Here is a 144,179-nt window from a genome sequence, read left to right as displayed (position 1 = left end):
CATTCAATAATCATAGTGCACGTAAGCGTGGTTTAAACTTTGGTAAAACAAAAAGTTAGCCATGGTTTAATAACCACTGTTCTTATACTATCATACAAGGTTCCATGGTTAGAAATTCCAGAATATGGTTTTTCTGCACTCTATATCTGATCAGCATGAAACCACGGTTGAAACCATTGTTAAAATAACCACTTTTTCAACCGTGGGTAAACAAAAGTTAAACCACGGTTTTATAACCACTGTTCTTATGAGCTATCATACAGCCATGGTGAAAATCATGGCTTTTTAACCGCCTCTTCACTATCATGAAACCACGGTTCGTAGAACCAATCAATGTTTCATAACCATCCTTTGCACATCACACTATGATAAAACCATGGTTCAAATCCTGGTGTAGCTATGACCATCGTTTTCCTTGCTAAAATGGAAGTTTAACGATTGTTTAAAACCGTTGTTTTCACACTTTCGTTAAACCACTGTTAAAGTCATGGTTATATAACCATCATTTTTTTTAAACTGATAAAACCATGGTTAATATCATGGTTAATAGCCATCGTTTTCGACCATTGTAAAACGAAATTTTAACCATGGAATTATAACTAGTGTTTTTATGCTATCATAAAACCACAGTTAAAATCATGGTTTTATAACTATCGTTTTTACACTATCATAAAACGATGATGAAATCATGGTTTAATAACGATGGTTTTCAACCTTGGTAGAACGAGAGTTACACCATGGTTTCCTAACCATTGTTTTTATACTGTTGTGAAACCATGGTTACAACCATTGTTATATTATTATGTTATTTTTACCAAAGTAGAACAATGTTTTTGTCGTGGTTTTCTCACCATTGTTTTTTTTTCTTAAAACTGTGGTATAACAATGATTTTTTAACCATGGTTTTAAAACACTTTCATTAAACCACTGTTAAAGCCATGGTTATATAACCATCACTTTTTAACTATGATAAACCCATGGTTAATATCATGGTTAATACCCATCATTTTTAACCTTTGTAAAAACGAAAGTTTAACCATGGTGTTATAACTAGTGTTTTTGTGCTATCATAATACCATGGTTAAAATCATGGTTTTATTACTATCTTTTTTACACTATCATAAAACCATGATGAAATCATGGTTTTATAACTAAGGTTTTCAACCTTGGTAGAACGAGAGTTGCAACATTGTTTCCTAACCATTGTTTTTATACTATTGTGAAACCATGGTTACAACCATTGTTATATTATGTTATATTTACCAAAGTAGAACGATGGTTTTGTCGCGGTTTTCTCGCCATTTTTTTTTATTTCTGAAAACTGTGGTATAACGATGTTCTTTTAATCATGATTTTATTAAAACACTTTCATTAAACCACTGTTAGAGCCATGGTTATATAACCATCATTTTTTAACTATGATAAAACCATGGTTAATATCATGGTTAATAGCCATCGTTTTCAACTTTTGTAAAAACGAAAGTTTAACCATGGTATTATAACTAGTGTTTTTGTGCTATCATAAAACCACGGTTAAAATCATGGTTTTATAACTATTGTTTTTACACTATCATAAAACCATGATAAAATCATGGTTTTATAACGATGGTTTTCAACCTTAGTAGAACGAGAGTTACACCATGGTTTCCTAACCATTGTTTTTATACTATTGTGAAACCATGGTTACAACCATTGTTATATTATGTTATTTTAACTGTGGTATAACGATAATTTTTTTAACCATGGTTTTAAAACACTTTCATTAAACCACTGTTAGAGCCATGGTTATATACTCGGTAAGTAACCATCGTTTTTTAACTATGATAAAACCATGGTTAATATCATGGTTAATACCCGTCATTTTTTACCTTAAAGGAAAGTTTAACCATGGTATTATAACTAGTGTTTTTGTGCTATCATAATACCATGGTTAAAATCATGGTTTTATTACTATCTTTTTTACACTATCATAAAACCATGATGAAATCATGGTTTAATAACGATGGTTTTCAACCTTGGTAGAACGAGAGTTACACCATAGTTTCCTAACCATTGTTTTTATACTATTGTGAAACCATGGTTACAACCATTGTTGTATTATGTTATTTTTACCAAAGTAGAACGATGGTTTTGTCGTGGTTTTCTCGCCATTTTTTTAATTTCTTAAAACTGTGGTATAACAATGTTTTTTTCACCATGGTTTTATCAAAACACTTTCATTAAACGACTGTTAGAGCCATGGTTATATAACCATCATTTTTAACTATGATAAAACCATGGTTAATATCATGGTTAATAGCCATCGTTTTCAACCTTTGTAAAACGAAAGTTTAACCATGGAATTATAACTAGTGTTTTTGTGCTATCATAAAACCACGGTTAAAATCATGGTTTTATAACTATTGTTTTTACACTAACATAAAACCATGATGAAATCATGGTTTTATAACGATGGTTTTCAACCTTAGTAGAACGAGAGTTACACCATGGTTTCCTAACCATTATTTTTATACTATTGTGAAACCATGGTTACAACCATTGTTATATTATTATGTTATTTTTACCAAAGTAGAACGATAGTTTTGCTGTGGTTTTCTCGCCTTTGCTTTTTTAATTTCTTGAAAATGTGGTGTAACGATAATTTTTTGAACCATGGTTTTAAAACACTTTCATTAAACCACTGTTAGAGCCATGGTTATATAACCATCATTCTTTAACTATGATAAAACCATGGTTAATATCATGGTTAATACCCATCATTTTTAACATTTGTAAAAACGAAAGTTTAACCATAATGGTATTATAACTAGTGTTTTTGTGCTATCATAATACCATGGTTAAAATCATCGTTTTATTACTTTCTTTTTTACACTATCATACACCATGGTTTCCTAACCATTGTTTTTATACTGTTGTAAAACCATGGTTACAACCATTGTTATATTTTAATATGTTATTTTTACCAAAGTAGAACAACGTTTTTGTCGTGGTTTTCTCACCATTGTTTTTTTTTTCTTAAAACTGTGGTATAACAATGATTTTATAACCATGGTTTTAAAACACTTTCATTAAACCACTGTTAGAGCCATGGTTATATAACCATCATTTTTAACTATGATAAAACCATGGTTAATATCATGGTTAATACCCATCATTTTTAACCTTTGTAAAAACGAAAGTTTAACCATGGTGTTATAACTAGTGTTTTTGTGCTATCATAATACCCTGGTCAAAATCATGGTTGTATTACTATCTTTTTTACACTATCATAAAACCATGATGAAATCATGGTTTTATAACGATGGTTTTCAACCTTGGTAGAACGAGAGTTGCATCATGGTTTCCTAACCATTGTTTTTATACTATTGTGAAACCATGGTTACAACCATTGTTATGTTATGTTATTTTTACCAAAGTAGAACGATGGTTTTGTCGTGGTTTTCTCGCCATTTTTTTAATTTCTTAAAACTGTGGTATAACAATGGTTTTTTCTCCATGGTTTCATCAAAACACTTTCATTAAACGACTGTTAGAACCATGGTTATATAGCCATCATTTTTTAACTATGATAAAACCATGGTTAATATCATGGTTAATAGCCATCGTTTTCAACTTTTGTAAAAACGAAAGTTTAACCATGGTATTATAACTAGTGTTTTTGTGCTATCATAAAACAACGGTTAAAATCATGGTTTTATAACTATTGTTTTTACACTATCATAAAACCATGATGAAATCATGGTTTTATAACGATGGTTTTCAACCTTAGTAGAACGAGAGTTACACCATGGTTTCATAACCATTGTTTTTATACTATTGCGAAACCATGGTTACAACCATTGTTATATTATGTTATTTTAACTGTGGTATAACGATAATTTTTTTAACCATGATGTTAAAACACTTTCATTAAACCACTGTTAGAGCCATGGTTATATACTCGGTAAGTAACCATCGTTTTTTAACTATGGTAAAACCATGGTTAATATCATGGTTAATACCCATCATTTTTTACCTTAAACGAAAGTTTAACCATGGTATTATAACTAGTGTTTTTGTGCTATCATAATACCATGGTTAAAATCATGGTTTTATTACTATCTTTTTTACACTTTCATAAAACCATGATGAAATCATGGTTTAATAACGATGGTTTTCAACCTTGCTAGAACGAGAGTTGCATCATGGTTTCCTAACCATTGTATTTATACTGTTGTGAAACCATGGTTACAACCATTGTTATATTATGTTATTTTTACCAAAGTAGAACGATGGTTTTGTCGTGGTTTTCTCGCCATTTTCTTTATTTCTTAAAACTGTGGTATAACAATGGTTTTTTCACCATGGTTTTATCAAAACACTTTCATTAACGACTGTTAGAACCATGGTTACATAGCCATCATTTTTTAACTATGATAAAACCATGGTTAATATCATGGTTAATAGCCATCGTTTTCAACTTTTGTAAAAACGAAAGTTTAACCATGGTATTATAACTAGTGTTTTTTTGCTATCATAAAACAACGGTTAAAATCATGGTTTTATAACTATTGTTTTTACACTATCATAAAACCATGATGAAATCATGGTTTTATAACGATGGTTTTCAACCTTAGGAGAACGAGAGTTACACCATGGTTTCCTAACCATTGTTTTTATACTATTGTGAAACCATGGTTACAACCATTGTTATATTATGTGATTTTAACTGTGGTATAACGATAATTTTTTTTAACCATGGTTTTAAAACACTTTCATTAAACCACTGTTAGATCCATGGTTATATACTCGGTAAGTAACCATCGTTTTTTAACTATGATAAAACCATGGTTAATATCATGGTTAATACCCATCATTTTTAACCTTAAACGAAAGTTTAACCATGGTATTATAACTAGTGTTTTTGTGCTATCATAATACCATGGTTAAAATCATGGTTTTATTACTATCTTTTTTACACTTTCATAAAACCATGATGAAATCATGGTTTAATAACGATGGTTTTCAACCTTTGTAGAACGAAAGTTACGTCATAGTTTCCTAGCCATTGTTTTTATAATATTGTGAAACCATGGTTACAACCATTGTTATATTATGTTATTTTTACCAAAGTAGAACGATGGTTTTGTCGTGGTTTTCTCGCCATTTTTTTAATTTCTTAAAACTGTGGTATAACAATGGTTTTTTCACCATGGTTTTATCAAAACACTTTCATTAAACGACTGTTAGAACCATGGTTATATAACCATCATTTTTAACTATGATAAAACCATGGTTAATATCATGGTTAATAGCCATCGCCGGTTTTCAACCTTTGTAAAACGAAAGTTTAACCATGGTATTATAACTAGTGTTTTTGTGCTATCATAAAACCACGGTTAAAATCAGGGTTTTATAACTATTGTTTTTACACTATCATAAAACTATGATGAAATCATGGTTTTATAACGATGGTTTTCAACCTTAGTAGATCGAGAGTTACACCATGGTTTCCTAACCATTGTTTTTATACTATTGTGAAACCATGGTTACAACCATTGTTATATTTTAATATGTTATTTTTACCAAAGTAGAACAACGTTTTTGTCGTGGTTTTCTCACCATTGTTTTTTTTTTCTTAAAACTGTGGTATAACAATGATTTTATAACCATGGTTTTAAAACACTTTCATTAAACCACTGTTAGAGCCATGGTTATATAACCATCATTTTTAACTATGATAAAACCATGGTTAATATCATGGTTAATACCCATCATTTTTAACCTTTGTAAAAACGAAAGTTTAACCATGGTGTTATAACTAGTGTTTTTGTGCTATCATAATACCCTGGTCAAAATCATGGTTGTATTACTATCTTTTTTACACTATCATAAAACCATGATGAAATCATGGTTTTATAACGATGGTTTTCAACCTTGGTAGAACGAGAGTTGCATCATGGTTTCCTAACCATTGTTTTTATACTATTGTGAAACCATGGTTACAACCATTGTTATGTTATGTTATTTTTACCAAAGTAGAACGATGGTTTTGTCGTGGTTTTCTCGCCATTTTTTTAATTTCTTAAAACTGTGGTATAACAATGGTTTTTTCTCCATGGTTTCATCAAAACACTTTCATTAAACGACTGTTAGAACCATGGTTATATAGCCATCATTTTTTAACTATGATAAAACCATGGTTAATATCATGGTTAATAGCCATCGTTTTCAACTTTTGTAAAAACGAAAGTTTAACCATGGTATTATAACTAGTGTTTTTGTGCTATCATAAAACAACGGTTAAAATCATGGTTTTATAACTATTGTTTTTACACTATCATAAAACCATGATGAAATCATGGTTTTATAACGATGGTTTTCAACCTTAGTAGAACGAGAGTTACACCATGGTTTCATAACCATTGTTTTTATACTATTGCGAAACCATGGTTACAACCATTGTTATATTATGTTATTTTAACTGTGGTATAACGATAATTTTTTTAACCATGATGTTAAAACACTTTCATTAAACCACTGTTAGAGCCATGGTTATATACTCGGTAAGTAACCATCGTTTTTTAACTATGGTAAAACCATGGTTAATATCATGGTTAATACCCATCATTTTTTACCTTAAACGAAAGTTTAACCATGGTATTATAACTAGTGTTTTTGTGCTATCATAATACCATGGTTAAAATCATGGTTTTATTACTATCTTTTTTACACTTTCATAAAACCATGATGAAATCATGGTTTAATAACGATGGTTTTCAACCTTGCTAGAACGAGAGTTGCATCATGGTTTCCTAACCATTGTATTTATACTGTTGTGAAACCATGGTTACAACCATTGTTATATTATGTTATTTTTACCAAAGTAGAACGATGGTTTTGTCGTGGTTTTCTCGCCATTTTCTTTATTTCTTAAAACTGTGGTATAACAATGGTTTTTTCACCATGGTTTTATCAAAACACTTTCATTAACGACTGTTAGAACCATGGTTACATAGCCATCATTTTTTAACTATGATAAAACCATGGTTAATATCATGGTTAATAGCCATCGTTTTCAACTTTTGTAAAAACGAAAGTTTAACCATGGTATTATAACTAGTGTTTTTTTGCTATCATAAAACAACGGTTAAAATCATGGTTTTATAACTATTGTTTTTACACTATCATAAAACCATGATGAAATCATGGTTTTATAACGATGGTTTTCAACCTTAGGAGAACGAGAGTTACACCATGGTTTCCTAACCATTGTTTTTATACTATTGTGAAACCATGGTTACAACCATTGTTATATTATGTGATTTTAACTGTGGTATAACGATAATTTTTTTTAACCATGGTTTTAAAACACTTTCATTAAACCACTGTTAGATCCATGGTTATATACTCGGTAAGTAACCATCGTTTTTTAACTATGATAAAACCATGGTTAATATCATGGTTAATACCCATCATTTTTAACCTTAAACGAAAGTTTAACCATGGTATTATAACTAGTGTTTTTGTGCTATCATAATACCATGGTTAAAATCATGGTTTTATTACTATCTTTTTTACACTTTCATAAAACCATGATGAAATCATGGTTTAATAACGATGGTTTTCAACCTTTGTAGAACGAAAGTTACGTCATAGTTTCCTAGCCATTGTTTTTATAATATTGTGAAACCATGGTTACAACCATTGTTATATTATGTTATTTTTACCAAAGTAGAACGATGGTTTTGTCGTGGTTTTCTCGCCATTTTTTTAATTTCTTAAAACTGTGGTATAACAATGGTTTTTTCACCATGGTTTTATCAAAACACTTTCATTAAACGACTGTTAGAACCATGGTTATATAACCATCATTTTTAACTATGATAAAACCATGGTTAATATCATGGTTAATAGCCATCGCCGGTTTTCAACCTTTGTAAAACGAAAGTTTAACCATGGTATTATAACTAGTGTTTTTGTGCTATCATAAAACCACGGTTAAAATCAGGGTTTTATAACTATTGTTTTTACACTATCATAAAACTATGATGAAATCATGGTTTTATAACGATGGTTTTCAACCTTAGTAGATCGAGAGTTACACCATGGTTTCCTAACCATTGTTTTTATACTATTGTGAAACCATGGTTACAACCATTGTTATATTATTATGTTATTTTTACCAAAGTAGAACAATGTTTTTGTTGTGGTTTTCTCACCATTGTTTTTTTTTCTTAAAACTGTGGTATAACAATGATTTTTTAACCATGGTTTTAAAACACTTTAATTAAACCACTGTTAGAGCCATGGTTATATAACCATCATTTTTTAACTATGATAAAACCATGGTTAATATCATGGTTAATACCCATCATTTTTAACCTTTGTAAAAACGAAAGTTTAACCATGGTGTTATAACTAGTGTTTTTGTGGTATCATAATACCATGGTTAAAATCATGGTTTTATTACTGTCTTTTTTACACTATCATAAAACCATGATGGTTTTATAACAATGGTTTTCAACCTTGGTAGAACGAGAGTTGCATCATGGTTTCCTAACCATTGTTTTTATACTATTGAAAAACCATGGTTACAACCATTGTTATATTATGTTATTTTTACCAAAGTAGAACGATGGTTTTGTCGTGGTTTTCTCGCCATTTTTTTTATTTCTTAAAACTGTGGTATAACGATGATCTTTTAACCATGATTTTATTAAAACACTTTCATTAAACCACTGTTAGAGCCATGGTTATATAACCATCATTTTTTAACTATGATAAAACCATGGTTAATATCATGGTTAATAGCCATCGTTTTCAACTTTTGTAAAAACGAAAGTTTAACCATGGTATTATAACTAGTGTTTTTGTGCTATCATAAAACCACGGTTAAAATCATGGTTTTATAACTATTGTTTTTACACTATCATAAAACCATGATGAAATCATGGTTTTATAACGATGGTTTTCAACCATAGTAGAACGAGAGTTACACCATGGTTTCCTAACAATTTTTTTTATATAATTGTGAAACCATGGTTACAACCATTGTTATATTATGTTATTTTAACTGTGGTATAACGATAATTTTTTTAACCATGGTTTTAAAACACTTTCATTAAACCACTGTTAGAGCCATGGTTATATACTCGGTAAGTAACCATCGTTTTTTAACTATGATAAAACCATGGTTAATATCATGGTTAATACCCATCATTTTTAACCTTAAACGAAAGTTTAACCATGGTATTATAACTAGTGTTTTTCTGCTATCATAATACCATGGTTGAAATCATGGTTTTATTACTATCTTTTTTACACTATCATAAAACTATGATGAAATCATGGTTTAATAACGATGGTTTTCAACCTTGGTAGAACGAGAGTTACACCATAGTTTCCAAACCATTGTTTTTATACTATTGTGAAACCATGGTTGCAACCATTGTTATACCATGTCATTTTTACCAAAGTAGAACGATGGTTTTGTCGTGGTTTTCTCGCCATTTTTTTAATTTCTTAAAACTGTGGTATAAAAATGTTTTTTTTCACCATGGTTTTATCAAAACACTTTCATTAAACGACTGTTAGAGCCATGCTTATATAACCATCATTTTTAACTATGATAAAACCATGGTTAATATCATGGTTAATAGCCATCGTTTTCAACCTTTGTAAAACGAAAGTTTAACCATGGTATTATAACTAGTGTTTTTGTGCTATCATAAAACCACGGTTAAAATCATGGTTTTATAACTATTGTTTTTACACTATCATAAAACCATGATGAAATCATGGTTTTATAACGATGGTTTTCAACCTTAGTAGAACGAGAGTTACACCATGGTTTCCTAACCATTGTTTTTATACTATTGTGAAACCATGGTTACAACCATTGTTATATTATGTTATTTTAACTGTGGCATAACGATAATTTTTTTAACCATGGTTTTAAAACACTTTCATTTAACCACTGTTAGAGCCATGGTTATATACTCGGTAAGTCACCATCGTTTTTTAACTATGATAAAACCATGGTTAATATCATGGTTAATACCCATCATTTTTAACCTTTGTAAAAACGAAAGTTTAACCATGGTGTTATAACTAGTGTTTTTGTGGTATCATAATACCATGGTTAAAATCATGGTTTTATTACTATCTTTTTTACACTATCATAAAACCATGATGAAATCACGGTTTTATATCGATGGTTTTCAACCTTGGTAGAACGAGAGTTGCATCATGGTTTCCTAACCATTGTTTTTATACTATTGTGAAACCATGGTTACAACCATTGTTATATTATGTTATTTTTACCAAAGTAGAGCGATGGTTTTGTCGTGGTTTTCTCGCCATTTTTTTAATTTCTGAAAACTGTGGTATAACAATGGTTTTTTCACCATGGTTTTATCAAAACACTTTCATTAAACGACTGTTAGAACCATGGTTATATAGCCATCATTTTTTAACTATGATAAAACCATGGTTAATATCATGGTTAATAGCCATCGTTTTCAACTTTTGTAAAAACGAAAGTTTAACCATGGTATTATAACTAGTGTTTTTGTGCTATCATAAAACCACGGTTAAAATCATGGTTTTATAACTATTGTTTTTACACTATCATAAAACCATGATGAAATCATGGTTTTATAACGATGGTTTTCAACTTTAGTAGAACAAGAGTTACACCATGGTTTCCTAACCATTGTTTTTATACTATTGTGAAACCATGGTTACAACCATTGTTATATTATGTTATTTTAACTGTGGTATAACGATAATTTTTTGAACCATGGTTTTAAAACACTTTCATTTAACCACTGTTAGAGCCTTGGTTATATACTCGGTAAGTAACCATCGTTTTTTAACTATGATAAAACCATGGTTAATATCATGGTTAATACCCATCATTTTTAACCTTTGTAAAAACGAAAGTTTAACCATGGTGTTATAACTAGTGTTTTTGTGCTATCATAATACCATGGTTAAAATCATGGTTTTATTACTATCTTTTTTACACTATCATAAAACCATGATGAAATCATGGTTTTATAACGATGGTTTTCAACCTTGGTAGAACGAGAGTTGCATCATGGTTTCCTAACCATTGTTTTTATACTATTGTGAAACCATGGTTACAACCATTGTTATATTATGTTATTTTTACCAAAGTAGAACGATGGTTTTGTCGCGGTTTTCTCGCCATTTTTTTTATTTCTAAAAACTGTTGCATAACGATGATCTTTTAACCATGATTTTATCAAAACACTTTCATTAAACCACTGTTAGAGCAATGGTTATATAACCATCATTTTTTAACTATGATAAAACCATGGTTAATAGCCATCGTTTTCAACTTTTGTAGAAACGAAAGTTTAACCATGGTATTATAATTAGTGTTTTTGTGCTATCATAAAACCACAGTTAAATTCATGGTTTTATAACTATTGTTTTTACACTATCATAAAACCATGATGAAATCATGGTTTTATAACGATGGTTTTCAACCTTAGTAGAACGAGAGTTACACCATGGTTTCCTAACCATTGTTTTTATACTATTGTGAAACTATGGTTACAACCATTGTTATATTATGTTATTTTAACTGTGGTATAACGATAATTTTTTTAACCATGGTTTTAAAACACTTTCATTTAACCACTGTTAGAGCCTTGGTTATATACTCGGTAAGTAACCATCGTTTTTTAACTATGATAAAACCATGGTTAATATCATGGTTAATACCCATCATTTTTAACCTTTGTAAAAACGAAAGTTTAACCATGGTGTTATAACTAGTGTTTTTGTGCTATCATAATACCATGGTTAAAATCATGGTTTTATTACTCTTTTTTACACTATCATAAAACCATGATGAAATCATGGTTTAATAACGATGGTTTTCATCCTTGGTAGAACGAGAGTTACACCATAGTTTCCTAACCATTGTTTTTATACTATTTTGTAACCATGGTTACAACCATTGTTATATTATGTTATTTTTACCAAAGTAGAACGATGGTTTTGTCGTGGTTTTCTTGCCATTTTTTTAATTTCTTAAAACTGTGGTATAACAATGTTTTTTTCACCATGGTTTTATCAAAACACTTTCATTAAACGACTGTTAGAGCCATGGTTATATAACCATCATTTTTAACTATGATAAAAGCATGGTTAATATCATGGTTAATAGCCATCGTTTTCAACCTTTGTAAAACGAAAGTTTAACCATGGTATTATAACTAGTGTTTTTGTGCTATCATAAAACCACGGTTAAAATCATGGTTTTATAACTATTGTTTTTACACTATCATAAACCCATGATGAAATCATGGTTTTATAACGATGGTTTTCAACCTTAGTAGAACGAGAGTTACACCATGGTTTCCTAACCATTGTTTTTATACTATTGTGAAACCATGGTTACAACCATTGTTATATTATGTTATTTTTACCAAAGTAGAACGATAGTTTTGCTGTGGTTTTCTCGCCTTTGTTTTTTTAATTTCTTGAAAATGTGGTGTAACGATAATTTTTTTAACCATGGTTTTAAAACACTTTCATTAAACCACTGTTAGAGCCATGGTTATATAACCATCATTCTTTAACTATGATAAAAGCATGGTTAATATCATGGTTGATACCCATCATTTTTAACCTTTGTAAAACGAAAGTTTAACCATGGTATTATAACTAGTGTTTTTGTGCTATCATAATACTATGGTTAAAATCATGGTTTTATTACTATCTTTTTTACACTATCATAAAACCATGATGAAATTATGGTTTAACCCTTTATGTGCCATGGTGGAAAACCCCTGTGTGCCACGTTATTCTGAGACACGAAGGTAGTCGTGCTTTGAGAAAGAATTATGTTTTTCTACTTCTTTTTCTACTTCTACAAATTTCTGTTAAGATGGGCATAATAGTAGGCAAAGTTAAAGAGGAATGCCAAGCTTTGTTTCGATATGAATTGTATGACGAATCTATCTTCAATGTTTCTTTTGAATGACCAGTTGCTACATTACTCTAAAGGCCTGACTTTTGCACATAAAACCGTGACAGAAACTTAGAGTGTAAATCTAGTTGGGAACACCGCTTAATACTCAATCATCACATAGAATGCAAACCGTATAAGAGAGGAACAAAAGCACGAGAAGCGCTTTCATTGTGCCGCGGGATCAGCAGTGATTAGCGATTTATCGATCGGATTTGGCGGCTTTGTTTGTTGAGCAGAATATGCGAAGTTGGCACGCCTTCGACTGAGTCTGACGTGCGAACGTGGCACATAAAGAGTTAATAACGATGGTTTTCAACCTTGGTAGAACGAGAGTTACACCATGGTTTCCTAACCATTGTTTTTATACTATTGTGAAACCATGGTTACAACCATTGTTATATTACTATGTTATTTTTACCAAAGTAGAACAATGTTTTTGTCGTGGTTTTCTCACCATTGTTTTTTTTTTTATTTCTTAAAACTGTGGTATAACAATGTTTTTTTTCACCATGGTTTTAAAACCGTCGTAAAATGAAAGTTTTATCATGTTATCATAACTATGGTATTTTAACAATGGTATTACCACACTTCCGCCACACATTTACCATGGATATGAATTAAAAATCATGGACTACCATCGATCCATTGTAAAACCGTCCATAACCATGGTTATACCATGGTTACGGTTGTAAAGCCATGGTTTGTTTTTTTTAATAAGGGCTTCTTCAAATCAAATCCCCATCCCACTAACCCCCGATTCACCAAAACTAAAACCACACCCACACCCAAAACCACCAACCCACACACACATCCAAACACACACACACTGCACCCAAGCCGATACCACCTTCCTTCCTGATGAAACGACTTTCAAATGTTACGTAAAACAATGGACCGTATGCATTAAGGCCGTGTCACACCTTTCCGGGCAAGCTACGCGGGTTTGTTGAGAGGAGGGATTTTCCAGCGCGCGGGAGAATTTTCTGCAGTCGAACAAGAATGTTTGCGAGTTTACCTGTCTAATCTGCTAGACGCGTGCTACTTACCTTCTACTTGCATGTATTCCATGTGACTTGCGTTAGAGCTTTGAAACCGATCCGTTTTCTGTTACGAGCGACGTATGGGTACTGCGAAGTGCATTTGAGTTGCCTGCGAGGTGCTGCCGGTAAGGGTCTCCTTCTGGTGTTCTGCGTGTACCTCTAGGGAAAAACCCCGCGACTCACTCGGAATGGGTATTGTGTATGTTCAAGGCCTTGTCATATCGTATCTGAGGAAGTTTTACGGGTTGACTTGCGGGGAAACAAAGTTGCTACCCGGAGCTCTCCGAAGTTTGTCCGCACCTGTCAGTACCTAGCGCATATCTCGCCCGTAGTTGCCCGGAGGTGCACACGCAAGTCCGATTTACCCGCAGCCAAGTTTTGAGCATGACCAAAACCTTTTCTGGGTGAGTCACGGGGATTGCCCGCAGAGGTCCACGCAGAACGCCAGTAGGAGGTCCTTGGCGGCAGCACCTCGAAGGCAACTCCCACGCAGGTACTTCGTAGTCGCCGTATGTGGCCAAAATAATGACATTCTGTGGGACTTCTGCCATTCTTTCAGAGGAATCCTTCACTGAGTTGTCAGCCCCCACGCACCTGGAACGCAGGTCTTTCACACAGAATATCCGCAAGTAGAACTTAAGTAGAACGCGTCCAACAAGTTAGACACCTGCAAAACTCGCCCAAATCCTTGTCCGCCCTCAGAAATTGTCCGGTATGTTGGAAAATACCCACACGCAACAAGCCCACGTAGCTTGCCCGGGAAGGTGTGACTGGGCCTAAACATGATTGCGGGTTAAAAAAGACTACGGGTGAGATACGTGATAGGTACTGTCATCTGCGGGTCATCTGCGGGCACCTCCGGGTAGTAAAAATTGTTCTTCGCAAGTCGCACGCAAGGCTTGCCCGGAAAGTTGTGACACGGCCTTTTAAGCAGTATCCGCCGGCACGCAAGCACCCGCTCCGAATTAAAATACAAATCCGTCAAACACTGCAAACTCATCAAACTCAAAGCTGCTGATAAAATTGATATAACCTTTATGCCAGCAACAGCTTACCCCTCTCCGGGCGCGGCCAGTAACACATAATATTGCCTTCACCAATGAAAAACACTTAAGAAGAAAATGCTTAGGCCCTCGTTTCAGAAACATTTTCCCATTTCAGCAAATGTAATCCCAACTTTTTTTTTCTTTTTGAAGCAATTTCTTTTTCTTCATCGCGAAATCTTATTCTCTTATAAATTTCCTCAAAAGTACGAATTTCTCCCTCCGACCTAGATCTAAAACTGATATATCTCAAAATAAAAATCACTGTATTATAAAGTTTCATTTCGGGTGCCTTCTCATAACACCAAAATGAACATCTTTCTACTCTATATTTCGAAGTTCTGTCATCTAAAACCTATCTATCGCTTTCTGCCACAAATTCTTAACATACACACAATCCCAAAATAAATGTTTATTATGTTTCTAGCGATTACTCACAAAAAAGAACTCCGGTTATTTTCAACGACTCAACCTCAAAAAGATTTTCCTTTGTATAAAAAGCTCCATGTAATAATTTATACTGAAATTCCATGAGTTTTGTTAGAAGCGTTGTCATTCTTTGTCTTAGAAATACAGTGCGTAACCAAAAAAAAAAAAAAACGCAACAAGATTTGATTTCAAATTTGTGAAGATTGTTAACTTTACACCAAAGTGAGTAGCAACATCATGAAACCACATATGTCCTCTTTCCAATGATATCTTATTTATTCATACACGGTCATGGATGGCTGAGTAATCATTCTTTTTGGACAATGGGTCAAAATGGACTTGGGACCAAGTTTAGACACTGCAAGAATCAATGCACCTTATTAGAAATTTACTTAACAAATGGAATGATGAAATTAATGATCGCAACTTACCATTGTCTTCTTTCGGATATCACTTTTTAACATTACATCCCATGCCCCTCAACATGGCCACCATTCCTTTCCACACACAGATTAGCTCTTTTCTCCATCTCACGCACAGCCCTGCGAATCATTGGGGCTTGGTGGCGTAGAGCTTCAAACTCATCAGTGATTCTTTGTCTCAGAGTTGCAATATCAGGTGGAGGGGTAATGAACACTTTGCTCTTGAGATAACCCCAAAGAAAAAAGTCACAAGAAGTCAGATCCGGAGATCGTGGTGGCCAATCCACATCATGATACAAGGCAATCACCCGATTTCCAAATACCTCAGACAATCTGTTTCTTACTGCAACTAGTCGGTGGGCTGGTGCGCCATCCTGTGCCTACCATGTAGGCGTCTGAACACACTCCTTTCTTGCACAGGAAATTTTTCCATTAATTCATGAATCACATGTTCATTTAAAATTTGAAAGTATCCATTTCCGTTCATGTTGTTTTCAAAGAAGAAGGGCCCTGGGAGCTAACCGTTTCCACAAAGTCCAGCCCAGACATTCAGCTTTTCCCTACGAAAATCGACGTCATAGTTACATGCAGAAACTGAAACTTAGTCTCTAGTCCAATTTGATCCATTGTTTTTTCCCATACAAATTTTCACCAAAAAAAATCCTTTACACAAATAATCCTTATTATTTAAAAAAAAAAAAAGGATTAACCTTACCTTCTGGATAGTTCCGGTTATTCTCCATTTCTTGCCATACCCTCACAATTTCTAAATAAAACAATGGTACTTTAAGCTTTAATTATCATAATTACACAAATATATAAATCTTTCTCCAACAGTCCCAAGGATGTAATCAAAAAAGAGTTTCCATCCCATAAGCTTCTCACGGTATAACAGTCGCTTCAACCACATAATTCTTTGAGTCTTAACAAATAATTTATTTTTTTTTTCATTCTGAGGGCGCCCTTACTATTATCCTGATAACATATAACCCTTTTTATTCGATCTTTACCATTCCATATAAATTCAAAGCAAATTTTATTGATATCTGCCACTACCCACCTTGGAACATCTAATGATGAAGAAACATAATATACACTGATATAATTTAGACAAAGCATATGTTTTAAAGGAAATATATTTTTCCCATTACAGTTAGATCTCAATTCAATTCAATTCAATTCAATTCAATAGTTTATTTATCTTTAGGTCTCCACCATCCAAAAAGTCTTTTTATTTTACCCAATGTCTCTTTAGAATTCAATTCCTCTCTGACCTTGATATCCAATGCAAAAAAAAAACTCCTAAAATCTTTATTTCAATTACAACATTTCCCATGAGTGACTTTTCATAACCTTCCTTTTTCTTCCCTATCGTCATTACCTTTATTTCATCAATATTTACCTTCAAACCACTTAATTCATAAAAATCACTTAAAATTTCCTGTATTCTAATAATTGATGACCTTTGTCTAATAAATAAAGTCATGTCAGCATATTCCTTTATGAAATTTGCCGAACCTCAAAATTATCAAACTGAATTCCTCTAATCCCATTTTCCCTTCTCACCTCCTGCTCCAAGATTTCCATTATACCAACAAAAACAAATATGGTGATAGTGGGTCGCCTTGCCTCACCCCTCGCTTTATGTCAAGATAACCTGTCGAAACACCTCCGTTCATAACACAACTACTAATTCTGTTATACATAACTTTTACCCAGGAACAAAACGAATCGCTAAACCCATATAATTCTAATGCTTTAAATAAAAATTTGTGAGAAACTGAACAAAACGCTTTTTCAAAATCAACTGCTATCAAATATGCCTGTTCTTCACAATAATTAATACAATAAAAAATCATACCATCTATGAAACGCAAAGCATAACCAATATACCTGTTTCTATATAGCCCACTTGATCCAAAATGAACAATCTCATATAGAACTCCCTTTATTCGCTTTGCCATTATCTTAGGAAGCATCTTATAATCCGTACTAAACAAAGTTATCGTTCTATAATTCTTTCTATATAATGGATCTTTGCCCTCTAAAAACCTTTCTCAAACGCTTCATTAAAAACTCAAACCAATAAACTTATCTGTGGCCAAAATGTAAGATAAAATTCAACTGCAAAACTATCATTTCCAGGTGGTTTATTTAATTTCATACTCTTTAGCAACTCCCAACATTCTTCTTCAGTAATTTTTTTCCTTCACGAAAACTCTTACTTTCATCACGTAATTGAGGAATATCCTTACAAAATACACTTTCTGAATACAAATTTCAATAAAAATCTCTAATCAATCGCATTATCACATCCTTCTCTTTAATCACCTCTCCCTTATCATCACACATTTCCCGTATAACTGTTTCCTCTTTATTTGACTTAATCGACTGCTCAAAGTACAATTGATTCTATCACCCTCTTGATACCAAACCACTCTTGACCTAACTTTTAATCCATCGGTATACACGTTATACAATTTCTTCAATTCTCTTTTTTTTTTTTAAATATCTATATCCTTTAAAATTTCACCACTATCAGGAGACGACAAAAGAGTTTTCTCCAATATATCTATTTCATATTCAAATTGCTGTATACTTAATCTTCTCTCCTTGGATTTTTTCCTCCAAAATTTCATTGCATCGCAAAATTTCTCATTTTTATCTCTAAAAAAGTCCAAGAAAGAAGATTTAGTATCGAATTCCGTCAACCACTGTAATGGAATACTTTTTATTTCTTTATTCATTCCCTGTACAAATTCTTTATCAAAACAAACTACACTCAGCAAAAAAAAAAAAAAAGAAAGAAGGTAAACACTTTTTTCCAGTTCATAGTTTTCATAGAAGATTTTCATAAAAATCATTATGTCATATACCATATTACAGATTATTTAATTGGCTATCAAGCTGGTAGGTTTATAGATATATTTTACGCATGAGTGAACACATTCGTTTTTGTCCTCCAAGGCACAAATGTACAAATTGCAGAAATTCACACATGGAAATTATATACAAATGCCCTTCAAGATAACAATGATAACAAAAGACCAATTTAATGCAATAAGAGACATGAATGAAAAGCAGAAATAAGTTTTCGTTCCCTTGGTTCTCCTCATATTCTCAAACAAAACATAGTGGGGAAACTTGAGGGGGAACATGGGAATTTTCTGTCAACTCAAAGTTTAAATGACATAGGGAGTAAGCCGCAAATGTGATAAAAAATTGATGGACAGAATTTTTTTTTTCTATTTTAACGAAGGAATTTAAGAATTAGTGAGAAAAACTTAAGAACCAAATACTATTTCAAACTTTCTTAATTTGGCATAACATTTCAAATTTCTGCCATCTTTGTTACCATTGTTTTTCTTAGTCTTTTGAATATGGAATCATTTTCCTCCATTATTATTATTTTTTTGCATTTCTCTGTATCTTTGGAGGATTACAGAGACATTCTAGAGATCATAGGTTGATTTCTTGTAAATTAATTTGTATTTCTTATTGTGTTGAATCTGTCTTTTGTTTCATTGTTTTTATGGAAGAGCACATACGCTTGATTGACATCTTGTCCATTTTTGTAATTTTTACTTTTGTGCCTTGGAAGAGGAAAACGAATGCGTTCACTCACGCGTAAAGTTTTCCTTTTTATTGACCTACTAGGTTGATTGCTAAATAAATCACCCTGAACATGGTATATAAAACAGTAATATAAGCCAAATAATCTATGAGAAAGATGAAGTTGAAAAAGTGTTTACTTTCTTTCTTCTTTTTTTTTTTTTTTTTTGCTGAGTGTATTATCAAGTTTCCAATACGACTGCCCATAACTATCATTATATCAAATAGGTTTCAATTGTTTAAAAAAAAATCCCATAATGATCTGGGCACTGTTGCATAAATAACCTGAGAAAAACTCGGGTTAGAGGCGGGTGCCTACCTGAGTTTCATGGTTAGTCAATTTCTCTGGTTAAAAAAACTAAGGTTACGGTATTTCGGCTTTCTTTTATTCAAATAAACTTGGACGAGGATAAAATGCGGAAGTGCTAGTGATTTTCTCAGTTTTACGCTCCGATTGATTGACATCTTGTCCATTTTTGTAATTTTTACTTTTGTGCCTTGGAAGAGGAAAACGAATGCGTTCACTCATGCGTAAAGTTTTCCTTTTTATTGACCTACTAGGTTGATTGCTAAATAAATCACCCTGAACATGGTATATAAAACAGTAATATAAGCCAAATAATCTATGAGAAAGATGAAGTTGAAAAAGTGTTTACTTTCTTTCTTTTTTTTTTTTTTTGCTGAGTGTATTATCAAGTTTCCAATGCGACTGCCCATAACTATCATTATATCAAATAGGTTTCAATTGTTTAAAAAAAAATCCCATAATGATCTGGGCACTGTTGCATAAATAACCTTAGAAAAACTCGGGTTAGAGGCGGGTGCCTACCTGAGTTTCATGGTTAGTCAATTTCTCTGGTTAAAAAAAACTAAGGTTACGGAATTTCGGCTTTCTTTTATTCAAATAAACTTGGACTAGGATAAAATGCGGAAGTGCTAGTGATTTTCTCAGTTTTACGCTCCGCGCGCAGCTAGCGATCACCGCTACGCGCTGTCTAAATGTACAATGTACTGTAGTAAATGACATAATCGCGCTGCGCTATGCTCACTGTCGCTGCCTTGCTTGTTGCTTGTTTGTTTGTTGAAATAATCCCAAAACTGCAGCTCCGTTGAAGCTATACCGGGATGAACAATCCTTGCTGTGTGTCAACAAGGGTGCAGAGGTGCCATAATCGTAACCCACATATTTACAATAAAAGTGGTTGAACCCGTGCAAGTAAAAATAAGGTTGGCTCCTTACAGGACACTGGAACCAGAAGAAGACTGCATTATGATGATATGTGGGAGTGCAGCCTCTCTGAATTCTGTTGGGTTGGTGAGTTGAACAGCTGCGCCTGGCAAGCTGTTCCACAGTCTTGTTGCTCTTGGAAATAGTGAAAACTTGTAGGGGTCAATGGTTGCTGTGGGTACTGTGTACTTGAGTTGGTGGTCATGTCTTCCAATATAAGTTGCAGGTGTGATGATTTGTGGGTGTGGGATGCAAACCAGTTGATAATTAACTTTATGAAATAGGACACACTGCGCTAGAAGTCGACGGTAATGAAGGGTGTGCCAGCCTAGGGCAGAAACTAGGGCTGAGGAAGATGTTGTTCTTCTATAGTTCCCATGCACGAAACGGGCCGCTGCTTTCTGGACTAGTTCAAGTGCATTTATGGCTGTAACTGTGTGTGGACTCCATGCTTCAACTGCGTATTCCAGTTGTGGGCGGACTAACGCAGCATAAGCTCTAGTCTTGACCTCCATAGAGCATGGTGACAGTGTTCGCCGGATAAGACCGAGAGTACGACTTGCTTTGTGTCTGGTATTCTGACAGTGCGTATTCCATCTCAGATCTGGTGTCACCGTAACTCCTAGGTACTAGTATTCGTACTCAGTGGGCCTTGGTATTACATCGTTGTGTAGACTGTAATTGAAGATGCTTGGGGAACGTTTGCGGGTGATCGACAGAACACCGCATTTCTTTACATTGAAGCTCATTTGCCAGACAGATGACCAGGTAGACAGCTGGGTGAGATCATGCTGCAGGATTTGGTGATCAAACTCTGTTGCAATATCTCTGTATACAACACAGTCATCTGCAAATAGACGGATTTTGGACTGGACTTGATCAGTCATATCATTTATGAAGATGAGAAAGAGGGTGGGACCAATAACAGAGCCTTGTGGCACTCCAGATGACACGTTCCTCCAGGAAGACTGAGTTCCATCGACAACCACGGCCTGCTGTCTGTCTGCGAGAAAAGACATGATCCAGTTGAGCGTGTCCCCAGAGATACCATAGAACTGGAGCTTGATCTGAAGGCGTTGATGTGGCACCCTGTCAAAGGCCTTCTGGAAGTCAAGGAATATAGCATCAACTTGGCTGCGATGTTGGAGAGCTGAGGACCAGTCATCCACTGCCAGTGACAGTTGTGTAGTTGTTGAGAGACCCTGTCTGAAGCCATGTTGAGCATCAGTGAGGATCCTGTTTGAAGCCAGGTGTTTGGAGACATGACTAGGGATGATGTGCTCCATAACCTTGCAGGAGATGCAGGTAAGTGATATGGGCCGGTAATTTGACAGCTCACTTTTGTCCCCGGACTTGTGTATTGGAGCGATAAGTGCTGTTTTCCATTGTGAAGGGATCTGTCCAGTGTTGTAACTTTGTTGGAACAGGAATGAGAGTGCAGGAACTATCTCACTAGCTATCAGTTTGAGGAGCTTGGGTGGTAATTCATCCGGACCACTAGCTTTGGTTGGGTTCAACTGCTGCAGCTGTTTTTCAACTCCTCTCCTGTCGATATGCAAATGGCTTATAGATGGAAAAGGAGACTCTCCCTTGGACGGTAAGCATTGTGCATCTTCTTGGGTGAACACAGACTGGAAGTAGGCATTTAATGCTTCTGCCTTGTCAGGAGCTGTTGCACATAAATTTGTAGCAGAACGTAGGGATGGTATGCCAATGTGGTCTGAACGACAGCTCTTGATGTATGACCAGAATGTTTGGGGGTTTTCAGTAATGTTTGGTCCGATGATATTGTTAATGTATGTATCATGGGCTTTGTGTACAACTTTAGCAACTTGATTACGAAAGCATTTGTACGTGTCCCAAGCAGATGTGGTGGCTTGGCGACGTGCTTTCTTGAAAAGGCGATCTCGTTTTCTCATCTGCCGCTTGATATCTCGAGTAATCCATGGAAGGTGTCTCCTTCCCTTGCTCAGTTTTGAAGGAATAAGTTCATTCAAACATCTGGTCAGAAAATTAGAGATCATCCTCCAATTCGCCTCTACAGATCGTTTTTCTGGATCACATTTGAGGAAATCAGCAGAAAAGTCATCGGCGGCTTTCCTAAGTTGATCGACATCAGCCTTGTTGAATAGATGTATCTTTCTCACTGGTTTGGGTTGGTGTTTGAGTTTAGTGTTGATTTCAAAAGTCAGCAGGTTATGATCTGATATTCCTGGGTGGACATCAACTTTTTCAATCAATCCTGGATTTCATGTGCAGATCAGGTCAAGGATATTCCCAGATGAAGGACGGGTTACTCTCGGACCTTCTGTACCAAGGAATTTTGTAGTAGTATGTCCAAAAGCGTTTGGTGGGTGGGTGCACTGGAGCTGGTAGTTGACTGACTATTCCAGTTGATATCCGGATGGTTGAAGTCACCAGCAAGGATAACATTTCGATGGTTTCTTCGGTTCCCCATCAATGAATTTAGTGACTCCTCAAGACTGGATACACTTGCTTGTCGGTTGTTTGGAGGACAGTTGTATGACCCAAGGTAGATTGGTTTACTGTGAATTGTTTCTATTGTACACCATAGCAGTTCGCATTAATTTTCAGTTCCAGGCACGGTATGCTCACTGACTGTCAGTGTATTCCTTACTGCAGTGAATACACCTCCTCCATGACGAGTTCGGTCCTTACGGAAGACATGGTACTGGTCAGAGAACACAGAGTACGTAGGAATATCTGAATCCAGCTTGGATTCACATCCGATGATGATGTCCGGATTGTGATGAGCAATGGCTGCATTGAAGTTTGAATTCTTCACATTTCCTTTCAATCCATGGCAATTCAAAGACATCACCTTAAATACTTTCTGTCTGTTCTTCTTTGGCGGGGGCTGTGCATGGGTTGGTGAAGACTGGCGACTGTGGGGATGGGTGGGTGTTGATGTGACAGGAAAAGAGAGCTCAGGGGAGTCCGAGTGCATGGACAAGGAATCCTGAAGAGGTGAAAAGCTGTTGACATCTGAGATATCAATAAGCCCTTGTAGAGACGTGGATGATCCGATATTGATGGATCCACATTGGTAGCAATTCCATGCAAAGCTTCTTGATTTTGCCAGGAGCTGGTCATAGCTTTGTGTTGAGATACCGACGCATGATATATGGCACCAGTAGTGGCATGTGTCGCAAATTATAGCACGATCATTGTCTCTGACATCGTTTCTACGGGTGCTGTTCGTTATTCCGAAGGTTCGTTATTCCGAAGGTTCGTTGATCCGAAACACGCAAATCCCCTATACCTAAGTGGTTCGTTAATCCGAAAATGAAAAAGGGTTCGTTAATCCGAACATTTGTGGCGTTATTCCGAAGGTTCGTTATTTCGAAGGTTCGTTGATCCGAAAATAAAATAGGGTTCGCTATTCTGAAGGCTCGTTAATCCGAAAATGACCTAGGGTTCGTTATTCCGAAGGATCGTTAATCCGAAAATGAAATATGGTTCGTTATTCCGGAGGTTCGTTAATCCGAAAGTGAAATAAGGCTCGCTATTTCGAAGGTTCGTTATTCCGAAGGTTCGCTGATCCAAAAATAAAATAGGGTCCGTTATTCCGAAGGTTCGTTAATCCGAAAACGAAATAAGGCTCGTTAATCCGAAAATGAAATGAGGTTCGTAATTCCGAAAATGAGATAAACTCACTGTAATGACAAAATACGTCGTAATAAAAAAAAAAAATGCTTGAATATTACGCAATGAAAATTCCATATTGTCTCGGGGAGGATAATACACGTGTATATTTTCAGGTAAAGCACGTCGTGTTGCGTGAAGAAGTGGCGTAGATCAAGAATCTTGATTTTAATTCAGTCTGAACAATTATTTACCTGAGCGATTGGATTTAGAGCGTAGGGGATTGTGTAATTTTTCTATAGCCTATTTTCAGACACCCTCACATTTTTAATGATAATAACAGTAACGACGTCATATTGCAAGTTTGAAATTAAGTGCTTCATTATGCCCCACCTTCCCCATACTGTAGTCGGGATCTTCAACATGCAGCCGCTCCGAGTAAATATTTATGATCTCACATCGTCCACGTTCATAATGGTTATTTTTCAGCACTCGGTATCATATTTGTTATGTATGATAACCAATATAATCGCCAACATCTATACGTATATGTTTGTTTGTTTAATTAATTAATTATACCAATATCCAATGACGGGGCGTGTTTTGTTTTTGTAAGGTACTTGCAGTTAGTCTCCTTTTTTATTTTGTGTCTGTGTGTATGTGTTTGGGGTGTCTATCGATCGTCTGGGGTATTAGTGTCTTATAAAGAGATTATTTCATACAGGCGAGGTATTCTAAAGGGATAGTATAGTTTTGGTTGAGATGGGATATTCAAATTTTAACTTTTTGCAAGATAATTAGAAATCACCTGTGAAATTTAAAAAGAATACAATTCTAAAATAAATTCAAAGTGTATTTTGCATTAAAAACGGTTTAAATGGCCGAGATATCCAAAAACATAGTAAAACATCGGGCCAAACAAAAGGTGGGTCCAACGATTTATTAGGATCCCTTTGTTTTGAATATCTCAGCCACTTCAAAACAATTTTTCATCGAATAAACTTTGAATTCCTCGTAGAATTACGTGCTCTTTCATATTTCATAAGAAGTTTCTCATATCTCACAAAAAGTTGGAATTCTGACGCCCCATCTCAGCCAATACTATACCATCCCTTTAATTTTGAATGTCTTCCCTTTATTAAGATGGTGACCGCGGTCCCCCCCCCCCCCCAAAAAAAAAAAATAAAAATGTGTATATATATATATATATATATATATATGTTTAAAGAAAGTGAAATGCATGCAAACTGACAACTCGGGTTTTTTTTTTCACTTCTAACGATGGGTACGTAACTTGACCATCCAAACATTACACCTAAATATGTATCCAAAATCGGGTTTTACACAAAAAAGTTGCAGTTTCTTTTGGTAATACGTAATACAACTAGTGTCATGGCAAAGGCTATCATAATGGAATGTAAAACCCAATTTACTTAACTTCACGAGAGCTAGAAATAATACAAAGCACTGGCTTACATTTTGTCAATTATATTGTCTGAATATATTTGATTGTTTAAAAGCTTTTATTCTTAAGTCCAAGCATGTGTGATTTTTTTTCCTGCTTGAGACAATTATTTCTAATAATGAATGTATTACCCTGTTACTGACGAAGAAATGAAGGAGTGGGAGGGGGCGAACTCATCCTCCCGAGGAGAAAATACCTCTACTTTCATCGTTAGTATACATATACTAATGAAATTATAAATTACGACGGCATTCTATATACGTCGCCGATAAAAAGTTTATATGGAATTGCGTGTGTTTGTGTGTGTCTGTTTACATGCGTGTGTTCGTATGGCTTTATGTGTCCAAAGAGAGTATGAGTATGCTGGCATCCCCTTTTCAAAGTGAACATGCCTCTTCTGAATTGTTATGATATGATGATGATGATGAATTTTAGACTACCGATAAACGTGAGGCTGTAAAGGCGACGATAATGGGGGTGAGAGCGCATAAGATGGGCAGTTAAACAGTAATTTCAAAGGTTCTATGTACTTGACCTCAATACACACACTCACACATATGCGCACACGTATCAACGAACGCAAAAGACATTAATTACAACACCATATTTTGTCATAACAAGAATTTTACTCTATTTTCGGAATATTTAAGAGCCTTATTTCATTTTCGGATTTACGAACCTTCATTTTCGGACTAACGAACCTTATTTCATTTTCCGATTAACGAACCTTCGGAATAACGAGCCTTATTTCATTTTCCGATTAACAAACCTTCGGAATAACGAACCTTATTTCATTTTCGGATCAACGAACCTTCGGAATTACGAACCCTATTACATTCTCGGATTAACGAACCTTATTTCGTTTTCGGATTAAGGAACCTTCGGAATAACGAACCTTATTTCATTTTCGGATTAAAGAACCTTCGGAATAACGAATCTTACTTCATTTTCGGATTAACGAACCTTCGGAATAACGAACCTTCGGAATAACGAACCTTCGGATTAAAAAACCTTCGGAATAACGAACCTTCGGAATAACGAACCTTCGGAATAACGAGCTGTAACCGTTTCTACAGACAGCACAGGGGTAATCTGGACCGTATTCTAGAACAGAGGGTCCAGGGTTAAGTTCTACTTGGCCACTCAGTAGAAGCAGCAATGAAAGATGAATAAGACGGCTTGACTTCAAATCTAGGAAAGTTACATGCTCGCCAGATTTCTTGCAAGAGGATGCAAAGAAGGACTATCTAAATTCCCTTGTGAAAGAACTGATGTGTGAATGAGCTCTAGAATAATCTAGCGCAAGCAGATGACACGCACACAGAGTAACTAGAAAAGCAAGAACAAATGAGTGGGACTTCTTGTAGTTGTACATAGGCATTCATGCTGATGAAATCCTGTACAAAGAACAGAGTCAGAATCTCGAGCAAAATGTAATAAACATCAAGATTAATACATTACATCATCAGTTGGCTTGTAGCATGGCAGGCTGATAACAAAACATTGATGCTTGAAGGTCCACAGGACGGATGAAAGGCTGGTTGAAGAAATATAAGCAGCACAATCAAGCAGCACAGTATTGACCATGTGGGACCACAGTGTATACTGGTACAAAAAACAGTCAGAATCTCGAGCAAAATATAATAAACATCAAAATTAATACATTACAACCGTTTCGTCCATTCTAGAAATATCTTGATGGACAATAGTTTCAAAGGAACATGATATGTACAATGCAACACCCCCACCATTCTTATCAGGCCTATTATCAACAAATAAATCGTAACCATCAATTGCAAAGGAATTTTCTGCATTAGAAGTTAACCATGTTTCACTTAATCCAATAACCGATAACGATTGACTTTCATCAGATTCTAATAAGTACTTTAAATCATCAAAATGTTTATTTAAACTCCTAATATTTAAGTGTAACAAAGAAAACGTATCCTCAGAGAAGTTATGAATCATATCTTTGTATTGATTTACTGTAATATAATTGCATAACATATTTTGAGTGAAATCATTACTAAAATCATGAGACAATTCATTTGCTCCTGTATTCAGGGTGTCGGTAACAAAATCATCATAAGGGGTGGTTCCTGTACTGGTTAGCCAACTAACTGGGTCAGAGTCTAACCTAGTGTTCTTAAACAATTCAAAAAAGTCATCATTCGATACGGAATAAAATGGAGCATTAATAAAATTAGCCATGATTAAAGGTACGAGACGAGATTATAAAAGTCTGCGATGTCAACAAAACTAGGATGTCGTAAATAAGTGGATGATACAAGAAAATAACCAGTCGCCAGAAAGAGGCAAAACACTGGAATAATCTACAAGTATAAATGGCGTCAAAATCACGATAAGCAGGAGATCGCTGAGGAGAAGAACGTGAAACGAGAAAGAGCAGAATAAGGTAAGTGAGAACGTTCAGAAGCATCGTCAGAGAAAGACATAGAACACACACAACACAATAACAAGAATAAATCAAGTGTCTCTGTGGGCTTCCGAAAGAGGAGGACAGGGATGAGAAGGGAAGCAAAAGAACGAGCTCGACCGGCTGTTGTCGAAAAAGGAGAAGTACAAAGACGTGAGTTGCGCTAGCGTAAGAATTCAAAATGCTGCACAGTGCGCAAACTTGTGAATTGCAGCATAGACACACCAACTGAAACTTTGACGGAAAAAAAGAATCAGTAAGAGTTCAGTGGAAGCAGTATTTATCGACAGCATGTATGGCTGCCGTGCCAATCATACATTTTTGGCAAAGCAAAATATCCAATGTTACATAAAAATGAAGAAGAAGAAGAAGAAGAAGAAGAAAAAAAAAGAACTCGCCACCTGCAACGTTACCTTTAAATTCTTGATCACAAGGTTCATTGGAACAACAGTCCATTGGTACTGTCATATGGTACATTATACACGATGTCACGTGGATGTTGCTTAATAGTAATAATGCAAATCAAGAGAAGACATACATATACAGAAAATATTACCTAAGATTCATGAGATTCAATATAGAACATGAGGCCTTAAACCATGTCATAGAATTGAAAATATAAAGTGAAAATAGAGGTACTTGGAATTCAATAGTAGGACCACTTCAGCAATGCAACCAGGTACATGCATGTTCTCTTCATAATAGTTAACCAAAAAAAAAAAGAAAAAAAGATAATCCCAGCGTGTACCTGCACACCCACACGCAAACCCACTCGGACATCCACTCCCCACACACCTATCCCTTCCATACCTTCCGCTTAATTCATTAATCTTAACCTATCAAAACCAACTTAACTCAATTAACAATCATTATAAATGTATATTAAGGTACCAGTCTATCCCTCATCCTATTCAAACCAGATTTATAAAAGAAAGAGAGAGAGAAAAAAAACCCACTGGAATCTACGTATATAGCCCAGTTATTGGCTATACCTACCGTGTTGTCAAGGCAACACTCAAACATCAGTCAGACATAACTATCAGAGGGTTATTTGGTATACATGACAATCCTCATGAAAGAATTAGAGAGCCAATACACCCCTCTTCCTAATACACTGAGCACAATCAAAGCTTTTAAAAAAATCCTAATTTGTCCTATGATAGGCGGCAGAAAAGAATAGACTATCTTCAGTGTAATCAAATCTGTAAGTATTTGTCAATCAAAACCCAACCGACAAAATATTCAGTTGAACAAACGGTAACTTTGGCATAATAAAATCCATTCTACGCAATTCAAGTTGCCACATTAAAATCGACTCCTTCCTGCATGGCGACTAGAAGCATAGATTATACCTAAAACAATCCTCATTTATGATTCTTTTTTGTTTTTTATTTTTTTATATAAATCTTTTCTCTCAATTACTGCTCTCCACATGCAGTAAGTGGCCGTTTTCTCCCTACCCAAAGCAGCAACAGAAACAGCCAGCTAAAGAGCAAACATATCCTCAAGAATCAATCTCATGAAAACATTTAGGGGTAACAACCTGGCTTACCCAAACAATCTTAGAAAAAGAAAAAAACAAGCACAGTCAGACAACCAGACAGGTAACCTCAAACCAATGGAGAGGTTCTCATTGAACAAGTAATCATTTACACATTTTTCTTAACATGTGGGATCCAACTTGTGTAAATCCGTTGTTGTTACCAAACCCTGTAGTGGCAAATTGCCACTTGGAATGCATAAAAATCAGCATATATATAAATAAAAAATATAGTATTTCCTTTTTAGGCATGACGACTTCTGTTCTAAACACAACAACAACAAAAAAGGTCAGTTAAAACATGTCAGCCACTGTAAAGTGGGAAACCTTCATCTTACTACTATTCTGTCACTGGCTGCCTCCGCGTTGTCCATAGTGGAGCGGCATAGCTTGAAAAATTAGAGGAATTGTGCATTTTATGATAAAAGCACCAAATTTCGCACACATGTTGAAAATTACATTTGAAATAAATTCAGATATTGGGCCATCGTATATAGCGCCCTCAACGGCCATGGCAGCCATTTTTCAAAATGGACGCCATAAATGCCGTTTTTCGTAAAAATTTACAAATTTCAGAAGGGAAAATCAATTAGATTATGCAAACGAGTGGGATATAACATTCAAAATAGATTTTGATATTGGGCCATCGCAAATTCGGCCCCCTAACGGTCATGGCAGCCATTTTTTTCAAAATGATGGTCGCCATAAATGCAATTTTTTTGCAAAAAATTAAAGACTTCTGAAGGGAAAATCAACAAGATTTTGCTATGAGTGGGAAATAAAATTCAAAATAAACTTAGATGTTGGGCCATCGCAAATTGCGCCCTCAACGCCAATGACGGCCATGTTTAAAATTGGCTGCCATAAATTCCACCTTTTTCTCTGAATTTACTAATTCCAGAAGGAAAAGTCAATAAGATCTTGCACTCAATTTAAAAATTACGTTTGAAATGTATCTTGCGCCTATGTATTACATTATTGTAAATAGCGCCCCCGATGGCCATTGCAGCCATTTTTCAAAATGGCCACCATGGATTCCGTTATTTTCTATTTCCTGATTTCACAAAAGCAAAAGTCAATAAGATTTTGCACACCATTTGAAAATTGTGTTTGGAATAGATATTTGTATTAGATCATTATAATATTGCCCTCAACGGCCACGGCCGCCGTATTCCAAAATGGCTGCCATTGTCATAATCATATTGTTTTAAAAAATGGTAATTTCAGAAAGAAAATTCAACAAATGTGTACAAAAATTGAAAATCATGTTCAAAATCAAACAATATATCTAGATTGCATTAACTCTACGAATTGTTCCCTTGCAAATTTTCAAGAAAAAAAAATGCTAATAACGGTAATTGCAGCCATTTTCCAAAATGGCTGTCATAGATGCCATTTTTCTTTTATGAAGATGTCCTAATGCCGGAAGGAGACAATAAACATTTTTTTTTTTTTGCGCAAGTTGACAATTACATACCAAAAATTTTAGACATTGAGCCATCATAAGCTGTGTTCTCACTGGCTATTTCAGATATTTGTCAAAATGGCTACAATACACTCTTCTTCTTTTTCGTCTAGAAAATTTGCTTAACTTCAGGAGAAGACAGTAGATACTCACAGAGACATTATATAATCTGAAATATGGTGTTCAAGGAATCATTTGAGGAGCAACTAAAAGAAACAAGGCAAATGCTTTAATAGCAATTATATCTCACCAATGATGAATGCATATTTTAGGTGGCAAACATGACAAATTTCCGAAAAAGCCACTACATGAATATCCAGGGATAATGGCGCCATGTACAAACTTTGACAGTAACAACATATCATAAAATATATGGGACTATAAGACGTGTATCTATTCTAAAATGTAACCTCCTAAATATTCTTAAGACAGATACGAAAAAATGGCCTTTCAGTTTTACGAAAAAAGTTAGTCTACTTGCTATGCTTCCATAAAAACACATATCCACACTGTTACACGCGAAATACTGCAATTAGCACTAAACTGAAAACATGAATTTAGAACTAACCCATCAATGAAAACTTTTTCTTAATCTAAATTTCTTTGAGCACCAGATTGCATTAAATATAATGGCTATTTAGCAATATTCTATTGCTTTCTCCTTCTGGAATAAGCAAATTTAAAAAAAAGGAGTGTGTGGAAGCCATTTTGAAAAAGAGCTGCCATAGCCGTTGGGGACGATGTTTAAATGGTGGCTCAATATCTTCATTTCAGATTTAGATTCAAATTCAAACTTGAATTTATTTGAATGTCTTTTGTCAATTTGCACATGAAATTGTATTGTCTCTTTCTGGCATGATCATATTTTCAAGAAATAAATGGCATCTATAGTGGCCATTCGGAAAATGGCTGCATTGGTCGTTGATGGTGCCATTTGTAATGACCTCATATATCATTTTCTTTTGAATATGATTTTCAACATATGTAAAAATTTCATTGATTTTTCTCTCTGAAATCAGCAAATCTTTCCAAAAAAAGAAAGAAAAAAGAAGCAGACATCCATGGCGGTCAGCATGGCCCTTGAGGGCGCCTTCTAAGAAGACCTTATACTTAAATTTATTTTTGAGCATAGTTTTCAACTTGTTTGCAAAGTCTTATTGGCTTTTCCTTATGACATCAGCAAATTTTTGCAAAAAAAAAGGGGGAGCATCAATGGCAGCTGTTTTGAAACTTTGCTGCTTTGGCTGTTGAAGGTGCACTTTTGGATGGCCTATTATCAAATTCAGTTTGAATGTAATTTTCCACCTTGGTGGAGATTCTGATTGACGTCTGCAACACTTTACGAAAAAAAGACATTCATGGTGGCCATTTTGAAAAGTGGCTGGAATGGCCATTGAGGGGGCATTTGCAATGGCCCAATAAGTTTACTTTTGAATGTAATTTCAAACCTGTTTGCAAAATCTCGTTGGCTTTCCCTTCTGATTTTAGTAAATCTTTTCGAAAATATAGCATTTATGGCGGCCATTTTGAAAAATGGCTGTCATGACTGTTGACGGCGCAATTTCCGATGGCCCAATATCGAGATTTATTTTAAATGTCATTTCCCATTTATAACCAAAATTTCATTGACTTTTCCTTTTGAAATTAGCATTTTTTAATGAAAAAGTGGCACTTATGTTACCCATTAAAAAAAAAAATGGCTGCCATAGCCATTGGCAGCGCAATTTTCAATTGCCCAATATCTGGATTTATTTTGGATGTAATTTCCCGTTTGTTTGCAAAAAAGAAAAAAAAATGGCTTTCCCCTCTGAAATTTGCTTTTTTTTTTTACAAAAAATGGCATTTATGGTGGCCATCTTGAAAAAAATGGCTACCATGGCCGTTGAGGGCACGATTTCCGATAGCCCAATATCTAGATTTATTTTTGAATGTAATTAACATTTAAGGACAAAATCTTATTAACTTTTCCCTTCTGAAATTTGCAAAATCATCGAAGAAGTGGCACATTAAACAGCCATTTTGAAAAATGGCTGTCATGGACGTTGAGGGCGCAATTAACAATGGCCAAATATTTAAATTTATTTTGAATGTAATTTCCCATTTGTTTGCTAAATCTTAATGGCTTTCCCGTCTGAAGTTAGCAAATATTTTGAAAAAATGGCATTTATGGCGGCCATTTTGAAAAATGGCTGCCATGGCCGTTGAGGGCGCTATTTCCGATGGCCCGATATCTAGATTTATTTTGAATATAATTTCCCATTCGTAACCAAAATCTTATTGACTTTTCTCTCCTAAAATTATCAAATTTTATGAGAACATGACATTTATGGCAGCCATTTTGAAAAATGGCTGTCATGGACGTTGAGGGCGCTATTTACGATGGCCCAATATCTAAATTTAATCTGAACGTGATTGTCAACATGTGTACGAAATTTGGTGCTTTTATCACAAAATGCACAATTGTCCGGCTATGCCGCTCCACTACCAAGGCAACGCAGAAACATCCATTCAGGGGGCGACATGGCATTGTCATTACCAAACTCATGAACATGTTATAAGAAGAGTCCAACGCCATCTACATAATGTCGCCGCCGGACATAAACTGCTTACAAATTCACACACACACACACACACACACACACACACACTCACACACACATACACGCAGCATGCAAGATGGCATTCAAAATGCCACAGGTTCCGCCTTCATAATCTTTCACCTGTCCAAGCATGTGTGCATGCGAATATTGCTCCCAGCCGTCGATCGCCTCATTAAAATATGCATTTGTGTCGTTGTTTAATTTCGCACAAGCACAGTTACTTCCTCTATAGAAAGTGATTTCATTACGTAACTGATCTGTTACTATGACAAAACCCTTGGGACTTTTGCCTATACACCACTAATTATAAGCGAAGAGACAGATAAGGATAGTACAGTAAACTTTAAAGTCAATTAAAGTCAAAGATTACCAGCAAGAAGTGAATACTTACGGGGTTTGGGGGGGGGGGGGGAATCTAACTCTATCCATTAGCCATTGACACGAACCACCTTTATACAAGTCTAGTCAATGCGTAAAAGAGGCATAGAATGCACGACACTTCAGCAGTAATCGCATGTCCTTCACCAGGCGTGGACTGTATCTTGGTTTTAATATGTAACACATACTGTATCATACTCAAATGATTAAGTATGTGGTCTGTAATAACAGCAATCGAGTATGCTGAGAGTGCGATATTAACAAGATGGATTAATATATGCTTTTCATCCTATTTTATACGGAGGTTAAACGTTGGGTGCTATTTGTTGTGTCCGTTTGCAGATAGCTTCGTTATCTCCACGTTTATTGATAAGGTAATTCATCTTCACAAGGCGGGGTCTTAGATAAGACTTAAATTTTATTTTCCAATTTGAATCTTATCAGCAAAGGATTGGTGGCTTCTTTCTGTTACTGGTGTGTTTATGGGTCACGGATCACCTCCTCGGGTTTTGGACAATAACATAGGCACAGAAACGAAATAAAGTGTACGATATAACATGAAAATGATTACATTCAAGTGAAGTAGGAACTTTTATTCGGGTGCATATAGTGATCTCCTCACATGCAGGACTTCCATTTTAAATGCAAGGCCTCGATTTTATGTCGTATCCGAAGAATAAGAATGTTCAAATCAGACACGCTGCCCAACGTTTTGCCTATATATTGCCAACAAAACATTAATATCGTCAAAAAAGGAAGTTCTTGATGAAAGTGTGTACTCTCCTGCATATTTGGACTACATAGAGTAAAAACGAAGTTCAAGTTAATTTATTTCATTTTTAACAAAATAATTAGGAACACAATGAAATGTTCGCATATACAGATAATGTCACGAAATCGGTACAACAATGTGATGATCATAATAGCATGTAATAAAGACACAGGTGAATTATTAACATAGATATAAATAATGATATAATTATTATGGTAAAGTCAGAAACAGAATTGCTGGAAATGGAGGGGACTGCTACAAAGCAGAGCTTTGCACAGTATATGCAGTCCCATATAAAAAAGGGAGAATCAAATTGCAAAAAAAAAAAAAAAAACAATTTGCCGAAGGAAAAAAAAAGACAGACAGTAAATACATACATACACACATAAGGACGCACATCACGAGGCAGCTCTCTTGTAAGGGAAGAAAAGATAAGTGGATAGAAAGATTAGCGAGGAAGGTAGTAAGGAAGGTAATGAGTCCGAGGTGGATAATGGGGGGGGGGGGTGGGTCATAACCAGGGCACTATAGAGGCACAGAAGCTTGGGCTCGCTGTGGTACAAAGAGTAGTAAACCTTAAAGCACTCAGGATTATTTATCTCCAAATACGAACGTTGATATGATTGCATCAGTGATCAAGTCATGCCCTGTTTGTGTCATAATCCATTGTGAATTGCGGAGTCATGATGACTCTTCACGTTTTTAATACTCTATCATTTACCATTCAGTTCTAGCCGGGCATATAAGCAGCAGCTTACAATATAAACTAAGGAAGCAAACCAAGCACATGCTAAGATGAAAGTAACGTACATATTAAGCTGGTTACCTATACGACTGTCTGGCAAACCGTCTGGTTCAGTGAAAATAGTGGGGAACGATTGTGTGCACTGAACCTTCGCAAACCCTATCCGAGTAATAAAATTACTTGTGGTGATTTGTTGACACACGATCACGTGACTGATTTCTAGCTCCGAAATGTTCCTCAGCAGCAAGGCTCTCTTCCGATTCATGAACCAAGGATCTCTAACAGCTTTCAGGTCGTAGTCCCCATCCAAAAAGTACCATGCAATCTCACTGTCTTCATCAATGTCACATTCAAAGACAGCATCCCCATGCTCACACCAGGATCGCATCTCTACGTAATCAGGAAAAGTGCAGTTTCGGAAGATTTCCTTTCCAAGGACCGACAATTTACATGAAATGATGCGATTTTCAATTAATTCATCAATGGTGAGAACCTTTCCCGCAATTCCATCTGCATCCGAGGTTTGTCCTTGTAGGTTCAGAGTTGGTGTAATTCCCTGTGACATATTCGCCACACAGCGATATTCTAACCTGGTTTTATCGTAGATATCATCAACAAAAACAGGCAAAATATCACATCGAGGATCGGAAATTAGGTTCTTATCAATTACTCGTTTAATCTCGTAGAACTGTAGCAATGTTTCACCGGTTTTGCACGAAATGAAAGAAGAAGTGTGATCTAAGGTTATCAAGAATGTTAACGATGACGAAGACCCGTTTCTTTGCCCTTGGAACTCTCCCAGAGAGGTGGCGCTGTCATAAACGCGTAATGAATATGTACATGTTGCTGTTTTTATTTGCCAAACGATGGCACCATCACTGTCCGGGATATCACACACGAATTCCTGTCTATCGCCGATGAATGCGTAGTCTATTGTCACGTTAGCAGCAGCTGCAGCCAATATAAAATAGTAAACAAGAGCTAACTTCATGACGTGTGGTTTCATCTTCATAATCATCAATCGCCGATGCATGTATACTGTAGGTAGTGAAAATGTCTCGGACAATAATTAGGCCTCCATATCCCACACTGTCCTCAAATTCCCGAAGTTTCTGACTTGTAGCGGTCTGTACGAAACAGATTTCCAAAACAGCACTGGGGAGAGTACGGAAATGTGACATGCAAGTGGGATCACACATGTTCTTAGATACTGCATGAACACCCGTCTTCTCACACGCATGTCAGTCCCACACTGCTGCGCATGAGCACAGCGTTACAGCCACGGAAGATTGATTAAATGTGATATTCCCCTCACCTTCCAAGTCAGTAAAACTGCATTGCATATTCAAGTTTCCTAAACATGAATTGAAATCAAAGGGGAAAACACAGAGGCCGGGGAACGGGAGAGATCTGCAAATTTTAAATGGATACATTGTGCGAACGTGGCACGCGAATACTGGTTGTTTTGGCTCATATGATTCATGGATTTCCACATTTGCTGCCAATTTGTCTTCAGGTTGTATTTTTTTTTTCTTTTTTTTTTTAACATTTGACGGTTACTCCGTGTCCCCGTGCCTTCGATGAGTGATTACGCGCAAAATAAAAATCTCCAGACACGGTGCTCGACACACCGTTGTTGTTGGGGTTTTGTTTTTTCCGTGTTTTTTTTTTTTTTTTTTTTTTTGGGGGGGGGGGTAATTAAACTTTGCCCCTTGTTGGCCTGAAACATTTATCATCCAAGTTCAGAAGTAGGTTTTGTTTAGTTTCAGTGCAGTTGTGTAAGAACAATCGAATGCATCAAGTACGTGTTAAGTGATAACAGCAATCGAGAGTATAGCCTACATTAACAAGATGGGGTAATGATATTCATCCTATTTTATACGGAGTTTCGACGTTGGGTGCTCTTTGTTGTGTCTTTTTGCAAATAGCTTCACTATCTCTACGTTTCAATATGTAATTCATCTTTACAAGGCGGGCTATTAGATAGAACTTAAACTTTATTTTCCAACTTGGATCTTGATGCTCAACAACTTTTTTTTCAGCAAGGGGGAATCAAGATGGCGGCCTACGAGTGAGACGTATATCTAACACCTGGGAATTGAAAATGCCTAAGTCTAAGCCCTCCTCCGGTTTCTTCGCCTCTGGAATCACACCTCAGAAGAAGAAAACCAAACTGTTTACTCAGAAAGACTCTCAAGTCATCAACTCAACGGTAAGCCAGAGTTCAACAGAAATTGAAAACCAGCCGAACGTGGCAGCGCAAGTGATCATGTCTGACCATCATGCTCGCGGGGGCTCCGCCGGGGCTGCCCCGGTCGCAGCTGCCAGTACCAGTGCGGGCTCTACCTCGGCTAGCTCGGAATCTTCAGTCACATCAGCCCATACCCGGGATGACAAGCTTCAGGCACCGGCTTGGTTTCAGGCGTTTGAGACCCGGCTTGAAAGCCGTTTTGACTTATTGCTTGCTGAGTGTCGAAAGAAGCATGAAAGCATGGAGATGGATATTGCCAGTCTCAAAGAGGAAGTGGAGAGATTGTCCATTTCATTGAAAAAAGCTGAGGAGAAAGTGGACGACATTGAAAACCGAAACAGACGCAATAACATAGTTCTGTTCAATGTGCCAGAAAAAGCTGAAGGCGCTGACTGTGCAAGCTTCGTAAACAACCTGCTTAACGAGGCTGGCTGTCCGGATGTCAGAGATGCAGTACAAAGAGCACACAGAAGTGGCTAGTTGTCCAGAGAACAAAATCCCCGCCCGCGCCCCATTCACGTTAAATTCAGCACTTACCTGGCCAAGGAAAAAGCGCGCAAGTCCCTGATCGAGTTCTTCAAGAGTAAGAGACAGAGTGATCACCAGACAAGAATGTTCGTCTCCGACGACTTCAGTCGCAGAGTACAGGCAATGAGAAAGGAGAAGCTACCTCAATTGATCAAGCTCAAGAAAGAAGGAAAGATTGCTTTTATGATCTATCCAGCCACCATCCGTATCCGCGATAAGATTACTGGAGTTACTAAGGACATTTGACTGCTGTACTTTTATGATTGTTGGTGAGTGGGAGTAGACCTCTTTTTGGTCACCTCCTCTCCAATCTACCCATACTGGATATGCATTACTGTGTGGCAGGAATGTTCTCTTGAGGGGAGGGGTATGGCTGTGTCCCATGTAGTTTTTGTTTTATAAAAAAAGTTTGTACATATTTCATACTTTACCTTTTTTTTCCTGCATGCTTCAAAGCAACGCCAAAGATGTAATTCAGTTGATCATATTACAGTTGAGATACATGTAGATCTTCCACTTTTTTGTTTGGAACGTGCCTGAGTCCCGCCATGATGTATATATGTTGTATGTGTGTGTGTGTGTATGCGTGCTTATGCTTTGTACGATGCTGTGTTTGTAATTAATACATGATTGTTGTTAGAACTTATTTCATATTTACCGCAGAATGTTGATCTTGATATTGTTTTTCTTTTTCAGTGAATTTCCTTTTTTTTTCTTTTTTTTTTCTTTTTTTTTTTTTGGAAATTTGGGCTTACATATTTGTACTTAATATTTTTGCAGAGATACCCCAGGTGTTTACTTGAACATCAGTCGCTGTCTATGACCGATTGTAGTATGTTTTTTTGTCATGTTTTCGTTATTTATTGTTCAATCTTGCATCCAGCCATTAATTTTTCTTCATTTCAAATTTTGGTACTTTGGTTCGTATGTGTCAAGAGATGAAGCCAGACTATCGCATACCTTTGAATTATTATGGATTGTCTCATGTCGTCATTGAAAATCAGTTCTTTTAATTGTAGAGGAATCCAGGATTTTTTTTAAAAGGAAAAGTTTATTTAATCATTTTCATAAGAGTGGTGATGATATTATATTTCTACAAGAGACTCATTCTCATAAAAGAGATGAAAATATTTGGTCTACACAATGGGGAGGTAATGCATGGTTTGCGAGTTACACCTCCAATAGTAGGGGAGTAGGAATATTAGTTAAACCCTCTAAAAAAGTACATATAAATTCTTCTTGTGAGGACCCAGAGGGGAGATTTCTTGTTTTAGAGGTTGTGATAGATAGTTTTATTTTAGTTTTAGTTAATATCTATGGGCCAAATAAGGACTGTCCTGAATTTTTGGGGGACTTACATGGTAAGCTAGAAGAAATAGGATCTTCCCACCTGGTAGTAGCAGGAGACCTGAATCTGGTATTAGGCCCATTTGATTATTATGGTTCTAAACCACACCACTCTAATACTCAGTCTCAAAGAGCATGTAGACTCTTCATGGAAGACTTTAATTTGGTAGATATATGGCGGAAAGATCACCCAAACGAGAGGATTTTTACCCGATACCAGTCAAACCCTGTTGCTTCCTCACGTTTGGATTATATACTAATTTCTACAGATTTGATTAACAATGCTAAGAATAGTGATGTTGTTTCTGGTGTAGGGTCAGACCATTCAGTGGTTTCCGTGCAATTACTGTGTAATGAGTCTATTCGTGGTAAGGGATATTGGAAATGTAATACTATGCTTCTTAAACATGACTCAGATTTTGGTTTGTTTATAAAGGAAAAAATAGAAGAATTTAAAGAAAATCATAAAGATTCGGATTGTAACCCAAATATTATCTGGGATGCCTTTAAATGTAAAATAAGAGGATATTGTATAGAATACAGTGCCAGAAAAAAACGAGAAAAATATAAAATTAAGAAGGAAGTAAAAGATAAAATTGAATATGTGAAAAAAAGAATTTCAGATACTATTATCACTTATGGGGATGGAGCTCAAGATCAGTTAGTAGAATTAACCAAAGAATTGGTGAATTATGAAAATGTTATCAAGGAAATGGAAGATAAAGAAACAGCAGGTCTGATAGTGAGATCAAGAGTGAAGTGGGTAGAGGAAGGAGAACGTAGCACAAAATACTTTTGTAATTTGGAGAAAAGGGTGGGTGAAAAGAAAATTATTCGTCAACTAAGGTTGCAGAATGATAAAATAATAGGGGAAAAAGATGAGGTACTGTTAGAATTACAAAATTTTTATTCTCACCTCTACACTTCTGAAAATGATCAGAACTCGTTTGAAAAGATGTCAGAATTTTTGAACAATATAGATATTCCCCAGATAGCAGAGACAGAAAAAACAAAATTAAATGCCCCAGTGACAAAATCAGAAATTTGGGCTAAAGTGAAAGCAATGAGTTCCAATAAAACTCCAGGACTGGATGGGCTTCCGGTCGAATTTTATATTGTCTTCTTTAACGATATCATTGATTTATTGTTAGATATGTATAACTTCTCATTTGTGAACTCTTTGTTACCGCAGTCTCTGAGACATGGTGTCATAACGTTGCTACCAAAGAAAGATAAGGATCCTTATTTAGTAAAAAATTACAGACCCATATCATTTCTGAATGTAGATTATAAAATAATAGCAAAGCTTTTTGCAAATAGATTAAGATTGAGTTTACATACCATAATTAAGGAAGATCAACAAGGCTTTATGCCAGGGAGAAATATGAGTGCTAATATTCGGACCATTGTGGATATGATTGAATATACGGACATATTGAAGATACCAGGAACGATTTTGCTTCTAGATTTTGAAAAAGCATTTGATAGGGTTGAACATAATTTTTTATTTGAAATTCTTAAGAAATTTAACCTTCGAAACAACTTCATTCAGTGGATCAAAACTTTTTGTAATGAGAGAAGTAGTTTTGTGATGAATAATGGTTTTTCACTGATCAAATTTCTTTGTCTAGAGGTATTTTCCAAGGTTGTCCAATATCCCCACTACTTTTCATTTTAGCCATAGAAGTTCTGGGTATTGCTATTCGTAGCAGTGAACATATTAAAGGTATACCCATTGGGAATTATGAAAAAAAGTTGAGTATGTATGCAGATGATACAACAGTATTTTTGAATGGTGATGCAGAGTCTTTTCAAAATCTGTTTGAGTTGTTACACAAATTTGCAATATTCTCTGGATGTAAAATAAATCTATCAAAAACTGAAGCTATACACATTGGATCCTTAAAAGGGTCTACCTTTCATCCTCTTCAGTTGGAAGGTTTACAATGGAAGGAAAATTCGTTTAAAGCATTGGGTGTTCTCTTTTCGCTGAATACGAAATCTTTGTATGAACTGAATTATGTACCCAAGTTAGTACAAATAGAACATACACTTAATTGTTGGAAACAAAGAAATTTGTCATTATTAGGAAAGATAGCTGTGGTCAAAGCACTGCTCTTACCTCAGCTGACTTTTATGTTTACTGTGCTTTGTTTAAATATACCTCAGTCGTTCTTTAAATGACTGAATAGTATGCTCTTTAAATTTATATGGAAAGGGGGTAGAGATAGAGTGAAAAGAGAGTTAATATGTAATGATTATGATTCAGGCGGTTTGAGTATGATTGATCCTTTGGTTTATGCACAGGCTCAGAAGATGACATGGGTTGCAAAATTCTTAGATCCTTATTATTCAAATACATGGAAGGATATTGAACAGATAATGCTATTGAATTTTCATGAACAAAGCTTAGTCTTGTGGAGAGCAAACGCCCCAGGTTGTGTTTTGAACAAGCTTAAGAATTCTCAATTAGTTGAAACCTTAAAAGTATGGTACATTTATAGAGAAGGTATTTTGAAAGACCTTGGCCTTTCAAATTTTCATTTACAGGACTATATATGGTGGAATAAGAAAGTTAGTTTGAAACATAGACCTTTTTTCTATTACCCTGACTGGTTTGAGAAAGGAATTCATTTTATTAATGATTTGCACATATGGGGTCGTGTCAAAACCTTTGAAGAGCTAGTTCTGGAATTTGATATTGCAATTAAGGATAGGAGAAAATATAATTCTTTAATGAATGGTATTTATCTTTCATGGTTTGATTTTTCCTTGGATACCGATGAAGATATGTTTGATAAAATAGTGTCAGAGCTGGTGAAAAAAAAAGAAAATTTCTAAACATGCTTATCCGGTAATAAGAAATGTACATTGTGACTCCTCATGTGAGAAAAGAATAGGTAAATGGAAAGACCTCTTCTCCATTAATGATGAAACAGTTCAGTGGGATGTTATTCATATGAATAACTATAAATGTACTGTTGAAACACAACTTCGTTCCTTTTATTTTAAGGTCTTTCATGACGTTATTGGTTTAAATGCATTCTTATTTAAGATTAAAAAAATAGAACACCCAAACTGTATGTTTTGTAGTCAAGAACAGGAAACTGCTTTTCATCTATTTGTACACTGTCCTAAAATACTACCTTTATGGAAAAAATTATTTGATTTCATAGAGGAAAAGACCAAAAAGGTATATACCTTTTTGCCTTTTAATATGATGTTTGGTGTAAATAATGACGTAGAATTTTGTACATGTATAAATTTTTTATTTCTTTGTCTTAAGTTTTATATATATAGATGTAGATTTCAAGGTTCAACTTTGAAATTTTGATGCATTTATGGCTTTAGTAAAGTATAAACAGAAAACTGAATATGCTATAGCACAAAAGAAAGGTAAATTACAATGTCATTTGAGGAAGTGGTCCATGCTTTTGTAATGGTTGATCTTCTATTTTCATATATCTCGTAGACATCCATCTTCTTGTGTTATTCCATTATGGCAGATAGTTTAGTGTGACTTGTTTACTGAACCCTTTTTAATGCTATAGGCTGGACATTTGTACATTGTTTATAATGTGTGTTTTGTTTGTTTTATGGTTGCATAAAAAAATAAAAAGAGAAAAAAAAAAACAAAAAAAAAAACTTTTCTTTCAGCAAGCAAGAAGGAAATACATCTCCCAAGGGAACTATATCAGATTTCAACAGACTATGGGAGTACAGTATGCACAAACTAATTTGGCTTTGTTCTACAGGAATCGCGTAGGAAAGTGCCAATGATTTGTGATTGATAGTCAAAAGAGGTAGATTCAACATATTGTACATAAGTCTTCCCAATCATTTGCTTCAAAAGGAAAGGATATGATTATTTTCCTACCATTTACCACATGTGTTTTTCTACTCGCAGAATCTGCAATCATTGCCGCGATGACTACCGAATACACGACAACATTACGAATTCCTCGTTTTAAACTTCCACTGAAGTTTGTGGAAAATGACGTCACCAGTTATCTTGATAGAACAGAAGCAGATAACGAAAATAACTTGAAGATTACGTGGTGGTTCCTTGATCTGGAAAACATCGAGCTGGACTTCTCGACACGCATGTTGGTGTATGATGGTGGCAGATCCTTGCTGCTTTCTAACGTATCCACTCAAGACGCAGGCCGAGTTCTTGTGTGCTACGTCTGTCAGCCTGCCTCTCCCATTTCATCGTGTTCAGTTTCCAACTCCGAACAATGTTCTAGTCAGGGATAAAAACGTTGATACGTACACTTATCTACCTTATTTCTTCTCCGCACTTTTGGTGATGACTGTAATCGCGTTCGGCTGTTGGATTCACTGGCGCAATATGGTTAGGAGGAAAATGAATACAGATGAGGATCCAACTCCCGTTTCGAGGTCGCATCGACCCAGGGACACTACTGAAGGCCACAACAGAAGCGAACAGGAGGCGACTGCAGTGGAATATCATCAAATACCAATGAGAGAAATGGAGACAGGAGCTTATGAAGTTCCATTGACAGCAGAAGACGACAAAAGACGGTACATGGATATGAGTGGAAACCCGACCCGTGAAGAGTACGAAACGATGGACACCCTGCCTTACGTCAACGTTTATTGAAGTATGTTAAAAACTAGAGCAAGTCCCCCATAATTCTACTTATGGTCACTTAATTTCTCATTGTTATTTAGATAGAATCTATTCTAGATAGGCTTACAGTGTGAACAATGCCCCAAGCCAATTTACTGGAAGACCTATAAGCGTTACTTTAATATCTTTCAATTCAAATTAATTTAATGGCAATTGTTCTGTCTGGTGATTCATAACACATGTACTATAATTATGTCACAGATGTATGTGTAATGCAAGTTGTTGAAATTGTAGTGTGTAGTATCATATATGTATATATATTCTGTTTGCTTATATTGCTTGAAAGGGATTTGTAAATGATGCCATACAGAGAATAGATAAATCAAATCAAATCAAATTATGTTATATTTCCATCCAACAAAAAGTATATGATTAGGTCTGCTGATATAAGATACCACTTTTCAGGAAAGCAAAAAAAAACAAAACAAAACAGAACAAAACAAAACAAAAACCCGAATTCATTCCCTGTCGGTTAAGTGTAAAATATTAACACATACTGTATGATGCAATCTACATCAAAGGTGAAATACAAGGTAAAATGGGTGACCCATATCAGAGACACTTTTCTCATAGCCCTGTCCACCTATGGAATCCGGTTTTACAAACACAATAATGCTACAAAATCAGTAGTATAGCTAAATAAACATGAATATCCCTAATTACTTTTTATCTGTTTGATACTCAATGCAGATTTACCTGTGCCACCCAATGCTATAATCTTCCCATCTTAATGCTAAAAGGCATTTATTTTGGGACGTCTATCAGCAAACATTGGAAATTACATTTTTGAATGGTCATAACCTTTAATGCTAGAAGAGACGAATTCATCGAAAATTCGTAATGTTTCCATTCGTGGACCACTGTTTGCTGACTGCAGTACATTTTGAGATATCATAATGTGTAATTCACATATAGTTCACACATTCAAACGCACTTAAAATTTCCTCAGTGATACGTAGCCTAATAAATGTATTTGGGAAAATACGAAATGAACTACGAATGAAATACGAATAAAAACAAAGTGAATGTGTGAGGGAAAGCCAAAAAGAAATTATGTTGCCTTTAGATTCAATTTTCGAGGATTAAAACATGTTTTTCTTCTGCGCTCATGCGGTTTTTCCTATGTTAGTCAGACTTGCTAAATACACGTTGTACATTCAATGTATAGCCATGCATAAATGAGAGTTAGACATGATGATGTTAAGTAACACTATTTCGATTAATTTCTTTGTAAACAACTCCTATTGGTGTTCCTAATTCGCGACTCAAGTATAATTATATTACTTAATAGGTATTTTAGATGTCATTGTGTGCAAGATTCACTTTCATTTTACAATGTATCATACTTTACTTTCCTCCTGTAAAATAAATTACGATAGTTGACATGCGACAGTAAAATCGAATATCATACCCATCATTGCAACAGAATGAATAGTCTTTGCATGAGGAAATAAATGATCAAAGAATTGAAATCATTATACAAGATTTTATACATTTTAATACTAGACTTATAAAGCTATATACTTTTCTGAAAAACTTTTACCTTCTACTGCTCATGTAAGTTTTCCTCCTTCAAGGCGTTCTCGAAAAGTCTTGTCATTTGTGAAAATATATTATATTACGGATGTGATATCTTCCCGTGTAACATTAACCATCAAAATAATGGGAAACTAGGCGAAATGTGAACAAATGAACTATTTGCGAAAATAAGAATTGGTGATTTATAACAAACGGTAAACCTTCCTATAAGGGTTAGATTATTCCTTCTCTGTTTCTCTACATCTTTGATTTTCCCCCTTAGTTTAGCTTCATTACTCCATATAAATCTTTACTTATGTAATGAATAGTCTTTGCATGAGGAAATAAAAGATCAAAGAATTGACATCATTATGGAAGACTTTATACACTTTAACACTAGACTTATAAAGCTATTTACTGTTCTGAAAAACTTTTACCTTCTACTGCTCATGTAAGTTTTCCTTCTTCAAGGCGTTTTCGAAAGGTCTTGTCATTTGTGAAAATGAACTGATATTATGAATGTGATATCTTCCCGTGTAACATTAACCATCAAAATATTGCTGTTAAAATTGGGTGTAGTGTAGATTTATCCCAAATGAGATCTAAGAAATGTGTTATGCGTATGAATACAATCTGATGTTAAAGAATGTAATGCTCACGTTCTGAATGTTCTTAATTATTCTGTATACACATTATAAGATATGATTTGCACCACAGAAACTTTTTTTTTATCTCCGTGTAGGAAAATGTTCCCTTGTTTGGATCGCTTGCAACGTGGTAATGCAAATTCCATTTATTGCATTAACTGTCTTTTTTTTTTATTTCAAGTTATGGCTTCTAAAACCAAGAAACTGAAGAGTTAATAATAGCGGTTGGATACCATATTTTACATTTAATTTTCGGAGCAGCATTTAAAAATTATCATTCTGTTTTTTAGGTTAATCGAAGTTGCAGAACTTTTTGCCACCACAATACCAGATTGCTAGTTGACCCGAATATCTTGGCGATATATATGTAAATGTTTGAATACACTTGTAAGAATGTTTGTCAAGCATCACAGCAAACGCTCACCATGCTAAATATTACTTAATGATTATTTTGAACGAAATAACCCATGACTACATTTTCATGTCATTCACTATAATCATAGTTGCTTTCAAACACATGTAAAACCGTGGAATATTCTCTACTCGGTTTGTTCTTTTTTAATTCGTTGTTGTTGTTGTGTTTGTGTTTTTTTTTTTTACTTCTAAGTCAGAAATATGCCTTTTTTGTTGTTGCTAAATTAAACTAATCAAAGGACCCCCAAGAAAGAACAATGGTATTCTAATGTTATCACTGAGATTGGGCCTTTCTCCATATCTTATTTTGATGTACATAATTATGATATTTTGCCTCTTTTTGTATGTGTTATATGACTTGGAAATAAATACAAATTAACAAGTAATCAAACACTTTCATTTGTTTTGTATATGGCCTGCTAGGTGGGGCGTGTATGATTGTTATGTGTGCGTGTGTGTGTGTGTGTTGTTGTTGTGTTTGTTTGTTTGTTTTTTGTTTGTTTGTTTGTTTGTTTGGTTTTTTTTTTTTTTTGCCCTGAATAAAGGCATACATTCTTATATAAACTTCTTTGGCCTTTCATTTTAAAAGTAGAACAACAAGGAGTGTAATAAGATATAATCGCAATAGTGCAAAACAATTACCATATATATACATGATAAACAGGAATATTGACAAGGATGGAACTTTCGTATATGAACAAGAAGTGTATGCAATTATAAATTATACATATAAAAAAAAAACATAAACGCAATCACGCTGCATATTGCATTGCTCTGTTATTTCTATGGTATCATAATTACTATATATCTGACCACTGGATTGACTGTCTTTTGTATCAGTGACCTTTAATCCATGATCTTGGAGGATTTTACTCAAACTTTACTTTTGAATTAAAGTAGCTTAACGAGGCACTGTGCCGAGCTTTTATTATTATTATTATTATTATTCAGGCGTTTGTTTGCTCTTTTGCTCATTAGCACACTCGAGAAAATAAACGATCAACTTTCTGACATGACTGTAATGCGATTTTCGTATTTGCTGATCAAATTATGTGAGAATCAACTGTTTTGATTTAAAAAAAAAACCCGAGGTTTAAAAATGTCTCGGGGGGAGGGCACCTGTCCGTATTCCCCCCAATACTAATATCTCTTACGACAATACACACAAATATATCAATGCATTTATTAAATGAAGAAGACAAGACTGGTGTGAGCAGTAATTTTAGTCCAAGATGATTAAATCTTGCAGTGGCGGATCCAGAGGGGGGCACAACCGGCGCACGCCCCCCTTTATTTGCCGTTAAAAACAAAAGAAATAAAAAGAAAAGAAATGAAATGAAACCCGGAAGTGGCACAAGAAATATCAGTCACGCCCCCCTTTACAGAATTCCTGGATCCGCCCCTGTCTTGTAACGTCTGCCTATTGAAGTTGCGATTGCAAATAAAATATTGTATAACTGAAGCTGCGAAACAGTCGAAAGTTATCTCATTACTCATATCACACTTTCACCCCACGAGTATTTTTTTTTAGCCTTACCTCTCGAGAAGATACAACCGATCAGTTCATTTAATTTATTTTTTTTTTTTTGGGGGGGGGGTAGCGTTTTGACGGCCACCCACTTCCCTATACCGTTTATGATTCTTGATATTCGCGTCAGTTTGAGCGATTGTTGTTCTTTTTTTTTTCTTTGCCAATTTTTATATTTTCTTCGTTGTGTTTTAATAACCTTCGTGACCCAGGAGAGAAGGTTATCTCAAGTTGCGTGCCAAACAAGTCGAAACTTCGTCCTTAATTCTTTTGTGTTGCTGTTGTCTGAAGTGTTTTCTGGTAATGTTTTGTTCTCCAGCAAAGATGGCTTCTTATCAGACATTACATGCGTGCAATTCAAGTTCGTGACATCGTTAAAATGCTCCAGATTTTAATGAAAAGCTATTGTATGTCATAAGGCTTTATTCATGCGACCGCATCACGGATAAACAAAATTATACGATCATTATATAGTGTTTTACTTTCTGACTTATGATCAGACGCAAGAAACTAAGAGAATCACAGTCCTTCAGAAACTGCTTTTACATTGTCCTGTTGACTCCTCAGTTACATTACTGACAAAGAATTTTAAGTATCCGGATATCAGTATTCAACAAGAATGAACGTATGTAAGTTAGTCACATCACATGAACATGAACATGTCATTATATCGAATAATACGCGAGGGTTGTCGTGTCTGTGATTGGTCGGAGAAGATTCTCATGAACTGTAACATTGAATACATCCATTATATTAATGATAATGATAATGATAACGATGATGACAATAATGGTGAGAAAAAGAATAATGGCTCACACACATACATCACATATTATATAATAAGAAGTCGGAAGGAGCGGTAAGCGTGGATTTCAACAGGTTTAATGGCGGCCGAGCTTTCGGTCCGTCAGTAGACCTTCATCAGGACACACAAACACACACACACACACACACACACACACACACACACACACACACACACACATATATATATATATATATATATATATATATATATATATATAAATAAATATATAAACATGTATATTTATATATCCATATATTCATATTCATAATATCGATATAGATATATATACATAAGTATTGTCCTGCTATCATTTTCTTGATATCTATCTATACGCACGCAAAGACACACACGCACACACACACAATACGTCATAATACACACTTGACTTATGAATGAGGATTTACTACTCAAATGCATTACTCAAAACATACTTTTACTACACTTTTAGAGTCAAAATCTCAGTTATCATTGTCAGTCAAAGCTAAACATGAATACATAGGTCCCTGAAATGTGTAGTGATCCTACCAAGAATCTACATTGTAATAAAGAATCACACGTAGACTTTCAATGAACTTCAAAGTAAGCAGTGCTGTATCTAACTTAATTAGACCAATGAAAAATGATTTATCATACCCACGGGTATCGGTAGGCATAAGAAAAGTTTATACAGTAATTTTTGAAGATTGAAGACAAACGATTGTTCTCGTAGTATAGCTGTTATCCCCTACATACTAATATCAACTTTATCAATAGACCTACATTTCTCTTCTCGCTTTTAATGGCTCTTTCCCATTTAAGATGACGGAACCTTGTCACTCGTAGCCCTTATAGAACGATTGTAAATTAGTACAATCATGTACGTTGATAACATTGTATTACACTGCATGTCGAAACCATGGACTTTAAACTAGTTTCAAGACACGCAAATCTCAAATTACGGCTACAGTGAAAAACATCCCTGGTGTGAAAACTTGTACTTGATGGGAAAGCAATAGATTAGCTACAACAGCTTATAACAGTAGATGCCTTCTAACTACGGAATCACATCGATTTACCCTTCAGGATAGTCATTTACGGTATAAAATTAAGCGAGGTACGAACTGTTTCTGCTTCAAATGAATATGTTCTTTTTCCCAGTATTATTCACCGCACCTGTTGTTCTATTCCTAAAATGCGCAGCTGATGCAGCAGTGACGAGTGTAACCTTGACAACATTACCAGTTCAACGTGTCAGACTTCAATTGGAGTTTGTGGACAATGACATCATAGTTTACCTTGATACAAATATGACAGAAAGGAACAATGATTTACGCAGTATATTATGGTGGCTCCTTGACTCAGAGAACAACGAAGTCGACATCTCAACACGTCTGTGGATCAGTGGAGATGGCACAGCCTCGCTGCTTCGCAACGTATCTGCAGAAGACGTGGGTAGGGTACTTGGGTGTTACGTTTGTCAACAAGGATCCTCATCTTCAGCTTGTTTAGTTGGGTTCACGGCCATTTCCTCGCCAAACAATGAGAACTCCTCACGAGGCAACAAAATAGAGTCCACAAATCCGCCGGCGCGTAAAGGTGTCTACTACTACATTACTTTTGTCTTCACGGCACTGTGGATCGTCACTTTAGTAGTGTTCGGCTGTTGGATATTGGTTCGGAAGAAAGTAAATGTAGATGGACCCTCGACAAGTGTAGACATGGTAAGTGAGGATCCAACTCCCGTTTCCGACGAACATCGACTAGGAGACAATGCTGATGTTGGAAGCGGACATGAGTCCGCTGTTGAATATCAGCAAATTCCAATGAGAGAAATGCAAACAGGAACTCCTGCTACAGCAAACCTTGGCAGCAGCGGGTACATGGACATGAGTCGACCACAGGTCCGTGTAAAGTACGAAACCATGAGAAACCCGACTTATGTCAACGTCTAGTGAAGTATGTGCAAATTAGAGAAATCATCCACTATTCGAGTAGGATCAGTGTTGGTTGTTGCGATTTCTAAGGCATTAGACACTGACAGGTTGAAAGAGTTTATTATAACGACTAATGCTGGTACAGATCAATGTTGTAAAACATCGTTTGGAATTAGATATAATAACTAAAAGTGTAATTTAAGCCACATTATATTAAATGGCTTTGTAATCATACGGAAGAATGGGTACTAATAGGTCCATATTTTAGCGAAGAAAAGAAATAATTTGAAATCACGAGTAGTATGTTTTAATTTCAAGTTGCAGAGCTTATTCGCAATGATGCATATTTATAAAATAATCGTTCGCTTTTCGCGGGATTTGTTTTTATGTTTTAAAGTGTACGTCCTGTGAACTGCACAAAAAGAAACTGGAGTTGTAAAAGTATACGCAATTGTTTGTATACAGTATTTCTTTTCTATCCAATTGTTGTTAAAGTGTGCTTTACTCTCAAAGAATTGTAAATTTCATTTTTAAGGTTTAACATTTCATAATTCTTATTTCACTTAAATTCATATCGTATACTTCAACGAGGCGTAGAAAGCATTTGACGGGATATTAACACTTACATAAAAGGATAGACTTCCTCTGCTTGTAAAGTGCTTTTCCGAGTTTTACGCTTGACGTGTATGTTTGTATCTAATTCCATCAAATGTGTTGTTAATGTAGTGCATCAGGAGTACCAATTAGGAAACTACATTGACAGGTGAATCTTTCCCATATGTATTTCCTGTATACAATGAGCTGTCCAGCTTATCAAGCTTACTAATACATCAGAAGACATTGAACCCTACATAAACCACATGAAAACTACTCCTTAAAGCCTAATCAATGATTTACCAAACAGCCTGTTTCTGCACACTTTGATGTTTCATTTGAAGATCCACTTATCAAGGCATGACATGAAATATATACACTGTGGAAACACCGACAAACACTGATGGGTAACGTGTAAGAATAAAATCAGAATGACAGCCAGCCAGACAGACAGACAACATCACTTTATACCCTTTCACACGCACAATTTGTATTGTAATTACTATCTGAATTATAATCACATAATTAGTACCGGCAAACTGTTATCATGGACTGAATAAGATTTTTGCGAGATAATTAGAAACCACCTATGAAAAATGAAAGGGTGTACAATTTTAAGAGGGGTGCAAACTTTATTTTATGAAAATCAATGTTGAAATGGCAAAGATTTCCATAAACATAGTAAAACAAAGTGATCCTAATTAATGGTGGGTCCCACCTTTCATTATGACTTCTTTTTTATGTCTCGGCAATTTCAAAACTAGTTTTCTTCAAATAAGCTTTAAATTTCTCTTACAATATGTACTTCGTATTTCATACGAGGTTTCTCATTATATCATTAAAAAACAAAAAAAAAATGGAGGCCTGAAGCCCGAAACCCCATCTCAAACAAACTATATCATCCCTTTAAGTTATAAAGACATCAAAAACATTGGCTGGGTTCATACTGTCTTGTGTTCTCATATCCATGGAAATTTGAAATCAGTCAGAGCCAAATTGAAATAGACGCAGAACACCTTAAATTTCGCTGGGAAGCAAATGTAATTGAGAAGAACGAAATCAATCATAGCTTTCCACTATGTTCTTTCTGACAACCTTTATTTCCACATTTTTTTTTTCATGAACAACGTAATGCAGGACTATTAGTTCTTGCATTTGAAACACAATTATAATTCTTGTCCCTAGAATCGCATGTGAAAGTAACAATGGAGGGAAATTAAGCGCAACACGAAATGACCAAAATGTTGGCTTAACCTGATGGTTTTGGACTTTAAATATTTTACAGTTATTCGAGGAACAATATTCGCCGCATATCTCATGCGCAGATCATTTCAATTATTGATAATTCCCAAGAATAATTAATTTGCTCATCTTATTTCCATATACTGCAAGAATTCTAAATTGAGAAGCAGTTAAGTGTATGGGAGATTATTCATTTCAACATTATTACATAGCAAAAGATACCTTAAAATATTTGAATTCGAAGGGAAAGTACAATGAAATCAGAATTTCGATTATGCGGAAAAAAATACCAAATATGTGATTTATCTCTTTTTTTTTCAGTCAAAGCATCTCATTTTGTCGTTTTTCTCAGCGTTGATTTAGAGTAATGTAAAAATATGTCACGAATGCATGTGTGCATTATGTATATTTATGCACACGTTTAGGCTTGCTTGTGCACCGGCTAACGTGAGTCTGTACACGTGCATGCTGACGGAACCACATATTCTATCCTTATACTGGCTGTATTTACATTCTTTAATAACAGAAAGACTATAACTTACAACAACCAAAAAAACAAAGATTATATCAGCTGGACGGAATTTGATAGGTTGCTGTCAAACATTAAAATATTTAAAAGCACTATCTCTAGAATCAGGTGTGGTGAATTCAACATTGACAAAACATGTGACACAGTGTAACTACGGCATTTCTGCTTTAAGAGTACATTCTTCCTTGTCCAAAGAAAGTAATACACAAAGTCTGTGTGCATCTATATCTGTATCTCTATCTCTATCTGCATTCACACCAAAGTAAAAATGTCGCTAAAGTTATTTTTTTAATATGATTGGTGACATAACTATGGAAAACGTGATTCTCTTCATTCTACCTGCCTCTTCGAACAATTCAGTGCAAAAAGTGTATGGACTTTATGGGCACGTAACTTACACACGTGTTCTTTCTTTTTAATGAAAAGTTAAATCGCTCTATCTATTGGAATCAGCCTGTCTGTTAATTTGTTAATGATTCTTATTGCTTCCTGTCTTCAACTACACAGTCTATAATATTATCCTTGTAGTAAGAATTGAATTATTCACGTAGCAGCGTTATAAGCTGAATAGAATTTAGTCGGGGAATTTAGCTTACGATGTCTCGCGTGAATTGATAAAAGTATAGCAACAAAAGACGAATGTATAATTTATATGTCTTGAAAACTAATCTTGGCAGTGCCGTTTTCAAAGGAGGAAAAAAAAAGTTCGTGCCTGAGCTAGGATCATTGTATCATAGCTGGTATGTTTTTCACATCAGAAACTCCGTTTTCTTTTCTGAAAACTGACCAAAATTATTACTGCGTGTGTTTCAAACAATCATACAGACTTTGAAAGTTATTTACTGGTTATGTTAAAGTCAGCAGTTTGGCATGTTCCAGGTTCAAAGTTGTAAAGAAAGAGAAGCAAACTACTAGCAGTCATATATCACTTGATACCACATCTCCTATACTTACACCAATCTAGGTAAAATACTTTCATAGTTGGTATAAATACGAAATGCATTGAAATTCATCATAACTACATGTTCTAATAGACTCCTTTTTAGGTGCACCATTTGTCAAATTGTATTAACTCTACACATGGTGTGAAATAGCATAAATATCTTGTTTTTATAGACGTAAGTAAAATATTGATTCAACTTCATTAAATACACTTTATACATTTAGAATAGAGTTAAAATGGCAGTGAGTCCATGAGCCTTTTCTACATGGTTTCTGTTAAATGACTGATATCACACTTCACAGACTGATTTGTAATGAATTGAACAGCTCTGAGTGATTGCTGCCTATCTCACAGTGGGGCGGCCAGTTATCCTTCTTTTTACTTCCACTGGCTAAGGTTGTTGGACTTCGAGAGAATGTTCTCCATGGCAGCTTTCGCATCCTTTACCAGTTCGTCGTTACTGTTTTCCTGATTGACATTCTTGTCACTGGGTTAGAAAGGAAGAGAAAGCCACCATTACGCTTGATCTCCTCGATACTTTATCATTTTCTAATTGCACAGACCAGTGCATCCTTTTTCAACACGGATATTCATAACATGCGCTAGAAATGTGAACCACACCCTTTTTACACCTGCTTCGAGTGGTCTAGCACGGGCAAAAACATCTCGTCCTTTTTCGACATCCGTTTGAAAGTTTTATTTACCACATACCACAGTATCTCCAGGAAGGCCTTTGATTCATTGAAGTTTCTTCAATTTTCAGTTCAATTCAAATTTTATTTCATTTTTCGAAAAATGAGCATTTCACTCTCTTTGATAACAGAGAATGAGGTTTCATGGTTTCATAAGCAAAAAAAAAAGCAGTAAACTGAGAAGAGTATTTATAATTGTGGAACCTTGTAGTAACCGTTGTCATGAAAACTGAAATTGATTTACAATACGCAAACTTTGAAAAATGGAGGGACTCACACAAAAGACAAAGCTTGTAGAATATGGGCCCCTCGGGTACAGAATGTCAAACCGAAAAATAACTTTAACTTACCTTTCTCGCTTGATCTGGTACTGTATGTCATTGATCTGAACCGGAGCGTCGGGCTGTTGTGATAATTAGTAAGTAAAAGTAGGAAATGATAAATTCCAGAAAAAGATACGACTCTTGAAAAAAAAAATGCTGGAGGGTTCTACACGTGGTCAATGTACGATTTTGTACTTTTAAATCTGCAAGCGTACACTGTACTATCATATAAATGGTCATTTGCTTTTTGATGTCATACCACTGAAATATACTCCAAAACATGCCAGTCAACTTTTAACTTATTATCTATGCTCAAACCTATATGCCCGAATTCAAGAAAGCGGAACAATTTTAAACCACGGACATTTTAAACCGTGGTCTACTAACATGACTGAGCACTGGTACAAAACTAGACCGTGGTTTAAACCTTGGAGCAATTTACGAAGGGCGGTCTAGAAAAACCATGGTCTAAGATTATACCACCTTCGTGAAATACAAATTTGCATACAAAACTGCGGTTCCCTATCCATTGTTTAAACTATGGTTTGAAATTGCATCACTTTCGTGAATTCCAGCCATAGAGTCTACATCTTCTCTGTGAAGGAGAAGAAACACGGTAATATTTTTTTTTTTATATATGGTTGAAGACTTCCAACTTCACCCATGCCCCAATAGAGGAAAATGGTTTTACAAAATAAGACAAGAAGGAACAGCAAAGGAACAGGGTGATATGTACTTAAGGAATAAAAGTTTAAAAAAATAAAATAATAAGCCTTAAACCGATTTCATCGGTGCAAACAATTTTCGAGGTATGGATTGATATATGCCAACAAGCGAGAAAATTACATTTACCAAAAGGAAATACTTTAGACATGAACTTGCATAAATAACAACACAATAGTACCTTTGCAAAGGCATACACAGAGATCTTACGTTTGTCTTTCGTTTGGACGGATCTCGGCTGACATTCATGTTGAGATCGTTATTCAAGCTACTGGTGTCATCGACACTGTTCTTCATCAGTGGGTTGTCTTGGTAACCCTAAGTCAATGTGTAATACAATAAAGTACTTCCGCTCAGCATCTTTATATGCACAGACTTTGAAATGGTTAATTTTTAGCTTAATTGACGAATCATCAATATAAATCACCGAAAATGGCAATCATTATTGTGCTTTGATGCAGATTATCATAATTTCTTTGTCATACGTGAATGCTGCTCGACCTTGTTGTTGATCTGTGAATGTATCCATACACCTAGGCACGATAGAATGGTGCATTATAAACGGCAACGATACATCGTATAATACGAGCTGTGTGTGTACCCTTCCATCAATGTTGTCAATTATCATTTCTGACTAGGTTTTTCCCCCATTCTGTTGAGCAAGATACACAAAATCAATGCAATGTACTAGCTATACGCAGTTCATTGTGTGGGTATTATATAGTAATATGATTCGATATGAAAGTGAAATAATTGTGCCTACTCCTGAAAGGGAGATGAAGACATGCAGTTCTCGGATTGTCCATCGATCTGTCTTTCAGTAATTCTTCAGGTCTAGATCTCGACATCTTTTTTTTTTTCTTTTTGAGCAGCATGCAACTTTATCCAGTAATGCTCAGCAGTGAAATTACTTTGGAGAAGGATATAAGTGAAAGGGATGCTATTTCCAAGATATGGAAATCGTCCCAGGTCAAATGGTCACGGTATAAAGTCCAAGTTCTTTGACAAAACACTGTCATTATTTCATTGCTACGATTAGGAATGTCTACGCGTGATTTGTACGAACGTGATGATAATGTTCGGGCAAAAATCAATTTCAAAGGTCACAATATTTTGGTTGAAACTATACTTTTCACCTAGAATTTCCGTAAGGGCTGATCACCGGTAATGTTTTCTGGCAGACGAACATAAAATACACTTTAAAGAGACATATGAAAGTTCAAAGGTCAAGGTCAAATATTGTTGTGTGCAGGGAGGTTAACGGTGAATTATTGGTCAACAATTAGGATCGATGAAGTTAATGCCAAATTGAAAGAAATGGGTTATTTTCTTACGGCAGATTTAGTGACTGTGTGAGAACTTAGGCATCCTAGTTGCCTTCTTGCCCTAGTCATACTCTTCCAGTTCATTCTGCACTGAATTCAGAGCTGGGTTGTCGTTGTTGTGGGACGACATAGCTCATTTTTATTGTTTGTATTATTGAAGCACTATTGACAATACGCATTTATCAGAACAGTTAACAAGTGCTTTTATCAAACGTAGACACAATTTGGACACACCTATTATATGCATAATTATTGTTTATCGAGGGATCCATCTCTACAAGATATTATTGTGCTTGTCTGCCTGGATCACACTTTTCCCATTGCATTATTTAATGTCTTTTCTGCGGAGTATGCAAAGTTTGTAATACACTCATTCGCACACACATTTTAGTATTAATTTTTATACAGCGTGTATACTTCTTTTAATATTTTTTGCTTGTAAACATCGTATTATGTATCGCCTCTTGTTCGATGGAAATAAAGAAATAAGTTACTTTGGCTAACCTGAGAATTAGAACTGGACTTCCTACAGAGAACCTTCTCTGTGTCGCTGTCAATACTCTTTGCTGACTTGAGCTGTCCAGACCCATTTCTCTTGGCGACCCCAATGCCCGAGGTCGACACAGAAGAGAGAGCCGTGGAGCTGACCATACCATGCTTGGTCTTACCGAACCTGCGCTCATATGCCTTCCTCACCTTAAAAAGACAGCGGGCAGAACTTAAATTACATGACACATCAATAAATATTAAATTCAGTTTGCTCTGCTAAACAAAACAAAACAAAACGCACATTCTAAACTTATTTTCCTCTCTTTGGTCTCTCTTATAAATCAACACAAATACACACACACTGTTTATTTCTCTCCCCCCCCCCCCTCTCTCTCTCTCTCTCCCTTAATTATGTCCCTCTTTCTATATACCTCTATACACCTTTCTGTCTTTCCGTACGCACATGTATTTTACCGTCTATAAAACCTTACCCCATTTCCCCAATTTGATGTAAGGAACATCTTGAAGAATCAACAAGGAGGTATATACGTGATATATGTACGTAATCAGTCATTTCTGTATTAAAGTAGAAGTGAACATGCCCCCTGTCAAATTGATTAGCATAGTTCGTGTCGCTACAGCGAGCTGAACTAGAGACACGGTGTGTGCTTACCTCAATATTCAAGACACAGTGAGCCAGAAAGAAGAATAATCCCTGCAAACACAAACATAATGATAAGGATGATGTCGATGGTGTCGATGATGTCGGTGATGATCATGTTGATACTAATATCGATGACCTTGAAGATGTTGATGATATGATTACTATCATCCTGAATATGTAATGAGTGCTGTTTATGCCAATGATACATTATGCCAGCCATGTTTCAACTTATTTTTGAAAAGAAAAAAAAAGCTATAGAGTATGATGACTACAACAAATGACCTCCCAAATAAATAAATAAATAAGTAAAAGCAATATCAACCGACATCATTCCCACATTCGGGACTGGGAAAAGGGACAGGTTCGGCTGCCATGTTTAATTAACATGATATGTTATTTGACATGATTCCTCTCATTATGAGAGTCTTTTTCAAGCTGGAGCGGCAGATTGACAGAAAATTCTGATTTCCTCTTCTCCAAAGCAGCAATGCACCATTGTGTTTGCTTTCACCAGTTATAACTGTCGTCTGTGTGTGCAGCCATGTGTCTGTCCCTCTGTCTGTCTGTTGTCTGTTACACTATGCGGCCTGGGAATCCTTTATGATGAATTGATGAATTCCAATTCATGGCCAAGTTGTTAACAACGAAACGAGGACACACTTAAAAAAAAAGCACCATAAAGCCTTAATTGTGATTGAGTAACAAAGGTTTCGTTTTCTGTCAAAGTAGACCTCTTGTCACAAGTAGGGTACACGCATAAAAGTGATTATATCAAAACGTTTGATAAAAGGAAGGGCTGACAAGACTAGCTGGAGTTCAATAGTGTGCAAGCGCTGTACATCATCATGTGATTTACCGCGGCTCACTGATGCTTTATCGTCAATTGCAACTTTGGCAAGTGGGCCAAAGTGACACTAGCTGATACCCCCACTGTAGTATAATTATTTTTAAAGACCTTTAGACCAAAGCTGTTATAGAGATCGTGAATTCCATTTCCTCCTAAAATACTTGTAAATGTGTGAAAGGAAAGTATTATTAACACATCGTTACAAACATGAAGAGCAGCTTTCACAAAGACTAGCAATTTCGACACATCGGTCTGGTAATCGACACAGACGACCCGATGAACTGTAACCATAGTAACTTAGGCATTCTGGGGGTATGTTACGGCACATTTTGGTACATTAAGAAAAATGTGCAAGTTACCAAAATGTGCCGATAGTGCACCTATACCTGGCGGGATCAACTGTTACCAAAATGTGCAGTTAAAAGTGGATTTGCCTGCACATTTTGGTAACTGAACTAAAAACCCATGGATGGGCTTGAGATTTATAATACGGTCAAGGTGATATGGTCCTGCTGCAGCAGTAAAGACAGGCAAGACACTTAATAGCTCACCCGAGCTGAAGGCTCGAGTTAGCTATTGCGATTGCTTTTCGTGCGGGTATGCTGTGTGACGTGCGTGCCAGGTGCGTGGGGCTGACAACTCAGTGAAGGAATTCCTCTGAAGGAATGGCAGAAGTACTACAGAATGTCATTAATTTGGCCGCATACGGGGACTGCGAAAAGGGCCTCCTACTGGCGTTCTGCGTGTACCTCTGCGGGCTATTCCCACGACTCACTCGGAAAAAGTTTTGGTCATGCTGTAAACTTAGCTGCGGGTAAATCGGACTTGCGTACTCACCTCCGGGCAAATACAGGCGAGATACGCGCTAAGTACTATCAGGTGCGGACCAACTGCGGAGAGCTCCGGGTAGCAAATTGGCTTCCCCGCAAGTCAAACTTCCCCAGATACGGTATGACAAGGCCTTGAGCATGTTCAATATGTGTTCCGAGTGAGTTGCGGGGGTACACGCAGAACAACAGAAGGAGACCCTTACCGGCAGCACCTTGCAGATAACTCCAACGCAGGTACTTCGCAGTACCCGTAAGTCGCTCGTAACAGAAAACGGATCTGTTTCAAAGTTCTCAGTCAGGTCAAACAGAATACACGCAAGTAGAAGGTAAGTAGCACGCGTCTAGCAAGTAAGACACAAGTGCGAAACTCGTAAACATTCTTGTCCGCCCGCAGAAAATTTTCCTGCGTGCTGAAAAACATCCCTACTCGCAACAAGCCCGCGTGGCTTGCCCGGAAAGGTGTGACACGGCCTTACAGGACGTGTCACATCTTTCCGGGCAAACCTTGCGTTCGACTTGCGAAGAGCAATTTTTACTATACCCAGAGGTCCCCGCATATGACCTGAACGTAACAGTACCTAGCACGTATCTCACCCGTAGTCGTACGGAGATGCGCACGCAAATCCTTTTTACCCGTAACCATGTTAAGGCCTTGTCACCTTTCCGGGCAAGCTACGAGGGTTTGTTGCGTGTGAGGATTTTCCAGCATACCGGACAATTTCTGAGGGCGGACAAGGATTTGTGCGAGTTGTGCAAATGTGTCTTACTTGCTGGATGCGTGCTACTTATGTTCTTCTTGCGGGTATTCTGTGTGATCTGCGTGCCAGGCGCGTGGGGGCTGACAACTCAGAAATTCATCTGAAGGAATGGCAGAAGTCCAAGAGAAAAGACAGAATGTCATTACATATGTATCTTGGCTTGGGTAAATCGGACTTGCGTGCGCAGCTCCGGGCAACTACGGGCGAGATAATTTTCCTGCGTGCTGGGAAAACCTTACTCGCAACAAGCCCGCGTAGCTTGCCCGGAAAGGTGTGACACGGTCTTTAGGCTGTCGAACTCATTCGGTGGGGACAAAAACCAACTGCACTTAAAATTTGTTTTTGCGATGATTGTAGAGGAGCAGAAAGTTACGAAAATGTGCCGTCAATGTCCTGCACATTTTGGTAAATTTACCAAAATGTGCCCTGACACAGTTACGGCACATCTTGGTAACTGCACATTTTGGTAATTTACCAAAATGTACAATTTACCAAAATGTGCCGTACTTTGGTATCCTCTGCTTAGTCGTTCCTTTCAGTCAGTGTAATTGTAGGATCTATACTGCAGTAATCATTGGTTAAAATCTGCTGTACCTATTAGTATGGTTAAGGTGAAAGTCACCATTGCACTTATGGTGATAATAACAGTTAGTAGCTGCACAGCTCTCTCCGGTATGATATGGATTTGCAAGACATTAGAGATGTATGTAAATCTAAAAGTCGCTCTTTCTTCACCATTACCTGAAAAGAGTTGAGGATAGCAAACAGGTATGTGAAAACGAGAGTGTGTGAGTTGATGGAAATGAACCCAAAGACCCAGGTCAAACCGAGAAGCGGTAGTAAAATAGCTGCTGCCTTCAGTCCGGCCCTGCAATCACACACAATATCAAAGTAGAAGAAACATAGAGGATGTTTTCATCCATGCAAATAGGACACATGATAAAATACAGGCACCCCTGGTAACTCTTTGTTGCTTTGTTGCTTGTCTGAAGTACTTTCCCTGAGAGTTTATATATATATATATATATATATATATATATATATATATATATATATACAGTAAGTAAGATTTGAAGTAACTTCCTCTTTTGGTCCAGTAATTAAGTATTCAACATATACAATGTCTACAGCACAGAACTTCTCATCCAAATTGCATGGTTTTGTCTGAAAGGTATTGCTTTTGAAGAGGGTCACCAGATCTTGGATATTTGTGATGTTATGACGAATTTGAGCTGATGCCAAAGTATTCTTACTTGACTTGAGACGTGTTACTGGATACTCTGCTCTTGTATTTTGCCGACATGGACTTCATCATGACGCGGAGAACCATGATGAGGAACGAAGTATTCACCTGTAAATACACAAAGTATCATGCTGTAGCAATAGAATATGTATTTTTCAGTTTAAAGAATCAAATATAAAACTTAAGCTACACACGTGATACACGTCAATATTACTCTATATCAGCATTGCTTACATGCTACATTTGCTCTTTCCTGGAGTTCAGAAAAATAGATAAAATGAAAATGAGCAAAATAATATGAAGATCTTACCATACAATCAGAAGTAAATGTCACTCGTTTAACTTAATCTTTTTGCCAAAAAAAAAAAACAACACGCTCTTCCAAAAATGTCCCTCGCTTCATTTTTGTCGTGAAAATTAAATGAAGCTTTAGCAATTGACGAATGAAATAGATTTCTTTTACATCTTATATTTGTTTGATTTTTCTTCTTCTTCTTCTTCTTCTTCTTCTTCTTTTGTGTCTGACGAATGCAACATAGAACACAAGTCACGTAGCCTAACGCAGATATTTACATTGCTTTCTTCTGTGGTTGTTAAACTGGCCCCTGTTTTCTCAACAGATATAATCGATTTTACATTTCCTTAACACACAGGCTGCAATAGACTTATGATAGAAATCAACTTTATAATATATATAATATATGTATATACTAATTCATGTTTTCTTCTAGTTAATGAGAACAAACGCATGAAAAAAAAACAGAGATAATGAAATGAACAGAATATGGAAATCAAAGTAAGAATCTTGATTTCACTTACGACCACGACAATAGACACAGTGGGAATAAATGAACCCAACATAGCTTTGGTTGACATCCAGCACCTTGGGATGAAAAAAACATGCGAAACTCATAGGTAAGAGAATTCTACATGCTTATGTGATGGTGCAAAAATGGCTACTACAAATACTCTCAGAGGAATTTCGTAAACGATTGCAATAAGCGGGCTTTCATATGTGCGCTTTTTAGAGCAATTTTTGTCTTCATGACATCACTGCCTGAGGTCCACTTACAACCACAAAAAAAAACAACATATATACATATATATATATATATATATATATATATCTTTTGATACAAATTTTACCGAATAGGCTATAGTTTCAATTATTTAGATTATCAAGTAAAATGTATGAATATTTCTTTGCCATTAACATAATGGACAATCTTCTAGGTCCTGCAGAAACAGTTACATCAGGGTATAGGTAGATTAGAATTTGTGGTACTGTTAAACGCCACTTTTTGTAATCCTTGTTGAACGACCCACATATCCTTCATACATATACCTCTCTTATTCAAACTGTTTAAAACACTGTTTAGATAGTATCAATTTATGAGTTGTTATATTTGATGCGATGTTAGCTGTCGACACCTTATATGCTGATCAAATACACTATTGTGTCCTACCAGACTCTCTTCTTACTGCTGACCTAGTCCCGTCGGGGTTGTTGGTCTCATGATGAAATCTTTGGAACCATATGTTGTGTGTACATAATGTAACTTACACATATGTTATGTGTACATAATGTAACTTACACAGTGGATGAAGCCGCATAATCTTTGTAGAAAACCCCGGCCGATATTCCTACCACCAACAGTGGAATCCCTGTTTAGAAAAGTAGAATATCAGCAGTTACACTAAAAAAAATACGAGTGCCTATTTGTTATACGATTTCCGAAATTCGCTAAAGCGAGCTATTACGTTCATACAAAAAAAAAAATAAAAAACATCAAAATGTTTAAGAATTTCAGATCTACCTTACTCGATCATACATGTGATAAAAACGTAGAACCTTCTACGCACGAAAAAAAAAAAAAACAAACCCGACACTAATTCATATTCTTTTTATCTATACTCTTCACGCTTTTTTATGCCACATAATCACATATGACAACAGATGTGAACCCCCATTCTTGTTTCAAGGCTATATATCATTTAACTCTACAATTTCACTCTCAAGAATGGGACCCCTATCATTCTAATTTGGCGCTAGCATTGCAGACAAACAAGTTGCCATGTGCAGGATATCGCGGCATAGTAAAAATAACAGTATGAATGGGACGTGGTCGAACGTTTTGGAAAATACTTACCCCAGCCTGCTAGGAAATACTTTTTGATGTGATTTGCCGCTCCAAACACTTTGATTAACATGACGTAAAGGTGAACGCCCTCTATCAACATCCAGCAGAACATGGCAGTGATGGTGTAGTGGAAAGCTATAGCTACTGCTTTGCAGACCCACTGATAGAGCAAACGACGGTACATGAAAAAAAGTGAAATTGGCCAATGAGTTTATTATGCCTTCTAAACTTCTTACTTCTCTGTAAAAATCTATATCTATGATATTAGTGTAAAGCACAATTATTAATCGAAAGGCGTTGATGCACTTCTTTATTAGAAAATTTGTTTTTATACTTACCTTTGCGACTTATAAGATATTGATTAAAACCAAGTATAGGTGAGGAAAATAATTTGCCAAGTGTCCTTATTAATTAACTGTAACTTTTACAGAGGCGTTTTTTTTTTATTTATCATGACAATCATTCAGATCCCAAGAAAATCCTGAACTGTTTAAAAAACAATTGAAAACTCACTTATTTTGTCTAGCTTACAACTTTCAGTAATTTCATCAGTATACCGTTGTGTTATGTGGTTTCCACTTCAGTTGTTACTTTGTATGGACATTTGTGTATGTGAAGCGCTTTGAGAGCCTATTTTCCTTTTAGTTGAATTGCACTATATAAAAAACATTATCTATTATTATCATCATTATATCAATAAATACCAAAAATAAGATACCAACTGAGGATTCTTAGCCCATGGCCAGCAATAATCATGCTTATGAACCATTCATGGGCTGATAAGCGCTATAAGTATCATGTTCGGTAGGATTTTTTTTTTTTTTGTCTGTGTTTTTGAAAATACAGGTACTGTATAAAACAAACAAGCCAACAGCAAAACTGCGCACGAAACAATTCATCGCTAATTTGATTAGACATCAGAATATGAAGCATCATGATTCACCTTCCTTTCAAAATATTGCTTTGATGGAGTGTTCGATGGAATGATACTGCGACCTAACTAAAACCCTCATCACAAACTCATGTTCGTTTACAAACACATGACTGTAACGCTTGGAAGTAAGGAGCTATAAGGTTAAACAAGAAGGAAGATCTTCGCAACCATACCTGTATTTCAGTGCGCTCTATTCCGACCAGAAATATAAGCTGAGAAGATGCGATGGCGACCCCAAGATTTTCGTGCACGCGAATACGGTCTGATTTCAGTCTGAAGTGAAACAGAATTACGTCAGTTTTCACGTACATACATCTCGTTAAAAAAAAAGAAGAAGAAACGTCTTTGACAGTCCACATGAAATAAAAGATGGAATATGGATAGGACATAAGGGTATTACAAGTAGGGCCTACTTCAAGATTAATTATCGACCCTCTCATTGTATTTCAAAATTTTATTAGATAATGTCTGTATAATTCTTAAGTCGCTACGTATAATATCACAACAAATGTCATCATCTCAAAAGCTAGTACAAAAGTTTAATAGTGTAACTATAGAATTATGTATTCCAAATCAATTTCTTTCATTTTGTTTCTGCAACTTTACATGATACAAGCAATACAGTGGTCATAAAGAACACAAGAGAATGAACGTAACGTAAATAAATGCATTATACATAATTATACATAGACGAAATAAACAATGATGCATTCAAAAGCATACATGCAAACATTATAATTATCATTTATCATGTCAATGGCTGATTTGTTTTTCTGTTCATACCTGAAAAACTCGTAGATAATGACAGACGACATACTCCCCAGTACAGAAAGCGAACCGCCGATCTGTGACAGAATAGACAGGGCGGTCTTGTGTCCCTCTGTGAGGTCACTCTGGAGGAAATATATTAAAAAACAATGATATCGACGTAGATATAATCATTATAAATACCTATAAATGATATTCAAATTCACTTACAAACACCATTTATGAAAGCCTAGATATTGCATTTTGTGGTTGGTTTCTCATAGAAAATGTTCAAAGGCTTTACCAGTTTGATGTCAATGCGTAATGTATTCAATCTGTTCTTTGTCCTAATATTTCTTTCCTTATTAGTTCGTTTGTGTGCTTGTTTTGAACCTGCAAGAATTTCATCTTGCGAGGTTATTATCGTCTGGGGATTGGCAAGGGGACTCTTTTTCTTATGATCAAAAGTCACAAAGACGAATATCACGAATCATTAAGTTTACGGCACGCCTATCAATGTAGAGAATGGTATATCGACAAGGACATTTCAGCCCATCAGAAATAACCTGACTTTATTAGAAATTGCGATTCTTTGGTAAAATATGATTTGCTTATTCTGTAGGAGCGAATTAATGAAAACAAATGAACATCTACTTCAATGACAAGACTAGACTTCCATGAGTTATTTATTACCTGTACTCCGTGAATGTCCATAATGACAGCAAAATTTGTGAGATGGTAGCAGTGACAAACAGTGTGAGTGTCGTTACTCTGGTAGACTAGGCATCCAGTCGTTTTCCACGGATCGTTGTCTAAGGCTCTATGGGAAGATGTCAAATCCATATAACAGATAGAGACCAGATCAACAAACGAAAAACTGTCTATAGATTTCACAGGTGGGTCAATTATTTTCTGTGATAAAATCATATGAAGCAGTCAAATGTGATTTAGAGGATCAACCCCGTAAACCTTCGCGTTTCTTAGATTTAATGGTTAAAGTGATTAAATTGTATACCATGCAAACGATCAGGTGCAGTTTATGGTGATTGGATGTTCTCATTATGATTCATTATGTAAGATGAGAACAAACACAAACGAACGTGATGTAGCATAAGAGGACTACATGAAGGAAGACCAATGGATTTGGGCATAAAGATATGAAATTTTGTTTTTCAACTGAACGCCAAAACATAAGACGAAAACTGGGAACAACGTTGCCAACTATACATGAGGGAAGAGAGCGAGAGGAGCAAATATCGCACTACAAAGATACAAAAATGACTCGAAAGCATAATGATACACAAATATGTTGAAGGTTTCTTTTGGACAATGATAATCATAATCACGACAATGTTGAATAGCTCGCAACTTACTCTTGATCTGTTTCCAGGAACACACAGCGAGGGTTGTCGACATTGGAAAGCTTCGTTCAAGGAATAAACACAAAACAAACAAAATACAACAGCGATAACAATACATGAGAAATCATATCACATGCAAAATTTCCTAAATGTTTGTAAATATGCATAAACGGGACATGGACATCGTCTTCGATAAATTTTAATCGTGCTATGCAAGCAAGCCATCTCGCTACTTTCAGTATACCGCCTCTCAGTGAGCTTACACTAATTGACCAGGGTAATGACATCCAAACACAGGAGTAAACAAAAAAAAAAATGAAAAAATATCGCTGTATTCTGTAAATGGAGTCTATAGAGGATACTGTCCCGAGATTGGAAGTGTTGTTTGGCAACTTTTTTCGCTCGCAAAATAAAAAAGGAAAAGAAACTAAAGCGCAATGTTGTGAGAGAAAACTTGTAGTGTTCACATAATACCATCTCGGGAATCATACTCGTACATTCTGATATCCGTTGTCATTGAGTGCATGCGTTCCAACGAGCCGTGACTTCTCTCCTTATATTTTTTTCTGGAGTAAATACTGTTATCTACATAGACAAAAAAAAGACACCTTAGAAAAGTAAAATGTCCACTTAACATTGATTTACCTCATTGTGCCTGTACACACCGACCACAGGTCTGGAGAGATGCTGAAATAGAGCCTCGTCAATGCCGAGAATCTTGGTCGCGAGCACGTCGGTATTCAACCTTCGGAAAAGACCGTACCATCGAATTATAGTAGTTGTTCACATTCATTGTGATCTACAGCACAATTGTCGCATCTAAAATTCAATTTTTGCGGTTTTCTTTAACGCCGAATCCTAGGGGATAGCTGGAAATTTTTCTTGTTGTTGTTTTGCTGTGTACCAACCTCCACACAGTTTAACTGGAAGCTTGAATGCAGTCAGAAAAATAAGATGCTCATATATGTTGAAGTTCAGTTTAAGCAATCCTGCAATGTTGCAATGAATGAAAATGAAATGAATGAATGAAATTTCGTTTTGATGAACGTCAAAAGCCCAGATATTAAAATCTGATAGATGAACTTCGCATAAGATTTGATGTTATGTTGCAATGAGATAGAGTATCACCTTAATCCACGGAGAGCTACGGTACATCGCTGATGACATTCAAATGACAATGCGAAAGAATGTTTTGACCTGTGGCATGGATCAACTCACCGGGAGATACCTTCCTCATCAAGAGCCGAGTAGAGCGAAGCCAGTGACGTAAACCTCGCACGATATATGGCCACGTGATCTTGCATGAGAGCAAACGAAATAATTGTGTAATAATAGTAACGAAACTAAGGTAAGTCTTAGCATCGACAACGGGGGTATTGAGGTATATAAAGACAAGTAACAGCATGAGTGAAATAATTTTCCAACCTGAACTGCATTTGAAATACGCACCTAAACTACTGGTAATTCTTAGACTCTTCTGAAGACAATCCGGTTTTATAGTGTTTAATATAGTGATCTCTTCCCTGCTGCCTCTCCATCTTTTCATTATTAGGCCACTGCATGGTAGCATTAAACTTATTTCACGTACCTTTTTTGTAAGAATTGGTCTTTAAAGTGTTCTTCTTCAGTATGAAGAGCTTATTGCAGCTTGACAAATTAAAAAAAAAAATCATCCGACTTGTAACGGGAGTACGGCATCTGCTTTTGCGTAATCTATAATGCACGAAGAGGGACATCTTCTGCTTACCAGACGTTTCCCTGGCAGCCAAAGAGAGAACCTCCTGGGGTAGCGAGAGGCTTCCTCCGGACCTAGTGAAGGAAAGGGACGCGTCAGTGTTGTCTGTCGTCTCGACGAACACGACGTCGAATTCTGTATCAATGACAAAAGAAAAGGACGAAGTTCAGTTAGTTGTGTTGATGTAATCATTTGTAGTATCAAGTTAGTGTACTAGAAAGTTATCGAATGTGATTTCACGGAATACGCCTACCTAGATTTTTCTTGCTGATTTGCAGATTTTCGTCTCCGATAGACGCATTTGAGCTCTTGTTGAATCTTCCATTCTTGGCCAGAGCCAAGCTTAGGGCCATCGTTTCCGATGACGTAACCACTGACGTCAGCTGCTGCGAAACCCTTGTAGGATCGTTCATGGTCTTCCAGGCACTGAGCGAAGATTCGTCCAACACGTTGTCGATAGTCTCCGTGAAAGCCTGATTTCCAAAACAAATGATTGTCGTTAAGATACGCTGCTCTAGACCATTACCCTTTAATAGATCAAGTAGATCGATATTCTGACATCATGACTACGGAGAAATTTCACCATAATATGAAGGTAAAATGTGTGACGTTGTGTACAGTTTGGGAAAGCTGTTTACTCTAACCTGTACAGAGCAAATGCCTCACAATTACTTATTTTTCTGAGTTTAGTCTCACAAAGATGATTGAACAAAATCGCTCCGTTAAAGTTTGTACTTACCTAATAAAACAATAAATGTTTTACAAACAACTAAAGTGAAAGTTCATTCCACAAAGTGGAAGTCGCTGCGAAAACAGCACAACGTTTGAGTCTAGAGCTCAAATGCACAGAATTAAGACAAGAATGTGACAAAAATCATTAATATCAACAATAGTATCTTTTTTATCATCTGTTCAAGTCTAAACAACTCTTAACGTAAAGGAAAGAAATATGCACAAATCATACTTCAATTTGTATGAGCTGATTTTTTTTTGAAGGTGTTCATTAAGTCAAAGAGGATGATATGGGCATTTTAGTTGTTGTTGTTGTTGTTGTTGTTGTTGTTGTTGTTGTTGTAGTAGTAGTTGTTGTTGTTGTTGTTGTTGTTGCCTGTTGTTTCTAGATACTATAGGGACTTGGTTTAAACAGAGGAGATATGTAATTCTAACATAGGCCAGGGAGTCGATGTCTGTTTCAGACAGGGTATCATTCAGTGAGGTTGACAGATCAGCAACGGTGCTGAGTGCCTCCGTGGTGATCTCGATATCCCCAGGATACAGCCGATGACCGGAATCTCCATCGGAGTTGTCTGACGTGGACGTGAGGTTTGACAGCAGCGACACGAGGTCAATCACATCTTCGGCGGTCACTTCGCCCCTTTGCTCCAACTCATCCACCTGAAATTCACAAAACAAAAACATTTGGAAAATCTCATTTAGTGATATACACTCACGATATCTGAAAGACAGTTAATGACATTACTTGCACTACAATATCTAAGAGTTTGATTACAGAATTTGATAAAGTCATTTCCGGTTCTCGAGAAGATATTTTCGAGTGCCGCTCACACGAAAAATGATCCCCCATAACAGTAATATAATCGTTTTCAACCTACATATCACATGGCTTACTGAAAGAAATATGGCCTACCATTCACACATAGCAACACGTTTTTCTCATGTGACGGTTTATTGATTCATCATCTTTTTTTTTAATTAAGTTGTAGTACATACAAGATCTAGAGAATAAAATGGTACCTTGTCTGTTACGTGCTGAAAAGTTGGGTTCAGGCATTCTGATAAATCTGCAGTCTGCCACACCGAAGAGGGCGGTGTTGACTCCGTCAGGGCCTCGCACTGCCGATAAGCGCTTCCTTTAAAGAAAGAGACAATTCTTTTAAACCATCTTTTTTTGACAGAGTTATGACACTGTAAATAATCCTGCTTAGAACAAAGATCAATTGAAGAACATTGAATCTCTTCATTGAAAGAGCGAATTCATGAACCATGAAGATTATTCTCACGCATTCTCGATTTGTTATGCTTTTAATCGCAGCGCTAAAAGCAATTCATGACATTAAAAAAAATGCTGAATTCATTCCATTCTAGCATAACGAATCTTTCGGTATAGAATTTTCATTAGTCTCTTATTGCTAAGTTCGTAGCTGATTCTTATATTGGCAACTCTTTTCGGATGACCAAAATTCCTGCTTATCTCTGAAATCGGCAAATGTTGGTCAGTTTCTTTCTCATACTGCTCGTGAAGCAACATATCGTCGCTGGGGTGACAAGACCTTGTATCTGCAATTTTGGTGAAAATGACTTTTTGGGATTAATAGTCAAATAATGGGTTCAGTGATATCCTGTCCAAATCCCAACTGTCTAACTCCAAAATTGAAGCCACCACGGCATGTCAAAGGAAAGGCTATTCCATTTGTTATAATGCTTTGGCCGCCATGTTTTTTGGCTCTCCTGAACATTTGACATTTTGTAGATAAGAGGTCTTGTCGCCCCAGCGACGATATAGATTTGATGAAATTAACTACATCCAACATGTATGTTCTTTTTCCAATGTGATATGTGAAGTGAAAATCAAAGATGGCAATTTAATAATGACAAAGTAATAATGTCTGCAGCGAACTTCCCAAAAGTCTCCTGAATTTGATGGGTTAAGATGTTGGTCCTGAAAGGGGTGATGACAATAGGCCTAAAATCCTTACCGATGGTGCCTGGAGGGCAAGCGGTCTGGGCGACATCACCAGCCCTAGTCGTGTTCCAGAACAGATTGCTGTCGACATCGATCTCGGCCGGGCATTCGGGAAGACTGTATGTCACTTCTATGAGAGACAAACAATAGCGATTCTAATTTGTAAAAAGGTAGTTTTATACGCTTGACTGATAATCCTCGTCGTCTGTTCTTGATTATTCGTTTCATATTTGTTATATTGTAATAGTTATCTACACTAATAGCTACTTCACCGTTGAAAGTTTAGACTCTTGATCGAAGACCTATGCTTCGTCTTACATACAAAATTGCGAACATATACACGTATCTTTTTTTAAATGCAAATGTATGTAAACCAAACACTTACTGCACAATGTGAACTGGTCTGTATGTGTTTCTGGATAGTATTTAGAGTTTTGAATGTGTTTTTAACTACTCAATACATTTATACGGAAGCAAATAAGTATATCTTACATAATATTTCTTTATAGCATTGTATCTATTTCATGTCAAACAAGTCCACAATATCTTGTTCATCGCTGTTTCAGATAATCTATTTCATTCAGCATGCCGAATGTTAGCTCATTCTTCCGTTTAATTTGTCTCTAAGTGTTTGTATTGCACCTTCCTGGCAAGACATAATTTCGACAATGTTCATAAAAATAATATGAAATCAATGCTGATGTTAGTCACCAAACCAATACATGTGTTATAGAGTGTGTCATCATGGTAATGAAGACGAAAGTTTCCTCGTTGTCAATTATACCAATTTCACATCTATCTCCATAGAAGCCGTGGGCGCACTGGCAAGAGAACCCTGCAATTTGGTCGATGCACAGTCCTGAGTTCAAGCATGGAGCACTGACGCATTCATTTACATCTGTAAGTATAATGACATTAAAGAATAAAATCATCAAATGTCGAGCATCACTGTAGGAGTTTTACTACAGCGCTGTTTAAAATCTCTGTCTCATGGCGCCGTACATCATAAGACAGGTACGGTAATTCTGGCAATGAAGTGTGTCAAGTGAGTGTGGAATCAGACAAATCTCAAGTGGAGTAAAATGAATATGCGGAAAAATATCAAGCAAATTATTCAGCTAAGACACAAACCACAATAATCATATGTTTTATGACTGCATGAGGGTTCAGCCATTTACAGATTGTTGAAAAGGTGAAGAGCATCTATATGCCACATGAATGATTACTATCATCAGATATTGATCGCAGATATCAGTTCATGGAGAGAAAAACACACACACTAAATTCTTGAAAAACAATCTTTGTTAGAAGAGCTTCTATTATGGTAACCTAAAATGAGCAGAAAACCGTTGCTTCCAAAAATTGCTTGCGATGTCTTTGAATCGGTACGGAAGTTCAATAACCGTTTTCCATTCAAATCAAATTTTATTTCCAGGACAACATTTTTTTTTTTCAGATATAAAATATCAAACATATTTAAACATACATATATCACGAAAACAGTCGTTTTGGAAAAGAGGTTCAAAACACAGGTTCGAAATTGCAATAAATGTGGTTCTTCACGTTGATGATTCTGCTGGCAACAAAATCCCATAGATTTTTCCACGGAAAATACACATGTGGTAATATCTAGTTTAATTCTATACATACCGCTTCAAAATTCATTGGCTTTTTTATATCTATTCAGTACGATTATCGCCACCATTCACCATCAGCAAATTAAGATGTTTGTTAGTTAAACGCACAATGAAAATCAACGAGAATGAATAGAGTTAAGGAAGTCTTACTGATTTCACATCGGGCTCCCTCGAATCCAGCAGCGCATGTGCAGTAGAAGTGACCCTCCGTGTTGTGACATGTACCGCCGTGCTGGCATACATTTTCATCAAGGCTGCATTCATCGATGTCTGTTAAAGAAGGAACGGGAGTGGCAGGTAGACATCAGGCGAACGAAGTCAGAGAGAAACACGATGACAAAAGCAGTACATTATGCCATCAGCATTTTTCTATAAGTCACACGTGTCTAAATCATGATACGGATACTCTAGAAACTGACTTGTTATCGATGACAGTAATATAAAATTAGTGGCTTGTTCTGTACATCGTCAAATTTAAGATGCATATGGATAGAGCCATCTAATTTCATTTATAAGATTCACTATAAAAAAAGAAAGCACACGTAGTGTACAGCAATGATTAGAAGCTATCAAATAATGTATTACGCATGAACCATTACATTACAGTATTACTATGAATCTATGCTTTCTTAATCCATAGTCTAGTTGGTTGTATAATAGGTATAATCATTCAATGGCATAAAACATTCTTAACAGCAATAGAACAAAGTAAATGTCATACTTATCAAGATAAACAGTCACAAAACTCGTAGGCAAATTACCTTGTCTACAAAGCGGTCCTTCAAAGTTCTCTGGGCAAACACACGCAAAACCACCGAATGTGTTGAAACATCTGCCGTAGTTGTGACAAGGATTCCCTTCGCATTCGTTAATGTCTGAAGAAGAATAAAGGTAGCTTAAATTAACTCGATTAGCAAGATATCAAAATTAATTGACCTGTAGTTTAAACTGGTTAGCCTGTGGCTAAGGTCCCAATGTGAGGTCCAGATTTGGAAATTGGGACTATAACAAATAAGCCTTTAAGAATACCACAAAGTAAAGCATAAACATTTCCCTTTCTCAACTTTGGTTCAAATTGATAAGTTAAGAGTAATACAACAGGGTTGTTAATAGCATAAAGAGTGAACTATAGTCCATTTCAATATGGACAACCTATTACTGACATTATCATCACGAAGAGGTATCTCTAACATGTTAACAATATCCTGTTGGTTTGTGTGTACGGATTTGTCCTTTTGATACAGCAAGAGAAACATACAAACTGGCACATGGACACATAGACAAAAGAGACAATGAATTGAAATGTTTACAGTATTAGTAGCTTCTCGAAACTGTCCGATGAGTATTGTACCATTATCAAGTTAGTCCTTATTCGACTCACCTCGGTAATTACCCGTAACACTTTGCATCCAATCATGATCGACCAGGTAAATAGAGATTCAATTTTGCAGTTGATCGGAGCACCGAGAAATGCGCAAAAGAGCAAACTTTCACAGCATGGCACATAAAAGTTGGCAAATCTATTCACTTCGAGCAAATTTACAAATAATCACCATTTTCGCAGGTTCGGCCAGTAAACCCTGCTTCACAGACGCATGTGAAACCACCGTGAAGGTTGAGACACCTTGCGTTGTTCTGGCAGGGGGCATTTTCTTCACATTCGTTGACATCTGAATAGAATTTGGTAAAATAGCAAGAGGCATTGTGTAACACGTAGAACAAAAAAATAATAATTCTAACTTAGGAAAGTGCAGTAATTGAAGGCAAAGGAGGTTTAATTGTTCAGTCATTAGATCCATCTAGATGTTGTTGTTGTTTTAAAGAGCGAAAGAAGAGAGAGAAAAAAATGGGGCCCTATACAAATAATTTGCCCCAGACAGCACTTAACATAAAACAAACGTATCCATCTGGACATAAAGAATGTTAACTTTAAACTAGAAAGTTTATACAGGATAAAGCACCCTTTTATAGTGTTTTACGGATGAGTTTGATTTTTTTTTTTTTTTGTAATTCATGATAACTTACTTATACTGACAACAGATGTAGCTGCAGTTCTTACTTCGCTCATTAACTTGAAACCGTCAGTCAAAAGGTTATGTTACTTATACAATGTACACACCAACGGCGTAAATCCATACTGAGGAGTGGGGGGGGGGGGGATGGTCACCATCACCACGATTACAAGCCCATCACCGGACCGGCGCAGCCTTTTTTTTTTTTGGGGGGGGGGGGAGAAGCTTTGTGCCCCCCCCCTCCCCCCCCCCCCACACACACACACACTTTACAGGGATCGGATGCCCCACTCCTTTGCATGAAATATAAAGTGGGAGAAAAGTGGCAGCAACAACATAAAGACTTTTTGTCCTTGTTGCTTTTTTTTTTTTTTTTGCTTGTCAGACGACTTTCGGCGGAAAATCAGACCTTAAAAGTATGAAAACATTTTTTTTTTTTTTGGAAATATCTGTGAGAGGGAGCGGAACGACCGAACGGGGGAAGGGTGTGTATGGGGGGGGGGGGGGTATCCCTCTCCCACACGAGGAAGATTTTGCATTTTCAGACCTGAAATTCAGCGATCTGGTGCTCACTTGTGGTGAAAATTTTGTTTTCTTTTCTTTAAAAAAACGATAACAAAATGAAATATTCACAATATATTATTGAATGACAAAATCGTGGTATTTCAGCTCTTGCTGTGCGACATCACTGTGAAGGCCTACTAAATAATGGGGCCTATCATCGGCGTAGACAGGATTTGATCTTAGGAGGAGCGGTTATGTGAGGGAATGAATCAAGCGAGGGAGGAGGAGGGTATGGTAGGGGGGTTTCCCCCCTCCTACGGTGAAATCTCTTTGCGTTGAAAATTTTGACATTTTTCAGTCCCAAAACTGCCGTTTGTAGCTATATTCTTCGCTTTGGAAATTAAGGGGGGCACACCAGGCGCAACTGCTGTCAATCACTGGCAGCAACATCAGGAGAATGGCATAGCGATTAAATGCGAGCGAGCGGAGCGAGCGAGCATGAAAATTTTAACATTTTACAGTCTAAAAACTGCCGTTTGTACTGACATTTCCAGTCCCAAAAACTGTCGTTTGTGGCTGTATTTTTTCGCTTTGGAAATTAAGGGGGCGCACCGGGCAAAAACTGTTGGCAATTACTGGCAGCAACATCAGGAGAATGGCATAATGATTAAATGCGAGCAAGCGAAGCGAGCGAGCTTCAAAATTTTGACATTTGACAGTCCCAAAACTGCTGTTTGTAGCTATATTTTTCGCTTTGGAAATTAAGGGGGCGCACCGGGCGAAAACTGCTGGCAATTACTGGCAGCAACATCAGGAGAATGGAATAATAATTAAATGCGAGCGAGCGAAGCGAGCGAGCTTCAAAAATTTGACATTTTACAGTCCCCAAACTACCATTTGTAGCTATATTTTTCGCTTTGGAAATTAAGGGGGGCGCACCTGCTCACAATCACTGGCAGCAACATCAGGAGAATGGCATTGCGATTAAATGCGAGCGAGCGGAGCGAGCGAGCTTGAAAATGTTGACATTTTACAGTCTAAAAACTGCCGTTTGTAGCTATACTTTTTCGCTTTGGAAATTTAGGGGGCACACCGAGTGCAACTGCCGGCAATTACTGGCAGCAACATCAGGAGAATGGCATAGCGGTTAAATGCGAGCGAGCGGAGCGAGCGAGCTTGAAAATTTTGACATTTTACTGTCCAAAGACTGCCGTTTGTGGCTGTATTTTTGGCTTTGGAAATTTAGGGGGCACACCGGGCACAACTGCCGGCAATTACTGGCAGCAACATCAGAAGAATGGCATACTGATTAAATGCTAGCGAGCAAAGCGAGTGAGCTTGAAAATTTTGACATTTTCCAGTCCTAAAAATTGTCGTTTGTAGCTATATTTTCGCTTTGGAAATTAAGGGGGGCACACCGGGTGCACCTGCTGTCAATCACTGGCAGCAACATCAGGAGAATGGCATAGCGGTTAAATGCGAGCGAGCGGAGCGAGCAAGCTTTAAAATTTTGACATTTTACACTCCAGAAACTGCCGTTTGTAGCTATATTCTTCGCTTTTGTTTGTCCCACTTTTATTTGAGAACCATCCCCCCCCCCCCATCGACGCCTCTATACATATTAGGTTGCTTTTGTTAAGTGAAAGATCTGCTGCACACTCTTTGATAAATTAGGGAATATACGTCTATGTCAAAAGTGTACAAAGTTTATCCCTTATCCTGTATAGCGGACCTTTTGCATGTTCATGATTGCAATACAACGATCTGGTGCATAGTTCTGGCGATATTTGGACAATTTTCCATTAAGAAAGTTCGAGATTTGTCCTCATCTCGGGAATTGCTTGGGGGATAAATGATTTGTCTGTCTAAACACTTCCTTTGGGGCGGGGCAAATGCCCCTTTGCCCCCCATAGATTCGACGTCCCTGATCTTCCCTTGGTATGCCCATAGATGTATCCTGACTGAGTCATCAGTCACTGTCGTTTCTCAGGAATGATTCAGGAAATGGAGGGGATTCAATTATGGCGATAAAGTTGTTGTTATTGTTTGTTTGTATGTTTTCGTACATATTTTGCAGATGGTCCCCAGTTACTCGCGTCATAGCATGTTTACATGTAGACCTATACTATTTGACGTTGTCAACGCCTGAGCCATACCTTACAGTGTATGTCGATGTTACTTTCTTCGCGAGCGAGCGAAGCGAGTGAGCGCTTGAGAAAATCATACATTTTCCTACAAGATAGAATACTGTTCAGCTCTGTTACCTGTCTGAAGGCCGGCGTACAAACGTCATGCAATATGCCAAAATTGATACAATCACATTTCTGCTTCCTCCATTTTTTCCCCTCAAAATTCAGGGGGGGGGATGATTGTACAGGCCATCCCCCCCTCCTCCATTTCAGGGGGGGGGGGATATATCCCCCCCCCCCCGGGATTTACGCCCATGGTACACACACCTTAACCATTCTATTTGAAAAAAAAAAAAAAACCTGTACATCGTCATTTCATAATTCAGCAAGCTCCAAACATCAACAGACATACATTTGGAAAAAAAAAAGACTCACATGCTCAGAAATAATCTGGAGTATGAATGAAAGTCGAGTGACATAAGTAAGTTAAAAGCCACCAACATTTCAAACAAAACTCAGTTACATCACAACGAGCTTGTTTTGACTTAACGGACCAGCGTAAATATATGATTGCAAGTACGTTTTCGATGGAACGTTGCATTTTTTTTTTCGAACAAGAAATAACTGTGATTATTTCGCCGTTAATTTCCAACTCTGCGTTCTAACGCACAATGACATACATTATGAAATAGCGCCATGAATATGTCTTAAGGTGATATGTATGAAGACCTAGGCTTTTCATTAGAATTATCAAAAAATGAACAAAAACGCATACCATTTTCACAGTGAGATCCGGAGTACGACGGCGGGCATTCACACTCGTAGGAGCCCGGCAGGTTGTTGCATGAACCACCATTGAGGCACAGACTGGACTCGTGCACACATTCGTTCACGTCTGCATATTATTAAAGATACGAGATTTGGTGATTAATGAAGTCAAAGAACAGACTGTGCTCTTTGCAGAACGGCATTTTAAAGGGGTGTTTAAGTTGCTTACTCAAATTTTCTTTGTTTTATTTTTTCCACTTATTAACAAAAAATGCACGCATTGATAATGTGATATTCTGATAATCATATCATGAGATTACTATGATAATTTATGTGATTCATAAAGTGCTTTGTGTGGTAAATTTTTGAGAATGAGAAAGTGCATATTTTAAATCAATTACTACTGAAATCTACATAAAAAGGTATGAGTTCGGAATTAAGTTTCATCACTCGATTTCTGTGACAGTTTCATCACTCGATTTCTGTGACGAGACATTGAATATCATCATCCTCCATCATCATGATGACAATGGTTTATTTTACCTTCTTCACATAGGTCTCCGGTATAAGAAGCCGGACAAGTACACTGGAATTCACCCACAGAATTCGAGCAGGTTCCACCATTAGAGCACGGGTTAGACGCACACTCATCTACATCCTCCTCGCAATGAAGACCCGTGTATGACGGGGAGCAGTTGCACTCATACGAGCCGGCAGTGTTCAAGCAAAATCCTCCATTCTGACAGGGGTTCGTTTTACACTCATCGACGTCCTGTTCACATCGCTGGCCCGTAAATGCCGATGAGCACCGGCACTCGTAGGACCCGAGTGTGTTGGAGCACTCTCCTCCATTCAGGCAAGGGCTGTACACGCACTCATCGACGTCGTCTTCGCACTGCGATCCGGTGAACGATGGCGTACACTGGCAAGTGAAGGAGCCAAATGTATTGAAGCACGTTCCCCCGTGAGAGCAAGGACTTTGCACGCATTCGTCAACGTCCGCTTCACATAGCTGACCACTGAACGATGGCGAGCAGTCACACCTGTAGCTGCCCTCTGTGTTTATGCATGATCCCTGATTACGGCAAGGTTCGTCCACGCACTCGTCCACATCATTCTCGCATCGGACACCGGTGAAAGACGACGGACAGTCACATTTGTAAGACCCTTGGACATTGTGGCAGGTGCCTCCATTAAGACAGGGGTGATTTTCGCACTCGTTTACATCAACTTCGCAATGTTGTCCGGTAAATGCTGCAAGACACTGGCATTCATAGGATCCGAAAATATCTAAACAAGTGCCCCCTTGAGCACAGGGGTTAAGATCACATTCATTTACATTTTGCTCGCAGTAGATCCCGGTGAATGCCGGAGTACATTGACAATTAAATGAACCAACTGTGTTGATACAGGTTCCTCCATTCAAACATGGGTCTGCTTCACATTCGTCTACGTCTTCTTCACAGTGGACTCCGCTAAATGATGGGGGACACTCGCATTCATACGAACCCATGGAATTTGAACACACACCTCCATTCATGCACGGGTTGTTCAAACACTCATCTATATCAATGTCACAGTGTTGCCCAGTGAACGCCGGGGAACAGCGGCATTCGAAAGATCCATAAGTGTTCGAACATGTGCCACCATTAGCGCAGGGGTCATCTGCACACTCATTAACGTCCATTTGGCAGTGCGCTCCGGAGAATGCCGAAGAGCAATGGCACTCGTAAGAGCCAATTGCGTTTGCACACGTTCCACCATTCTGACAGGGATTGCCGAGGCATTCGTCAACATCTTCTTCACAAAGTTCACCGCTAAAGGATTCGGGACATGAACATTCATAATGACCGAAAGTGTTGGTGCACGTTCCTCCGTTGAAACACACGGATCCTTCTCCAGTGCATTCGTCGATATCTGGAGGGAAAAGATTAAAAAGGCATAATATAAATACTTCAAATCGGTTTCTTTAAAACGTCATCCTCTTCAGTCCAAAATATATCGGATCATTTGAGGAGTGTTAATGGCCTGGGGCCCTGTCAGCTTTCATACGTTCTTAAAATCATTACACAATAATAATTATTATTACGTTGAAGTTCCTTTCTCACCGTGTTCGCAAAGACTTCCCGATAGTCCCGATGGGCAATCGCAAGAAAACCCTCCGGAGAGATTTACGCACTGTCCGTTGTTGTGACATGGTTCGTCATCGCATTCATTCATATCTATTGGAAGAACAACAGAAAAGTTACATATTAGCATAATTTGTAAGCATCAGACGACGAGGAATGTTCCCTTTAATGAGTCGCTTTACTTAGGGTTATCGTACCACTGATATGTTATCTAGGATACACAAAATACAGGCAGAGAGAGAGGAAAAAAAAACAAGCCACACGAGAATGAAAACAGTATAGTGAGCGTAATTTTTTTTAATGTTTTCAATCACACAATCAAAGCAACAAATTCGAAAGCTTGATTTCACGTTTTACTTGTTAAATGCGATGTCCAGGGTTGTGCATACCCACCTACATCGCATTGCAGTCCGGTGTAGCCCGTCTCGCAGACACAAACAAACTCGTCGAATTCGTCGATGCATTCTAGCGCATGCTCGCCGCACGGATTGGACTCGCATTCGTCCCTCTCCGCCTCGCAGCGCGCACCTGCATACCCGGCAGGGCACGCGCACTGAAATGTCGGAGAAACGGATTCGAAGATATCCGAGCAAGTTGCTCCATGGAGACAGGGTGAGGAGGAGCAAGGTAGTGCGTCTGCATGAAGATGAAACAGGTGGATGTACATGATATGAATACTTATTGTGGACTTGTGGTGTACAATAATCAGTCTTCAACATTATCTAAAATGCTATATTTAGAAACACTGGAAATTTGACTCGATTTCAACATCACATTTTACATTCTGGAGTTTACTTCTATCACTACTCATTAAACCTTTATATTTTGATTCTGTGGAAAGGTCAATTCAACTTACACAACTATCGATAGCTCTAGTTATGAAACAAAGGTAAACCGTAAAAAAAAAGAAAATTACATTGTATTTTTTACGCCCCTTTAACAAAATGGTCTGGAATCCTTCGGAACACTTTCGCATCTAGTGATTTTCTTATTTCATTTGTCATTATTGTTACCGTAATTCATTTGGGTAGATGTCATTCCTACTTGTTTAAATCATACATTTAAATCATACAATTACTCGGCAGGCTGTTGTAACTGCTAGGGAGAAAACACTATGTTAGATATAAAAGTCCAACACGTCTTCTTCCTGATATTGCCTACTTCAAAGAAGATTGATTTTTTAGTTATAATAACGTAGTAACAGTATAGGAGTACAGTAGAAATTGATTTTAATGCCACAGTGGTTTCCGTTTTGTTTGAAACGAGCCTAAATGAGATTGATTCATGGAGGGGAAAATGAGATAATCTAAGCACCATTAACATGTTATTGTAAGGGGAAGGGGAAGAAAGATTATGTCTGTGAAGCATCTTCAATCCTATCTCACCACAGAGAGTACATGCAAATTTGACATAAATTTGCAATGAGATCCAGATAGTTCGTCTGGCTGCATATTAACTATATCAACGATTTATTCAGCTCTTTGTGAGCCCGAAGGGAATTGAGACACAAAATTGAGAAATTCAAGCTAGATGTAGTCTCGAACAACTCACTTGCTGTACACTCGATCGCAAAGGCAAAGGAAGAATCCTCGTCCGCTGTGAAACCAATGGTGAGAGTGTTGGTCGGTGACGTCAAAATAGGAGGCGCAGTCGAGTTTGGACAGATAATTTCCTCCGCTACGGAAGGCGATTCTCTGTAGTAGATCTGTGGAGAACGCGTAATCAATTGTAAAAACAAAACAAAACAAAAACAACAACAACAATACAAAACAACGTTAACTGCTTTCTCGATTTAATGCTCGTAATATCACTTCATTGAGTTGTACTCTGTGCGATATTTCCCATACATGTATAGGCCTACAGTTCAATTGATGTCACCATCTGTATATGTTGACAATAGCGCTTCCATTCATGATATGACTGAAATTGTCGACTGTGCTTGGTGCATTAAACATCCCTACTCTGGATCACTTGACCGCATGCTTTCATTCTCCGGAAGCAGTGTTTTATTACTCACTATTCCTGAATAATCTTCCAAAGAAGAATGTTCATGGTTTGCTTGTTTCTTATGTCGAACCATACATGCCTAAAATCTCACTCAGCATTCAAAAAAAAAAAAAAAAAAAGATGGAGAGGGCATCAGTTAAGTATGGAAAGAACAGGCACAGAAAAATAATATGAACAATTTGAGAAGTATAGAACCTTTGTGAATATTCTTGAATTGCAGATCAGTTTTTACCTGGATATTTGTGTTGGCACAAGAATCATCACTGTCTTGAAAGTCTACGAAATTCAGCTGTATATAGAAATCATCAGGAGCGACGATCTGCCAATCACAGGCTGCGTCCGGTGGGGGAGCGACCGGGTAGAGAGGGGACTCCAACGTGATCTTTTCACCATCTTGGATGGGTATTGATACATCAGCGCATGTGCCTGAAACAGGAGATTTCAATGCGATTTTGAAATCAACTAGCAGATTATTTAGACTTTGTAATATAATTTCATCTGTGTAGAAACAGGAAAAGCAATAAAGGATGCCATATATCACCATTATCAATCACGAACTATATAAACTGTATTTAAAATTCCATGTTCGCTATCGAGTAAGAGATAAGTTTTGTATGTTTCTTGAATTAACCTTACCATGCACTTAAATTCAATTAAAGCAAGATAACAAACAGATGATTGACTATATCAAAGTTACTATAAAAACAGAGGTACACAACTTAGCTGTTAACTTTATTGCCCTAACTCGGAATAGAAATTAGGAACGTCAGTCCAAATGAACATCGTGAGCTTGGAAAAAATAATGGAGAAGCGTCATTGCATGGAAGACCGATTACAGTTTTATTCAGGTTTTTAGGCTGTAAATTATGTGTGACCTAGTATACCGGTTCTGAAGTTCTGAAGGGCTGGTTACGTTGCAGAGAAGTTGTGTTCCAACGTTTTGAGGTAATACCACTATCAACAGTGCAATTTATTTCGAAAACTGCATGGTTCTTGTCTGGAAAACCTGAGACAAATAGGATATTTTTTATTAGGTGTAGGATTTCAAAAATAAAGAGCATAGTATAGAGGATCACACCTGTGTAATCCAAAGAGAATCCATGAAATCCGTTCGTGTTGTCAGACACAAAGCGGACGTGCACTTCTGGACCTGAGGAAACAATGTCGTCGGGGACTGTTGAGCCGCAAAATTGACCGATCAACGGAGCATTCGCGCTTCCTCCATCAAATACCTGGATGTTGAACAGAGATGAAGAGAGGGGAAAATCATATTCAAGTAGACATAATCGGGCAGACTGCATTATCTACAAGATAAAGAGACAGAGGACAGTGAAACACGGCGGATGGCGTAATGCCTTATCGCTATAATATCGCGAAATGTGATTAGTCGCACAATCATCAGTAGGGATAAGGCTAAGGAGGATAAGGGTAAGGTAACGTTCAAAATGTTTGTAATATTCTGTCGTGTGTATTTAACTTTGCTTGAGTCACAATACAAAACGGACATTGGTCAAGGTATAACAATTATATAAGTTTGTCTCGCAGATACATCAACCAAAACTGAAGGAGAACTGATGACATAAAAACGTTATTTCAGTCAAAATTACCACCCAAAAAAGTCACATTACTATGATTTGATTAATTGATTTTCTCTTTTTTTATGTTAGAATCATTTCTATTTCACAGATGCCATGAAAGTTTTATAAGCGTTTAATGAACACAACGTAAAATGTATTAATGCTTCTGTCTTTTCTAAATGCGTGTGTTTACGTTGCTTTGTTTTTGTATCTTTCGTTGCTTTATGATACACATAAAAAACAGTATTTATTGCTTTATGATACACACAAAAAACAGTATTTAGAAGCAAAAAAAAAAAATTAATTGTCACTCACCTCAACAAAATCATAGCATCCACTCGCTCCACCTTGTTCCAGTGTAAAGACGGTGAAATGGATGGAGACCCGAGATCCCTCGGATAGTTTGATGGTCCATTCGCAGTTTTCATTGTTCGGGTATGCCACGAGCCCGAAGTTCGCGGAGCGGACCACTCCCGTCCACTCAACCAGTTCTGCGGGGTTCGGAATGGACGCGTGACACTGTTGTTGGCTTGCTGCAAAATAAAACAGAATGTCCAAAGCTAATCCCAACAAATATGAGTAGATTACTTTTAATTCACTCCGCTTCAGTGTACTATTGAGAGGTGTCTTTAAAAAAAAAAAGTCTATGAGCTAACAATTGAATACTTTTTGCATTGTCCAGCTTGAGCCGAAGTAGATTTTTAACACTGAAATGTTAATTTCATGTAGCCTATTGATTATACCACGGAAGTCGCATCTTACCAAAGCCTATTCTCCAGTCTCAATAGATTCGACCCATGCAGCAGACATATCATACATGCACTTGAAATTATAGAAATACGCGAGAAATACGACAGACTCTACAATAATGCCGAAAATATAGGATGAAAATACAGTAATATAATTTTTACCTGTAATTGCTACAAAACATATCAGAATCATGTTCTAAAAAGCTGTGCACATGAGAATAAAGATCATTTGCAATGTCAGCGATGAAGTTAGCCCAGGTCTAAGTCATCTTCTACGTCATGTTCCACTCATTATATAGGCCTACAATGATATATTTATCAATTTCAGACAGCTTGATTTTCTCAGGGGTGAACGTCTGAGTGATAAACCCCTTTTGTATTTACTGACCAAGAGTAATTTGCAGAAACCGTAAATTTTGGTTGACTTAAGCCGAACTATCAAATCTCCGTCTCTTGGCTATCGTAATTACTAAATTACCTCCGGATCATAACTTTTTAATGATCCTTTCCCCCAGTAATCCACTTCCTTTCGCTTCCTCCATGGCGTGATGGTAAAATTTAATTGCCAGTGGATAATTATATAGATCGTAATAAAATTGATAATGGGGACTCGTGTGCTGGAATATGTCAAATAATGTTAGTGATATAGAGGTGCTGTTCTGGCACAAAATACATGATTGTGTCGATAATTCATAGCACAAATCGACATTAGTTCTTTTTCTCAATCTGTGTGTGCTGAAACATATCCATCGAGGAACGTTTGAACAACAAATGAGTTTTAGTTTACATCTGCTGGCTGAATACTCCATATGTTGATTATAGATATATATTTACAATGAAGTGCGATGTATATGAGGAAGTATGTTTTTATAGGTTCATGCCATATCATACATGGATAATATCAACAACTTATTCATCCACTATCAACACCAAAATATTGTTAGTTGTTGCCCTGTCGATTTATTTTACAAAATATCGACTTTTATTTGCGGAGGGCACTTTCACGGCCCCAGAATGAGTTGCGAGGATGGCGTGAGAATAGGGTTGTATGCAAATTTAGTTGTTGTTGTTTTTTCTCTCTCTCCCTCTCTTTGTGAACGAAGAGAAACAAAATCCTGGTTTGAACAAGACTATGGGATCAAACTAAGTATGGCAGATTAATGTAGGTCACTATCATCACGAAATGCCTTTGTTCTACCGTTCTCTTAACAAGGCAAATACCATGCAGTCGCCTTTATCAGCTCAACCCATTATATACCATGTTATACTGGTATGACAATCATGTAACAATTAAAAATAACAATATTTTGAAGGTACAGGCTTCATCTAATATGTTTGACCCTATTCTCATTTAAAGCCTACGACCCCCTATACGTGTATAATTATGATACGAAGACGTGCCAGAGAGGGTCACGAGTTTTAAGGAATTCATTAGAAAGGCAACGACAAAAGGAGGCGAACAGAGTAAAAACATATACATACCTGCAAAGTTACAGCCAAACGAAATCAGCGCAATGATCACCAAGATGGCGTACCGGCGGAGGCCCATGATCCACTCTAGAAGCAGATTTAGTTTTATGATAATTTCGACAACAAAAATGCGAATACCAGAATAATGTTTCTTTCGCTACGTTTGATTTCAGCTTTTTCAAACTGAATATAAATGTGCTACATAAAGCAAAACATTTCGACGATTTTAAGAGTTTAGAGTTAATCATGCTATTTAAGAAAACTCATGTTCAAGGTTACTGTAAGCAGATGTTGTAGCAACAATCTTGAGGATTTTTAAGAAGACTATTTTTTTCTTAGTTGTTATTATTCTATGCCATATTCTTCCTCCTTTAATGTTACAATGGACTCCAAGCAAAACTTCAGTCTAGGTGACGCGCAGGTTGAAATTTCCAGCCTGTTGTTAGAGTAGTTCAGAAATTTTCTACTGAATTCCTATCCTAAAATTCATAATTACTTATTGCGTAACATTCTCCCTTTTAATCAAATCTTAATCTTTCCTTCTTGTCGTCATAAGCATCGGATCCGTAGTCAATATGAGAATTTTGACGTCTTTAATTACCGTAATGACATTTCAAGATAGACCTAATAGTATAATTCATAATGTCAATAACAAACATATTTTTGGGGCAAATAGGTTTGTTCATTTACTAATAACTGGCGACTTTCTCATTTCCGAAACTTATCGAGATACATATCTCATAATGCTGTAACAGTTTCACAACCAAACATCGCATTCCAACTAAAACTACAGAACTAACATAGATGTAGACAAACTTACTTCACAGCCAGTTGTCGTCAGACTAAATTCCAGGAGTATTTCAAAAAGCCCTAAGTATCACGAATGAGCACACGTAATTCGAGAATTTTGATATCAAGCAAAAATGGTGTATGAAACTTGTGATATAGTGATATGACGACTGCGGTCGTTGTATGAAGCAGATCGTCGATAATATCACAACTATCGATTTAAGCGATTATGCCGATGTAGGATGTAATATGTTTGCGAGAATGTGTGATAAATATGGTGTGTGTCCTGATGTGTGTTTTTCTCCTCCTTTTTCTTTTTGACTCTGACGACAACATGACGCTGCTACGATCGATCAGCAGAATACGCATTAAATAGTCATGTGGGGTCCTAAAGCTCCCCTCCAATTGACTTACCGGGCGCAAATTTCCTCTTTGACACCGCGTCTCCGTCGCCATCGGTGACATGGTCATTCATCTTCTGGCGAAGGCAGGAGCGGGGTGAAAAATGGTTGCGATACAACGCCGAACTATATACTGGACTTCAATGGTTTTAATTTATTACCTCTTTCGCAAAGACTGTTTCAGGAGAGTTAGAAATTCAAAATGTCGAAAACTGAAACAGGGAAAGCGTATACCATGATTATACAGTAAGCACAGGTGCATTTGGCTCGCAATTGATGAATGATGATGAAGGGATGGATGCAGTTGGGTAATAAGACTGACGCGTCTATTGGCAGACTGGATGATAGCTGGTATTGTTTTGTTATTACTTTGACCAAGGCTTCCATGTACTAAGCCAAGCGCACGCGCGACAAGGTTCTCCCCCCCCCCCCCCAATATTAACAATAAATAGTCATATGTTAATTACAGACTTTTTCACCGTTGTAGCATCGTTAAGATGGTAATACTAGTGTATGCATATACTTTCACTTCCAGTACGGTTTGCTAGTAATTAAAAAAAAAAAATCAAAGCTTGCATCACTTGTCTCAATAGTGACGTCTGACATCGTAATACCTGGTTCCAGGTCTCGTCTCTTTTCCCAGAATACAAAGTGAATGGAAGAAATATAGTTTCCGGGGGTAGTTAAAGACTTCTTTGTCAATTCAATATATGAACATTTTTTCATGCATAATATGAAACCCAATGTGGAAGAAACAGTTTTAAGACCATCAAATCTAGACCAAAGCAATTATGCTTTCTAAAATTCGAGCGAAGTCTGCCAAGCATAATATACTTGTGTTCACTTTTTATTGTCATTAGTTATTTGACCCATAGGATGTTCTATCAGCATTCAAATGAGCAGCCGCGGACATGAGGTCACGTGATTATGACGTAGGTCTACTCATTTGTCAGTTCAGTACGTGAGCTGTTGTTTTACGACAGTTTGCCAAGATAGAAGAAGACGATGTTTTCATGACATATATGAAAACGTAATATACACGCACAAATATACACCTGCATACATACACATACATTATTGGTCGTTTTGTACAGAGGGGCCACATAGCAAATATTGAGTATCTACAAGATATCATGAAAGAAATCCCTCCCGGTCGTGTGGCAACAATGTTTGTTTTTGAACGGCCAATAGAAAGGATTTTATTTGAAATGAAAATGAATATTTCACTTCAATCGTCCTTTTTTACTGTTTTTTTTTTATGTTTTTTTTTTTAATTTCATGAAATCAACAATCTCCAGAGGACAATTTTGCCTTTCGGCATTGTCTCAGCTACTTGCAGTTAAAAACTTTCTCCCCTGGACATACATTGGTGATATGTGATTTCAACATGAATTTCGTCATATGAAGAAAGGAAATTATCACTACATTAAAAACCCTGCAATTTACTTGGTATGATACGTGTAGACGTGAATAAGTAAAGACATGAAGTAATCAGCAGATGAAAACTCATGACGAACTAGGGTTCTTTGTTACCCTAAAGACGTGTGGCATAAGGGAATCGTCGCTATAAACCAGTTCGTAGTTCCATTTTGCGCATGAGCAGAAAAAATGTATGTGATAAGAGGCATGTTGGTTTTAAATTCACTGGGATAAACATCGTTGATGCAATGGTCATATATTTATTTTATCTTTATAAATGGTGCGTTCCAACACGTCCACCTGATAGTAACAAAGTATTCATAAAAGCCTAGTATAGGCACCTCATTCATAATAACTTTATTTATCTGATATTAATAGAAAAGGTTTGTTAATGATTCATTGCTAAACAATGAAAATAATGGTGTTTCCCCAAGTACAAACTGACGGGACATTAGTCACCCGGTTTATTTTTATGCGCAGGTTCATTCTTTGTTTGAACATGAATCCATATTGTTACGTCGGGCAAGGTTTGACAGCGAGTGAAGTGTCTTACCAACTGACAAAATAATGAAAGGTTATTTGTCCAATGATGTGCACATGAGCTAATTGTGAACTGGCTTATTTTGATACATTTTCATCTTGAAATTTAAATCATATTCTTGCACCGCATTAAATCTTTGTTCGTACTCAATCAATAGTGATATATTTTGCTTTGTTTTGTTTTGTTTTGGCGCAAGGCTTGACACAAGCGGTGTGCCGAACTAGATATCGGACACCATTTTTTTTTAATCAGAAAAGATAAGTTTTGTGGGCCGTCAAAAATTTACGAGTGTGCACATTGTTTTATTTGTTTTTGCCTTCTAAAAAGGGGGAGAATAATTTGCGTCTCAGCGGTTCATAACTACCTACATTTCACCTGCAACCAGAGTTGCAAGATAGTTTTCACGGCCAGAGTTATTCTATTTTACGGCCAAATTCGGCTAAACCCTTTTTTTTATCTGTCAAATACTAGAAGTTGTAGGTATCAACCTATACTAGTAATGTGTTGTCGTGGCAATAGTGTGGATACCTCAGTTCAATATCAAATATGCTAGACTTACTGAACTTTAGTTAGAGTACGTGGTATTTGAAGCCCTCTATTAAACATACAGGTCAATTTTTGCATGATTATAAAGGTGTATAATCATTTCAGTATTTTATCAAATTATTTTATTTTCTCTGTCTCAATTTCTTACTTCTCGGTCGCAGTACGTGCATGGTACATGACGCACTTTGGCATACCTGTCAATATTCACATAGATTATCATCATTATTTATTTATCATTTTAATGTTTCATTAAATCATTTTTATAAACGTTTTTCCTTATTTTTTTTCCTGGTAACAAAAAAAAAATGATTGTAGTCGGGCCACCAAAGAATGATTTTGGTAGCACGAACTGGCCGTCAAAAGAAAAGGTTTATGTCAAGTCTCGTTTTATGTACTGGTCAATATTTTTTGTTGTTGTCGTTGTTCTTGTTTCCACGTACATAGTCGCTATCAGCTACCTCGAATAGTTCATCCTTCAGGAAAGGGCAACGGAAATAAGCAAATTACACAGGCTGCCATTTAGATACACAAGAAGTGTCTTTTTTCATGGTCTGCATTCAATGGCCTGCATTGCATTCCGTAATAACAGAATAAACATGAGTCCGTGTCAGTTCCTCCTTTTGGATTTCTTTCGACTAAAACCCAAGTTCATGAAATGGAAGTTAAAATACACAAGACGCAGTACGGAGCATTTCAGACATCCCCATTTACGCAATTTGATGGGTGGTGTCGTGACCACATTTCGGTAGAATACAGCACGGCTTTGGCACCATGAGTTACCCATGGTAGTCCACATCAGCTGCCTGCATCTCAATCTAGAATTACGCACTATGGAAATCTTTAGTCCAAACACATTGGACGATTTCTCAAAACAAATGGAATTCTCACAACAGGAAGTGCATGTGAAAGGGCTGTATAGATTATTTACACGCATAGAACTAGGAATAAAGAAGCGTCGAGCAGTCGTTTGTTCCCATGCACCTGCTATTCCAGGTCTAGGCGCACGACGGCATCCGGTTGTCATGACTACCAAAGGTTACATCTTCTCGCCAAGGGTTCGGAGTGAATGAGAATGCAACTGGTGCACCTGTCTAACGTCAGCGAAACGGAGAGCTGTCGTTATTTTTCTCTCATTGAGGGATGACTTCCTTTGTCTTTGAAAGCATGCAACCTTCTGGAAAATCAGAAGACGTCACTATTTAGGTTGACAAAGGAAACCTAACACCTCGTTATCTTAACAGTGTTCTTTAGATGTGGTGCGTACAATTCGTTTTGCTTCTTTTTAATTATCGACTTCTAACGATTTGAAAGAAGCTTTATTTAGTCCGTGCTCCATGAATGCCGTTTGGTTGATATACATTGTATGGCAGAGAACTGTATTTACATATCTCTTTTTATACGCACGCTTCTGAATCTCACAACCTTGACAACTTCCATCTTCCGCCTCCTTCTTCAAAGTTCGATGTGGTAAGACAATGAAGTACCAACTATGTGACAAACTGTCTGAATTGGCCATTGAATATACCGAGTGTGTTTCTTTCTGGACCCCTCGGTAGAACAGCTCCTCCATGAGGGCGGAGCTGAGTAGGGCCATCCAGCCGCAGTTTCGTGTACTTTTGTGATAATTTCTTTGTATTTTTTCAATGTGAAGTGATGTAGGCCCTACATATCTTATTTTGCGGAAATAAAATCAATCAATCAATCCGTGACATTGGAAGATCTGATTGCAAAGATTGAAGATTACAAAGCGTGTAAAGTTGCATTTAATTTTTGTGTTTAGTGTTTTATTCGTCTACTGAATAAAGCTTCTGTACTTTTACACAATGTAACGATTTAAATGTTCCTCTACTGAATGAATTATCTGTACTCTTACACAATGTAACAATTTTAACCTGATTCTCTGAAGCAAGCACCAGAAACCATGTAAAACAAACACACCAATATTATTATGTTCTCTTTTATGTCTTTATTTTGGTATAAAGTCAATCAGTATATAAATTCTATGACACATGGCGATGAAGTTGTATAAAAACAAAGTTTTCATTGGCATTCAGTAAACTTGGAAGACTTTGTTACCATTGGAGCATATATATTTACATATAATTATATACATATATGTATGCATATCATATTCATATATACAGCTATATTCATTTACAAACACGAATATGCCTGGAAGTGTAGCCCACTACAGACATTTATCTATACAAACATAGGCTCAGTGCTGTGAAACACGCTTTGTTGAATGTTTTCTCTTTGGAACCATGCTGTGAACTTTTGGATAGAAATGCAATGTTTTTGTTACATTTGAAACAGAGAATATAATTACCTTTGGTAAATCACAATTATTTCATCATAAAATGAAGCTAAACAAAATCTGCAGGGAAACTTTCAATCAATTCATTGTGAATGCATAGTGCACTATATACGATTGGTCCAGTTATAATGGCATACTAGCCTGTGACCTTTCTTGACTAACTATTCATCAACTCTGCCCACTGCAAATTAAAGACCAAGTATCCAAGCTTACATGAATATACGTTCAAGACACACCATCTTAGCTTTACTGCCATGAAGTGCATCTCACAGTAGCTATAAAACAGACTAAACAGAATGAAATAAGAAGTATGAATGTACAAGACATGACAAACTGGACTTCTGCAATTAAACATCTGCCCAAGATTTGTATGTACGCAATTGGAAGTACTTCACAGAATGATAGCCCGGACTTCGTCCACAGCTAGGGTGTCAAAAGAAAAAATACCCATAACAATATGAATGTCTCCCTACATTGGCACACTAGGCCATCTGTGACTGAAAAGCACAGGTCTGTGATCTTATGCGCAGAAGCCGAGCAGTTTAGTGATCCAGAATGTGGAGTGAAATCACTTTAGTCTTCCATTATATCACTGTCCACAAATGGTATTAACTCCTTCCATGCAGAGCTCAAACTAAATTGTAAACTTGGAAACTTTTGCCTTAATGCAAATGCAAAAGGGGTCCTCGTTCTCTCCTTGTATTTGAGTTGGAATTTCTATGTATTTACACCAGGCATAATGACTGTTCTCTGAATAAACGAGTAGTAAAGTGTTTACAAATCTTCACATGCACTCGAAAGTTGACAGAGTTGATAAAGTCAGATTAGACACATACCATAGGTTTATAAATCTCTCTCACATCAAGCATCTTTCCTCTATGTACACTTTTCACATGCATTCATTTTTCCATGCCTTGTGCACTCGAGTTTCTGAGAATCAACACACTGATTTCAAAAATGAAATGAAACGAAATGAAGTAGGGGAAAGGGTATGAAAACTACACACCTTTCTCTACAGTAAAATGGAATTGTCTAATCTCAGACCAAGGGTTCTGTTGCATAAAAAGATGCAATCAAAGATACATCAGAAAACCAAACAGAAATCAAGTATCAGCCAATCAGAACTGAGTACTAACAGATTTATCTTTGATTTTAAGACTTCTGTTTGATCTCAACTTTCTATGCACCAGGGCCCTGGTAACACATTTGAGTGCATAAACAATGAAACTGAACATTGACTACAATAATGTGGGACTATAAAGATGATGAGGTTGAGTACATACACTTCACATCTATACACTGCAAGTTGATTCACAAGTTACAAAGTTTTCTTGCGGTATGTTGGGTAATTCTCACATCTAAAACCATTTCAAGAAACAGGAACTCTTTCCTGGATACCGACACTAACTGTTGGAACTTCAGCCTTCATGTGCATGACTGTTACAGGTGAAATACATGAACAAATTTTAACCTTACGTCAAGGACAGAAATGCTGTTTTTAACATATCTCACAGGCCTGGACACACAGGTGACAAATTCGGTAAAATATTTCTGCAAAATTACAATGTGTTCATTAATTTTGACATATCAAGTAATATGCTTTCAGATTAGGAATCAATTTTCAAGAGTGTTAGTAAATTCTGTTCTACCTCCAAGGTCAATTTTTTAATAATTACCTCCATTTGGATGAAACAAATTCGGTAAATTACACGTCATCAACAGAAGCAACTAAATCTGTTTAAACATGTACAGCGTAGTCCATTGTTCACATTGGCTTACAGGTTCAAATTTATTCATTCACACACTCAAAAATTCAATTAGTGCTACCTTAACAATAGATATGGAGTAGAATTTGTTGACTCTTGAATATTGCAGTATGCTTCTGTATATATGCCATTGATTACATAATGCATTTCAGGTCTTTTGCACTGGACATACCGTCCGGCTTAATATATACATAACCATATACACATGTATGATTGTACAATATGTACAATATGTACAATATGTACAGACAACTTCACTTTTGACAAAATAAATTGCATAGAAAATAAATGATAGCTTGCTTTCACACATACAGCAGGCACATGGATAGTGTATTAACCAATCAAGTCATCACGTAATTATGTGGTGGAAATTATTACATTGTAATTAAATTGGCAACTCTAAACTTCACTGGGTAGCCAATAACTGGAGGAAAGGTTAGCTAAAATTGGTTTAATTAATTAAATCTGCACAAAATCAGGGCGGGGGAAACAGGAATTAGTTGCAGGAACATCAAATTTAATTCTAAAGAATGTGTTCACAATTTTAGGATTGTGTATTAATTTACAATGTAGCTTAACATCAAGGCTGTAGATAATTCTGCAATAAAAATGAACAATGAAGTAGGACCAAGATAGTGCTCAGATGAAGGAAAAGTTTTTATTTCATTGTATGAAATACTAGTGATGAATTATAACAATTTTAATAAAAGTGCAATGCATTTAGCCAGAAAAATGTGGTAGGTGGCTTTACAGGTTAATGACACTGCAGTTTGGTATTAAAGATATTGATGTCATTTTTGTCACTGTACTTCTACAGCAAAACAAAACACACAAGGAAAGAGGACCATGCAAGATGAGTTATTTGGCATGATGGTCACTGCAAGCACCAGGAGGTTCAATATTTCCTTCATCACACAATGACAATAGTCTGATGTGTCTTGACGACTATTGGCCTGTAGCCACCGCCTGCTTGCAAAATCCCTGCACAGATCAACCTGTGTCCAATGACCACCTGTCTAGACAGGTCAGTCTGACTGTCTCCTTCCGAAAGTGGCCACTAAAGATGAACTCCACTGTCTCTACAAGCCATGCTCAAGGTGACGGCCTTTTCCCTAATCTAAAAGGTACAAGTTGTACTGAATAAGCTAAAATTTCTGCGTATAGATATTTTTGCGAATTACAACTTGCCGGACATTTTAGCATGTTGTAAGAGGGTAGTGATTGTTACTTAACTTTTGCAAAATAAATATGAATAGGTAACAAACACAAATTCACCTACTGAATTTTTCACTCGTTGATTCTCTGCACTGTACTTTAACAAGTAGTGTGTTTTGCATATGAAAATCGAAGTACTGTACTAGCACATTGCTGACATCACTACACTGCTAGCTGTCATGATGTCCCTAGCAGCATGCTATATAGACCTACAGTGTAGTTAGAGTACTCCTTTGCCTTGATTTTTTAACACATTTGTGCATTCGGTACACTTACAATTTGTATGAGTGAGACATATTTACGTGTACACTGTATCACACACTTCCAAGATATCTCTTTCTTGTACCCCTTCTTTGGGTCACAAAGGTTCCAAGTCACATGATTTCAGTTTCAGATACACACACTCCAGCTTCTCCATACTCTTATCTTTGCATCATAAAAATCATCTCATTAAGATTCTTGTTGAAATGTCAAAACTTTCTTCAGAAAGTACACCTGTCATATTGAGATTGGCTGGAATATGACACACAGGAAGGTCAAAGTTCATGGAATGCTTTGCATTTCTTACCTTCTCAGAGAGACGTGGTGCACATGTATGGCGGGCGAGGGGAGTCAAAATTAGTACAACTATGCAACTATACAGCCATGGAATGGATGTCAGGTTTTAGCCAATCAGAACGCAAGAAACCGTACAACTATGCAACTGTGCAACTATGCAACTGTGCAACTGTACAGCCCTAGAATGCCTGTATGGTTGTCACTCGCACGGGCCGAAGTGCCATTAACCGAACAACCATACGTCCCTGCATCCCATTACTGAACGCCTGTCGGGTTTTAGCCAATCAGGACGCGAAAAACCCAACAGACATACATGCATGGATGTGGGAATGGCTGTAGGGTTTTAGGACACCAGAATGCAATAAACTCGACAGATATACACGCATGTATAATTTCATTCTCTCGAAGCACCTCCCTGAGTATACGTCCACAGCTGCCTTAGGGGGCAGGTCATGAACCCTTGATGTGGAAAGGAATGGAGACCATTGCACCAACGGTACAATAAATCTGTCAGGGGATTTCAGTGGTTAGCAGAGCCCCAAGGCTAATTACGTGCAGAGGGAAAGGCTGAATGGTTAAAACCCCAACAGCCGTCCCTCACTAATGCATGTATGTATGTCTGTCGAATTTATTGTATTTTGGTGTGCTAAAACCCTACAGTCTTTCCCACACCCATGCATGTATGTCCGTCGGGTTTTTTCACGTCCTGATTGGCTAAAACCCGACAGGCGTTCATGCATGTAGGGATGCATGGTTGTTCGGTTAATGGCACTTCGGCCCGTACGAGTGAAAACCATACAGGCATTCTAGGGCTGTACAGTTGCATAGTTGTATAGTTGCACGGTTGCATAGTTGTACGGTTTCTTGCGTTCTCATTGGTTAAAACCTGACATCCATTCCATGGCTGAATAGTTGTATGGTTGTGTTGAATTTCGTCACTCCAGGCCCGTCATACACATGAGTGCTACAGTGTAAGCTTTGACACAGTTTGTTGCAACATTCAATTCAAAATTGGGTGAAAACTTGGAGGGTTACAACCCGTTCCCGAATAAATGTACTGATCATTGCAAAGACTTGATGGTGGTGAGTAAATACCGCTAAAAGCCTTGTAGTAAGCATGAGACTATGCCATTTGTGTGAGCATTTGTGTGTGTGTGAACCGTCACGCAAATATCACGTAATCTCTTCTGCCAGAAGTGCTGATAAACTTAACTTTCTCCCAGTACTGTACACATGGGAAGGTTCCAAGCATGAATTGATTACATAATCACAGTCCAGTTTCTGGAAAAGAATTTGTTCTTTTGAGGAAAATATTGTCACCAAATTTTTCTGTATCTTCAGGATGCTAATCTGCCTGGCCTACGTATTGTTCACTATCAAATGGAAATATGTGTTATTATTTCCTGCATTAACCTTTCAATTGCTTACCCATAACTAAGTGAACAGACACAAGTATAGGCAACAGATGTACATGGATACACTATGTGATGTGATTTGGTTAGATTGAAATGAGGCACTTGGATGTATTCTATGCATGTCACAACGCAGCAAGTTGTCTTTTTCATTGGTCGAGGACAGAATACTTTGATTGATGATGTAATTTACTGACACTCTCCATGAGCATGATCCATCCATTTAAACAATATCCTCAACTTAATGCATACTGTTGTATGAGCAGGCTCAGTTAACATTGTGAAAATGTCAGAGGGATAGCTTTCATCCACTGGCATTTATCTTTACCTAGTGATGTCAGTTCAAAAAGAAAAGAGCACATCATGATCCACACACCCATTGAGACTGACCTGGGCAATGACTGTGTGCTGCTTGCAAGTTTATGGTGTCAACACCCTAATATCATCCTATTAGGAACACTGTTAACACCCTTATCAACTAAGAATTGATGAGTTGTTTCCTTTCCACCAAAAGACAAGTTAAACATATTTCAGATCTATTCCAGAAGCATAAAGTGCACAACAACCTTTCACAGGTAACTCCTCAGAAGATCATGGAGAAATATGGAAATGTATTCTCCTGGTACCAATCTTCCTGACAGCCTCTTTGCCATTATAAAGTTTCTTGTGACCAATGCTAAGATTTCTGCTGACACAAACAACACTCCAAAAAAAGAAGTGTGATACTGCTGAGGTTTCAAGCTGATTTCTGCACATTTGCCATAACCATCAGAGCAGTTAAATGTATTTGTAGTGAATAACCCCTGAAAATTGTGGAATTGTTACCATCAGCTGGTACATTATATTACTGGTCATTATACTTAACAGTTTTCCTCACTCTGAAACTGTTATTGAATCACTTTTTCTTTCTTTACTTAAAACCAAATTGAAGCCTGGTGTTAACTCAAAGTTATTAACTAGCGTATTAAAATATTAAAGAGTTGTGTTATCGATTAATATTTCAAAACATCTGAGACTCCAGTATGGATGACCTTGTCCCTGGGATACTGAAACTGGCATAAACCATCTTAGCTCCTCTTGGAAACGATCTGCACAGTCCATCTGGTGCATCAGTACGAATAAGGCACATCATCCAATTTGGTCCCATTTCAACACAAAATCTGTGAAGACATTGCATAGCGAACATTGAATGAGTCTTTCTCTATGCCAGGCTGTCAGACGCAGCTGACCATGTTCGTTCGGACGACCTCCTTCAGGGAAGAGACCTGGCAGGGACACACGGCGACCCCTGCCCCGGCCCGGCACATGGCAATGTCGCACACGCTCGACCAGCTGCAAGCAAAGCATAGCAAACACATAATGAAACAATTATCCTTTTGTAATTGTTTGCAAAAAGGATGAGCATTTAATTGACATGCTGTTTTAAAATTTATTCAATATAGCTAAAGCAGTTGCTGTGGAGTTCTGACTGAAATAGAGCACTCATACACTTTACAAAAGCATCGCTGTTTATGCATTTCTTCATCTGTTACTTCTCTTTTCATCCAAAAAATTCTTATTCTGGTTCGAAGATACTCCTAGGTGTAGAGCTGTGTCTGCCAACAGTTTGCAGGCTGTTATATCAGTCACTAAATATGAACCACATGATTATCAATATCGTTTGCCCATCCCCAAGATTATTGTGTGTGACACAGAACAAATTATTAGGATTGCACCATGCTCTTTGTGAGAAGTGAAGCAGGATACTTCCTGTGCATGAGATGTGGGGTGCATTTGTTGTCTCACTTCTGGCATAGAATTAAGGTTTCCGAACGACCTTCAGGCAGATTTTTTACAGACGCTAAATGCAAAGCTGTTTTGATTATGGGGCTGGAAACGCCTTTCTGAAACACTGAAAAGAATTTGGGTGAGAAATGTGTTTCCGTAGAGATGATAAATGCTAAGCCGTTTTGAAACATGTTTATAGCTTGGGCCTACCCATACCAACTACATGACCTCTGCTCCCCGGGTCAAACGGTGCAATGGAGCTGCGCAGTGACGAGGCCTTCCTCACAACTCACAATAGAGACGATAAATGCAACAACTCAAGAAACGTGATCCGAAAGGCCTTTGCAAACATGTTTTGTTTCCTAGTAGGTATGGCAACGTGCTTTAAACATGGGAAAGATGATATACGCAGCCATGGACGTTTCATACACAGGATATTTTTCTTTTCATTCATATTTTATCTTTTCAAAACAGAGTGTTTTGTTTTTGAGCAGACAGGACAAGGTAACACACAATATTGTCTCAGCTGATCTACCTGAACTCATAAACAGTGATTGTTCCATACGAGACAAAACATCCTGTGATATGTCTGAACTGAGAAAGCATGATAAGAATGAAAACTGAAGACTTTACCTGTCGGTTTCAGGGTCGTAGCACTCCACCGAAGTGAGATAGTTGGAGCCGTTGTGACCTCCAACGGCGTAGATCTTCCCCCCTAGAACAGCCACGCCTACGCCGCCCCGGCTGGAAGACATGGGCTTCATGCAGGTCCACTTGTCCTTCTCAGGGTTGTACCGCTCCACGGTACTCAGGGGAGAGCTGTGGTCGAAACCGCCTTGGGAATGCAAGAGAGGACAAAACCGTGTCTAACGTTACTTTCCTACTTTGTGAATGGGTTGTCATCATCTGCAGAACTCTGACACCTTAAACAGGAGTTCTACTGTTGATTTGTTGTTGTTGATTGTTGTTGTTATTGTTGTTGTTGTTGTCATTGTTTTTTGTGGGTTTTTTTTTCATTGTAAGAGTCATTCAAGAACTGATTGATTGCCATTTGTGATTAACTGATTTCTAAATTGTAATTAGCAATCAAACATGAACAATTCACAGGATATTTTAAAACCGTCGAGAACGAGTCCCGAGTATACTCGGGCAAGTGTCTATGGGAAATGCGTGTTGTAGCAAAATCAGTCCATCCTCAATGGCTCAAAATATAAAATTGCCTTCAATGAGTATGACAAGGAAAAAAAAATAAACTTTTCAGTGGACAAAGAACTTCAAACATTATGTACAATGATGCGAAGAAATATAATTTGGCACAAGCCTATCATAAATGTTAAAACCTCTGTTCCTCATATTCCTAAATAAAGGGGTTAGTACCATAAATTTGCTGCATTCTGCAAGCAGCATGCACTTGAATGTCTTACTTTGAAATTGCGAAAAGTTCTCTTTGGGTCATCGTTGGTTGTCAATAAAAAGATATTTTTTTGTACATCCAACAATGTATTCAATTGAGAGGTCAACTGATATATCATATTACCTTTTTGATTCACTGTTCAAGTATTGAATAGAGAGGTGCTTACCTATGGCGTACAGGTATCCATTATGGACCGCCGCCCCACCCCCTGCCCTCCTTGTCTGCATGGGTGCAATGACGGTCCACTTGTCCAGGTGGGGGTCGTAGCGCTCACAGGAGTTGAGGGTGCAGGAGCCATCGTTACCTCCGACTAGCAAACGCAAATGGGATCAGTGGAAGAAAAACAGAAACATGTCAATCACATGGCTGCCAACATTAACATATCACACTGCGGGAGGTTCCATGGAGCAAGCAGGGATATATTATGTGCATTGTGCATATTAGTACGCAAAATTAATGCCCAAATCAGGAGGACTTTTATGTTTTCTTATCAAGGCATAAAGAACTATATCGGTTTCATGAAACCTTCAATAGAATCGGGGAGATTCTACAGTTCCGAACTCGCAATTATGTTATCTAATCCTTAATTTTGCAATTTGTATTCCATGCTTTATAGCAGTACAAGGGGTACCACATCAGGAGAGAGAGAGAGAGAGAAGGAAAGGAGGGTAGAGAGAGGGAAATGCGTGAGTGTTGACAAAAATTTCAATATCAGCACACACAGAAGATGATAGACCGACGTATCAGTACTACCAGCAAAATTGATTACATGGCCAGCAATTGTCCTCTCTACAAGGCATGGCAGTTGCTATCAATTTCAGTTTTCAAAGAAACCCTACAGACAACAATTAAGTTACCCAGGGTACCGAAACTACATAATATCCATTACTCATCCTCTTCAATTCTTTGTCATCCAAGCTATCCTACCCGTTTAAAGAAGAAGTGATAAATACAACAAACAGCTATATAGAATTTCATCTAAATAATGAATGTTATATGATTACCTTTGTCTTGTAGGCGCCTTTTTGTGCTTAAATACTTTACGACACTTATATGTAAAGGATCAGTTACATACCCTGGGGGTAAAATAGCTTACCAGGCATGATATGCATGGCTATCATAGACTGAGACCAAATGATGAGAAAATGATAATGACCAACTTTTTTTTTAGTTTGCAGAAAATTAAAAGAAGTAAAACCCTGGGATGCTGTTTTGGAGAGACTGAGCATTACTGCTTCTGAGCAAAGAAGTTTAATTACAAGGAAAAAAAAATATGTTTAGGGGGACTGCCAAGGTATGACAGTCTTTTGTTCATCTATCGTTTCTTTAACCCATTGAGGATGGACTAATTTTTGCTACATCACGCATTTCCCATAGACACCTACCCGAGTATACTCGGGCCTCGTCCTCAACTAAATAACACTTGTGACAGAAATATCAGTAACATGGCTATGATCTCTTTCTTACATAATAAAAACAAGAAACAATTAATGGTGTTAAAGGGATTTAATGAGTGTATTTATAAATCCATGTGCAAATTTTGTTTGCTTGTGCTTTTCAATAACAAGCGTATGTTCAACGTTTATCACTTTAGTTGAATTGCTAGATCATCGGGTTCACTGTATTAATAATAGCTAGGCATACAACCCAGCAAAAGCTTGCACATGTGTTTTCTCTTTTGTGCCGTTTGTAAGACTTTTTTAGATGAAAATAGTTGTGATACACCGTGTATATTGTTCATGAGTAGCATATCTGTCATATTACAAAAACAGAGTCCTTGTCCAGTAGTACCCTTCACTGCCTTTCTGATTCTCCACTCTGTCTGTTATAACACAACCACAAAGTTTCTTTCTGGAAACTTCTGGAACAAAGGGTGCGTTTGAGTGCGCTAAAGCGAACCAAAGTGAACTGAACCAAAGCCTACCAAACTGTACTGAGCCAGATTTGGAGCATTCAAGCCCTCTGTGGAGAAGCATACCTTATGATTTATTTGTAGAGAGTGTCACACATTTTGTAGCAAGAGGGTCATTCACCTACGTGTAGTGTGCTTAAACTACTTACAGATGTCCCGAACAAAGAGAATTAACTCTACATTATGATGTATGTGCATGATAAGCGCATTCTCACATGCGAACTTTTGGTACGCTTTTGGTACCCTTTTGGAGCACATCGGGAAGTGGTCCATTTTTGACTTGCTTCAGTTCGGTAAGGTACTCTTCAGGAGCATTCGAGAGCTCCTCTGGTGCGGGATTGGTGTGGTTTGGCTCATTTAGGAGAGCACTTGAACGCACTCAAAGTCATCTGCACCAACTCTCAGCATCTAATACATATAGTTCAGCTATGAGTAAACAAATGGCTTTCTCACATCTTCTTCTCTTCAAGTTTTCTTTCCCATTTTCGTCTTTCATATTTGCCAAAACCACCTACAAAGACCCTATAACCCCTCCTTCACACAATTCTTGTAGAATGTAGAATACAGGGAGTTGCCTCCTTCAAAACAGCCTGCAATGAGTCAGGATTCAGTCTTCAATGTAATACATTGTAGATTTGTGAATCATGTACTATGCACAAAAGCTCATCAAACTTGGAAGGAAAGAGCAAGAAATGATTCCACATGAGCCTACGGTACCTGCATAAATGAGTCCATTGAGAACTGCCACTGCAACACCTCCTCTCGCACAGTTCATGGGCGCGGCAGAACTCCACGTGGTTGTGCTGTGGTCATAGCGCTCGACATCATTGAAGCAGACATTATCGTCAAGTCCCCCGATGGCATATATTGGCGAACCGAGTTGCGTGACACCGAGTCCTCTCCTGATGATTGAAAGCCATAATAAGAACTGCAATATACATGTGTGTATCAACAAATAGATATGGAGAGAGCATGAGTACTGAGATTAACAACGAAACAGTAATACTACGTTTGTTATTCGGCCCATAAATTTGCATGGTTAACAAAGTACACACAAGCAATCTACAGTGTGCACTGATGTTGTATCATGACACTGTAAAGATGATATTTGCAGTGAAACTATGGAAAACCACAGACTTCTATTTCAAATTTTCAAGTTCTTGCTGATGATCACGGCAATATGCGGGCTAAAAAAAAATACATGTCCTGTACATCATTACATGTCTCTAAATGCAATTTTAACAAAATACATAACTTCCTTCACTGCTCCATGTCACAAAGTTTCTCAGAACAGAGGCTGGAAGTGTAGAGAGCTAAAACATTGACTTAGAATACTGCTACCGGAATGATGAAAGTATATTTCTATTTTCTATGAAGCAATGACAATTTAATCTCCATCATTGTGCATCAATATCTCTATCATTGTGCATCAATACACAAAACTGCATCATATCATTGTGCATCACTCTCAAGAAGAGGCAAGCAAATGAGACATTTGATATGGTAAAAATTTCCATTTTTTTTCTCTCTTTTCATTGTTTCTTCAAAACTGGCAGTCAGTCAAGATAGAGGTAGCAAGACACAATCGTTTCTTGATTCAATGAAATATTAGCCCCGTCAGATCATCATTAAATCAATGAGTGCCGGGCTATGTATTCACATTCCCACGCAATGTCACATACACGTATCTATTGTTTTGCAGATCATTGAACCCACCTTGGCCTTTTCATGGATGGAAGATGAACCCACTTGTTTGCATGAGGCTCAAACTTTTCTACACTGTTGAGGTGCTCCCTCCCATCAAATCCGCCGACGGCAAATATATGGCCTTCTGCATAAGGGAAGCAAAAACCCAAACACAAAGAGAACAATCAACTACTGAAAAAGTGATAAAGAGCAAATATACCAATGATACAGATGATTTCTTGCAGGCATTACCCTCCAATACAAGCATCCTGGTGGGGGAGGGGCATATCATTGTCAAGTACTGGTGGTATACTCATGTATCAATTACTGCTTTGGCAAATATTGCAATCCATGCCTTCTTTATTGGAATATACATATGCAGAGTTAGAGAATATACAGGTTCACAGAGATACCAATGATAAATCATGCCATCCATCATTAATAAAGATCATTGTCCTCTAAATTAGCAGTTCAAAAACTCTACTAAAGTTGTTTTAAGATGGCATATATATACCAGAGAGCTTCGTCATTCCCCTATGAACAGTTCTGAATGCAGACAAACACTAGATAGCAAAGGAGTGTAGCTTAAACTGATGTTATATACTGTCAGCATAAATCAAATGTTGTGATACATCTATTCCATGTTGTTACTTGCAATAATGAACCATTTTCTTGTTGGCACCTCCCGTATTGGTTCGCAAATAACAGCTTTTGCTATTGTACAGTATGAAAGATGTATCTGGCACAAAGCATATTAGGCATACACACAAGATAGAAAATTACTCCACTGCCTGAAAAAATGATGATTTCCCACAGAGTTGTTTCATGGTACATGATTTTCACACTAGCTAATGATTTAAGTTTCAGTTATTTTCATATCCACTGAGAGAATACTAAGTTCATCACCCAGATTTTTTAAGCTAACAATGTATTTACAATTTTCTTTTCAAATTTCATAAGTGAGGAAAGACAAAACTACAAATACACATCCACTAGTATGCACACACTGTTCCCATAATACTTGCCTTTTCTTGAAAATAATTCACTTAATATGCAATTGTACTGTGCAAAAGCAAACAATAATTAATTCATGGGAGGGTTCAAAAGTAGGCTATTAAACCGAATGGTTATCACTATTTGTGGTACACATGTTAATTACATCTCAAAACTGGAATTCAGATACTTTTCTGGGAAGCATTCATGGCATATACACGTATGGTATAGATCTGGGTTTGTTCAAATTCACACAAGTGGAACATCAATCATACACTGTATGATGACCGTCTATTTGTCACCTTATTGAACACCAGCACACATACAATTTGTATGTCTCATGCTGGAAAAAAAAAATGACTTACAAAACTTATGCCAGTTTGAACAAGAAAAATTAATGACTGAAGAAATAGTCATGTCTGATGAATTAGACAGAGAGGAACTTAGCCTTGGTTACTTTTAGCAGGGGTAAACTTCAGAACTTACATACTAGCTACAGTAAGAAGGGTTCCTTTCCATATTTCATTTCACTCTCACGTTGTATATGAAAGCCATCTACATCCCATCATACCGCAAGCTTGTCATTTTTTGGCCTATCAGCTTCCATTTATGATATTCATAAAGATGTGCACAGTCAGAGTTGGCGACAACCTGCACAAACAGGGACATGGGAGGTCATGGAAATGTTATGAACCCGGAGTACCAATTTTAAACAAAGAGAGCTGCCCACGATATAAGCATACAACTTGAAACTGTTCCAACGCTTTTCAGCAGTGGCACAGATGGTATTCAACAGAGTCATTCCACGTAGAAGACAGAATGGGAGATATAAAAAGAAACTGTACAACAAAGGCACAATATCATCCGTATTCATTGCCAACGACAACTAAACTGTGAATGACTTGTCACCTAGCCTTGACTCTGTATGAACAAAATATTGACAATTCAATACCATTTTCCCCTTTATTCCTTCCTACACACTGAACTCTGTATAAACCCACTGTGAACACAGCCGTGACTTCCGTGAGGAGCTAAAAGTAGATGTGTGGTGTGTTTGTTTTTCTTTCTATTTCAATCATTGCACCCTGTATGCAGGTGTGACATGACACTTGGAGAAGTAGAATCATATTCCTCCTTCCTTATCCGATCATAATTCCGACATATAGATTTCCTCAAGGATATGACAGCCCAGCTACCGGTAAATCTGGCAATGACAAACCGTGCATTCGCCATGGGCTCTCACTGACATCGTGCATGCTACCAATATAAACATTCAGATACAAGTGGAATGATGAAGACTTAAAAGCTCCCGATTTGTGAAGCAGCACAGAACCCCTGCGTGCAAGGAGAGCATCCATGAATTTGAACACGGAGACGCTGACTTACCGCTGGTTGCCGTGACACCAACATGCCGACGCTTCGTGCTCATCTCTGTTACAGGTATCCAGCGATTGTTACGGAGATCGTAGCACTCGCTGGACTTGAAGGGATCTCCTGATGCACCGCGACCTCCAACAACAAACAGAACACCTAGGGAAGAGACCGAATTCAGATATCTACCATTATATATAATCCCAAACAAATACAGTTGTCATGTAACTTGCTTTATAGATATATTTGATCATGAAGCAACTTGGAATTAAATACTCCTAGTCTGAAACAACAAAAACACACAATAACTGATAAATCATATAAATGACATTGTCAATACTTTGAAAAATGAACAAGCTACATACAATTCCTGTAGTGTTGGCTAAAATTTCAGCACATGCTAAAAATCAATGTTGTCTGAAAATTTGCTGATTTACTTTCAATTTTGTATTTTTGAGTAGCCTTGGAATACAAAGTACTTGTGGTCTTGACCATGTCATCAAATCTTCTGACCATGATGAAGGCTAATGGCGTCAGCTGTTTCCAAACAATTTCAACTTCCAAATGCTCACAAAAATACTACCATACACGTGTAGGCCTATGTACATATCACAGAAATATTCTGTGACCTTTCAAATTCTATTCTTGTGTGCACTCCACTTTGAACTGCTTGTCTAAAAATTGTTTTAAAAAATTCAAACTCATCCAAGGGAATTTGAGATGAAGTTTGACGCATATAAATTAACAGTGTAACGTTGCTAAAGGGGGGGGGGGGGTTAGGAGGAATGATTGAGGGGGCAGAGGAGATGATAGAAAAGAAAGAAGCTGAGACTTGTGTAAAAGTCTTTCAATAGTCTGGGGAAAAAACACGGCTTGTTAGCAGACAACTTATACCTTCCTTCTTCTCAGATCTTATGCACTTCCTGTTTTTAACCAAATGCAATATGATTTTCACTTCCTTTCAATTTATGAGGATTTTATAGTCAAAATCAAGTTGAAACACATGGGGTCATGTTTGTCATTCATCTGCATATCCCATGTCTGCCAAGAGTCACATTTCAGACATTTGGAAATCTGTGGTCGCAAACTGAAGGGGAGAAGCTGCATCAATGCGGATCTGCCGTTTTACAGTTTGCAAACACCAAGAAATCACTGACAGATGATAATTCACCTGAAATTGGCAATAACAGACCTGAGGTTAAAACCACATGTGGGAACAATGGATTTATGTATTTTGATGTGCTTCAACTTCCCTCTGGTTTTTATCACCCTTTTTTTTGGGGGGGGGGGATGGGGGATGAGAAAATGACGACAACAAAAAATATGACTTTGAAGAAAATCACTACACTTCCTGTGCTCCTTACATACTGACTGTCATTTCCTGAAGAAAAAAAAAAAAATTTGGATGGATGCTTTGCACAAGGCATAAACACTGCTGGGCGATAAATCAACGACAAATGCTTCTCCCTCCTCACAAGCAGGTCATTCCCAAGTGACCCCCAATCAACACATGTTCAGGAGAAAGTGACCCGGGGGACCATCTAGAACATAAAACATTTCCTGAAGACATCCCCTTTCTCATATCATCTGCGTCATTTTGCTGCTAGAGCATACAATGCTGGCTCGCAACAGCATGAAATGACACCTTACTTGAGTGTGCACTGCACTAGAAAGCCTAAAGTGTTGCAGCACCACAATCCTGGAGCAGTCTCCCCCCCCCCCCCCAATATCCAATCAGCAGTTAACAAAGAACAATGAAAAAAAAAGCTGCTGAAAACTTTATTTGTTCCAAAAGTAAAACTTTCTTATACATATTGTAGCTCCGACTTATTCCACTGCTAGTGATCTAACAAGTTCAAAGTCATTGTTTGTTTGTTTTATTATGTTTTCTATCTTTTGTTTTTATTAGTAAATACTGTTGATCTCTTGTATTTTGTTGAATTTGATCAAGCACTTTCGCCCGAATTCACGAAGGTGGTACAAATGAAACCATGGTTTAAACCATGGACAAAAACCATGGAGCACCAAGTGTCGCACGGAATATTTCATTACGAAATTGGTCATTTCATCGACAAAATGACCGTTTCGTTAACGAAATTATCATTTCATGGACGAAATGTTAATTTAATTACAAAATGTTGTCATTTCGTTACAAAATAATCATTTCATCGACGAAATGACCAATTTCGTAACGAAATATTCCATGCGACACTTGGTGCTCCATGGTTTTTGTCCATGGTTTAAACCATGGTTTCATTTGTACCACCTTCGTGAATTCGGGCCTTTGAGTCTGTACAGAAAAGGCGCTATATACACGTAAATATTGGCTATTATTAAAGTGATACCAAATTGGTTGATTTTTTTATTTTCTAAATTTCTAATAGATTACAGGAAAAGAGCTTAAAAAACAACAGTGGGGATTTTGTTGACAGTTGCTGTTCCTGCCACTGTTGATGTTGGTTGCGTTTTTGTTTTGTTTTTTCCTAACTTGGGAAGATGTGTTCTTTACCAAATGGCAAACATACATTTCAGACATCTACATCTGTATTTACAAGTAATTTGGAGATCACACACTTAAGGAAGCAGTGAGGCAAGAGAGAAAATACTGTAAAATGAGAAATGTTCGCGTGCATTTTAATTTTGCGAATTTCGCGAGCGCCAAGATTCGCGAAATTAAAATGCACGCGAAATTTCTTATCTACGCTATATGCATTGAACGCAAGAGGCAATTCGCGAAAATTTCTTGCCACGAAAAAGGCCGTCAGCTCCAATTCGCGAAAATTTCATGCCGCGAATATATCATGTTTTACAGTATGTTCGAAAGCCAGACAAAAGACAACATGAATTTTTGCCTACTCCATAGCATAAACAGGGAATGCGTGCACAGACAAGCACACAAACACAAGATCTCATTAACATGTCTGCAAGAAACCAGATGTAGAAAGTTTTCCCAGGGAATGACTTGGCTTGATGAGTGACCTATCTGCCCTGTGCCACCACAGACATGCATCCACCAAAAGTATGACTGTGTGCACAAATGTACACTGCCATGAACAAGAAAGAGTTTTCGTTCATGCACTCAAATCTAAATTACTGAGAATATATTTACGAGTTATAGGAGAAAGCTCAAATTATCAACCACTGAAGAAAAAAAAATGTTTTTGGTATTAAAAGTGGGCAGTCTCGTGTATACCTTCTTTTGCTTGCATTTGTTTGTTGTTGTTGGTTCATATGGTGCTTACTCCTGTGTGTGGCCTACAACCATAGAACAGAAAATTGATAATACTCCTGCTAGAACCTTGGATATATTATTGTATCTTTATACGGTTGTATATATGAATTTTTATGAAGTGATGATAAGCAGCAAAATGCAGGGTGTATTGCTGGTCATAAAGTATGACCAAGGAGTTCATGAAGCCCCTTGTTATGACCATCAATCTCAACTAATAGTCCATGACCACGCAGAGGTATAAAACAAAACATTTCTGTGGAACTTGGCCTACACTAGGCCTTGTCTACCTGTTTAGTTTTTTACTGTCCCATAACTTTAAGTTCAGCCATTAATTTCAATGCCACCATAGAAGATTGCACAAGTACATGTATAAACTCGTTCAGGCACAGAAAAAATAGTTCATGCTCTTACATGTATATCGTCCAGACTTGACTTTGGTAATGTATTCCTATTTCAGCTACCACAATCTCAACTTTCATGGTTACAAAAATTGCAAAATTAAGCAGCTCATACTGTTACCCTTACCAGAAGAAATACTCACATTACCCTGTTTTGTCCTCGTTGCATTGGTTACCCGTTGAATCTCGCGTTGTATTTAAATCATTACTGTTTGTTTTTCATTGCATACACAGATCTGCCCCAGAGTACATTTTATAATTCTCCGAGATGTTTAAGATCATCCGATTGTAGATTGCTTGTTGTTCCAAAAACAAAGAAATCATGGGGGGATCGGTCATTTGCACATACTGGACCTTACCTGTGGAATAAGTTGCCTCAAGCTATCCGTTACATTTCGAATGTTGACTCCTTTAAAGTTGCCCTCAAGACTCATTTGTACGTAACCGTTTTCCAGTAGAATTGTATGTTATGATTTTTTTTTTTCGTCATCATTATTGTGTCATTCATTTTTTCGTCATCATTATTGTGTCATTCATTTTCATGTGTATGTTTGTGTAATACTCACCTTTTCTACTGCGCCTTGAGCATGTTAGTTATGTGGAATTGGCGCATTATAAGTACCCCTATATCATCATTATTAAGTCTCCTTGCAAAGGTTTTGTTATAAACTGTTCTTCCTGGAGAAATGGTTAACATCTACTGTCCCAAACACCATCCATCCTTCTCCATAAAAAGAGCTGCATACAAGGCAAATATATTTCACAGAAGAGCACTGTACCTTTAAAATATCATACAGACATTAAAATGGTTGCGCTATACTTGCAAACAAAATTTTCATTATTATTTCAAAGTGGCCTTGCCTGAGATAACTGATACATGAAACTATCCATTATCTAACTTCAAGTGGTTTCCCAGACCTTACAAGGGCTGACACAAAGACTTTGATTAATGAAAGGACTAGTTTTGATACATGTTTTTGTTCTTGATGGCTTTAAGTGGTCCTGTTGGGTACGTCTTTCAGTCAAAACTGAGCAGCCATGCCCGACACTTTCCATTTTAGAATAGCTGCCACTTAACCCATTGAGGATGGACTGATTTTGCTACAACACAAATTTCCCACAGACACTTGTTGGAGTATACTCAGGACTCGTCCTAAACAGGTTAAATGCAGCACATCTGTTTAACAGTATGGAACCTAAAAGCCAAGTTGACATGGATAAATGGCAGAATAAAAAAGATTTAACAGCAGAGAGCAGTTGAGTAGGGCTGCATTTATCTAACTTGAGAGAGAGAATCACGTTTCTAAACGCGTTTGGAATGGTGTTTGCAAACATGGTTTGGAACGCGATTCTTGGGGAGCCGTGTTTATCTATAAAACCATCATACAATCACGATTCCAGTGGTGTCACTGCGCAGCTGCTTTGCGCCGCTTGACCCGGGAAGTAAAGGTCAACTGCATACCACCAAACATGCCTCCTCGGTCACACACAAATAATGGGTATAGAGCACAACTGGAAACAGCTGGGATTTGACCTTGAGATATAAATGTGTTTCTAAACGGCATTGCGTTTATCTACTCACAGAACGGCAATCGTGGTCCCAAACGTGTTTCAAAACGCCCTTTGAAAGGCGTTTCAAAACGGCGTTTCTAAACGCGTGTGAAAACATGGTTGCATTTATCTAACCCCTGAAAATGCCTCAAACGTGTTTAGGATCGTGATTCTGCCTCAGAAAAGTTTTAGATAAATGCAGCCGAGGTCACTTATGCTTCTCTCACTATCACTATTAATCTTGTGTACACTTTAAATGATGTTAATTGATCTTGACCAATTAAACCATGGATTGACCTTTACCCTACTCCAAGATTTTATCATTACTTCTGCCATTCACTATAAAGATTACCATAATAATGGACTTACTGTACCCAGTGGAATTAATGGCTATTGAACGTTTAATGATGTTTGATCATTCCTCAACAGAATTTAAAAGAAAATACATAGGTACATTCAGGGTGATATACATGTACGACATTTAATAGTAACGAACAAATCGACTTGCAATGCACAGCAAACTCACAACGATAATATGACCACAATGTTGTTTTCGGACTCACACAGGACACTGTGTTAAGTGTGACTTCCTGGTAGTCGGAGGGTCGTAACACCTTTTTTATATTCAACTTTTTTTTTTAATAGAAAGTTAACTGTTGCATTTATGTCATTTGTTCACAAGAACTTGTCAGTTGGAGACCATTCCTCTCTAACCCCTGGGTTACAGTCCGTCAGTTGAATGATTGACGACTGCTTATAAATATTTTCCCCACTCAGGGCATAAACTTTTAAACAAGAGGCCCCAGAGAGTGAGAGATTCGTTACAGACACTTGTCAACAAGACAGAACACAAGAGAAACAGGAAAGGAGGGAAATGAATGCCCCGATTGCAGACACCAAGGACAAACGAGGACCGGATGACTTGACACACACAAATGACAGAAAATGAAAAGTAGGTGACATATCGTTGCCAGAATAACCCAGAATAAAAAAAAATTGAAGAGAAAAATCATAGAAAATGATGCACTCGTTTTTAATGTCAAGAAGTGAGGCAGAATGGAAAGCAATATGGGAGAGGGGGAAGGGAGTGGAGAAAAAGTCAGAGAGAAAAATAACTGGATCAACTTGAAATGACAGACAGAATGAAGAGGAAGTTTGAACAACAGAGGGTGCGCAAATTGGATAGCACAGGATGAGGGGAAATATATATGAAAGAATTTTTACTTTATAGACATTCCTTTCATCTGATATTGATGAGTGTTTGTTGATGATAAATTTGCAAGTTCTGTTTACATTGTGTTCTGCTGTCAGAAATGATGAAATATAAATCAATTTTGTTATTTTGTACTGTGGAATGTTGAAAAAATGCACTAGAGTACAACCAAACTGAAATTGAAACTGAAAGAAAAAAAATCACAAGGAAAAGGGAGTATGACTCCCCACCCCCCCCCCCAAAAAAAAAAAAACAAACCTAAATTGAAGGAAATCCATGTAATAGCTGTTTGCAACCCATAATTATATCCAAGACACAAAATAGGCCTATAATCATGTTATCAAGCATGGAGATAGAGCAGGAATGAAATTAAAACAATCTACTGCATGCATGCAAACAACATTTTATCCCACAGGGCATTCCTCCAAATAGGTAACCCTACAGGTCAGCAGCTATTAAAGTGGTGGACAAGAGCTGAGACCAACTACGGAGGGAAGCTGAGGCCGAAACAACAGTCAAAGCTGTTAACAACCAATTGCCATGCCAACCACCAAAAAAAAAGACAACAACAGCAACAACACAATCGACCATGTCTACTGTACCTGCAGTGCTCTTTCTGGACACCAGCCTGCGGCTGTCCTTGACCAGGTTTGCAGCGGGCAGGTCCTGGACCAGCTTGTTGATGGACAGGTGGTAGTTCTTGGCCTCGTCTACCAGGTCCCTGCAGGCGTGGCTCTTCTTGATCAGCTCCTCCCGCTCCACCACCTCCATGAGGAACTTGGCTGGAACCATTGGGAGGCGCACCTGTATCAGAAATGTGTGTCACAGACCACGAGACATGTTGTAACATTTTTTTTTTTAAGGACTTTTTTTTTCTCAGTCTTTAATACTTGTATGTTAATGTGTATCAGCTTTAATGATACTGCAAGATTAAAGATTAAAAGCAACATTCTTTAAATCCAACCAACTGCTATGACTCACTCTCCACCAGCTATCACTATTGCAGGAACATTTGCCAGAACTTGCAACAAAAGGGACTATGAAGATGGTACTTACAACTGTATTGAAAGGAGAAGAAATAGGAGAAAAAATAAGATGATAACTGAGGAGCTACTGGGTCATAGGAGCATACAAAGAGTAGGATTTCAGAATTAATTTACAGCTTTAAAATCTGTCCCAAATGCTGACACCATTTAATACAAATTTGTGGTCATTCATCAAAAAGGCAATTCAGAGATGCTGGAAGCACTGCATGAAAGTGCACTGCACTTCCAGCTCATCATGTAAACCCTTGCTTGCTTTCACTGTTGCATTCAATCAAATTTCCTGAGAAATGGTTGTCATGCATCAATCAAATTTCCTGAGAAATGGTTGTCATTCAAGATGGTATTGGTACTTGGTTCAGATCTTGGCAGGTCACTATCATCCAAGGTGTTTTATAAGAACAAATAGCGAGTAGTCGTCACTCATGCAATGAAACAAGATGTCGCATTCAGTGAAAGATGAGACACTATTCATTTTGACCTTGCCACATTGAATAGAGGATCTCATCTTCCACCTCATGAGAAATCTTGGGCCATTGCACTTGTGATCATTCACTATTTGACTAGTCCTAGGGCTGAACTAATGTCTACTCTTTGGGTTGAACTGAACTTAAGAGTCTTTGAACTGCCACAGTCATTCAACACAATTGCATTTTTGTGTTGAAAGTAAAAGGAATTATACATTGTAACAATTGTTTAACACATCTCGATTACTGGGTGAAATGTACAAAAATCTGATTTCTACTTAAGAACAAAAAATGGGAGACTTGCTAACAACCAATCCTGGAATTTGTCCAGTCTTCAAGGACAAATACATTCAATGTGTACCAGAGTGATATTAGGGGTGGCGTACAGATGTACAAATTCAAGGAAGTTTTGTTTTGGGTTGTTGCCGGGTTTTGGGTTTTGTTGTTGTTGTTGTTGTTGTTTTTTTTGTGTGTGTGTGTGTTGGGGTTTTGTGAGTGTCCCAAATTGTTGGTGTATCATGGCAGGAAAGTAAAGCGAAATTCATTGCCATGTTATCATTTTTTTTTTTACAATCTTATGTTATTTGTGGGTTGTTGTTGTTTTCTTTTTTTTTTCTTTTTTTTGGGGGGGGGGCATACAAGTTGTGGCATAAATTCACTACCCCACAATGAAGTATGACATGTCAGGGGTAAAGAATTTGATCAGTACTTTCCATGAATGCATATTTTCTTCTCTCTTCCTCCATTCCCCTCCCCCTTGGTGTCAATATCCAACTTGGCAGAGAAGGAATATGGCAAAAATGTCCCCGTTATTGAGATATCAGTCTAAGTTATCCAGGACTTGGATGTAAACAACTCGAGATAGCACCACATAGTACGCCACGTGATATAGTCATATTTCCTGACTGAACTAGAATATTCAAAAAAATAATAATAATAATGGCTTGTGTCAAAATGACTTAAATCCAACTCCTGAAGTGCAACAAACCTTAAAACGTGCAACAATACTTGGCAGCGATCCCTATTTCACCTACGAGGGATATCAAGATGTCAAGAACCATATTAAAAGAATTCGTTTTTGATCACTGCACTTGCCAAACATCATCATTATGTTGTATGACCGTGATGGAAAACACCCACAAACGCAGCAAGAAAGGCGGGGGTCTAAGGAAGTTCAGTCAGTGTACTGTCAATTTCTGGCTGGAATGTCACAGAAAAAAAAAATGCTGAATGTCAAACCTTATAGCTGCTCCCATTCCTCAATTGTACATGAATGAGGAGTCACATAGTTCAGGGTTGCAGTCAACCACCTGTCTCTCTTCCCTTTCATCAACCTCCCCCCCCCCCCTCAATTTCTCTTGTCTCTTTCTCCATTTCTCCATCTTCCACTCTCTTTCCTTCTTTGTCTCCTTCATTATCTCCCTCCTCCTCTTTCCCTTCTCCCTCTCTTTCTACATCTGCTAGTTTAACATGAGAAACTTTCAGCTAAAATGGTAAAACAATACTTTTCTTTTGAGCCACAGCAATCATCCCAGTCTGTAATTTCCTGCTGTAGTTACAGAGCTGAACACTGTACATAAACTAAAAAAGAAGACATCGGGGACATGTTTTCTTTCTGAGAGAGATTTCATGATAGATAGGCCTATTTCTTGTGATAGATAGCAAAATATTAGATATACCAAGAATAACAGATCACAGGTTTCCATTATGGTGCTAACTTGACAAATGCTGAACAATTTTGAATTACTGTGCTTACTGTAAATTAAATGTAATGTCGGAACCCCCTTTGGTGCTTAGCAGTCTCACCCACATTGACTTTTGCCATTATGAATGGCAACTCTTCTAGATACATTTGTCATATGATAGCTTAACAATGACAATCGTCAAAGGGTTAATGGTTGACATACAGTCACATCAGTTGAAGTGCTCACCTTTGCCATTAGCTCTGGGAGGTGTTTCTGCCTGTTTGGCAGGTCATGTTTGACCCATCGCATCACAGCATCGTACACCTGGCTCTCCTGCTCAATAACAATGTCTGACGAGCCGATCAGAGTCAGGAGGTGCTGCACGTCGATCACGAAGAACTCGTCCTGGCTGACCACCTCAAGGAAGTGTTCGTAGGTGTAGGAGTCCGCAGCCCCTGACAGGGTGGTGCAGCCATGCTGGTCAGCAAAGGTCCTGACCCCAAGGCAGTTGGAAGGGTGCAGGTGCGACTTCATGAAGTCACTGCATGCTGCAGCCACTACATCCATCTGCAGCAAGGATGCAGCAAAGAGCACCTTCTGGACGTTGTCAACATTGAGCACAATCTTGGACGTGTACATGAACTCTACCAGGGCCTCCAGAGACCTCTCATCAATGTCCTTCACCTCCAGGCTGCTTTGGCGGCTCTCCACCATCTCCGATGTGAACATGGCCCGGAAGTAGGGGCTGCACGCCGCCAGCACCAGCCTGTGACACGTGAATGAGGATCTTCCGCACTTGAGGGTAAAATCGCAGAGCATCCGTGACTTGAAGAGCTGCTGGATGACCCCAAGGGAATCCTTCCATTGCGTCTGACACTGGAAGATGATGGATGAGACCGGAGAGTCGTACATCTGGGGTGTGGTCTCCATCTTGATGTCATACTCCTCTGCTACCGGTCTCTTGGTTGGGGTGCTGGTCTTGCCGGAAATTTCAATGATGATTACTGAATTTGTCCTGAGGGATATACAACAACGAAAAAAAACTTTTGCATCAGATTTTTTTAATGCATCACTTCTACAAAATACCTCACTCAAGGTGTCGAATATAAACAATGCACAGCTCAGGGAATGAGAGATCAAAAAAAAATCATGAATTGTATGACTTATGTACATAAGACAGAGCAAATTTGCCTTTAGGCGGACCTTAATGATTAAACTGATGAAACATTTCAGCTTTGTTTGGTAGGTTCAATCCACAGCAAAGGTCCTGTATTCATATTGGTTTCATACATTATAACCCAACAAGGTTTTGCTCTCAAATATGCATGAAATGGTTACATGAATGGGGAAATCAACATTTAGCATCACAACATTAATCTTTGCAACAATAACCCTGTTTTTCCATAGTTTCACAAGAGGTTTAGTTTGCGCTCTCAAAGGTTGCCAATAAATGCAGTGTTCCTTTGCAAATTCTGAAAGACTGAAGTCAAACAGTTAATTCCAATAAGCTGGTAGATGGTACACTCGAGCAACTCTACATAATGACCCACAAGAAGAGTCTTTTATCAACTTCAAAATTCATCTGTTTCAACAACTTGCATTTCAATACCTAGGAATCCAGTTTTATACATGCATGCACGTATGTACACAGAAATTCCTATGTGTATGCCTTTATGACAACAAAAAGAATTTCCTAAATGGACAATAAATTAATCTAAATGAATGAATGAAAGAATGAGTGAATGATGAATGAATGAATGAATGAATGAATGAATGAATGAATGAATGAATGAATGAATGAATGAATGAATGAATGAATGAATGAATGAATGAATGAATGAATGCAGGACTTGCTTCTATGCTGGGCATGCCACTGCCAAGTCTTCTGGAGTTTTATAGGAACAACCAACAGTTGTTATAAAAGGTACACAGACAAAACCTGAATGTGTACACATGTGTACAATGTAAGTGCACTATTCTGTTGTAGATTCTGTCATGCCTTCTTTACACAAACTTTCATTATATTTTGTTTTCTGTGAAGATTGACAAATATACTTTCATTGATCCCACAGCATCCAAAAACCAAACTTGGAAACTCAATGTTTTCTCTATCATTAACAAGATATGGCTAGCAATGTTTGAGCATGTTGCAAGCTCAGAATCCAAGAATATTGCAGAAATTGTATGTGCGCGGAAAGCACATCAAGAGCATGTGTAGTATGCAATATTTTGTAGCTTATCTCTCTTTGTGCTGCTTACATTTAATGTTCTCTCTCATGTTTTGCACAAAAATATCTAAATACTTGGTCAGGCAGTTTGATGTTTCTTATGTTTTGTACATGTTTGAATGTACCATTGATTTTGAGCTAGCTGCAAACTCTTGAGGACGTTGCATTGCAAACTCTTGAGGACGTTGCATAGCATATTGCTGGCTTTTGAGGATGTTGCACAAAAATTTCAGCATGTTGCAGTGATATGCTGAAACCCCTTGTAGAGCACCCTCTGGGTGTACAATTATTGTAGAACACAATGTGAAGAAAAATATTGAACTTGTTTTTCTCCACATTTTTACTCATTTTTTTTTTTCAAAACATAATATACTATACTCCAACAATAATAGAATGAATGAATAAACAGAACATGAAGAGCAGTTATGAAAGCTTGTGTACACAACAAGGCAACTACTTGTGTAACCATAAATATCAGGTGGGCAAAGGTTACAGTTGTATTTATGAACTCAACATAGTATCATGAGCCATCATTTTCAGGGTTTAGTGACTCACTGTCTTCACTGAATGATCATCAATCACAAATTCATTAACGAAGTAACTTCTTCCACAATTCTGAACATACAGTGAGATGCACAAACTATTTGAAAGCAATGAAAAGTGCAAGATTGAAAAAGCGCACATGATGAATGATTACTGTATACGCTGAATATTTCGTGAGTTGGGCGCTGTTCATGAATTTAAAAATGCATGAAAACATAACTCTGATCCTGACATGAACGTGACGTGCACACATTTCTCTGTTGGGTACTGTACTCTACAATCGCAAAATGAACCACTGGTGAAATTATCGGGAAGTACTGATTCGCGAAAAATTAGACTCACTAAAAACATGGCATATTTGTACAGTAACTGCTACCAGCATCCATATCTGTATACCTTGTAAACATCCTTTTTGCTGAAGCAGTCACTCACATGAGTGTATTGTACTATTATACCTATACCTTCCTTTTTTGCTTTTGTTCATTTTTTTTCTTGTATTTGGCAATACCCAATTGGCTAACAGCCACCATAGCCTCTACCTTTTTCAATATCTTGCACTATTTCTGATTCAACGTATACTTGTCTTCATCTTGCTATTCTACACTGGCATATTGATATGTCTTTGACCTTGACAATGATTTGGAATATATACGTGTATAGTAGACTCTCACCAACATCCACAGCATACAATTTCTGTGCAGAAAGTATATACTTATGTACCTGTACTTTTTCTATCACCGAGCTTTCACCAAGTGGTTATGAGACAAATTACTTTATATTTTCTGTAAGAAATAAAAAGAAATTGTTACATTTTAGCCAATTTTGTCAATTTCTAAAGCAAGCGAAAAAAGTAAAAGAATGTATGTCTAAGAAAACTTAAAGTTTTGTACTTAATATCAGTTGGAATCACATTTACATTATTTAGTTGTTTCGCAGTTGCCTGTAAAATTTTGATCATTTGTCTTTACGTATTATATGTGACATTTATTTTGTACCTGAATGTTTATGTGAATAAAATTTCTTTGTGAAAAAAAAAAAGTGGTTATGAGACTTTCATAACTGTCTAGTGGTTCTGTGGAAAAGACATTTAAATACATCAGCTTGTTCACATCATAATATGCTGTACCGTATTTTGTGAAGACATACAACCTACAGTGTACAAGACACAATTTGCAATTGTTTTAAATATGATTTACAAATTGTACCTGAGCTGGAGTTGTAGAAAGTTGCAGCAATGGAAGAAAACTGATTTATATAGACATTCTTGCTCCTACTAAAGTGCTACAACCATATCTATGAAAAATCATAGCACTGCATGTCAACTGCTTAACATATGCTTTTTAAATGGTAATACAGGTTAAACATTGATAATACATTTGTATCAATTCTAAAACAGACTATCAAAATAACAGTGTCATAGCACAACAGCCGCAATAAATTAATACACTGTCATTACATACTACGTACCGCTTCCTGTGAGGAACATTCATCCTTTCTGCTCCGTTTCTAGAGGAAGGCATTTTTAATAGAAAGAAGCAACCTCTTGATCAGCTTGCTGCTGTAGTAATTGGGTGCGAAGAGTTTAAGGGCTCCCGGCAAACTGAACCGTTAGTTGCCATTCGTGCCAAATGGTCATCACGTCTCTTCAGGTCGACGCCACACCGAACAAAGACTTACACAGAATTTGCAACTCTTGCTGGCAGCAGCTGAATCAGTCACTACTTGATGGAATAGCAAATTTGATATTTGATCTGGCCATTAAACTGTAGAATCACACAACGATACACGTAGTTGATACCACAGATGGCGAGATGCATGGCAATCGAGCCTTACCACCAAGGCTACGGCATCAAGCATTGAAAAACCTTGAATACAGGCTGGATACTTATGATGCTTTTCCCATATGTCTTGGTGTTCAAAATTGTCATTGTTGTTATCCTTGTTTTTCATTCAATCAGTATCGCATGCCCTACTCTTGAAGTTGAGGACTGAGTCCTACCATGCATTAGTCACACTGGTATCATTAACCTTTATCTTATCTTTACACAAAGGTTTTGTTTTTTTCCTCTCCCCCCCCCCTTAAAAACAAAACAAAACAAAACAAAAAACAAACTTGTTTGCAAACGTGTGATTCGTGAAAAATATCTGGCATATTTTCCACAAGAATTATGCTTCAAAAATTTGTCTGTTTATATGCTTATTTTGTAAAACTACAATCAGCAGACATAGCCTATATAATGCACATGCTGCTTCGAGTCCCCGGACTACTGTACATCAAAAAAACAAAACCAAAACAACTACAACAACAGAGGGCACAGATGTGATTCTCTTGAAAAGCCATTCGTATTGAGGCTCCCAATACGAGAATATTTTCCAATCTTGCCTTTTTACACAATAAGACATCAGCCACTCAAAAATATCAGATCAGAAGACTGTTACATAAATACAGTAAAGAGAAAACATCACTTGAGGTACCAAAGTGGAGCATGAAAATGGCATTCTTTGATGTATCTTTATGAAAGTTCAACACATCAATCACTATGAAGAGCACTTGCAAAACTATGTGTCAGTCAATACGAATACTCATTCTTAGAATTAGAATAAATGACTTAAAGAAAAAAGTTTCAATCAAAGCATCTGGAGCATGTTGTAACTATCATCTTACCGCTTCATTTTGCAGTGATTTCAAAGAACTGAAGAAATGCAACTACCATGTACATGTACATCCAGTGTCTCACCAACTTTATACAGTAAAATTGCACTTAACACAAAGACAAAACCAGGACAAGCAGTGTTCCATCAGCTCCCAACTTGAGTATACAAATTGGCTCCAATTATACCAGTCCTCTTCACGAGATGCCCCAGATGGAGCAGTCTCTGATCTACAGGAGATGATGGCTGTGACAACTTTCCAGCCAAAAACCTCCCCAGGACTAAAAGAATAGTACTTTCTCAGCGTACAAATGTTGTATGTCACTCCCTCAGCACCAGCACTTATATCAATGTAACATCAGACTGCTTCTGAAGTGTCCTATTCGACTTTCAGACCTTTTTTCAGAGATGCGAATGTGCAATTTTCTCATCCTCTGCCACATACACTTGTAGAGCAGTATCTTACTCACAGATCCAGATGTTCTCTCCTTCAAGCAGTCCACTCAACTATTCTTTGGAGAGATGCAATTCATTAACCTGTAGCTGTTCATGTTTTCTTTCCATTCTGTTATATTTTTTTTCTCCCTCTCTTTCTATCTTATAAAACTGTTGACAATTTTCTCGTGATTCAACTGCTGGTTTGAGCCGCGTTGACACCACAGAAGTTTCACATCACAACAGATTGTTCAGAATGCCAGGGAAAGCAGAAAAGGAAGTTGGCGGTGATAGACAACGCTGGTACTGTTACACTCCCGATAACCCCAAAGCAGTATTTTTTGCATTCCCCCATGCACAAAATGGAGGTAACCTGCCCTTCAAACAGAAGAAATCTGTTAACGTCTTCCTGGTAACTGCAATTACTCACAGAGCAAGGTTAGGTTATCTCACAAACAGATCCACAGGATATATTGGATTTTCTTTGTTTTTTCCTCACAACATGACCGGAAAGAGAACTCTTCTGAGGTCAATGACAAGTCCAATGACATGGCACACATCGCTTTAAACAAATAAAAGATTCTGCTGGGTGGGTACGGGTACACATGAATGTGGTGGCACTTATTCTATTCTCCGAAACAAGTCATCTTCGCACCGCAAGTAGGCATTGGATTTCAGATTCTCAGCTGGCATTAATATAAGAAGTATATGTGTGGTGCATCCAAAAGTCACGGCTTAAGACTGAAGTACAGCAGGTCTACCAGCACAAAGCAGAGAAAATGGCTCAAACTACCCCTATGTCAAGATCATCCAGATATGACTTTGGGAGCCTCGCTGATTCAAGCTATAGAGTTCATTGCCCAGTGTCACACAAATGACAGATCTCGGTCGGGTACATGACTAACAACTTGAGAAAAGAAGGTAATGATTTTGGGTATGGCTTTCTAGGTAAGATACCACAACCGGTCTTCCATCAGCTCACGGGTACATCAAGAGGTGACAGCATTATGTAATCTAACACACCCTTGTCCTATAAGATGGAGCATAGAAAAGGGCAGGAGGTTTCTCACACCCCTATTTGGAGTATCAACACCCTCAGGGTGATCAACATCCTCAGGGTGATGCTGTCCAGCCAAACATTGAGAGGGTGCGGACGAATACCATGAGCGATCCGATTGAAAGCCTTCGTCAGAGAATAGCTAGACAAACCCTTGCATCGAGGCCTTGCCACTCACAACGAAAAAGGACTTTCCACTCACGATGCAAGTTCACCAGGGTATGGCCAGAAACTAAAATATCAAATGGCGGTATCCTTTTCTCACCGATTGTTGATACACAACTGAAAGGAATATCAAATCATTTTGGAAGGCCAAGACAGGAAGGCATGAAACCTGATGAATTTTGATAAGAACACTTCCTCCTCCACTATGAGAGAAGGCTGGCTGTATCTGTATCATAAGTACACTAGGTAGAGTTCATTACAGACAGGAAGTAGGCCATTTTCTCATATTGACAGAAGTTAAAGTAAAGAGGCTAAAAAATTAATAATTGCTATAAACAGATTTTATACCCATACCCCCCCCCCCCCCCCGAAAAAAAAAAAAAATCCTGCATTTTAAAGCAGCTTATATCATGGCAGCAAACTGATAAAAGGATCCCATTTTGGAATATGTTGAACATGCTCATGGAACGAAAATGATCCCACTGGAAAATCAAAATGGATCAAGTTATACATGCATGTACCTCTAGTTCATGAGAATGGAGGGATATTTTTGCTGCCTTCAACAAGAACTGATACTTTGAACAAAGTCATCAGGTGACTAAAGCTGTAACACTGTTTTCCTTCCAATTCAAAAATTGGCCAGTAGTTCAATGCCTGTGTGTGTGGATTCCCCACCCTACCAGCTGCTCAGATGAAGAGCACACATTGTAGTAAGCAAATAATCAACGTTGGTGAAGGTGATGGGACAAACTATCACTTCCGAGGCGATCTGGATGTTATCTTTCCGAAGCGCAGCTGAGGAAAGATAACGTACACATTCAGATCACCGAGGAAGTGATAGTTTGTCTCATTGCCTGAAAATATAAGTTGATTATTTGCTTTATATTCCACATCTAGGGTCCTAGATATTCCCATTTTATTCCACATCTGAAACCGTTTTAGCTGTCTTAGGGTATCCCCAGGGCTTAGGCTACGTAGTTTACTTTATGACGTATGCGCGTAGATGACAAAACGACAAATTTGCTCCGTGCCCTGCGCTTGGCACCGAAATAAAAGTGCGTAGCACTGTGGTCTATCACTTGACCCAGGTCAAATGATAGACCACAGTGCAATGCACTTTCATTTCGCACGTACTAGTACTCAAAATTGTAAGTTATATCACGCGTGTGTGGACCAAGAGATCAGCGAAACAAAATGACTATCATCATAGAGTGTAACGAACTTTTCTTCTCAGGTGATGTGATGGGCAAAACTACGTTTTATCACGTGATCAGCTCTTGACCAATCCTATAGCAAGATTCTTAGTATGTGGAATATAATTGTCTATATATATGAAAAAGCAATCATTGGTATTGATTATCACTGATAAACCCTTGAAGAAAGTTTGTAAACTACAATAAAACCTACTGTACAGTCAGGCATTTAACAGAAATTAGGAAATGACCACTTTCTGTCCTACAGAGTTTTAACAAGTCATATCCTATAAAGCAGATTACCAAGAAATCAATCTGTATTTGCAAATCAAGCAGGCACATCCATGGTTGGTGCCACACTGCACTTTTGTGGGCACTACAGCTATATGTCTGTGTCCTATTATTTGAATTTAAAACCTTAATCTAAAAACAAATTTGCATCTTACCTCAGTTCGCGAAGCTCCATAAATCTCTGTCTATTCATTGCTCAGATGTTTTTGTCTCTGTCAAGAGTATACCCTCTCTCTTGTGCAAGGTATTCATACATGTATGTATGCAAGGCAATTAGGCCTCTTGGGAGAAAAAAGAAATGAAACAAATAGGCCTATAATGTGATATTCCAACCATCATACACTGTAGAACCATTAGTTAGGTTCACACGCTGTTCCTAAACTTTAAGTTTAGGTCGAAAACTTACAATATGTAACTCTTGATGATTAGCTTGTAGTTTAGCACCATGTGGACGCACTCGAAAGTTAGCAATCTTAAATTTTAGTCGATGATTAGAACCATGAGACATCTTACGGTTTAGGCTCTCTCCATGAGCCACGAGGGGTCCCAACTCGTAGTTTTGCTCTGGGTGGACACAATAATCAACAACCTTTGAGTTAGTATGAACCTCGCTTCTTGTTCGCATCCGGGTCAACCTCCAGCTGCGCTATTTTGTATGGGCATTTAAGGGCATCTAGCAAAGACTGCACCGCCAGTGTAATCATCGCGTGGTATTCGCTTTTAAGTTGTAACTTAACGTTTGGGTGCACATGTGAACCCGCAGTGGAGCTAATCATCGACAGTTTAGTTTTCGACCTAAACTTCAACTTTGGCAACTGCGTGTGAACATTTAACTATAATCTTAATTTGAAACTTACATTGTACATTATATACATTGTACATTGCATGTCACTGATGAGAGTGAAAGACTTAAATAACAGAGTTTGATGCTGATCTACATGCAGTTGCATGGCAGCACATGATTCATTACTATCATTACATCACCCTTACCACTTCTATAGAAAGCTCATGGATCATGTCAGTGTTGACAATTATTACATTTAATTGTATAGTCTTGGAGATAAACTAGACCCTTTATACAACTGCAGTGAAGCCATGACACTACACATGTACCATCAGTCTACAGTGCTGAGAATTGGGATTAATGAAATGGGACAAGTTCAATAAGACTAACTGGATGTTTTAGACTTTTATAGAGGCATATTTTCACGTACCGTACCATTATTCTCTCTGTAATAAACAGTCTATGCCAGTGTCTACATAATCAAAAACCTGGCTAAGCCCCCCCCCCCCCCCCCCCCCCGCACCAACCATACACACACACATAAATACAATGTATGTTCCTTCATATCATCCACTGCATCTACAGGTAAGATACTTTTTATAGACATCAATGAAGCTACAGTAAGACAGAGCCAAATAAGTTTTACATCTAAATTGAATATAAGGAGGTGGAGCCCCCTCCCTCATCGAATGGTTCCATGACATTACCGATCCTGCAACGATTGCTCCCATGAAATATCTGCACGCTGAGTCAAACATAAATTCTACCTGCAAACAAAACTCTAACCCCGATTCTGATCTTCACATCAAACTAAACCCTATCACAACCCTAACTCAGGGAGGTGGGAAGAACTCTTCTCACCTCCCTGGAGAAAATAGGAATTAACTTAAGATCAGAGCAATTGTCGCACGAGCAAATGCCGTGTCACCGATCGAATATATGTACAGCCCATACAGTACCTGAATCAGTGTTCTTGAAGCTGAGTTTCGCCGACTACACTGTACAACGAAATGTAATTCACACAATGCGACTACACTCCCCATGCACAACACAAATAAGCCACTGGAAAGAGAAACATCAGGGATGAATCAATCATTGCAGCTCAAATTCAAATAACACAGAGAAGAAATACAAACATAAAAGAGGACAATGTAAGCATGGCACCACCTGCAAAATAATCACTGCAAGTGAGAGGTATGGTAGACCATTGAGGCAAACGCATCAACCTCAACAAATGCCACAATGTCCCAGTATTTTCACAGTCAAAAATTATTTTCACTCGTTTTGCATTACTGAAACTGTCTTTGAGCTGTTGTACAGTGCATATTGTATATATCACATTCTATTGTTTTGTATGAAGCACTGTTGTCTCAAACATGATGAACTTCGATAAAATGTGACTCCACCAAATCAATACTGCATCTTCTAGGTGATTTTTGTCCTCAGTTTAGTATATATAGAAGATAGAGAAAAATCAGTCAATATTTCAGCACTAATTTACTTTACATGTAAGTAAACTGCTTCAAACACTGCTGAAACATTTGGTACTAGAGTGCCCACTAAAACCTGTATAAATCTTATTTGCAGTGTGGATTTTTGGTGTTGTCACTGTTGTTGTGCCAGGAAATCTATGCATCATATCACAGCAATGATGAAACAGGTAGAGTAGGCCTACAGTTGTTACATGAAGGCCTATAGGCCCTAATCACAGTTACGTGTCACAATACGGGATAAACAGAAATTGCTTTAATATGTTTGTCCATTTCAATTGTGTGTGTGGAATACTGAATATACAAAACTCTTCAAAATGTACAGTTGTACGTTTACGACAAATAGTATATCGCAATTTAATTACAACCTTTTGTGCGCTTCCTTTAGCTCATTTAACTAAAATGAAATGAAATGAAACTCTTTCAAGACTGAGACAAACTACAAGTACACAGGTCATACACCACATTGTTTAATGTAAACAGAGCAATGGATATATAACAATAACTTTCAGCAACGGAAATGAAAACGTGAACAACAAAACTTGCCTTGGTGTTCCAGAGAGACTGAGTTTTTAACCTTCATATTTTTGAATAGTTGTTTCGAATCTACTGTAGTTGTCCCTTTCCAACAGCGCCCAAGAACATTATTACAGGAGAAAGAAGGAGAAAGAAGGGAGAAATGGGCATCTGTCTCTGATAAACCAGAGTATTGACATCCAGACAGCAGCAGACAGTTTAATCAGAACAAACAATGCGGCAGATTAGATTTTATACCACCCTGGACTCTCAGGAGAAATCCAAAGTCAAAGCGTGCAAGGCCAAGAACGAAGAAAAAAAAAAAGTTCTGCTTTTCCCCTTCCCCCCTTCTTTTTTACTTCATTCTTTTTCTACCTAATCCATACTGTACTTGGCAGGAATTGTGGGAACAATGTGAGCATGTACGATAAGTAGGTCATGTTAGCAAGATGGCTGCAAGGGCGCGGCACAGTATTCAGTTTCAAGGACTTGCTCTATACAAACCAGCTTGGGAAAGACAAATACGTCAACTCATTTGATCACTCACACTCTTGTTTGAACATTCAGACCATTCTGGCGGAGGAAGTACATTAGTATGTTTGAGTAGGGAAATGTACCTTTGTACAAGGGTCGATGAAAAAAAAAAACCTGAAATATCCTCTTCTCACTACAACCAAGAAATGCAGACATGGTCAGTATAAAAGACATTGATTTTGTTTTCTGCCATGCAATAATGCTTGGTGTTTACTTTGAAACATCAGCACCCTAGCATGAATGCTACAAACATAAACTTAATTATTACCAATCACATAAAGACGAAAAGCAAACATGACATTACAAGCATGTAATAGCCTTTAAATGATGGGAACTGAATAATATCTGGAGTGGCTGAGAAACAGTCTTTCAGGTCACTTTCAGTATGACGAGACTTTCACCTGCTAAAACAGGTAGCATGACTGAAATATTCATCCATTCTGAAAAGTCTTGTATGTTGTAGGAAGAGGTTCTACATTGCTTAAGGGAGTTGTCTCTACACATCCCTGATTGTGTAAAGACCTAATCAATATCATCAGGAAAAATAGATAAATCACAGCTCTCAAACTTGCATGTCAACCAACTTTACCTCTTCTTGAGTGTGTTTACTACTGCCCTCCCCCACCCCACCCCTCAAAAAAAAAAATGATCTCATAGCAATTTAGCATGTTGATATGTCCAACATCACAATCTACAAATATTCTAATCAAATTACTACTGACACATGTATCAACAAGTACAATCACAAATGGCCTTCAAACAGATGGGGGGGGGGGGGGGACTCTCCTTGGGGGAAAGAATGCCAGAGGATTTGGGTCAAGTGGAGGGAAATGACCTGTAGTGCAATGCTGACCCTCTGTCTCTGTACACATGGTACATGGGAGGGGGTGTGGCAAGTAGTTGGAATGAAATTACGGTACATACTTCAATCCCCATGACATCTTACCCCATGTGGAGGTACTGGAAAAAGAATACACACAGCATTACAAAACAAAATCATATACAGTACTGGTACCCACACACACAGCAGAACAATACAAAATGTGCTGATCATTATCAACAGAGAGCACATTTCTCAGCAATCAGCAGGTCACATGCTCTGACAGTTTAACTCAGCACCAAAAAGAATACGTAGTATATATTTAGCTCTCAAGCTCTCAAGCTCTCAAGCTCGTACATGTCTCCATTTCAATAGTTTAAAGGTACACATAGTACACATACAATTGTAAAAGTACCAAGCTGCACGAAGTAAAATCTATAAAATGAAAGCATCCTAAAAAAAAAAAAAAAAAAAAAAAAAAAAATGACAACTAATGTTCGAGTCAGAGTCTTACAAAGAGGTGCCTAGTTAAAGGTCCAGTATACCTTTGGGAGCAGTGATTTCAAAAATGTTCAAGATATCACATTTAATGCATATGTGTAGGTCTGTTGTATCATAAAACATCCTACCATATGAAATATTTGCCATAAAACCTAAAATATAAGGAGATATCAGGATTTTTCTCAATAAACCGTAACTGTATACGGTTTAGTCTGGAAACATTTTTTATTATAACTATTGTTCACATTTTGTGTATTTAACAACACTTAACATCCATTATACGGATTCAAATTTTGACAGTGGTTGTTTCTATCCCTAACTCACATTTTAGAACTATTTTAAAGCACTAATGCTTTCATCTGCAAATGGTAAATTATGCCTTTAAGACCCAATCATTACTCAAGAAAACATCTGAGCACAAAACATCAATACACTGTATGCCTGTAGACACATTGCTTGCAGCTATGCAATCTCACTGTTGGGCTAATTACAAATGGCACTTGTCTGGTATACAGTGTGAGGACCTTACCGAAAATGCCCATTCAGCACATGAGGAAAAATACTCTTTTTTGTTTCTTGTTTCAGTCTTTCTTTTTGTATATTCAGCCAGATGTTTGGCACTTGTCACATTATTCACATGCCACCTCATAAACCACCTGTTAGTCCTCACTCACAACCACTGTGTTTGATATTGGAAGGCTTCCAAAACCAGGATAATGCACCTTTAAGACCCCTTCACAGCATCTGGCCGGATATTCGTTTAATACATCAACCGCACATGTGCTGGTGATTAGTAATCATTGCTCCTGCAAAGAAGGCATCACATTGGAAGGTCCAGAGGACAAATCTAATGCCCCTGTTTCTCACAAAATTTGATTGTAAATTTCCAGCCTGGGACCTTCATCAATTCTCCATTATTCTAGGCTACGGGTTGCACTGGCCGACACAAACGAAACCTCAGAGCCAAGCTGTTGTGACGCTCCTAAATTTACTTTCATATTCAAATGAAGAATACTGTAATCCAAACTCATTTGAACATTCTGATTGAATTGGTTTTGAGTAGCTATTTCACACTTTTTTCTATGATAATGCTTTACAGACTTTGCAGCACAAAGTTTTTCACACATTAAAACTTTGACTAAGCTTCAAAAGTTCAGTATATTGGTTCTGTTGCATCACGTAGACACAGTGTGCATGAATCCTTGCCGTTGAAAACATGGATACACTGTACTGCAATTGCACATACATACAATTGTTTTGCAAATTTACAAAAATGTGGCAAATCATGGTACTAATATATTTCTATCCTAATTTTTGTCAAACATGCTGTGTAGTACATGTTTTGCATGACATACATCTACAATGTACTACAGTAAACAGGTGTAGTGAATGTTAAAAACAAATGCTGAACTGAAAAATAGAACTGTCAAAAAATAAAAACTGTCAGAAATAAAAACTGCTTAACCGTCTGGCTGGCAGTACTGTATATTTTAATTACGTCAAATGAGACATCTCCTGCGCACCCTAAACTTTGTCATTTTGCTCAGGCGACATTGACATCATCTGTATCATCTTTTTCTTTATGTAAAGCTTATAGGAACTGCATAAAATGCACACAAGCATACAAAATTTGAACAAAAGCTGAACTGATAATTGTTGTTGTTTTAAAGAACGAAAGGAGAGAGAAAATGGGGCCCTATACAAATAATTTGCCCCAGACAGCACTTAACATAAAACAAACATTATAAATCTTATAGAGATCTCTATATAAACAAGAATATTAATATATACCAAGTCTCCACGAGGGAGCTCATATTGTCTCCACAAGGGAGCTCATATTATCTCCAGAAAGAAGCTCATTAAGTCTCCACGAGGGAGCTCATATTGTCTCCATAAAGGAGCTCATTACGTCTCCACGAGGGAGCTCATATGATATTGATGAATACCTCATATTCTTCAAACAAACTCAAATAACTACACAATACACGCGCGCGTGTACCGCACACTAACTCATCCACGTGCACACACTCAAACACACACACATACACCTCCAACCACGCACACACATACCAATATCATGGTTCAACCCAATGTAATATACGGTATTTAGATAGAGCACACACACAATGATATGTTTTAGAAAATAGATAAGATTACTATGGCTGTATCATTATTTCGAGAAACAAAATAAAAAAGAGAAAAAAAAAAATGATAATTTTCAACAATTGCAGAATGCCCCACAGTGTTCATACTGTATGTATTATGCAATGCCCCATGACAAGTTCTAAACATTAAACTTTTGGACATATCACTCTATTAAGAATGGAAATTCAACTCGCCACAGTAAACACAGAAATATGTAACATAATCCCATGTAATTGTATCGAAAGTGGGCAATAGCTAATTTCTTTTTTTCATAAGTGATCTTTCTCAATCCTGTTAAGCCACTGGCAAATGTATACTCTGCAATTGTACTGAAATCTGATCTGCAGAGAAGAACAGATTATTTTTAGCACAAGCAAGTAAGCAAATTTGAATGGCAAATGAGGAAACATGTGACATTCAAAATTTTTTGAAAAGAAAAAAAAGAAGGTTGCCCTGTACATTTTTGAAATTTACTTTCTCAGGTTACTGAGGGTATATGCTGGGTGCTGTACGTGTATATCACCGTCAACTTCTGACATCCTGTGTTCACACTTGGTCCTGCATCAGTCAGGAGAGATCTTTTTTTCCTCTCTTTTCTTTTCTTTTCACGACTAACCATGGATTAACCATCCACACTACTACATATACACATTGTATTTCGTCTCTACCAGAGCTGTGGGGGCAATCAGCGGTTGGGGCGAGCGCATGCACACATTTGATGAATATAGCTGGTCACTATCAATTATGAGCTCACGGTCACTCTCCCCTCCAAATACCAGAATATGACCTTTTTAGACCTTTTGATGACCTGTGGGAGAGAAATATCTGTAGTTCCTTTCACACATGTGCAGGTTGCACATTGTCCTTTTTTTTCCAAAACTTTCTTTTGCTCTGTCAACCTTTGATTCATTCATTTAACATTTTCAATAGAAATACATAAAAAACGAAATTCAGAAAAATACAGCATATCAATCGTTACGCTGTATTTACACAGCATTTGTGTTACCAATAGCTATTTAATAGTCAAGAAGCAGTGCTGTATTTAAAAAAAGAAAAGAAAAATAGTAATAGTACCGTGACCAAATAAATTAATCTAGATCTATCATTCCACTGCACTCATTTTGAATGGATATCATTCATTAATAAATCATTCATAGACATTTTAGGTGTAACACTGTACATAACTGCTCTAATCTTCTACAGTAGGTACCTACCTGCAACAGGATACTTGCTACAAACACATTTGCCCGCTCGTCGGGCTGCGGAAACTACAGCTACTGGTGTATGTCTCACTGTCTGGCAAATAAAATGAATGGAAAATTGAATTGCTTTGATATCAAAAGTACCGGTATGTTGCTATTGCCAAAAAAAAAAAAAAAAAAAAAAAATGCCTTTTCTGATTCAGCCAGTGCAAGTGGGAGAAATATCAAACTTTCTTTGTTTGTTTTGTCAAAATGCCCTGTCTAATGTACAAACTTGATCAGGGGAATGTCAAATACCAGCACATTCATCCAAATGTACACTGTCACTGTAATAATTATCAATCATTTTGTGACACTCTCTGTTGTTAGTGTGACTATGTACGACTATGAGTGTGAGGATGGCTATCCGGCTAGGACAGTACTGTTTGGTGTGGAAAGAGTTGATTTTGAGATGCAAGCCAAATCATCATTAGCCTTTAAACAAGGCGACTCGCTCTGCGTGCCCCCATATAGCGCGTTTACCCCACAAACCTGTTGGCCGGCGAGTAGAGCGAGCCGCCTTTATCCACTCGTTCAGGAATGTGTACTTTTGTCGTTGTTGTTGCTTTATATTCTTTGACAAATTTGCGTACAAATTTGACGCAGAAAATACACACGGCACCAAGGCAAGCCGCGCGCGCTTGCTAACAAATTTATATTCTTTGACAAATTTGCATACAAATTTGTTAGCAAGCGCGCGCGGCTTGCCTTGGTGCCGTGTGTATTTTCTGCGTCAAATTTGTACGCAAATTTGTCAAAGAATATAAAGCAACAACAACGACAAAAGTACACATCCCTGAACGAGTGGATAAAGGCGGCTCGCTCCACTCGCCGGCCAACAGGTTTGTGGGGTAAACGCGCTATACGGGGGCACGCAGAGCGAGTCGCCTTGTTTAAAGGCTAAATCATCATGGGCAGCTGGCATGTGAACATCCTTTTGGAATTGACAACAATGTTCCCTTTATCATGTTTGTATCACACGTAATATGTTCATGTTGTTGGTAAAAATAAGCCTGGTTCCAGTTCACTACACCTGCCAAGAATAGTGGGGTTTTGATGGGACGATGATTTGGGGAAGGGTACCCAGTATGAAAATCATCCCGATATAAAAAGCGAGATCTACGTTCTCGCTTTCCTATCGTGATATACAGCGCAGCGCAGCTCGGTTCAGGGAGTTCACATGCACACAAACACCCTTGTGAACTACGAACCAAAACAATAACACGGTGCGCCTGCCCATGGGAACACAGCACACTACATTCTAACAGACCGAGACTGAGAGGCAAAGGCCTTATGAATGAATGGATAACGCCGTGCATTTCCTTACAGTGTACCCGAACCTGCCCGTACCCTTTTCCGCAGCCAGCGCTAACCGGCACTGTGTAAACGCGCGTGTAAAGCGAAGGGGCTGATCATGCAAACACGAATGTTGCAAGAACATCACTTATATCAGCCTCAAGTAAATAAGATGCAGTGTTATCTTGTGCACTGTAAGTAGAAAAACAAAGAGCTTGACTTAGGTACGTACCCGTCATCGTCTGAGTAGGAATTTCTGTCTTCATCATCATCGTTGTTATCGGGTGGCCCGTAGACTTGCGGACGAGGCATGTACGCACGGCGATAGAAATCCTCATAGTGCTCCTTAACTTTCTTAAATAATTTCACCATTGTCATTTCCAGAATCACAACTCTGGAAGAATCAATTCTTATGTTACAGCAAAAATGTGCTGTAGTGTTTTATTTTGCCAATATTTATATACCTCTGCAGGTTTTCACATCAAATATAAAGTGATAACATGCTATGAGCAGATAGGCAACAAATGTCTCTCAATAATATTTCATTATCCTGCGCGGTCTTTTTCACTCGATCCTTCCGTACTCCACACACTGAACAAACGGGGACTAGGCGGAGCGACTGAATGAACTCTACCGTCAGAGGTCACAGTCGTTGTGACTGTGTTTACCCACCGAAGAAAACTTGGCATGCGTTCAATGTCCTCCAATCCAAAACTGACGGAGCAGGGCATGCCCCGTATGTTACCTTCTTGGTGCCTAAACTGCTTCTGACACGTATTCGGTTGTAAGCTATCAATTTAAAGACGTCTTGCTCCACTGGAGTTCTGGAGGTACTCATCGCACCGAGTGCAGAGGAGGGAACCAGACCACTTGTCACGCCCCTCACTAGTCCCCCCCCCCCCCAAAAAAAAAAAAAAAAAAAAAACTCCGGCTGACTGGATACGCCCCTCTGAAAGGATTTCATCAATTCATCAAACTGTCTAGGTACACCTAGGCATACGCACCTAACAGTTTGTGTTTTAATTTTTGGGTATTTATTTTTCCTTCCATTTCTGTTACTAAGTATGACTTTTTCCGCTATATTTCCCCCTAACAATAACAGGTCTTTTTAGGCCAATTCAGAAGACAGGTGAAAGGTGAAAGAAATACAGTAGTGATGGTGATAATGACTATAAACACAACAATATCATAAAAATATGAAGGCTAGTCTCTCCGTCACAATCTATCTTCAGTAATCCCTGCATTCGTCCATTCCTCGAATTCGCTGGTATTTTCAATAAGCCCGTTTGCTTCGTTAAGCCCCTGTTATCCTACGTATAAACACGGGTCCTCAAGAATTTACACCGGGCGATCCCCGGATCATGCCGGTAATGATCCGGGGAGTTCTTGGATAAGTTTTGCCCTGGATGGAGCGTGACAAGCTCTGATGACTGTACACACGGTATCAACATGGCAGCTACACGGATGAGGCCGGAAGCGCACGGCATCACGGCATCTTATACACGGCGCTTTCACGGAACTTGCCGGACCCAACCGGCAACTACACAATCCATGCCAGAAGAGCGCGGCGTCTACACGGACCAACACGGCAGCTACACGGGTCAATATAGCAGCAATGTACAACAAACAAATGATATAGGCGTACAGAACAAAACAAACTATTACAATGACTTAATATGCATATTTCAGAGGTGTGATTTTAGTTTCACTGTAAACACATCCATATTGTGAGTTTCCCGGATGTCTATTGGCGATCTATTCCAAAGTGATGGACCCGCATTAATAATGTTATTAATGATCGACCCCCCCCCCCCCAATAAATGGATCCGCAATCAGATATTAAACCATAGTCTCCTGTAACGTCAACAGGGGTATGTGGCTGGACAAGAGAAACGTTACATGATCAAGGTCAGTGCCATGGACATGCGCAATGAAACATGAGCAGGAATGGGGAGCCAAAGTAGGGATTGCAGCAGAATAGCGCGGTCTTTATTATGATCTCTTTTTGTATGATAATAGTGCAGCATATGAGTTATCATACGGGCAGCTGTCTTGGCTTTTGAAAGCTGATTACAGAGCAACTAGCTAAAAGTATAATTATCATAACCAAAAATCTAGTCTTGATTTTCATTTTGTTCTAATCCACTCAAATACATTTGTCGAGGAAGGGTTCTGTTTTATCACCATCATAAGAATGAAATTGAGCGTTGACCATTTTGTCGAGCTAGCAATGCAAGAGCAGATGTAACTCTTATCTAATTGTACCATCAAGGCATCCACGCCAATAATGACATTATCCAATTATACGTTGAAGAGCTTACGCACTTATGGTCAAGTCCATGGATGCTTAACGCACGGTTGTCTCGGTGGTTACATCCCGAGAGTGCTACATGACGTATAATGTTTGTTTGAACCGGAAATCAAGTTTGCCATCAGAGTTCATTAAAGAAGATTAAGATAAAAATTGCAGGGCTTCCCTACTGACAAGCACAGAACTCTATGCGTGTAGAGATCTGTGCTGACAAGTTCCTCGTGTTACAGTTACATGGTTATTGCATAGAGGACTGTAGGCATTATACGTTTTCCATATAACACTTCCAAATACCGCGTAGAATGTACAGGATATGGTGCATTTTTAGGTTGATTAGCATATTACTGAGATACAATATGATTGTGTACTTCTTTGCTTAAAAAACAACAACAACTTGTCATTAAAGATGATTTTACTCACATAAACAAAAGAGGTAGCTGCACTAGACATTGACTTTGACTTTGACTTTCTATAACTTATGATCAAGGAGGTAGTACAGGCGAGCTCGCATAGCAAGAACCTCGTTGGTTCGATACTCTAAAAATAGAAATCACTTGAAAACATCATGCAGTTCGCCATCATGGGTTCATATTGTATTAGTTGTCATTATTCATTTAGAAGGTACTATTGGCACAAATTATGACTTTCTGTGACTTTGTGCTTATTGAGCTTTTAAAACCCGAGGCGTTGCCAAACATTGCATGTCAATCGCGATGATTAGCAAGTGCTGCGTTCGTGCAATATTTTGACGAACCTCAGCCAAACAATCGTATTTTTATCGGTATAATTAAATGATCGTCACCAACTTCATTGCTTTATGCTAACCGGTGTATCTTCAATCTTTTGCCATTTAGGGAGCCAAATAAATCCTTGTTAAATGTTAAGATCAGTGGAGATCGAAAGCATGAAGACAGCAAATGATATACAGAAGCTGTGACTGTTGTTGATAGGTCTATTTCATGAGTATGAACTACACATTAAGATGTAGTCAGTGAGAGAAAAATGGAAGATAATTTGGGTGGTCACGCAATGTCTAGGCACTGTATGCTGTGATTTCTCAGAGAAACATTGATTGTGATATATGATGTTGTCGGTTGTCGACAGCAACATCATCTATATCACTCTCGTCAGTGTCGTCATCTTCATCATGTTTTCGTCAACATCATCACCGTAATAATCACCTGGTTTGAACTGATAATGCAACTCTGTGAATGATGTGTGACACATTGTGGGAGCCGAGCGCCTTTGATTATTGAATGTTTCTACAGATAAATGGCGCTATATAAATCCTGTTTCGTCATCATCATCATCATCATCAACAACTGCACACATTGCAATTATCATCCTCGGCTTCATTACTGTCTCCGTCATTTCCCTAAAAATACTTCAACCAGCACCAGCACCACGACGGTATCGTATATCTAACATACAGGTGCATAAAGAAGTGTTGGATTACAAAACAGAGCACATCAAAATAGGTCACTTCAAGCACCCGTATTTACACCTGTCGTCAAGAGTGTGGAGAAGGTATTTGTAAAATTAGATTTTGAGTTGTCACCATGCCTGGTCGTGCCTATACTTCGGGATTTTTTTTTCACATCTCCCTCCGAGTCCCTGCAGTACCACATTTGAGTCTGTGCAGTGAGAATTCTTTGTCTGTCTATCTGTCTGTCTGTCTTTTTGTTTGTTTGTTTGTTTGTTTGTTTTTATTTGCAGGACAGAATAAATGGAAGAAAAGGGAGAGAGGAGAAGCTCATGGTTATTTCCACTCCTTTGTATATATATCTTTTTAAGATCGACAGAAAAGCAGAGAACCCATTAAACTCATGTATTTTGAATGGTGGACGCGGGGCTTCTCCGCAATGCTCAGTACCAGTTCAATGTCTAATTTCACAGCAACCACATGCAGTGTATGCATGGGGGTTGCCCTATATCATTTCTTTGCCGAGTTACTTCAAGACGCCAATGCACATAGTTTGGCATGTGACAAACATCAAATTTTATGTTTATTCATGTCTATGACACTCATTCACTATACACATCCAGTATCATGCCTATATACCATTGTTTCCAAAGTAGCTGGTCATAATCTATAATCATTTCAGTTCATTCATGAGCTGTTATCTACCATGACATTAATTGGTTCTAGTGGAGTCAGCCCAACATTTTCTTACGACATTATGCAAACATTAGGTCTAACGAGAGGTGTTGGCTGCTTCGCGATGACATGGCCCCTCGCAGATTTGTTTAACGGTTTGAATACAGTTTGTTCAGTTTACGCAGTTATCCATGCCATTCTTCAGTGAGTTCAACCGTTAAGCTGGTTTGTTTTTGTCTCTCGTGATACTTTAGCAAGAACTTGGCAATGAACATTCCTTGTAAAAATCAGTGTCCATTTATTCTGTAATCCGTGTGATGAATGCTCTTTGTTCGTTTAATGATAGCAGACTATAATCCTTGCGCGGATTAATCCTTGTAACTAGCTACTGCGCAAGAAGAAAGCAGTTGCACAAAGATGGCATGATGAAGCAGTTATGGAAACCTGCCAAGATACGAAAAGCTTTAGCTTATTTAACGTCACTGAGGAGTAATTGCTATAATTTTAATAATGTTCCTTCCAAGAACCAGAAAAGTGATCTCGATTTCACAACGATGGCAATGTTTATAAATTTGGTTGTTATAGACAGCAATGTCCTGTTTCGTTCACGTCATGTTGTCTAAAACTAGGCCAAACCATGGTTGTTGGATTTATCTTTTACATCTTGGTATCCGGAATTTGGGGGGGGGGGGGGGGCAATCCTGATAGAATTATGGCCATGGCTTTGACGTTGTAACAGGTGATATATGCTGGCGCTCAAGCAGAGATAGTTCTGATATCCGGTTTTCAGATGAGAAACCCCAGCTTGCTCTCTATTAAATACCCGTCGCAAGATAAAGATTGAAAAACAGAAGATATGCAATCGGCAGAATAATCACTCTAATCCCAACACTCTAATCACAGTTCTTACCCCTGTCCCCCCCCCCCCCCCTTTTCCACCTTGATGCCTCCGTAAGGGACTGACTTCGGCGTAACCATGGCGGAAGTGCCAGCACCACAAGCTGCTTACCAGCTAGCACAGGAGTCAGTGTTCTCCGGCGTCATTCACATTAATATGCTCAAGAAAAGATGTCAGTATGATAGGCCCATTCAGACATATAATGTAACCCAAAAATACCTGTCATTTGTTTCAGAACATCTCCAACACCAGAATATCATGTGTGTGTGCATGTGTATTCGTATGTTGTTTAATAATTATTTATATCACAAGCACAACATAGAAACTATAAGAAAAATATTAGAAAAACCATGATTTTCTAAACATATTGTTTCGTTTAAAAACTAAAACAGTTTATATCCAGGGAGCAAAGACGATGATAACAGACTGTGACTAAGAGGTGATAATTGCCAATTAACCAATAACAAACTCTTAAACACACTCCAACATTTTAACATACAAACACACATTGTATCAGAGAAGAATACCAGAGAAGAAGACTTGAACGAGAAAGAGTAAAAAGGGTGATGTCATTCACCAATTCCCTTGCAAACTCTACACCTCACGCAAAAGAATAGGCCCATAGAGTGAGATGGGAGGGAACCTGTCAAAACGTGCTGACGAATTTGTGTTCATATAATATTTGTAATGAGACATGGCTACATCACATGGATATAACTACTAGTATATACAGAGTGCAAAAGAGAGAGGGGAGAGAAAAGAGGTGTACGGCTGTGGCTATAACTTTTACCCAGGGGAAAACATTCCCGGACTTCTGGTGGCGTTCACGAGCTTCTGTTTGTCACACCTGCCCTCGTACAAGCGCTTAAAGATTACGAGCCCTGTCTGTGCGGGCCCTAGATGTCAAAGGTTACGAACTTGACACCCATTTACACCTTACCTGGCGGGATGCTGAAGACGACGAACGAACCGCCCAAGAACCATCTCTTGTCGCGGAAGGCACTCTCCACAAGGTCAAATTATATGCCCACAGATGTTCACTGTCTAGTCACTCACGATTTCCAGGGCCAATTTTAAACAACTTATCAACATCGTCCCTCTATATGGTGAATGATAGCGACGATAGTAAAACGGATATAGACGCAACGACAATAGAGGTAAACATTTGGCAATCTTTACTTCTGTATTATGAGGATGTTAGATAACAAATCTTATTTTTGTGAGGGGGGGGGGAGGAGGGACTCGAAAACATGATGAGTGATGAGGTTGAAACTTCCCACATGCAGACATCATTGTCGATATCACAAAGCAGACGACCTAGACAACAGCCGAACTAGACGTGACGGGTCTGTGATAAGGCAATGGAGCATGTAACAACATAATATTTGGAAGAAAAAAAAAAAGAGAAGAGATTGGTAGCAGCTATAATGCTTTTGGAATTGTCGCGCTGCTTTTTTTTTCTTGCGATTCGAGGAGGTATTCAACGCCCGGAGCGTGGGATGTGCGGGTCATCTTCAGTCACGCACACCTTCAGGGGGTGTTGCCGATCGAATCAAGATTGTTAGGTTAAAATGATTTGAAAAGGTCGAGGTACAGGCGATCGTTATTGAGTGCAATTGGTACGATTAATGTGATAGCAATACATGATTGCTGCTTTGAATCATTTCCCCCCTCCTCTTTGCCTCCTCCTTATTGGGCTGTTTATTTGATTATCATACGGTTGCGAAGCGAATTGACAGTATTTACAATCGATATTCTCTCACTTGGTATCTCACCTCGTCACAGATGCACGTAGTGATGCAGTCTTCAGACGGTTTCGGGTTACATCACGTAACTCTCGAAGCGATCTGTGTATCAAATTGCCTCAAACCTCACCGTTTTCATGGTAGACATAAGACAACCACTACATACAATATCAAAGATGATCTGTATGTAGTATCTGTATTGCTTTAAATTGATTTTGTGCTACGTACATGCTATTTATAAATACTAAACCTATAACTTATAATTTATGTGTTACTTTACATTGTCATAGATGGATGTTGTAAACACAACACTGTATGATTTGTGTGGAATTAATAGATGAAATGAAATGAAATGAAATATAACAGGCTGCTTTCCTTTAACACCCATTGGAAATGATACAACAATCGTTTTCAATTTGTGATGTGTTAGATTTTTTTTCTGATGACCAGAGAGTATACAGGCATTTATATAGAATCATTTTGGAGACAATCCTGCTTGTTTTGTTTTAAACCCAAGAAATAGTGTAGCGGTATTACATGTCAATGTTAACGTTGCTATTTGAAGATAATAATGAAATATCAATTGACAATATTTGAAGCTTTAAATATGTTCCATTTCCGTGCTTCAATCAAGGAAAAAAAAGGATCTTTCCCCCGAGTCAGACTACTTTCACCAACAAGAGGACCAAAAAAAAAAATGTAAGGCGAAGTAAAACAAAGTCTTTGTATACTAAATCAGAGCAGAAACAACTCTTTCAGACACCGGGCGGCGTTGACTTTGAAGAGGATCTTATTTTCCTTGTGTGCAAACTGGTAATTTTCTTACAAAGTGAAAGTGACTCCAAACCAGAATTTATCGTCAAATTTTGTGTTACAACTGTGTGATGAATTCTAAAACAGTCCGTATGTTTTGAGGGTATAAACCTAAGGGCAAAAACAAAAAGATAATAAAAAGAACAAAAATCTCAAAGAAACCTGCGGTGCATCAGCTATTAGGACTAGATGTAATGTATGATATATACAATCAGTATATGTATTTCTAATCTTGAACTATGATTAGTGATCAGATACAGAAAAAAACTACGTATCAATGACAGAATAATCATCAAAGTATAAACTCATGATTAGAATCAAGTATAATGTTTCTTATCATTATGAGTTCAAATGAGATGTTAAAAAAAATCATAAAAATCAGCAATAGTGAATGCAATTTCGAAGTGATACTCTCAAAATGTTTATCGCTCCATTTACGAAGGACATCCAGTAAACGCATAAATCGTTTTAGGGCTTTTTACGTCATGACATGATATTACATATTATGTTTTACGTGACACCTTCCACGAATTTGAGCATGCTCCTTGATTCAAAACAGAGCAGTGGGAAAATAATGATAGCGACACGACACACTATTATTTGCCCGTCCATGGCATGTAGAATTGTGGTATGATCGAAGCGAAAAGGCTGACTGCCCACGTGCGCAAAATGTATTAATATACATGTATGCTTCCATAAAGCGTTAGGAAGTTAGTTATTACTGTTTTGTCAACACTGGTGCCCTATCCTTGTCCTCCAAATGACATGAATACCGCAGACAATGTTGAAATATAATGTCAATAATTTGCAGTAAAAATTAACTACAGATGAACATGGGGGGACTGCCTGTTCCTCGGAACGTGATGAGCCCTGGTTGACTTTGCGGCCAAGCCGGCACATCCCCTGACAATACTTGGTCACGGTGTCTTGGTTCACAAAGACGTGCTTAGCCCGAATGCAGGATATGGCGGTAACGATGGCCGTGAGGGCATGTAAGTGATAAACCATTTACGATTAACGCCGAATGTGTCCGCGCGGCCATCCACCGGCAAATTCCAATCCCTTCGATTGGACCATAGTAGCTCTATGATTGGACGTAGCAATGATCAGCTGGACTCAACCGAGGCTAAGTGTTATTGGATATCATCACGAGCTGAGCTTATGCGTCCACAAGTATATCATTATTCAAATGTAGGGCAATTTGTCAATCGGTCGCAAAGTGTATCATTGATTTAAGAATGCAAGAAGGTGCTTGAAAAGAAATTCCTCTTGCTAGGGAAAAAGATGGTGGTCCATAGAAAGTGACTCATTTTAAAGTGAGGCTTCATTGATGGCACAAAATAAACATAGGATACTTTATTGGGTAATGCTTTCTTCGAAGCCGTGATATAGTGTCCACATGAGCGATCAATATTATGCTTATCAAATGGAGGGACACACTATACTAACTGGTATAGACGCCGCGCGCCCCCTCATCCGTAGGCCCTACAGATCATTGTTCGATCGAAAGTTTAGCACAGGTATAGTTTTGCGGCAATTA

At 37.5% G+C, this 144,179-nt stretch overlaps 2 protein-coding genes across 2 annotated transcripts; both read right to left on the bottom strand.

Annotated features, from left to right (window-relative positions):
• Positions 1-55,067: 55,067 nt before the first annotated feature.
• LOC140235370 (uncharacterized) lies at positions 55,068-92,477 on the bottom strand. The gene is made up of 31 exons (XM_072315399.1): positions 92,409-92,477; positions 88,391-88,454; positions 87,200-87,274; positions 85,284-85,501; positions 84,470-84,623; positions 83,624-83,817; positions 82,936-83,089; positions 81,778-82,020; positions 79,799-81,172; positions 79,263-79,382; positions 72,219-72,335; positions 71,257-71,372; positions 70,669-70,896; positions 69,755-69,974; positions 69,514-69,636; positions 68,985-69,063; positions 68,412-68,511; positions 67,779-67,828; positions 67,099-67,225; positions 66,442-66,551; positions 65,832-65,931; positions 64,734-64,884; positions 64,179-64,248; positions 63,403-63,466; positions 62,594-62,691; positions 62,082-62,208; positions 58,915-58,956; positions 58,257-58,448; positions 56,638-56,745; positions 55,732-55,784; positions 55,068-55,176 (listed from the first exon to the last, which is right to left on the bottom strand). Exons 1-31 carry the CDS (start codon positions 92,475-92,477, stop codon positions 55,068-55,070), a joined length of 5,049 nt encoding a protein of 1,682 aa, XP_072171500.1.
• Positions 92,478-98,653: 6,176 nt separating this feature from the next.
• Positions 98,654-135,158, bottom strand: LOC140234848 (kelch-like protein 8). The gene is made up of 9 exons (XM_072314894.1): positions 135,007-135,158; positions 117,130-117,898; positions 114,291-114,492; positions 107,310-107,453; positions 104,961-105,075; positions 103,962-104,146; positions 101,499-101,642; positions 100,552-100,753; positions 98,654-99,483 (listed from the first exon to the last, which is right to left on the bottom strand). Exons 1-9 carry the CDS (start codon positions 135,150-135,152, stop codon positions 99,366-99,368), a joined length of 2,025 nt encoding a protein of 674 aa, XP_072170995.1. The 5' UTR covers positions 135,153-135,158; the 3' UTR covers positions 98,654-99,365.
• Between the last annotated feature and the right edge of the window lie 9,021 nt (positions 135,159-144,179).

This window comes from Diadema setosum, chromosome 11 (genome assembly GCF_964275005.1).
Source record: "Diadema setosum chromosome 11, eeDiaSeto1, whole genome shotgun sequence".
Classification (NCBI taxonomy): domain Eukaryota; kingdom Metazoa; phylum Echinodermata; class Echinoidea; order Diadematoida; family Diadematidae; genus Diadema; species Diadema setosum.
Note: the sequence above shows the minus strand (reverse complement) of the source record. Positions and strands in the feature narration are given on the sequence as shown.

Bases quoted from the DNA above. Each gene is read 5' to 3' on its own strand.
- LOC140235370 (XM_072315399.1), bottom strand. From the start codon at position 92,477: ATGGCCCTACTCAGCTCCGCCCTCATGGAGGAGCTGTTCTACCGAGGG. The intron at 88,455-92,408 runs GTATATTCAATG...TGCCTTCGCCAG, and splicing joins TCCAGAAAGAAACACACTCG to AAGATGAATGACCATGTCAC. The intron at 71,373-72,218 runs GTAAGGATTTTA...CTTTCTTTAAAG, and splicing joins TTGCCCTCCAGGCACCATCG to GAAGCGCTTATCGGCAGTGC.
- LOC140234848 (XM_072314894.1), bottom strand. From the start codon at position 135,152: ATGACAATGGTGAAATTATTTAAGAAAGTTAAGGAGCACTATGAGGAT. The intron at 107,454-114,290 runs GTACAGTAGACA...TCTCTTCCCTAG, and splicing joins GTCCAGAAAGAGCACTGCAG to GTGTTCTGTTTGTTGTTGGA. The intron at 104,147-104,960 runs GTGGGTTCAATG...TTCAATCATCAG, and splicing joins CCATCCATGAAAAGGCCAAG to GAGAGGACTCGGTGTCACGC.